Source organism: Carassius gibelio, chromosome A5 (assembly GCF_023724105.1).
Source record: "Carassius gibelio isolate Cgi1373 ecotype wild population from Czech Republic chromosome A5, carGib1.2-hapl.c, whole genome shotgun sequence".
In the NCBI taxonomy this organism is placed as follows: Eukaryota; Metazoa; Chordata; class Actinopteri; order Cypriniformes; family Cyprinidae; genus Carassius; species Carassius gibelio.
Genome location: NC_068375.1, coordinates 26,590,875 through 26,712,770, shown reverse-complemented (window position 1 = coordinate 26,712,770; position 121,896 = coordinate 26,590,875). Strand labels below are relative to the sequence as shown.

The following is a 121,896-nucleotide window of genomic DNA, read 5'->3' as shown; positions in this document are numbered from 1 at the left end:
CACTGTAGAGCAGCACAGCAAAATACAATTCAATAATAATTACAGCAGTGTAAAGCAGAACTTGAGTTATTAAGGTCATAGTATCATCATAATTCAACATTTTAATAAACAGCACAGCAGATTACAAAGGAAAACAGCCTAGCACATCTCAAGTTCACCCGGAGAGTTACTGTAAAGTGGTTTGTTCTTTGGTATTGTTCAGATGCCAGATAAAGCAAAGCACATCAATAATTTACTGTTTGTGAAAGTATGAGTGTGTTTGTGCATAGAATATTGCGTGTGCTTAAACTGCATGGCTCTCATTTAGGGTTATGAAATGCACACTAGGACTAAGTAAACACTATCCATGTATACTTTATCTCTCTCTCTCTCCTGTTGGCTTACCATAACACTTTTCATTGATCGCCCTGTAAATTTATTAGCTATTGTGACAGCTTCCTGTCAGGTTCAGCAGGCGATCAGGGGAAACACACGACTGCTCAGATAAAGGGAGGGCATACAATACCTATTGTGTCCTAATTACGGGTCAAGCTATTGCCCGAATGGATTGTTTTCTCAGGTATGCCTGCACGTTTGTTTCTATGTGTGTGTGTCCATGTTTTCTCAGTGTGGTTATGCATGCACCTTCTCATTCAAACCGAAGAATGAAGCCTGGCGCTAAAAAGGCTTTCAAATTCCAACCGCAAGGTCAGAACAACAAGAAAGCGTGGATGAGAAGAACAAAACAGGCTAGAGGAAATGGATTCGAGCCAAAGGCAAACAAAGAAGCGACAATGGCTTTAAATGAATTACCTTGACCTCTGTGCGGTCAATGGCACTTTGAGTTTAAGTTCAGTGTTATGAGGAAAGTATTTGAAAGGGTGTGCACTGGACTACTGGTTACATGAATGGAAAACTATATTATCTGTCCTGTCAATAATGCCAGACAGCACAGTCACAAGAATATCTTGACATCTATTAAGCTCACGACTAATTTTAAACCCTGGGAATGAGCTTCGAGTAGAGTTTGTATAAGTGATGACAAAATGACTGCCTATCTGAAGCAAGTGTCTCAGTTTATGTTTGGGGGTCATTGTTTGAGCATTATTTTTCATGTATTTTATTTTGTATGTGATATGTGTCAGAGGGTTTGGGGCTTGTTGGTATTTTGAGTTTATGTGTAATGACAGTGTTTAGCTGGATGATTGACAGCCCCGTTTCAAAACAGGCAGCATGTCTTACAGGCATTGAATACACACTGAGACATAAATAGGACTGACTGATTTATTTCCTAACCCTGACCTTAACGGACGGCGAGTGTTAAGGCTCATGTAACCTGTACGTATCATATCAAATATCAGCAACAGCTATTCAGTCCTACTAAAGCAATAATCAATAATGGATCATTCCGGACTGCACTAATATAAGATGACATGAAAAGTTATGTACAGGTAGTGCGTAATACTGCTTAACATACACTACAGGACTTTGCTTATACCTGAAATAGATTTTTAATTACCTTCATCAGGAGTGCTAATGAGCCTTGGGATCTCTAAGGACCACCAAGGAAATTACCACAGGTTCAACAGTAATGGCAAATCGTGCACTTTTGTGTCTCTTGGCAGAAAAAAAGTTTTTTTTTGTTTGTTTTTTTGGCACAAAGTATTTTCTGACATTACATGCACCTTGCATTATAAAGAAGCAAGTTCTAAATAGATCAAATTGGAGATTTTGGCTTGTCCCACCTCAGAAGTCGTGACCCTCTCTTGATTTTCAATTCACTGTAGCACAATTTAGAATTTTGAACAAATCACCAAAATTGAAAATCAATGGAAAATGAATAGAAAACAGCTCATATAGCTGAGGTGCCTTGTCCAACACTGAAAATATAAATAACCATACTTCGAAATTCTATCACATTAGACACTTCCTTCTCTGTTATTTCAGTAATACGAAATATGTTCAGGTTATGAATGTTTTGCAGTGGTTTAAACATAAGTATATTCTGCCATCTACTGTTGCTTAGGGGTATGACAGAATTTAACAGTTAAGTCGTGGCCAAACGTTTTGGCAGTGACATTAATTTAGTGTTTCGCAAAGTTTGCTGCTTCATTATTTATAGATTATTTTTCCACATATTTCTATAATATACTGAAAAACGATGATAAGCATATCATAAGTTTTTATTGGCAAAAATATATATAATGAGTCAATATTTTACAATGAAGACCCTTGTTCTTCGTACCCTCTGCAATTCACTCTGGCATGCTGTATATTACCTGAGTATCTGATTAACTAGATACTCACCTTTTGAGGACAGACCACAGACAGGTTCTCTATGGGACTCAGATCCGGGGAGACACGGACACGGATCCAAAATTCTTTATCACTCTTGCTTTGTGACATGCATCTCCATCATGCTGGATCATTGGAAGAAGTCACTCTTGCGGGATGTTTTGGTATCATTCTTTATTCATGGCAGTGTATTTGGGCAGAATTATAAGAGAGCCCATTCCCCAACTCCACACATGAATGGTCTCAGGATGCTTCTCTGTTGGCACAATACAGGACTCGTGGTAGCTTTCACCTTTTCATCTTCAAACAATAGATTTTCCAGGTGTCCCAAACAGTCGGAGGGGAGCTTCATCAGAGAAAATAACTTTGCACCAGTCTCCTACTGTCCAATCCTTGTACTTCCTGCAGAATTTCAGTCTATCCTTGACGTTTTTCTTGAAGAAGTGGCTTCTTTTCTGCTGTTCTTGACACCACACCATTGTCCAAAAGTCTTCACCTCACAGTGCATGCAGATGCTCTCACATCAACCTGCTGCCATTCCTGAGCAAACTCTGCACTGGTGGTGACACGATTACATAGCTGACTCCTCAGGAGACGTTCCGGGTGCTTGCTGGACACTCTGGGATGGCCTGAAGACTTCGCTGCAGTCAAAGCTCTCTCCTTGAAGTTCTTGATGATCCAGTTAATGTTTCTTTCAGGTGCAAAATTATTTGTAGCAATTTCATTGCATGTGAGCCCATTTTGATGCAAAGTGAAGTTGGCTCCATGTGTTTCTTTGGAGGTAACTATTGCTAGCAAAACACAATGGAATGAAACACTACTTCTCTTCTTTTATACCAATCAGTCTGCTCTTACAATCCATTAGTATGATAGTGATTTTACCTGTTGGTACTCATTCACACCGTCACATGTGCTGCTGATATGACAAGTCAGTTAATGTTAGCTGGTCATTTTGCACCAGTTTCAAAAGTTTTGGCAGTGACACAACACAACAGCTTAAGCTGCAAACTTTGCAAAACAAAATTTATTTCACTCCCCAAACTTTTGGCCATGACAGTATGTAAATGGAAATTATATTGCAGGCAAACCATGAAAATAAAAAGCATTTACATTTATTTAAAAGGTTTTTGTAAAAAAAAAAAAAAAAGTATTAACCAATAAAATATACAAAATAAAATCGTACAGTACAAATAATAAAGACATTTAAATAACCTGTTCATTTGCTACACATTTCCAGTCTCAGTCTGTACACTGGAGAAACTAATTTGAAACATACAGTTTTTCAAGCTTTCAGTTTTAGTCTTGAAGGGGATGTTCTCCCCCTTGTTCCCCTGAGATTCTATTTAGTAACGCACAGCTACTGAGAGAAGAAAGCAGGACGAAAGCTCCCAATTACTTTTTTTAAAACATAAACAAGTAAAAATTACAAAAATATATCTAAAAAAAAAAAATCACAGTAAGGCAGTTTATTTTAACATATGGGAAATGTGCAAGACAATGATAAGTCACAAGTGTAAGGCATCACTAATTGAAAAATGTTAGTAAGAAATGTATACTCAAATTTTTTTACAAATCTGTCCATTGATTCCGTGTCTCATCTCATTCATTCACAAGTGTCTGCTTAATGCAGCAAAGCTCATCCAAGGTCTTGGTAGGTGTTTAAAAGGTCACACTGACTCTGTGGTTGTCTCTAGTGGTTCAGCAGCTTGTCCTGAATTGAAGAAGACAGAAAGAAAATTATTCAAATCTATGTATTTATGTACCGCTATGGAGTAACACTACAAACCGGCTCCAAGATTGCATTCTTGACACCCTTTCACATTTCAAAACGGGTCCTTTGACCTGTAATATTATTAGATTTGGCCATCAATAAATCAGAAATTAACAAGTACAGAAAGAGCTGCAGTAAACCAGCAAATATGAGCACAGAGGAAGCCACTCTGGCTAATCTCATGGTTTTATCTCTCTTTATAGATATTTGAAATATTTAAAATATATATATATATATATATATATAAAAATAAAAAATAATAATAATAAAAAAAAATATATATATATATATATATATATATATATTTTTTTTTTTTTTTTATATATATATATATATATATATATATATATATATATATATATATATATATATATATTTTAAAAGATGTATCTTATTAGCTTTGATTAAAGGGGGGGGTGAAATGCTATTTCATGCATACTGAGTTTTTTACACTGTTAAAGAGTTGGATTCCCATGCTAAACATGGACAAAGTTTCAAAAATTAAGTTGTACGTTTGAAGCGGTTTGTCACAAGTTTCGGAAAGTTTTTTACGAGTATGGCTCTGTGTGACGTTAGATGGAGCGGAATTTCCTTATATGGGTGCTAAGGGCACTTCTGCCGGAAGAGCGTGCGCTCCCGTAGAGCAGAGCACTGAGAGCACAACAGACTTCACTGATCAGAGCAGAGCGGTTGCCAGGGCAACACAACACTGCACAGATTACCAAAAGAGAAACAGCATTAAGGGACCAGTGGATGGAGTTTATTTTTACAGAGCATCAACGGAGTTGTGCAAGTGTTTTTGTTTGTTCCCTGCATTTCGAAGATGCTTGTTTTACAAACAAGGCCCAGTTTGACGATGGATTTGCGTATCGTTTATTTCTTAAGGATGATGCAGTCCCAACGAATAAGGGTCACGATCGTGTGTTGGAACCGCATGCAGTGAGAAAAACTGCTTAAAATATCTCTGCCTCCTTGTTAGTGCGTCCGCCTCCCATGCCAGAGACCCGGGTTCGAGCCCCGCTCGGAGCGAGTCGTTGCTGCTGCTGCTCTCGTTCAGTTTCAGCCTCTGGATCTGATTCTGGATCATAAATATACGCTGAATCTGACTGTTAGCCATGGTTTGTATTGGTTGGTTTTGTCCTCACGGTAATGTCACAGCTTCCAAACGCTCTCAACACAAAAGCCTACTGGCACTTGTGATTCTTTAGCTCCGCCCACACGTCACGCCTCCAGCCGGTTGTGTTTTTCCGGGAAAAATCGGTACAGACTATCTTTCTCTTATGAATATAATAAAACTAAAGACTTTTTGGAGTTATGAAGGATGCAGTACTACTCTATATGTACTCAAGATTAACAGGATATTGAGTGAAAACGAGCATTTCACCCCCCCTTTAAAGCTGCGGTAGGGAACTTGTGACGCTCTAGCGGTTAATAAACAGAACTGCTTGCGTCTTGCGGAAGAACATCGTAGCCGGAGCTACTTCTCTCTGTTTATGTCTATGAAGAATCACAAAGGTACTGGGTTACTCCGCCGCGGTGCCCCCGAAGCAATCTAAAATAGTCCGAATATAAACACTTATTGTAGGTGCACCCTAGTGATTCAGGACAAGCTAAAAACACGGTTTGGAAAATGGATTCATGGTGTACTCGCTTATTATGTTCATTTTTCTACATTTTGAACACAAACAAAGTTACGGACCGCAGCTCTGTTTGGTTGTTTCTTACCGGGAGCGGTCTGTAACTGCAAATGGCAATAGGACCACTGGGAGGAGCCAGAGGAGCTTGATTTTTTCCACAGATTATCTGTCTCATATTCTACTGTCAGGACATAATGACAGGTTTAATAAATATGTAAAAAAAATTTTTTTACAAAAGTTCCCTACAGCATCTTTTTTTTTCTACTTACATAAAATCAAACCAGTTGATTATGTCCAAGAACATACAAGTATTATCAAAAGGCCCCAAGAAGTCTGGACAGACTGTAATTAAATTAAATTTAATTAAATGTTCCCTTCTGGTGAAATGAACTTCCCAACTCAATCCGAGCAGCTGAGTCCTTAGCCATCTTTTCATTTATTATGCAATTGTATATGTATGTGTGTGTGTATGTGTAAAGACCTCTAACTAGCTTGCTCTATTCTTTTTTTTATTTTTTATTATTCGATCTGTTTTCTTTTTATTTATTATATTAGTTAAAATCCCATGCTACGTGTACTGTGTTAACCTAACTGAGACTTGTTATAGCACTTATATATCATTGCTCTTTTTGTTGTTTTTGATTGCTTCCACTGTCTTCATCTGTAAGTCGCTTTTGTATGTAAATGTAAAAGTAAATGTAAATGTAATTACAATAGCATGTTTTTACCTGAAGTGAGCAGTTCTGCTGCTTTCCTGTCCTCTTTGATATACAGAGAGGTCGTTAAAAAAAACAGGCCTCCCAGAATCCCAATTAAGGGGCACAAAAGCATGCTATATTCCAGTCTACGGAAATCCCAGCTGGAAGATCCTGGATCGTACTTGAACAGAGCATCTGAGATCTGAACAAAACACACCACAAGATAACAGTCTTTTGTCTTTTATATTACACGGTGAAAAAAAATTAAATATGCCAAAACCATTGCTGTTTCACAAGGTGCAATTTTGTATCCAGCAGTGTCATGTATTCCAAAGCACTTCTGTATAGTGACAGCATAGCCTTTGACCCCACTACTATTTTATATGAAAGTGCTGTGTATTAAAATATGCTTACCGCACCAATAAGGTATGGACTTCCTGCATCTCCAAGGAGATGACAGACCATAATCTGTAAGGCTTCAGCTGTCGCTCTTCTAGTAGGCACAACAACATACTAAAAAAAGAATAAGATTTAAAAGATGTCATTTATAAACAACATCTTTCGGCAGTTGTAATATAATAATCACACACTTGAAAATTAATAACAATTAATTAAACAGTACACCAGTGTTCTCAACGTTTCTAAAGTTGTATCGAGAAGCGTAAACCTCTCACCAGCAGAATGTCCGCCAGAAGAGCCCAGTTGAGCGACAGCAACGTCTCTCCAATAGCAATGAATGTCTGTATTATGGCACAGAAAAAAAAAAATATTTAGAGACCTGCTGGTCACAGAATTGCATTCTGTTTACGCCAGTAGGGTGCAGTGTTGTTTAAAATTTTCATTGTATGGACAAAAACAGTTGAAACATTCTCGTTTGCCACAGAAGTCAGTCAGTCATACAGGTTTGAATTTTAAATTTCGAGCAAAATATTTCTTTAATAGTAATGCAAATACACAAACTAAGAGCGTGGCTGATCTTTGCTTACGTATGCGGCCGGGATGCTGGTGGCCGCCAGGAAGATGGCTATGAAAAAGCAGGGGGAGGAACTGAGCATGCCGACAGCACATATGATAGGATCTGCGTTGGGCAGTCTGTCTCTCAGCTTCTTTGATATGAAGGTCCCCAGAAACACTCCCACAATCCCCGTCACCACTGTGATTGCTCCAAAGATGTAACTTTCACAAGAGAAAGAAGAAACAGTGTGATGATATTCAATTTCAGGCTCCAATTCTCCGTTTTTTCCTTGCAGAACCTCCCAGACCAGTTTGACTAGTCAAGCTCATACATATACTCTATAAGCAGATCACCTCAGTTTGGTAGAAATCTGGTAGAAATCGCTGAGAAACATAATAAACAGATATTCTGACAGGATTGCAAGAGCAAAAACGGCTGCATCTAACCAAGGATCAAGCTGATATGAACACTATCACTCTGCGGTTGAACCAGACTTTGGCTTATCTCACATTTACTAGTCTACCGTTAACCTCGCTGCTTTCCTCTAAAATCTGTCCAATTATATAAAGTCAAAAGGCAAGAGACTTGCTGTACCTGTCTATAGGGTTACAGGGCTCTTCTTTGCAAGGTGGTCTGAGACCCTGTGTAACCTGTGCACGAGACAGGAAGGTGGGGGTCCAGAAGGCCAGAGCCCCTGTGACGAAAGCCATAGCAGTCACGCCAAGAGAAGACCAGACAAAACTCCGACTGGAAAGGAGGCACAGATCCATAACACAATAAATAGTCATATTTCTACTAATACGTGAGATCCTAAAGAGCAGTCATTCTCTAACTTTTTGATCCAAAGGGACCACTTTGTCCAACACAATATTATCCCCATATTAGATATTTCCTCACTGTTTCAACACTGTTTGTTTTCTATTTTTTTATATTAACAGAAACAGGGAGTATTTATAGCCTATCTTGAATTAATTAAAAATAATTACAATATGTATGTTTTTCAGCTAAAGTAATATTTAAGGGAGAAAAAAGACATCTACATCACTTTTTTGTGTGTTGTTAGCATTTTATTTAGATTATATATATAATATTAAGTCACCCTGTGCCCACAAGTTGACAACAGTCCTAGAGCATAAGAAACTACAATCATGACAAAAGTTATGAGCACATGCCAGATTGAATGATATGTACCGTTAATGTAACTTGAATCTCCACAATGACTTACTTCTTCAGGAGGTACTTGACATCCTCAATATAAGTAGTGCTTTCCATGGCTGCTCCTCCTTTGTTCTCAGAGGCTCCACGAGGAGGTTCAGGAACCAGAAACATCAGTAGCAGCAGACCCAGTCCTCCTAGAGCTGGACTGAACTACATCAGAACTAAACAATCAGCTAACTTTTCTTTTATGAATGCGCAAGGTATTTGTCTCGATTATATTAAATCAATATATGCTTACATTGAAAATCCATTAAAATAATCATTAATGATGTACCGAATCTTGTAAATGACATTTTAATTTTACTTTAGCATCTTCGGCTTTGGTTTAAGTCAGCTTTAAACTTAAAATTGTATTTAATATATTTCATTCTTTGATGTTTGAGATCCAATAATTCCTAGACCCTCTGCTGTGAACCTCTCGTTTAAGAGCAATGTTTTAGTGAGAACGCAGCATATCAAGTGCTTTACCACTGATTCACTTTAAAGTGATTCTTTTTAGCTTGAATGGAGTACAGTTATGCAATAGGAGTCCAAGGAAATCCAATAAGACTAAAATCTAATGCAATACAGAGCCTATTTATAGTGGCTACATTCAAGTCGACTGCTTTATAACGAGATGAACACAATATTAAATCTAACACAGTGAAGCTGTAACAGTACTTTTATATACTTATAAAATATATATTCCCTTACCCTCAGGGCCCAACGCCAGTCCCCTGTTGCATTAGCTATAGTTGCCCCCAGAATATATCCAAGACCACTGAATGAAGATTTAAACACATTTAAAGAGTAAAAAAAAAAAGTCTTGCCAATATATAGAAAATGTGGTATACAATCCCACATAAACAAGAGTTGAGATTGTGATATTATACAACAGTTCAAGAAACAAGAGGCTAATATTTAGTAAGCTACACTGACACAGTCTTGACATTTAATTAGTCTATTTTTGCTACAGCAAAACAAAAATTGTTCCAAACCAACCTACAGAATTATCGTTCGACATCTCAGAGCAACAGTGTTCTGGACAAATCAGTTAAGTAAATGACTCAATGAGGAACTTGTTTCATTCTGAAATGAATCAGAGTTTACGAATAAATGGTTTGAATAAATGAGTCAATGACACACTCATAAAGACATTAAACATAAGCAGAGTCATACAAATAGTGAAAAGTCTATATAAGTCTGTATGTCTTTTGGCAGTAAGGCCTTCACCTTCCAACTGGTATGAAGATGTAGAAGAAGGAGATCATGAGCGTTCTCTTGTTGCCAGTAAACAAGTCACCAATGATAGTAGGTGCTATGGTGGAGTAACTGGCCTCTCCTGTACCGACTAAGGCCCTTGTCAGGACCAGAATCCAGAAGTGCTGTTGTAAGAATAAAGACAAAAAAAACTACATGAAATAACAAAATTAATTTCTGCTCTTAGAATTTCAACACTGTAAAAAAATGAAAAAAGGAAATAAGATATTGATTATAGGTATAGGTACAATATGATATATTTACAGATAAATGTTGGGAGACTTAAAGATTACACTGGAATTCCAAAATTTTCCATAAAGACTTTATACTGTACCGAATTTTTGACAAAAGAGCTCCCTAGTGTTGTGACAATCCACACAACCATCCCAACGATCATGATAACCTTCCTGTTATAGCGATCTCCGAGGTAACCAAAAACTGGTGCCAAGAACATAAAGCTACAGATAAAAACTGTAAATATGTTAATGCATGGTTGATGGCAAAGATACACTACAGTTCAGAGGTTTGGCGCTGTAAGAATTAAAAAAAAATGTTTTTGAAAGACATCTCTTTATGATTATCAAGGTTATCAATAATTTTATAGAAATATTGTTATATTTTAAAATCTTTGAATATGTTTTAACATGTAATTTCTTCCTGTGATAACCAAGCTGAATTTTCAGCAGCCATCTCTCCAGGCTTCAGTTACATGATCCTTCAGAAATCATTTCTATTTGCTGATTTGGTGCTCAAGAAACTTTTTTATTATTATTATCATCATCAAACACTTGTGTTGCTTAATACTTTTCTTGTCGAAAATTACCTTTTTTCCTTTTGATTAATAAAAGTTAAAAGTTATAATATATAATATATAACAAAAGTTATTTTCTGTCACTTATGTGATTAATTTAATGCATCACTGCTGACATTTGTCTACTTATATACTTTTCTACTTATATGTCAACAAATGTTTCTACTTCTATGTCATTAGATTTCACAACAATAGATATAAAACATGATAAAGTGTAACAGTGTCATTTATGGATTATACAAATTCATGTAGCAAACTGTATTATTTTAATGACTATCAGTAAGCAGAAAAGTCAACCAACTTGCAGTTTAGAGTTAAGAGCATGAAACTTTAAATATGAAACTGCAAACCAAATCAGTCTTAGAATAGATGATAAAGCCTTATTGGCTCTTTCAGGTAATGCATGCTACAAGATTGATTGCCTACAAGTTTAAACAGACCCACTTGTGTATGGGCTTGTTACTAAAATGACAGAAAAAGACCTATCAGATAATCTCCAACAAGGAAGTACTCTTTTAAAAACCAGTTCTGCAATATTCTCTTCCCGTTTACTGTATTTTCAGTGTAATGTACTGCAAACTCAAACTGATACCTGTCTGTAGGAGGCCAGATGTGCTGTCAGAGATTCCAAAGTAATTCTGGATGCTAAGCAGCACACCTGGAATAGAACCAGAACAACGTCTGTCACTTTTTATAGTGACTCTCTGTGAACCATCCCACTCGATTTGGCTTTGATGAGAGTGTGCTCACCTGCTATAGTATAACGGTCCATATAGTTGAGGAGATTGATATAGCAGAGCACTGCCACTGTGATGTAGGCGCGTTTCTGAGAGATGGAGTTTGTTCGCATGGAGGGTTCATCACTATCTGGTGGCTCAGAGCTCAAGGAGTCATAGTGTACAGATGAGACTGAGCGGAGGCTTAAGCGGGTTCTTGGTCTGGGTTGGTTGGAGGTCATGATGCCCACTGTCTCTATGAATGCAGAATGACTTTTTTTGTCTCTATAAAAAGAACAATGACTTGTAAGCACTTGAAAGATAGTAAAGTGCCAAAACATTGTGATTTCCAAGCCCTCTTGCACCAACTGTGGCAATAACCTCACAATTGGATTCATGTGATTCCAGGACACTGGAAAAGCACAGGTCTGGAGTGTAGTCACAATCACTGAACACAGCTTGTGACAAATGCTTCATTTGGAGATAAACAATCAGTGGTGTTTTATCAAATAATTTGTTTTGCCGGACTGGGAAAACGTTACTTGTATTTTGTGCAAATGATGTTGAACGTCATTATAGTTGATGTCTAGAAGATTTTTACGCTTACCCAGTGAGACTAAATTACTAGCTTTCTACCATTTTAAGTTCTGTTTAAAGTGATGCCATTTTGATTACTTGCCATTACCAATCTTTGGTTTTACTAGATTTGCGAAAGTAAAACTGTGGTTAGACTTCCTGAATAATTGAGCCAGGAAACCAAACCATTTTTAAAAAAATGATTTAGAGTTATAATGGATACTATAATGGAACAAAAGCTTCTGTCATGATTTGACGTAAAACCAAATACAGAGCGCATTTGACTATAAATATAAATATATATGTCTCTGTGTGTGTGCGTGTATGTGTATATAAGTATAAATATCGCACCATTTTTTTTCTTCTTCTTCGTCTTCCTGCATTGCAGAAGACGAGACCATTTCTTGAGAATTAAAAGTGGACAGGAACTTGTAATCTCAAAATTCGTTGTGAACTTACTAGTTGCACACAGCAACCTATCTTGTTACTCTCTCAACCCACAAGCTAGATGCTATTTTAGAATATTTTAAAACAAAATTATTGTTAATGTTTTATTGTGTTATATTATTATATAATATTAAATAAGAAGGATTGAACAGATTAAGCTTCCTTTTAGTGGTAGTCTGAACAGACGATACCAAATGGGTATCATTAGAAGAGTTCAGGTCCAGACTGATTTCCTCAGCAGACCGCAAGCAATGCCACTGTTGTGCTGATTAACTGCATGACCAGCAGGACAATGCCAAATGATTGTTCAGCTTTGAATATGAAATGCAACTAGTCTTTAATAAATTGCGGTTATGGTATATCTCGGTACTTCAGTTAACATTTTTTGTGCAATCATTCAGATGGAACATTTCATTATAAAATCATTTTACCTTGACAGTTTCAATGATTGAAGCATAAAGGTACTTACGCTTTAGTCGATGTGCCTCAATGCCAAGTGACACTCTAATCCATGTTTTCGGTCTTTTTGAAAGCTTTTTCTTCCTTTCTATTTCTTTTTTGCTGTGTTTGTTGAGATGCCACTTGTAGAAACAGAAAAGCATTCCAGTGTGAAAACAGCACGCTGCAGAGTTACAAGTTACACTCAAGCCCTGCCCCCTTTTCTCTGGTAACACGAAGAAGAAGAAGAGTTCCTCCTTGTGTCGCAATTTAGACCACAAACCAGTAGATTTTGATCTCAATGCTGTCTTCATACTTTCTGTTTCACACCAATCTATTACCCAGGTCAACAAGGTCCAGTACCGCCTCTACCTATACACAGTGTACGCAGTTTGTGTAGGGGTGGCACCCGGGGGGGGGGTGCACCATCCCAGTTACTCAGTAAAAAAAAATTAATAAAAGGGCGCATTTCCCCCGCGCTCGCAAACGCTCACACCTCAGGTTTGCGGGTGAATGCCCTTAACTGATGGATGAACATCTATAGATAGCATATATGCCCATAGGAAAAAAAAAAACTGGCATAAAGTTGGGCTGATGGTGGACGTTCGATATTTGCAAATCTAGGGACCATCTCTAAAGTTACATGCGATGATGGTATACATTTTTCTAACGTCAATAGCATTTAAAGGGTTAGTTCACCCAAAAATTATGTCATTAATATTATAAATGTCATTAATGACTCACGCTCGAGTCGTTCCAAACCAGTAAGACCCCCGTTTATCTTCGGAACACAGTTTAAGATATTTTAGATTTAGTCCGAGAGCTCTCAGTCCCTCCATTGAAGCTGTGTGTATGGTATATTGTCCATGTCCAGAAAGGTAAGAAAAACATCATCAAAATAGTCCATGTGACATCAGAGGGTCAGTTAGAATTTTTTGAAGCATCAAAAATACATTTTGGTCCAAAAATAGCAAAAACTATGACTTTTTTCTGCATTTTCTTCTCTTGCGTGTCTGTTGTAAGACAGTTCAAAATAAAGCCAGTTTGGATCTGAAGCTCTGACTTTCTCTGACTTTTTTTTCATTGAAAGAATGGTCAGTCTGAGCTTTGATTCTGATTGGAAAGGTAAAGCAAAAACTTGAAAGAACCAGAGAGATATAAATTTCTAAATGCAATTTGTTGAAAATTGCCAGAAGTAACTGAGTGATGATTTAATCTGATTCTTTGTGCATAGAAGGTTTCAATGACAAAGAATGATATCATACGATCTGTTCTAGTTCTTATATAATTGTTGAAAGACCTGACAAGACATACTGAACAGAATTTTTGGGTTGGTGAAAAGACTGTAGGCACATGAATTGGCAGTAGCATTTTGGAAAACGTAGAAGCTTATGTTTTGCTTTAAAAGATAAGATTGCTTTGACTTCAATGAAGCAGTTGTTTTTATCTTATGCTGGCCCCACACCATGAGTCTGGCTTAAGCTGTAAAAATACCAGAGACATGTTCTGAGAGGAAAATGTGTAATTCCTATATTTATTGATGTTATTGATGAAATAAAACACTCAGTATTGTTTGCATATGAGATGATAATGTTGTAAACAAGTAACATAAACATGGGTTTCAAAGTAACTTTGAAAAAAGAATGCTAGCATGACCCGAAGTAAAATATCTGGGTCAGATAACCCAAAGTCATGTACAGAATTAAGTGAATGAATAAATGCAAGTTGATGTTAAAGTAATGTCAAGGACTGCAAATAACTGAGAAACCTTTGAGTTGCAAAAATACAGTAAAAAAAAAACAAATATAAAGATGTTTATTTGACAATGCATGTCATTTCTGACAAGTTTTAAACTGGGCTAGCGTAAAATGGTAGTACGATGAAATTATGTAAAAAATTCATGAAAATGCATTGCTACCAGTCTTGAATCTCTCAGAGTTCTCTCTACACTGTAAAAACTAAAGGTGCCTCAGGTATCCTTTTGAGTACTACAGGAACCTTAAAATGTATTTTAGGTGCCTCAAAGCTCTTTTTCTCATAATATGGTTGACATTTTTAACCTATTTTGATGATTAAGATATTATGAATTTGATATTATAGTCTAAGTTAAAGTTTGGTGAAAACTGTCAAAAATAAATAAATAAATAAATAATAAATAATATTTTTAATAATATTTTGCACAATAAGAGAGAGAGAGAGAGAGAGAGAGAGAGACTGCCTGATTGGAGGCAGGGATGGTGCTCTGCTTCTCTTATCGGCCTGTTAAGCAAGAGTAACCAAAACAAAGCAATGACATTAATACAAAAACCACCCGCTGATTTTTCTCTAAATAAAAAGCATTAATGAACAGGCAAACTTTGAGACTAGATAAGAGACCAGGTACAAAACTAGGTAGAACAGAAAATGTTTAAGTTTAAATCCAGTTAAGTTTAAATCTAACACCAAAAGCAAACCTTGAATACGAGCTGTTAAATATTTATGTGTTAAGTATGTGCACACATGAGGATGACTGTATATATTTTGGTGGACAGTTCTGTTCCTGTTTTGTGAAGATTGTGTCACTGATGTTGTTAACATTGAAAAGTTTAGGTTTATGGTTCATGTATGTTTAAATAGCATGTGAACTGTGATGACTGTAAATAGATTTCGAATTCGAATTAGATTTTGGAACTACGTTAAACCTGTTAATAAACTAGACACTGTTCTAGGTTTTTGAGGAAATAATGATTATGATTATTTTTATTTTTAGTTTTAAAGATGGCTCAATATTGGTCTTACTTATTTGTGGTTTATTTATTTTTGGTTAGATCACCATTGTGTTTTTAACACCAAAATGGTATTTAAGGGGGGAGCGAAAGGGTATATTGAATTTTCAATCCCTCTCATTGAAACATTGATCGGAAATGATATTAGCATGCATCACGACTACACCTGACCTCATTTAGTAAAACAGACATGGGGTATTGGGGTCTAAAATGTGGGACTGAAGGAGTGGATGCCGAGTTGCCATTTCCTTTATATTGATATTAATTATATTATTACATTATTTCTTGTTCAAGTAATGGCAATAGTGAAATGTGTAACCTTATGTGCGCTTATGAGATTTTAAAGAATCCAACTTTATGCTGTACTTCTACTCTCTAAGATGACAACTTCATAGTGTGTGTCTGTGTAACGAACCATACTGATAAAATTCTAGCTAGGCCTAGGCGTCCTTGAAGTTCTGGTAAGTTTTCTGCGTATGTGTGTTAGTAACTTAGTATCTGTCTGTACCGGGAGAAGCTCAGACAGTCCATGGACAAACGTTCAACTGCCAATGTCCAGCGTATCAGATATACGTCTTTGGAGAGACGTAGTGTGTCTGACCTCGGATCACTTGTCACCAAAATAGTTGTCAGAAGATATGTTTGAATCGTTTATGTCCATATGTGGTAACTGTCTAAGTTTAGGTTTTGGAACCAATCAGAATTTTGTTGACTTTGACACAATTAGTATCCTCTGTCAGGGTATAATTGTTGTTGATTATGAACTCCATCGAGAGTACTGAAGCCAACTTTTCTTCAAGTAAATTTATTATTGAACACATCTCTGACTCCTGGTCTTCATTCATCATATCTGGTCCCTGGGTTTTAACTGTACATTCCCGTACAATATTGTTTCACAGTAATGCTCTGAACACCAGGACAAAAGTTTTAAAAACAAAACCGACAGAGAATAAACACCATGCAGTGAGGGAATTCTTCTAATGTAACCTAATCTTGCATTGGTTGTTTAACTGAAGTTTATGACCCTTGTATTATACAAAAAACAGTTCATACTCTTGCATAGACAGATGAGTCTATTTTTTTTTCCGTTAGGTTTTGTACTGAATTAAGAAACTTAAGATGTTCTGCTGTCCAGATTATGCATAACTTTGTCTTTCTTGGGAAATAATCTGCCTAACAACTTCTCTAAATAAAAGCCACTGTATATAAATTGTTCCATAAGTAACGCAATACTGGCCTCCTGTTCTCTAAGACTGATATTGACACATGTGTTTGTGCACAGTGACCTGTCACCACATCTTTGTAGTCTGTAGTGGCTAGATAGTTTTTTTCCATTTAATATTCACTTACACTAGTCCATATCACAGTTTGATTAAATTGTACTGAATTGGTTTAGATTTATTCATTCAATATTTGACGAAATCCGTGACATTGCTCGTAACACAGTAAACTTCTGTTGTGTAGCATTTTGAGTGTACAAAAATTAATTAAAGGGTTTATTTAATTTTCATTGGAATGAAATATAGATGAATGTTTTTGCCTGCATCAGAAAAATTTAAATACACAACAAGAATTTATAAAAAAAATGATTTCATAAAATAAAAATGTACAATTAAATTTCATAGGGCCCTATTATTGTATACACCTAAATAAATTATGTTGTTTTTATGAATTCAATTAATTAGAGTTGTTTTAAATTAAACCATTTAAATGGAGTACAGAAAAAATTTAATGAAAAGCATGGACCCCAAGAATGTAATTTTTGTTAAACTAATAGGCCTAAATTGCTGTTATATTATTAAACAATTTTCATGAATTTTTTGTTTGTTTGTTTGTTTGTTTTTGATAAAAAATTTATATAAACATCCAGAAAATATAAAACGGAAAATAAAGTTTTTGGAAAAAATAAAACTTAGACTAATTTGGGCCCTCCACATATAATGCATCTGAAGCTTTAATTTAATACCAAGCAACAGTACATATGATATAGGGCCTATTTTAATATTTATTTATTTTTTAAAGAAGGACCAGGCACACTTCATGATTGGTTGAAATAATCCTTGTTAAAGTGTGTTAAATGTATAATTTACTTCAGTTTAATTTAAATGCATACTTTAAATAAATACAAAATAAATGTACATTTTAAAGTTTAGAATTAGACAGCCTTGCCTAATGTGTAGTGTCCAACCTACTCAAATACTACTATAACCTGTTTAAATGTGAACAAGGGGTCATCACAGAGACAATTTATGAAAGGACTTTGGCCAACATCATTAAAGAAATCCTTTATTTATAACATGTACATTAAAAATCTAAAAGATTGGACATGGCTGTGCAGCAGTGAGCATCACAGCAGTGAAAGGAACCTTAAGGTTGTAAATGTGAGAAATTGTATAGGGCCCCATTCCTGTATTTTGCCTGGGGCCCCCAAATCAATAAAATCCACCCCTGCACTTACTTTACTTATAATAAATGTCGAACCAAGACATCAAACTACATTTATTACTCTTTACTGTCACCTAGTGGATGAGCAACACTACATAAACTCAAAAAAAAAAATCTTCACTGAAACTGAGTAGTAGTAATGTTGCTGAAACTTTTGTCAAATACCTTGTTGGTGACTCAACGACAATGGAGTGCCCAGAATTTCGCAGACAAAGACATTGCTTTTTGTTATAATTAACAAGTATATGTGTTCGAGACGAGCGCGAATCCTCCGCCCATAAAAGTATCCCTGGAGCGCGCTCTCCTCGCGGCCTCACAGAGAGCAGAGCGCATGCGCACACTGGATCAGAATGTTGAGTAAAACGGACTAGCGTTAGAGCAGAGACGGAAAAACGAGCAAGATAATTCAAACATATTTTCTCCCAAGTGAACGAGCTGTCGACCTAGAATATAACTTATAAAAACATGACGGAGCCCCAATCAGCACTGTTACTCAGAAGACAGCTAGCAGGTAATTTTTCAAAGGCTGTTGGCAAAACCAGGCTAACGAACCGGTGAACATTTAGCCTGCCAGTGCAGTCGAGACTGAGGTGTTAGCCGTTAGCCGCTACTTTAGCTGCTAACGAGCGCTGTATTTGCCTTGAAGCATTCGTTAGCAGCTAAACTATCCGGCTAAAGGCTAACTCTTGCTTTCTTTTGTTATTTTTAAATGCTGTTTTGGTTCAACAAATGTTTGAATATGAATCTGAGAGCCGTTAAGATGCAATTAAAAATAACATAACATTTTTTGAGTTTATTCAGTTAGTAGACGTAAATGTATAAATGTCAGGCAGTTTCGTCCGTATCACTCCAGCGGGGCCGTTCGCAGTCGGCTAGCCCGTGTTTTGACATCTGTGTCCGGACGAATGTACACCGGCGCACAAGCAGTCTCATTAACGCAGAGAAACTCTGTCATTGGCTCCGTTTGTGTTCACCATCTTATCGTGATACGTCAAACCAATTTTGTTCTCACAAGCCTCAAATGTGGGATTTCGAAGCCGTACATTGTGTGCCATGGCCCCGCAGCGGGGTGATCAAATCCCTTTGTTTTTTCTAGGCTGGCTAACAGGCTAAGCTAATAAATTGATGGCTGCTGTTTGAACACCAGCACACCGGTACAGCGAGAATAAGAAACCCCCAGTTCAACTACATTGTCGTAATACATGTATATACACGTATGACACCAACCTCTCTCTCTCTCTTTATTTATTGCTAGTATACGAAATATGCTGTTATTAGTTCGTTTCTCATTTTCTTTGTGCAGTACAAACTGAGCAACATGATCCGTGAGTGTCAGCTTTACTCCGCTCAAGCCAGAGGATTTCTTCGCTGGGCCCCTTTTGCGCAGTGCAGCCAGTGAAGTGAATGTGTTGTAAAGGGGTCAAACTAAGCAGATTACGTGAGTTCTTGATTTAAACCAGATGTACATATCAGGCCATGTTTAAAAATGAGTAGGTTTATGACAGCTGTCTGATTGCGTCCATAGACAACTCAAGCAACCCCCACCCCCCCATGACTCATTTTACACACTCATGGAGGCAACTCGCCTGTTTCTTTCCAAGGGTCGGCAGGGTGAGCGGCACCCTGGGCCTGTCATGGCGTCAGGTTCTGAGGTGGCCTTGTGGCTGATTGACTGTTTCAGGGAATCGGCGCTGTTTTGGTTGTCTCCTTTCTGCAGGACCAGCATGGTGAACTCATCGGCCTTGTTCTAAACTCAGTGAACCCTCTGAGGCAACAAAAGCATCACAACATCCATTATGCAGGATTGTAAGGATACGGGCCAGGGAAATGTGGGCACAACTTGTGAGATTTTAACTTAATGTGTTGGAAGTTGAGGCCTGTTCACAACAAGGACCATAACTACCAAGATAACTATATTGGTGTCCACAATAGGGATGCTCATTTCGATTAATTTTCCTGACCGACAACCGCCGCTCGTTAATCGATTATTAACCGTTAACTGATAAGATTATAATATTGAATTGGCATTAAATACAAATAAAATTGACGCGTATCTGTGACCCTTTAAAAAAATAAAAAAAATGTTTTATATATAAAAGGGTTTATTTTAACGTGCAAACAGCAGCAGCATACAGAACCGGTTTCAGTTAAAATGTCCACGCACCTGCAGCATTTCTGACAGTGAGAAAAATAGAATAAAAAATTTACAAATAAAAAACACAATAGGCCTACACTAAATATATTTTTTAAACTTAAATAATTAACAAATTAAGATGACAAAAAGAAAACACTGAATCCGTTTGAATGAAGCTTTCAAAAACCGGGAATTTTTTTTCGTTTAGACTAAGATTTACCGTTAAATAAAAATAGCAGCCCTACCTCAACTCCTTGTCTAATTTTTATTTGAAAAAAGCAACATATCAATGTGATGTGGGGTCAGTCTGTAGCGCAGCCTTTTGACAGTTAGACCCGCGGCAGAAAACACCCTCTCCGATGGGACAGTTGTACCGGGAATACACTGGTAACGTCTCGCTAGTGGCCAGCTTCGGGAAGCGCCTTTCATTTGCTTTCCACCAGTCAAGAGGATTAATATCCAGAGAAGGAGGATCATCTCTCATATAGATGTCAACCTCTGCTTCTGGATAATCAGTGCGTTATCTCCTCAGATCGCCGTGCATCGCATCTTCTCCCTGATAACATGGAGGGCAGTGTTTGTTGCCCTTCATTACTCGAAGCGCGTGGGTGTTTGCTTCGTAAATCGTACTTGTGCTACTGCTGTATTTTAATACAGCGCCGCATACTTTACAGGTAACATTGTCGCCCTTTCTGTTAAAATGATCCCACACAGTGCTTCTTTTCGCTCGCTTCATTTTGCTTCCCTTGCTCGGGTGCCGACGCGCTCCGTGAGTTAATAAATATAAGCTATATAGTAGGCTATTTTATTTTTAAACCATGCAGCAAAAAAAAAAAAAAAAAAAGGACGTTTTAAACCGTTTAACTGATAGTATTAATCGGTCAAAATGTTTACTTTCGGTTAACGGTTAAACGGTCAATATGAGCATCCCTAGTCCACAATAACGTTTTGTATATTACTTGCCGTCTGCTGCTTTACATTCTCAAGTTCTTTAAAGTCGGGTGGATTCTGACTGGTTCTCAATGTTTTTTAGCATTCATCAGCTGGACAAAATGTTCTGGAAGTAATTTTAGTGATATTGTTTCTGTCATTGTAGTTGTGGTTTGGACTTATTCTCATAGAATTGCAATGTTTGTCAATGTTATAGTTATTTTCTTTGGTGTGAGCCGCCCATAAGAGTAACTGTTTGGTGTTTCTATGCAATGAAAACAAGAATCAGTTCTATAACATCAAGATTAGGTTTGTTGTAATTGTGATTTAAATGGAGTCATTTATTCAGAGTCAGACTGCATTGAAAAGTAAGAATACCAGACTGTCTTAGTGATTTAAAAATGACACCTATCTATATGACTGGATTAACCCAACTGTCAGCTTGTTTTTGTCAACAAGGTGGTCCGGTGATTTTATTTTCCTCTCTCTTGTAAGAACACAGAAGTTCAGGCAGAGTGTATTAGTCTAGAGGCACAGGCTGATGTTCTTTGGCTTCAGACTCAGCTGGTTGATCTGATAACAAAAAAGACAAATTGGTCATTTCTTGTCTGAAATGCTGCACAGATGTGAAAACTGTTTTGGTTTTGCAACCATGGTTGTAGGCCATTCTGTCAACAACCATGTGAAACCACAAATGCCCCTTTTGACCTGGCATGCAACATTTGCTTTTCTCTTTGTCATATAAAATGGCTAATCAGTATCTTCATGTCCTATTTTCCTGACAGAACTGAATAAAAATCCTGTGGAAGGTTTCTCAGCCGGTTTGATAGATGATAATGACCTCTACAGATGGGAAGTGCTAATAATTGGTCCTCCTGATACACTCTAGTAAGTCTTTTTGCTGTCTTATTAAATGACATGTCACATAATTACTTGCTTACTTATGTTGTTATGAGCCATCAGTTAAAGAATGTATTAAAGGAGTAGTTCTCTTCCTGAATGTCATCATTTACTCAACCTCCACTAGTTCCAAACCTTTTGGTTTCTTTCTTCTGTTGAACACAAAAGAAGATATTTTGAAAAATGCTAGTATTTCAAAAGGTGAAGGGGAACCACTGACTTCCATAGTAGTCAATGAAATACTATGGAAGTTAATGGTGCCCATCAACTGTTCGTCTACTAACGTTTTTCAAAATAACTTTGGTATTTTTGACAGTATTTTGCCCAATCCATTTTTTTCAATTATATCCTGACAAGTGATCGAGTCCCTGCTGTAGAGAAACACCCCCATAACATGATATTACCATCTCCATGCTTTACCATAGGAATGCTGTTATTTGGATGGCAAGCTGTATTGGATTTCTGCCAGCAGTGTTTCCCACACATAGTTTACTTGGGTGGGTCGCCCAGGTATATTTGGAGAAACATTTTTGCTTTTTTTAATTTTATCCTGCAATTGCTTATGAATTCGAGTTGAATTATGATCAGTGTTGGGCCAATGGGCTTGTTACTCCAAAAATGTAATTTATTACTTGTTACTAGTTACACCTTTTGAAAGTAATATTATTACTTTACTTATTACAATCTTGCAATGGTGGCTTGTGGGTTTTAAGATGGAGGAGGCACACTAATTGAATTGGTCTAGGGGTCGCTGACGATTAATATTATTATTATTATTATTATTGTTATTGGCTTAACCACTTTAAAATGGCTTTTTGGTTGCATTTAGTCAGAAAACAAAGAAAATGACACAGCAAGATAATAACTTCACTTATCTTATCAGCAAACACCCATCCCTTCTTAAAAGTCTTTGTTAAAAGAGCCAACTGCTATAACATTAGCTTGTATTCAGCTTTGGCGCATTCTCCCTTTTATTTTTTATATATATATATATATATATACTGTTTGAATGAAAGCTTGGAAAATCTGTTGCCAATCAAATATTAAGTATTGCTACTCATAAGTACTTTGTACGTTATCAGCACAGTGGGAGATGTTCAAACTAATATCACATAATTTATGTCTCTATGATAATTGGTTGATGTATCAGAAAGGAGGCTAGCCCCTGCAAGGTTTTTCATAAATAACTTTCCCTTCACCTACCACAGATGTTGTAATTGTGTATCTTCCCTATAAAACTCTTCTAAAATGTCACCAACAATATATTTATGCCTCACAATTTGACTAAAATCTACACTGGTTTGCAGTCAGACGTTGTTACAAACACACTGTGGTGATTGTTAGTGACTTAAGTAAAAGTGTTGTCAACATTCATTGTCATGTGTAGTTTGAAGCTAATTGTAACCATAATTTCACTGTTACCCAAATATAATTATATTTAAAGGGGGGGTGAAATGCTCGTTTTCACTCAATATCCTGTTAATCTTGAGTACCTATAGAGTAGTACTGCATCCTTCATAACTCCAAAAAGTCTTTATTTTTATTATATTCATAAGAGAAAGATAGTCTGTACCGATTTTTCCCGGAAAAACACGAGCGCCTAGAGACGTGATGTGTGGGCGGAGCTAAAGAATCACGAGTGCCAGTAGGCTTTTGAGTTGAGAGCATGTGGAAGCTGTGACACAGATCCAGAGGCTGAAATTTAACAACAATCTTTGTTTTTTTTTTTTTTTTTTTTTTTTTAAGCTGTACATGTGGAAAGTGTAGTTTGATGACAACATCGCGTGTTGTTTACTTGATGTGCTTACTCGCCGATAGCTAAGTTAACAACACAGAGATATTTGAAGCAGTTTTACTCACTGCATGCGGTTCCAACACACGATCGTGACCCTTTTTCGTTGGGACTGCATTATCCTTAAGAAATAAACGATGTGCAAATCCAGCGTCAAACTGGGCCTTGTTTGTAAAACAAGCATCTTCGAAATGCAGGGAACAAACAAAAACACTTGCACAACTCCGTTGATGCTCTGTAAAAACAAACTCCATCCACTGGTCCCTTAATGCTGTTTGTCTTTTGGTAATCTGTGCAGGGTTGTCTTGCCCTGGCAACCAAAAACACACTTCTTTTGTGACTTTTCGTGACGCTCTCGCTCTGATCAGTGAATGTCTGTGCTCAGCCTCTCAGTGCTCTGCTATACGGGAGCACGCTCTCTTCCGGCAGAAGTTTGAAGAACTTTGTCCATGTTTAGCATGGGAATCCAACTCTTTAACAGTGTAAAAACTCAGTATGCATGAAATAGCATTTCACCCCCCCTTTAATGATGTATTTTATCAAAAGAAATCCCATAACTTCATAAGATTTTTAATTATAGTAAAGTGATTCATATTGGGATCATGTGAGTGGACAACCATTACACATTACCCAATAAATTGTTTAATATAATTTCCATTGAATTCATAGTGAACTATTGTAGTTTGTGGCTGGGATGCTTCCTCATAAGAACATTCGTCAAATGACATTATTTGACACACATTCGGCAGCTGTGGCCTTATGGTTAGAGACTTGGACTAGTTACCTGAAGGTCGCAGGTTCAAGACTCGGTGCTGGCAGGAGTTGTACTTCTCACTGCTGTGTGTGTGTGCACTCGGATGGGTTAAATGCAGAGCACCAATTCCGAATATGGGTTACTATACTTGGCAAATGTCATGACTTTCACTAATATCAGTAAAATGTGTGTCCCTTTTTTTCACTGAGAGAGACACTATATGACAAAGCAAGGAGAAGGAGAGTTTTGAGAGATGTCCTGAACCAGGGAGGGTCTGTGTTGTACCAAATACCTTCCACTTCTTAATAATAGACTTCACTGTTCTTCTAGGCATTGATAAAGCTTTTTGAATTAAATTAAAGGGGGGGTGAAATGCTATTTCATGCATACTGAGTTTTTTACACTGTTAAAGAGTTGGATTCCCATGCTAAACATGGACAAAGTTTCAAAAATTAAGTTGTACGTTTGAAGGAGTATTTTTGTTCCAAAAAAAACTCTTCCGGTTTGTCACAAGTTTCGGAAAGTTTTTTTCGAGTATGGCTCTGTGTGACGTTAGATGGAGTGGAATTTCCTTATATGGGTCCTAAGTGCGCGCTCTTTTGCCGGAAGAGCGCACGCTCCCGTATAGCAGAGCACTGAGAGGCTGAGCACAGCCTGATCAGAGCGAGAGCGTCGCGAAAAGTCACAAAAGAAGTGTGTTTTTGGTTGCCAGGGCAAGACAACCCTGCACCGATTACCAAAAGAGAAACGCATTAAGGGACCAGTGGATGGAGTTTATTTTTACAGAGCATCAACGGAGTTGTGCAAGTGTTTTTGTTTGTTCCCTGCATTTCGGATTGCACATTGTTTATTTCTTAAGGATAATGCAGTCCCAACGGAAAAGGGTCACGATCGTGTGTTGGAACCACATGCGGTGAGTAAAACTGCTTCAAATATATCTGTGTTGTTAACTTAGCTATCAGCCCGTAAGCACATCAAGTAAACAACATGCGATGTTGTCCTCAAACTGCACTTTCCACATGTACAGCTTAAAAAAAAAAAAAAAAAAAAAAAAAAAAAGACTTCATAAAGTGGAACTTAGTCATTTTCCAAAACCGCTAAGCAAATATATACAGTTTCAGTACATACCACATAGCATACCGCCTTTGCTGATGCTGCTCTTGTTAAATTTCAGCCTCTGGATCTGTGTCACAGCTTCCAGATGCTCTCAACGCAAAAGCTTACTGGCGCTCGTGATTCTTTAGCTCCGCCCACACGTCACGCCTCTAGGCGCTCGTGTTTTTCCGGGAAAAATCGGTACAGACTATCTTTCTCTTATGAATATAATAAAAATAAAGACTTTTTGGAGTTATGAAGGATGCAGTACTACTCTATAGGTACTCAAGATTAACAGGATATTGAGTGAAAACGAGCATTTCACCCCCCCCCCCCTTTAATAATAATAATTGTATCCATCTCCTGACTTGTGCCTGACCACAACTTTATCCCAGACTTCTTTTGACAGCTTTTGCCAATGCCACCCATAGTTGATTGTTTGCTTCAGTTGCACTACCAAAGACTGAAATGGTCTAGGAAAGCTCTTTTCATGCTGAGCTAATCAAAATGACCACAGCTGATCACAGTTGAAAGTCAGATGCCTTTATGTACCAATGAAAAGGAGGGAGTGATCCTTTTTTGCTATATCTTTCTCTTGGATGTTATAAGTTGCACTGAGTAAAAACAGCTTGATAAAACACAAACTGTGTCTGTCTTCATTTCATACTGCAAAGCAAAAAAAAAAAAGGATTATTTTAAAGGGGTGTGATTCTTTTCTATACCAACTGTATATGCAAAACGTTTGAATACACTCTGTATAAAGAATGTACTGCCACAATATTGCTGCTGAATAATACTTTAAGCCTGCTATGTTTTTTCTGTTTATAGTGAGGGTGGTGTCTTTAAAGCCCATCTTACATTTCCCAAAGACTATCCCCTCAGGCCTCCTAAAATGAAGTTCATAACAGAAATATGGCATCCAAATGGTAAGTATTGGCTCATCCCAACATTCAGTTGAAGCTTTTTTTTTTTTTTTTTAAGATTTCCACAGAATTTAAACATCCATGATTCTAAGCTGAGCTCAGTAATGTTTCTGGAATTGATTAATGCAGCTCTCTCGGACTTAAACTAACACCTAGCATTGTGAATTCAGCTTGTGTGTTATTGTTAGCCATTAATAATGGTAATTTAATAATGCTTTCAGACCATATTTATGATTTATGGTGGTCTATTAAATTCAATTAAATAGAAAATGTGGCTTACTGTAAGGGTCTGAGATAACTGACATCAAATCTTATGTCTTCTCTTTGTATTGTTTGCAGTTGACAAGAATGGAGATGTTTGTATTTCGATATTACACGAACCAGGGGAGGATAAATATGGCTATGAGAAACCAGAAGAGCGCTGGCTCCCTATCCACACTGTAGAGACCATCATGATTAGCGTCATCTCTATGCTAGCTGACCCCAATGGAGATTCCCCTGCCAACGTTGATGCAGCAGTAAGTTTGATTCTCACTAGTTGAGCCTACGGAACTTGACAGACTGTAGATGTTTATTAATAAATATTTTAAGATGCATGTACTTTTCGACAGTTATAAATGAGATAAGTTACATTTAATCTAAAAAGATATTTTTTACCTGAATTTATTTTTATCCATTTAATATTTCAGAAAGAGTGGCGGGAAGACAGACATGGTGAATTCAAAAGAAAAGTTGCCCGCTGTGTAAGAAACAGCCAAGAGACGGCCTTCGAGTGATATTCATCTAGCAGCTTGTAGCTTCACTATTTTCAGGGTAAGCAAGTGGACTTTTACCATTTCTCTTTACTACTAAAGTCTTGTGACCATTTTTATTTTCCCCAACTTGACTGATTGACTGACTGACTGTTTGATTGATTGACAACTCACAAGCACAGAACCAGAAAATCCAAAGAACAGTTTTAAAGCTGCCCCTTAGCTGAATGGGGTTTTATCCTTGAGAAAGGCAGCTGTAGTCCACGTTCACACTAGATGTGGGTAGAAGGCTTTTTATTAGCATGGTAATTTACACTTGAATGCTTTTTACCTGTGGTTTTTCATGTAGGTTTTTTTTTTATTTATAAACTTACTAAGGTAAATTATGCATTTAAAATGTATCTCTGTGTGAACACACATTACATAGAGAGTCAGGAAAATATTACCTGCAAGTTATACAGGATTAAAATCACACAATTCCTCTATTGCCTCACCTTCTCATACAGGGCTGATACCCTGCGAATAGAGCTTTTGTCTGTCTGAGTAGAGTTGTGTTTTAGTAATGTTGTGAGCTAACCTGTTAGAGCAGGTTCTTGAGGCTTGTTAAAAATAGAGGTTCAGTACGGGATTTTGTTAGGTAACAGTCTTAGGAAAGCCATAGACCCTATAGAACTCTCAGGGCCTATGAAATGTTTGCACTTTTTACCTCTTATTTACACAGTGGCAGTTTGCTTTGATACGGTTTACATACAGTTTGGGTTTGGTGGGAAACCACCAATGTTTGTTATGCTCACCTAGGCTGCGTTTATTTGATAAAAAATACATAAAATAATTATAATCAGCCATTACTCCAGTCTTCAGTGTCCTGTGATTGTTCAGAGATCATTATATTATGCTGGTAGTAAAAAAAATAAAAAAAAGTTTCTTAAAAAAAACTTTATTATCATGGTTGAAAACATGTTTAACAAAGCATTGTTAAACAGTATTAAAACTGCTTTATTTCGTTGGAAAATGTGATGCACTTTTATTTTGTATTTTTTGTTAAATCGATACTTAATTTAAAAAAATATTTTGAAACCTTATGTTTTAGTGCCACACTTGATCTACATAATGCATGAATAAGAGTATTAATTTTATTTTTTTTAAACTGACATCAAACACAGCTTTTAAAATATTGAATTTGCTGATATATATATATTTTTTTTTTTTTACTTTTTAAACTTTTGAAGGCTTTGCATGTCTAAAGGCCCGTTCACACCAAGCACGATAACTATAAAGATAACAATAAAGATATAGTTCTAAAATCGTTCTCAATATTAAACAGTCAATGAAGGCATAGAGAAACGGTATCGTTGGAATAATTTTCAGAACGATTTTTTTCCAGTTGATGAATGATACAAACATTGCCAACCAATCAGAATCAATCCTGCTGTAATGAGCTCGAGAATTTAAAGCGGCAGACGCATGTGCGCTCAGAATAAACAGACGATATCGTTCACTGGTGTGGACGCTAATATCGTTTTCTTTATAGTTATCGTACTTGGTGTGAACGGGGCTTAAGAGTCTAGTTAGTCTGGCATTTGGTTGATTTATGTTCTGACATTGGTTGAAATATCTCTGATATCTCTGTCTGTGTCTTTCACAGGTCTCCAGTTGAGAAACAACATGGCACTGTTTTCTTGCACTCTACCACCCTATTGCTGGACTGGTTTTCATTGAATGTTGGCAGGAACAGACTGGCATTAATAGGCTGCAATAGAACATAAGGCCATCACAGATGCTGACAGAACACGCCAAGCAAGTGCCAACAAAAAAAAGAAGAAAAAAAACTTAATTACTTTTTTTTTCTTTTTTTTTTTCTTTTCTCAAGTCTATGAACTGATACAACTTTTCAGGAAGAGATTGTAAAGATGTGTACATAGCACAGACATAAAAACCGGATAATATATAATAACTTGTTCCTATCCATCCAGCAAGACTTAGTACCAAATAAAATAGAAGTTCTGTAGTTAGAATGTGAAATCATGTAAAGTTTTTTTTAGAGAACTATAGTTCCTCTCCCGCCCTCCCCCTTCTGCTGCCTCACATCTAGTGTGCATCAGATCTGCTACAGGTGCAAAGTGGCCTCACATACCTGTTGTCAGTTTGAACAAATGTCGTCTTTGGCATTTCTCACTCAAACTATCCAGTTTTAGGTTGGGGAAGGCAGGGGTAAGCTATCATTAGGATCCAAAGCATGCTCATCATGTTGGAAGGTTTTCTTAATTGGGACATTTCAGGTAAAATAGCTGTAAAGCACGGTCATTTTCTTATTAATTAGGGGTCATGATGTTATTTCACTGACTGATTTTTAAATGGGGTGGGTGGGGGGTGCTTTTATTTCAGTTGAAACCATGACTGCTTTCTGAGTGTCAGGTTTTCATCTTTTCTCTTGTTTTGTCCATTTGCGGCGTGGAGACAACAACAAGGAAACCCATCAGATGTGATTTTTCTTTTTTTCTGCATGTTTTAAACTCTCTTTTGTTTTCAAAAGTGCCTCCAAATTAAATTGTTTGGCTTATGTGCCCCGCACCAAACAGGAGCTAAAGGGAGGAGCATGTTTAAGAACTGCTCAACCTCCTCTCAAGCTTGTGTGAATGTGAGGTATTTTTCATAACCCTCTTATACCAGCATTCTGAATTATTTTGGTGTAGCAATAACTCTGCTTTGCCCACATTATATGCGGACATATTAAAATTGGATATTGCTATATGATTTCTAGTAAAGATTTTCACTTGTATCAGAGCAGATTTTTTCCCCCTTTTTTTCGGTTTGACATCTGTTTTGTGTGGTTTCTTTGATAGGTTTCTTACCCATGCTTTAAATGTAGATCTCTTGCAAACAGTTTCTGGGATTTCAGATGAGGTGTGTGTGTGTGTGTGTGTGTGTGTTTAAGGACGATTGAGCAGAGGTGTGTGTGTGTGCGTGCATGCCTGTATCCCATTCTCCTCCAACAATCTTTAATTCTCTGGTTAATTTTATTCTGGCTCTGACAGACTACTACAGTTCTTTTGCCTAATGTACAAAGACAAAATACCGATGTATATTTTTCATGTTATGGAAGTTGTCACCTCTAGTGAATTCTTCTAAAATATAATTTTTTTTCCAATACTTGTTTGCGTGTGCTGTCTGTTCAGTTCAAAGTGTTGCCCAAAACTTGAATGTTTTATGACACTCGTCCATTCAGCAGCATTCCAGCAGAACTACAAATGTGCTTTTTAGTAAAATTATTCTTCAAGACATGGCAATTTAACATTAACATTGGCTGAAAGGTTGTATTGTGTTTTTTTTATTTATTTATTTTTTTTAGAAATGGTTTGATGTAAGCCAAAAGAGGGCATTAATCTAAATGTAGTTCCTATCCATAATTTATCTGACTGGTCAAAATGAAACTTAAATGAGAGCGCATATTAAAGACACCATATACAATTGGTTTACTTGACAAACAGACATTACTTAATCTGTCATTTGTAATGCACTTTATAAACGTAATGTAGCTTTGGCTCGTTGTTTGCTTCGACACAGACACGCGCACGCGCTCCTCCCAAATCAAAACCTTCCTCCCGCGGTCTCTCGCGGTATTAGGCGACCAGCTACGGATCCAACATGGCGGAAGGTATGAGAATGGTTTCTTTCTTATTTTTTTACGCCCTTGCTGTTTAACACATACAGCGGTTGTATCTCTACACTATGTGCTGGCCTATTAATGCATTTAATTGGTATCACCACAGCCAATTGGTAATACAAATCGCGTAAGCCTGAAATGAACCACATTATTGCTTAGATATTTTTCCAGCTAACTGGTTGCAAGTCAGGTGGTGGGCTGGGCGGTGGTAGTGATAATTTGCCGGGTGATTTGATGTCTTACGTAAAGAAATATCCAATAAATGCCTTTTCTAAAATATGTCTTCAGTTGCATTTAGCACAGAACATGGTGTTGTAATTTTGCTTTCAAGTCATTTCTGATCAGAATTTCCCCTTTCATTCTTTTATCCTGATCTTCGTAATCTTTAATGAGAAATTCACCTGCACATGCAAACTGGCTATTAAATATGTAAATGTATTGCACGTGATGTATTTGAGTATATAACATGACATGGATATAACAGTCAAATAAATGTATAGGCTAGTTCTGTCATGTTGTCTATATGGATAATTTGCACACATCTTGCTTGCATACAGAGACATCGCAACTGGCGGTTGCAACCGTTACTTTTATCAGCTCATGTGTGACATCTCACGTCTTTATCTTTCCTCAACATGCTGTTAAATAAAAATGCATTTAAATGACGACATTTTCAAACAGCTTAAAAACGCTTTCACGATTTTTTTTTCCACTTCTTTTTACCAAACGAGGATGCTAATAACAGGCTAGACCAACTGTATTGTGTTAGCAACCAGAGTGACAAGTGTTTGTTGAAGCGATGATACATTTTATAAGGGTGTATCCATTTCTAAATCTAAATTACTAGAACAATTTATTATATGATAATTGCACAATATCCAGAAAGTCGAGAATGATTTATTCTTCGTCTGAATTCATTGTGTAATTCAGTAGGTCTTGTAAATGCTTGTAGGTATTGCAAGCAGCTTATTGCCTCACAAGGTTTCCTGTCATCTGATTGGCTGATGAGCTTTTTAAATACTTTATTGGACCTATTTGGACAGCTCGGAGTTGTTGATTTGCTTAGGACACTGGATTCTTGAATCTAGGCTAAAGGCAAATGGCTCACATATTAAACTGAAAACATGCTAATCCTTCGCTTACACCACACAGTCTTAATGACTAGGTAGACTTTTCTTTTCACAAAAATTACAGCTTCTGTATAGTATATTACTCCCAGGTGCTGCATTCTGTTTTTAGGAACATTCAAAGATTTTCCTAGATGTCAAATGACACATTATTAGGCCAGCTTTCTCAGTACCTGAGCTAATGTGGTGCCATGGCAAAGTGTAGCCTCAGCATTCTGGAGAGACTGAAATAAATTCAAGGAAAGAGGAAGGAAGCGGCCCGTGTTGGAATGTAGGTTAAGCTGTGACATCCCCTAGTTACAGATCCAAGGCCATTCCCACATTGAGGATGGCGAGTGTAAAGTTGTTATTGTGTGTTTTGAGTGGAGTGAGATGGATTCTGATGGTGTATTTGAACTCTGGTGTTTGTTGTTCATGAATTAGACCATGTTGAATCAGCTTTTACTTGTCAGAATGCAGAAAGACAGTTCTGCTCCCATATAATCGGTGGTCCACTTCTCTTCCCCTGAGCGTGGTTAGGAAGTCTGTCTGTGTCAGCAGTTTTCATGTGAAATCTGTGTTTTGTCCCTCTCTCTTTCTTCTTCATGGCATTTCCACTTCCCTTTTCTATTACCAATCACATGTCTTTTCACTTCTTGGTTTATTCATCCATTTTTCCTTATTCTCTCCTTGTACCCCATCTGCTTATTCCTTGTGTTCCACTCCTTCTCATCTCTTCATCGTTTCCAACATGCCCGCAGAGGAGGTGCAGAAATTGCAGAAGCACCTTGCTCTGCTGAGGCAGGAGTATGTGAAGATGCAGCAGAAGCTGGTGGAGACAGAGAGGCGCTGCTCCGTGTTGGCTGCCCAGGCCTCTCTCCCCGGTTCCACCTCCCAGGCCAGTGACTCCTTCATCAGCCGCCTGCTGGCCATCGTGGCTGACCTTTATCAGCAGGAGCTGTACAGGTGAGCACTGGACATGAAGCGACACGTACTGTTAGATGAGGTCATAATAAAGCACAGAGGCAAAACAGAAATATCATATAGATGCACAAGTTAAATGTGTTTTTGTCAATTTCTTTTCCATTTATTTCCACTGCATGTGAAAAAATATATGTTGCGATACTGTAAGCAAGCACTGTAAGCAATATATTGGGATATTTCTTATTTTAGTAATAGTATATATTATAAGGAAAGCTCAGTTGTCATTAAGAATGCACCACCATATGCAAACCTTAGCAATAATTTTTTTTTTTAATTTTTGTGCAGTATGAGTAAAGGGGGATAAATTAATGCGCTTACAGGATCCTTTAGTTAAATGTATAAAATGTATTTTTATTAAAAAGACCACATATATATATAAAATATTATTTTGTCTTTGTTTTTGTGAAATATGACCTAGAAAGTTTTATTCAAATCTTCAGTTTTTATAAGATTCACACAGTTATTGAAATATTTAAGTTTGTCCGTGACTTTGTCTTGATTTGAATATTTGCTACCACTAAGGTAGTAAAGGTTTGGTTTGCAGTTTAATTTTGCTTCTAAGTGCTTTAAAGCTGGCTGAAAAGGGGTTTAATATGTCTCCTTGGTTTGTAAATTTAGGAAACTGTATTACAGTTGTATTTCTTCGTATTGCACCATGTTCTTATGAGGTTACAAAATGATCCATCTGAGATTTGAGCCCAGTCTGTTGTCTCAGATCTGACCTCTGAGACCGTTACATAATACATACTATGATATGGTAGATGATTTCTGCATATTTCACAGGAATGCTGTGTAAAGTCATTATGACAAGATTTTTTTTTTGTTCTCCTAGTGATCTGAAGGTGAAGATTGGAGAGCAGAGGCTCAGTGCTCATAAATTTGTGCTGGCTGCTCGGAGTGAAATCTGGAGCTTGGCCAACCTGTCCTCCACCACAGAACTGGACCTCTCAGGTAACAATGGTTTCTGTGTTTCCTCCAACCTGCACTTGCAATGGAGGATGTCAAGATTTTGTTTGTTTGGCTGGTTTCTTTCCTTATTGTTCTAATGCAGTATGCAACCGCGTCAGATCCCTCAAAACTGAACCTGTTGTTTGATTCTCTCCTGTGCTTCCCCATGTGACTTCCTAGATGCCAAGCCAGAGGTTGCCATGGCAATGCTGCGCTGGGCGTACACGGACGATCTGGAGTTGAGTGGAGACGATGGCTTCCTCATCAACCTGATGAAGCTGGCCAACCGCTTCCAGCTCCATCTTCTGCGAGAAAGGTGGGAATGGTGTCTTTAGAATAACAGATACAATTGACTGGATAGATCTCATTGTGATTCACTAGCTAAAATTTCAACATGTAACTGCTGTTATCAATCACTCAACATTTAAGAGTATCAACTACAGGTATATAGAGCACCCCTCAGCATGGATTGATGTGAAGCACAAAGGCTTTTGGTGATGAATCACCAAATTAATTACACTTGATTAATGAAGCGTTTGCATATGCAACCAGCCATAATTTTTTAGTCACTCTGGTCCATCACTGAGTCATACTCATCAAATTAAATAGAGGTCACCCTGAAAGCTTGTGCTCTTTTTACCTGGCATTAACCTGAAAGAGACTTCTAGATAAACTGGAGAGTTCAGGTGATGCCCCCATCATCAAAGTGCCCATGAATCAAGTACGTAATCCTCTCCCATCAATAGGTTTGCTTTAAGTCACTTTGGATTAAAGCAGTTGCTAAATGGCAGGCAAACAGCCTATATGTTTTGTGCTTTCATGCTTTTATTCTTTGCTACTGGGACTATAGAATAACTTTCTTTGATCAATTTTAGTAACGTTATGCATGTTTTTACAGTCACTTTTGATCAATTTAATGTGCTGTGTAAATATCAATTTCTTTAATGAAATCATACTGATCCCAAACTTTTCAATGTTATATATATATATATATATATATATATAATGTGAAAACCAGAAAATGGAAGGAGGACTTAGTATATTAACCTACTGTATTTTTCGGACTATAAGTCGCACCTGAGTATAAGTTGCATCAGTCCAAAAATACGTCATGATGAGGAAAAAAACATATATAAGTCGCACTGTACTATAAGTCGCATTTATTTAGAAACAAGCACCAAGAGAAACATTACCGTCTACCGCCGCAAGATTACCGTCTACCGACGCGAGAGAGCGCCCTCTCGCGGCGGTAGACGGTAGTGTTTTCTATTGGTTAATTTCTCTCGGTTCATGTCAAATTAATTTTGATAAATAAGTCGGACCTGACTATAAGTCGCAGGACCAGCTAAACTATGAAAAAAGTGCGACTTATAGTCCGGAAAATACGGTATATAAAATGGAATTGTTAGTGTTAAAGAATAAGCAGCATAAATTGTTTTTCAAATGCAGATGTGAGAAAGGAGTGATGTCATCAGTGAACGTGAGGAACTGTATCAGATTCTACCAGACCGCTGAAGAGCTGGACGCCACAACACTGATGAACTATTGTGGAGAAATCATTGCCAGTCACTGGGTGAGTCATCATCCACGTCCTCCACAGACTCATCAGATGTGGAATTCTCTCTATAGATACACATAGCTGTTCATTTCATAATACACTAAAGTACTAGGCATCGTTTTATCAGCATTAATAAAATAAACATTGATTAATAACCTGACAGATTCACTATGGAAAATAGCCTTCCTCCATTTCATTCTTTCCATTCAAAAGTCTTCTTGTTGTCCTTGATGTTTGGAGTCTCCCTTATGACTCCTTGTAAATCCACACAAGGCGTAAAGATTGATTCTGAAGGTTATGTTTATGACCGGGATGATAAATGAAACCTCTCCTCAGAGTGAACACATCGATATGGGTTTAACAGACCTTCATCAAGAACTAGACGTAGAATTTGAACATTTGATTTTGTTCAATTGAAATATTGAATTTGAGATTTGAATAATTAAGTCGTCACCTGCTGTTTTAAAGGAGGAAATCGTTATGCAAGGCATTTCTATTTTATCATTTTTGAGTCTGTATCCATGTAAAATGGAGTTTTCCTGATGAATAAATGCTTAAATGTTTAATATGTACTTCTTTACCCTCTGAAACAGGACGATCTTCGGAAAGAGGACTTCAGTACTATGGATGCTCAGCTGCTCTATAAGATGATCAAATCCAAGACCGAGTACCCCCTTCACAAAGCAATTAAAGTAGAACGAGAAGATGTGGTCTTCCTTTATCTGATAGAGATGGACGCCCAGGTAAAAAGCCAGCACTAAATCAAAGACGTGTTACTGCTATATATACAGTGATTGAAAACCAATCATATCAGGTCATGTTTTTGGTTTGTTTAATGTTTTCATCAGCCTGGATAACAAGTGGTCACCAAACATGATATTTAAATAATTTAGTATAAAATAATTAGAAATATTACTAATTATATTTTGAATTACACGCATAAGACCAACAATGTGTGAAACTATTATGTAAAATGTATCTATTATTTATATTTTTACAACATACTCTGCTGGATTTAGTCACATTTCCTCCACTAATAAATGTATGATTCTCTACTATTAAGCTTGCATGGCAAATTGATTAGGAAAAAGTCTTGCCAGACTTTATTTTAACGTCCAATTCTCACGATTAACTATGACTTTTGCCTCAATAAACCCCTAATTTGCTGCTACTTATTAATAGTTAATAAGATAGTTGTTTAAGTGTTAGTTCACCCAAAAATACAAATCAGGCTGCGTTTTACTCATCCCTGAGGCATCCTAGGTGTGTATGACTTTCTTCTTTCAGACGGATCCATTCGGAGTTATATTAAAAATTGTCTTTGATCTTTCAAGCTCTTTTATTGCAGTCAGAGGGTGTTGCATTGATTCAGTCAAAAAGACGTGAAATAAAAAGTGTCTCACAGGGCTCTGTGGGTGAACAAAGGCCTCCTGTAGGGAATCGATGCAAATATCCACATTCAAAACTTAATAAACACTTGAATCTGTTGTAAATGGTACCAGCTGCAGGGGAATGATGTATGAGGTCAGCTTGGCGCATGCACAGCTCAAAAGTGACGCACGTGTTCCTAAATAAAAGTACAAATCAAGTATTTGAAAAAAAATACTATGTCAGAGGATTTCGATATAAGGCAAGAGGAGACTGGTTTTCCTTTGCTAAAGTAAGGAAATTTTGCTTCCTTTGCTCCTGTTAAACAAACGTTGGTTTTCACAAGACTCACCAGCGCATGTGCAACGCTGACCTCATACGTCATCCGCCTGGAGCTGCTTCTGTGTACAACTGTTGGCGCAAGCAAGATTAAAGTGATTATTACTTTTGAATATGGATATTCTTCTTACAAAAATGCCTGAAGTTGCCTTTGTTCACAACCCGGAGGTATGTAAGACACTTTGTTTTTAATTTTTTATGGAAGGGCACTTTTTATTTTAACTTCTTTTGGATTGAAGGAATGCAACACTCATTAACTGCAATGATATAGCTGGAACGATCAAAAACAATTTGAATATACCTCTGACTGGATTCTTCAGAGTAAGACATATACACCTAGGATGCCTCTGAGGAGAGTAAAACGCAGCCTGATTTTCTTTTTTGGGTGGACTAACCATTCAAGTTTAGGTATGGAGTAGCATTAAGGGATCTAAAATATGGTCATGCAGAATAAGGCATAAATATGTGCTTTGCAAGAATAAAACAGCCAATATGCTAGTAATATGCATGCTAGCTAACAATGATAATTAGTCCTTAAAATAAAGTGTTATCATATTCCTTTTATCTCATTCCCAAGTTACCTGGAAAGCTGAATGAGCTGGATAATAATGGAGACTTGGCGCTGGGTCTGGCTCTGTCCAAAAAGCTGGAGAGCATCGCCACCACACTGGTCAACAACAAAGCAGATGTAGACATGGTGGACCAGAGCGGCTGGAGTCTTCTACACAAGGCCATCCAGAGAGGTGAAGAGTGTTTGTATTTGGCCAGAGGGAAAAACTGAATGTGGCACATTTACCAAGAATTTGAAGTTGACATAAAGCCACCTACAGCTGCAAAAGAATGCTGCTGAAACTTTGAAATCCATCAAGAATCTTTTAAGAATTATTATGTTTCTTTTGTTGGTCTAAGTACTCTCTCTGTCTTGTGGGTTTCTCTCTCCTTGTCTTTTTAGGAGATGAGTTTGCCTCCACTTTTCTGATCCGTCACTCCGCACAGGTGAACGCTGCCACAGTGGGGGCAGTGGAGACGCCTCTGCACCTGGTCTGCTCTTTCAACCCTAAAAAACACAGTGGTGAAGTTATGGCTGGCATGGCCCACATCGCTGAGGCTTTGCTTAAAGCTGGTGCCAACCCAAACATGCAAAACAGCAAAGGACGGTGGGTAACAATTAATCAAGGGCTTCTTCTGCATAATTACTATGTTTATGGCGGTAAAACTTATTCATTGTATTCCATGACTCGGTTATTTTCATAGGACGCCACTACATGAGGCTGTGGTGTCAGGAAATGAGCCGGTCTTTAACCAGCTGCTGCAATGCAAACAGTAAGCTTAAACATGGATCTCATTTTCTAAACGAATGATCTGAAATTATTTTTGTAGTTAATAAAATGGTATACTACTTGTACTGTTTCAGCAGCATGGCTCTACCCCTTGTCCTTTTCTTGTTTCCCTTGTGTAACACTGCAAATCCTCCCCTTCATGCGTAGGTTGGACCTGGAGCTGAAAGACCATGAAGGCAGCACTGCACTGTGGCTGGCTCTGCAGTACATCACTGTGGCCTCTGACCCCTCCGTCAACCCTTTTGACGATGAAGCTCCTGTTGTGAACGGAACCTCATTTGATGAGAACAGTTTCGCAGCACGGCTCATACAGAGAGGGAGCAATCCTGATGCACCAGACGCTAACGGTACCACACGTCCTGCACCCTATAAAAAGTTGATCTGTGTTTTTTTTTTTTTAGTCATTACTACTTTCGTAGCTGTTAATCACAACATCTCTTCCTCAGGTAACTGCCTCATGCAGAGAGCAGCTATCACAGGAAGTGAAGCGGCTGCTATCTTCCTGGCCACACATGGAGCTAAAGTTAATCACACTAACAAATGGGTGAGTCTGTCACATGTTACAGAATAATAGTGTAGTCATCAAAACAATAAAAATATATATATATATTATACATTACTACATTACCTTTCAGAATTTTGAGCTCAGGAAGAATGTATTTTTCTTTTCTTTTTTTAAGAAATTATTTTAATTAAGACATTTTTTTATTTTCAGCAAGGATGCATTAAATTGTTCAAAAAGTGACAGTTAAGACACTCGTAATGTTACAAAAGATTTCAAATTCAAATAAATGCTCTTATTTTGAGCTTCAGATTGTGCAACTGTTTTCAACATTGATAATCACAAGAAATGTTTCTTGAGGCACCATGGATCATGTGACATTGAAGAATGGCGTTATGGCTGAAGTTAGGGAATAAATTACATTTTCTAATAGAAAAGTTATTTTCTATTGTAATAATATTCTGCAATATAACGGTTTTACTGTATTTATGGCAAATAAATGCAGCCATATATATATATATATATATATATATATATATATATATATATATATATATATATATATATATATATATATTATAAAATGATCAAATTTTCTTTTTTAGGGTGAGACCCCCCTCCATACTGCTTGCCGTTGTGGCTTGGCGGGGCTAACAGCAGAGTTGCTCCAGCAGGGGGCGAATCCTAACCTGCAGACTGACAGCCCCCTGCCTGATGGAGTCGAGAAAAGCCAAGGAGTCTCCTTGCAAAGTCCGCTCCACCTGGCAATCATTCACAACCACCCAGATGTGGTGTCTGTCATATTAGAGCAGAAAGGTGAGGGATGTGCGAGGATGTTTGATTTGAGAGCTTATCTATGCAGCCGTACCATCTCTTGTCACTCATAAGTTCATTTTTGCTCCATCTGCCATAGCCAATACACTACATGCCACCAACAATCTGCAGATCATCCCTGACTTCAGTTTGAAAGACTCGATGGATCAGACTGTTCTGGGTCTCGCACTCTGGACTGGTGGGTTCTGTTAAAAAACTCCTCCTGTGGGTTCACTGCTCACGCAGATCATTCAGTTTTTCACGTTACTTTCTTATTTACATCACTAGGTATGCACACTATCGCCGCACAGCTGCTGGGTTCTGGAGCAGCCATTAATGACACCATGTCTGATGGACAGACACTACTGCACATGGCCATAAAGAGACAGGACAGCAAGAGCGCCCTCTTCCTGCTGGAACACCAGGCTGACATCAACGTCAGGTACAACACCTACCAAAACGTTGGTTAGCATACATCCCCCAGACATGTTGAGCTGTGCTGTTAATGTCAGCAATGAGGGTTTGAGTCCTGCTTGCAGTGTGTCTCAATCCTATCCCCCCTCTGTTTCCCAAAAATAGCTATTGCGGAAAAAGTTGACACACATAATAGCTATAAAAGCTAATTTTTTTTAAACAAATCCTCAAACTACAAATCATGCTTTGTTTTAGGACCCAGGAGGGGCAGACGGCTTTACAGTTGGCCATCAGTAACCAGCTTCCTTTAGTAGTGGACGCCATCTGCACAAGAGGCGCAGACATGTCAGTGGTGGATGAGAAGGGTGATCCTCCGCTCTGGCTGGCTCTAGAAAATGGTTTGGAGGACATAGCTTCCACACTGGTGAGAACATTTTTCCATTTCCCGTTTTCTATCGTTTTAACTTCATTTAATATATTGTTGATCTTAAAACATTTATTTTCCATATTTTGGTTAAAAAATAATGCTTGTCTAATACGAGTTGATTTGACTTGATAATTTTTGGCTTAGGTCAGGCACGGGTGTGATGCAACCTGTTGGAGTTCAGGGCCTGGAGGTTGTCATCAAACTCTTCTCCACAGAGCCATCGATGAGAACAACGAGATCACTGCCTGCTTCCTTATACGCAGGTTTGCAAAACCTCTCCTTATTTTATCTTGCTTCTGAGCAGGATTTGCATTGTAAAACATGAGCATGACAGGTCATCAATTTGACATTTTCAATGCAAAACACTAACTGATTGGTGGTACTTCATTAGCTTCATTTCTAGAGCATGCTACAGGATTAAATTTTTGTAGGCCAAAATCCAGAAATAAGTTTGCATTTTAGCACTTCCGTTTCCATCACCCTGAAGTCAATTTTTGACATTTATTTTTGGTGAAATGCTAAAAATAAGTTCTGTGCTCAACACATATTTTCAGGTTTTATTCTACAACATAATACCCCCTTGTAAAGTGTCATAATAAAGGCCAAAAAAGTGGCTAAATGGGACTACATTTATTGCTGATTACCTTTAATATCATCTACTCACTTGTCTGCTTTCACGGCCTCGTTATGTTTATAATTGCAAATTATTCTAACCCAAACTTTCAGGGGGAAGTTGTTTTTAATAAAGACCGAAAGAGTTGACGGATGCTTAATGATTGTTGAAAGTGTGGTTTAGTTATATATCCTAGAGTTAGCGTTTAACTTCATTTAGACTTAAGAATCCATCCAATTTGTTCCTTTGTGAAGTCTCTGAACTTATTTTCTGCAATACTCCAAAAGTCAAAATGAAAATAGTCCTATAACAGGGATAATATCCTATAACTGAATTGTCAATAGTCATGTCTATAATCTGTTTAATTGCATTTTATGCCAGTTAAATTGATCAAATTAATTCCAAATAATCATTTACATATATAAATGAACGTAACTTAATAATAACTGGACAGACATTCCAAAAAGTGACTAAGTAAAAGTTTAATTTCCATGTCACTGATCTCAACATGTGTTTTCAGTGGCTGTGATGTGAACAGCCCGAGGAGGCCTGGTCCTAACGGTGAGGGAGATGAGGAGGCGAGAGACGGACAGAGCCCACTGCATCTGGCTGCGTCCTGGGGTCTGGAGGAGGTGGCGCAGTGCCTTTTGGAGTTCGGAGCCACTGTGAACGCACAGGTTCTTATAGATGCATACATTCACACTCTCTCTCTCTCTTCTCTCTTTTTCTGTAGATGACAAAACGCAATTTAACAGGGGCTTTATGCAGATATGTTCCATGCACACACAGGTTAAAATGCCCTGATAGCTGCAGTATCCATTTCTCTGTATGCAGGATTCAGAGGGTCGTGCTCCCATCCATGTCGCCATCAGCAACCAGCAAAACGTCATCATCCAGCTACTCATCTCCCACCCAGAAATCCGGTTGAATATTCGAGACCGACAAGGCATGACACCATTTGCCTGTGCCATGACCCATAAGAACAATAAGGCTGCTGAAGCCATCCTAAAGAGAGAGCCTGGCGCTGCTGAACAGGTGCATGGGCCATATTATATCCACAGACAAAGATTAAATTACTCCACATTGTTTCTATATATGTGATGTCACAAGCCACTGGATAAACGTTCTCTCTCTTTGTCTAGGTGGACAACAAAGGTCGCAACTTCCTGCATGTTGCCGTGCAGAACTCTGACATAGAGAGTGTGCTCTTTCTCATTAGTGTACAGGCCAACGTGAACTCCAGAGTGCAGGACAGTGCCAAACTTTCCCCTCTACACCTGGCCGTACAGGCGGGATCAGAGATCATTGTCAGAAATCTGGTAAAGCAAAGATAATTCTTTTTTTAGTTTTATTTCCAAGTCAAGAACTGCAACACACATTTATGTTTTCTCTGATGTATGTGTGGATTGCAGCTTTTGGCTGGTGCTAAAGTAAACGAGTTGACCAAGCATCGTCAGACGGCGCTGCATCTCGCTGCACAACAGGATCTTTCCACAATCTGCTCTGTCCTGATCGAGAATGGCGTTGATTTCACTGCAGTAGATGAGAATGGAAACAATGGTAGACTATTGTGCTACACTTGCAGTAAAAGGGCTCAGTAGTCAGTGTAAATCAGTAAAATATTTGCGCAAAATGTACATCTATTATAATATTCCTGTAGGAATAAATTCCATTTCTATAATTTCTTTGTATTTCCTTCTAATAGCACTTCATCTGGCCGTGATGCAGGGGCGTCTGAATAATGTGCGTGCTCTACTCACCGAGTCCAACATAGATGCAGAGGCCTATAATCTCAGGTTTGGCTCTGAATATCATACTCCACAAATGTATAAAAAATGAGCACTATTCATTGACGTTCACTCTAGCTTTAATAGTTTTGCCTTCTTTTCTTCTCTCTAGAGGTCAATCCCCCATGCATGTCCTTGGCCAGTATGGGAAAGAGAACGCAGCAGCCATTTTTGAGCTGTTTTTGGAATGCATGCCTGAGTATCCCCTGGATAAACCCGACAATGAAGGGAACACAGGTCGGTGAAGTACTACCAATTATATGCAATGTGCATTTTTCAATTGATCATTTTCCCTAATAATAGCAATTTTTTTTTTTAATGATAGTTGATGTTTTTCTCCTTGCAGTGCTTCTGTTGGCATACATAAAAGGAAACGCTAACCTGTGTCGTGCCATTGTGAGGGCTGGAGCTCGACTTGGTGTTACTAACAACCAGGGCATCAACATCTTCAACTATCAGGTTGCCACTAAGCAGCTTCTGTTCCGTCTACTAGGTAAGTGATGCAGGTTTAGTGTTTCCGAGACATTTATGATGCTGGTAGTAGTTATATATAACCAGTCTTGTGTATCACGTTTTAAACGGTTCAGATATGCTATCCAAAGAGCCCCCGTGGTGTGATGGTTCAAACTGCTTTGAATGTATGACCAAATTTGGAGTCACCACCAGGAAACATCACTGGTATGTAGGCAATGTTGTTTCAGTCCTTTTACCATTATAAAGACCTTTTGTGATTCACCTTTCATTGTGAATACACCATTCTTTCTCTCCATTGATGAGGTTTACTTTTTGTCATCCTCCCTTGTCCTGTAACCTAATAACTCATTCTTTTGTCTTTTTCTTTCTCTCTTAGCCGCCATTGTGGGCGTCTGCTCTGCCATAAGTGCTCTATAAAGGAGATCCCCATCATCAAATTTGACCTGAACAAACCTGTGCGTGTATGTGATGTCTGCTTTGATGTGTTGACATTGGGTGGTGTGTCCTAACACACTGGAGGAGCATGCAGGACGGGCACCAGTCGAGCGGACTTTGAACCTACGGGCTGGGCCTGGGAGGAAGAAGAAATGGAGGAAGACACGAAGAGAGGAGGAGCCCTTGAACAAAACCATTCCATTCTTCTCAAAGAAAAAATGCAACCATAACAATATGCGTTTGTTCTAGCAGTATGTTTTAGAACCAAACTCTTACGTGTCGAGGATCCAGATTAAAACTTGTGGAATGCAGATCCAAATGAAAATTGTAGTTCTGAAATCAGCTTTTGGCAAGAACCCAAGTGTGATATGAGAAGGGCAACTGTTATTTACTACTGAAAAAGAACCATAGGGGTTTTTGACAGGGCTAAATGTGCTATATGGACACTGTATGATTATTATTAGTTCTTCATTTTTAACAAGTATGACAAGTCTAGTGCATGACTGAACATGCGATAATGCCACCAGTAGGCCTACTCGAATTGACTCTCTCTTTTTACAGATAACTCTAACCCAGTTTGAGGTAGATAAAGCATTTTGTGAACATTTCAAGGAAGTTTGTTTGGTGTGAAATGCTGCTGGATGTGAAGGGATCTCTGAAAGGTAGCCATGTTGAAGTAGTGCGAAGCCTTAATCATACTGTGCAGGGTCTTTCGGTTGTTGTATTGAGGTTTTGAACACGTCTTAACCTCTGTGGAAGGACATTTCTCTTTCTCTGGAGGTCAAATCAAAAGAAAGAGATGGAGAAATATACCTTGCTTGGTTAATGTGGTGTTATTAGTAATATTAGTAAACCTAATCATGTATTATTCTGCATACTCGGTGTACTTTTATTTTAACCGATCTATTAGTTTTGCATTCTACTAAAATCTGAGAAACGCTTCAGATGTGGAAGTGTTCTGATGTGGATTTCAAATCGTTTCCTGTGATTCTATTAAGCTAGACAGGTGCAGAAATACAAGTTCAGAATTCTGATATGCTTACTATGCATATGCATGACATCATTTGTAGCCCATCGTTAGTCATCGTTCCATCATAATCACACTTTATTAATTTCTGATCACCAAAGGATACATTCCAGTTAACATTTGCCCTGCAAGCTAGTGCTGGGGGAGCTGCTTGTTTGATTGTTGTTTTCGAAAGTCTTTTTGGTGGCATAACGCGTCGCATTATGTTGACCTATCATTTTTAAATGCTTTTTCATGTCCATGTTTAACAGGTGCACTTTATCAACGTTTTTTTACACTTCTGGTCATATTTCAAAGGAGATTTGTTTTTGATTTGTTTGTGTGGGGGTGGTGGCCAAGTCCAAGTCCACAGTCTGTTATTCGTATTGTTAAATTGTACAGATAAATGTATGATATTTTTGACCACTACAACTGTTTTGTACTTAATGCAGTTTGTGCTTTTTTTTTTGTCTATGTGGCAAACCTATGATTTGGCCTCTGTTTAATCTTTCTGTAAATTGTATGGTATCTGTATGCTCAGATATTTAGCCTGTCGCCGCCTCTAGTATCCTTTTCAAGAAAGGGAGGACAACTACGCATAAAGGACGATTGAAAAAAATATCTTTAAAATTGTCTTATTTAATTAACAATCTTGATTTTATGGCATAATGTAATATACTTGGGAGTGGCCAGACCAAGGGTAGAAAAGCATTCTGGGTACTCCAACTGGGCTGGGTAAAGCTACATCTCACTCTGAGCCTGGGCTTTTTCTTCAACCCCTCAGTCAGGAAAGCCTCAACATGTGTAGAACTGGCCAATCAGTTTCCCTGCAGCACATGGGCCATGGAGAGGAGATGGAGACCTTAAAGGCACAGTTTACCTTGAAATTAAAAATTTAATTTTCTCACCTGTTCATGACCATTTTTATTTATGGGTAAAATATTGTCAATTTTATGGATTTTTTAATAATAGGACTTAAAAGCATCAAGAAATTAATGAATGAACTGAAGTTCATTACAATTATTACACCATAGTAGAGTCAGTCTTACAAGCATTTTAAGTACTTTAACTCAATTATAAATCAGAAAATAAAATAGATTTTCTCTCAAGTCTGTTTATGAATGCAGAATTATGCAAGAACTAGTTAAAAGCTCAGTATGAAAATGGTCACCGAGCGTCATCTGGTACCCACCCACTGGAGTGTAGTCCCTCTGATGAAATGGCTTCCAGAGAGCCACAATATGCGAGTCAGAGAAATCTGAGACATCACTAGTTAAGACAGCCTCCGTGAAATCACCTGGAACAAACGCCCTTGATGCGTCTTTCCCTGCATAAACGTCACACAGATTTCAAGCAATCTCTATGCACTAGCCTCACTTCAAATATGGCCTGTAAATTACATATTGTACTAACCTGTAAAGAAATTATAACCGCCGTAAGACCCCCTTTGATGTCAAACACCTGTCTTAAGATAGCCAGGTACAATCCTTTACTGTTCTCTCCTCCGTTGTATGAAGAAAGCTCATCTTCGGTCAGCATGCGAACCGGTGTTGTGCCCACTGATATATATATATATATATATATATATATACTATACTGCAGAGTTTTGAACTTGCTCACAACAGACCCGGGACAGAAGACAATGCTGAATAAAGTCATAGTTTTTGCTATTTTGGGACCAACATGTATTTTCGATGCTTCAAAAAATTCTAACTGACCCTCTGATGTCACATGGACTACTTTGATGATGTTTTTCTTACCTTTCTGGACGTGGACAGTATACCGTTCACACAGTTTCAATGGAGGGACTGAGAGCTCTCGGACTAAAATATCCTAAACTCTGTTTCGAAGATAAATGGATTTCTCACAGGTTTGGAATAACACGAGGGTATGTTATTAATGACATAATTTTGATTATTGGGTGAACTAACCCTTTAAGAATTAGCTTTCCAGATGACCTACAAATTGATATCATGACTGTACATCAACTTCAAATACGAACACATATTTATTTATTTATTTCCTGTCCAACATTTTTTTTAAATACATTATGTTACAAAATTTTATAATCTGAAACCATGATCCGCGAGTACTGGAGGTGGACGCTAGGGGGGAGTGTTTACAGCGCAGCGGACGTCACTGAACTTGCACGGAAGGACCAAAGATTTGCTGACAAACATGACGTCAGCTGGGGGAGCAGTCAATGCGGTAGTGACAGCGGAGGAACGCGCTGACTGGAAAAGCACCCAGGACTAATCAACCCTGACATTAAAACTTAGCTTGAAACCTGGGTTGAAGGCAATCGGAAGATAGCCCGAAGCCGCAGAATACCATGGGAAACGCGGAGGGAGGCTGTGGCACTGGGAGCGGCGACGAGGAGGACGTAGAAACGGAGAGTCCCGTGTTCGCTGAGGGCAGCCCGGCCTCTGCGGCCACAGGCAACAGGGCCGCCGCCGCCGCCGCCGGAGGTGGAGGAGCAGAGGCAGGCTCCGGTCCCGGGAGAAACGGAAGAAGCTCGGCGAACCCGCCGGCCCCGAGCTATGGACTCCCCACTCCTGCAGCTCTGCTGGAGCAGGTGAAGTTGCGAGAGGCAGCGGCCCGTATGAGCGACTCATGGGTCGCCATTTCGGAGTCGGTACTGGCGCGCAACGAGAGCGCTCTGGTGCGCTGGCTGGAGGAGCGTCAGAGCCGCGGAGAAGAGTCCGTCACACTGGAGCAGTTCTGTGAGACGCTGGAGAGCAGAGACGCGCCCAGAGATGAGTGCGAGGAGGTGAAAATGTCCCTCAGATAAACAATGACCTACTGTAGGGGTTCACGCCAAGTCACGGCTGGTCACTGAGAGTTTGTAGGTTCAAGACCAAAGAAGGGTGATGATAGATATAGTGCATTTAATCGAAACTCCCGTCACCTACATTATTAATTCGTAAATAAGTGTTATTTAGCTGTGGCAAGCAGCTCAAAGTTGTGGAATTAACCACATAGATTGCTCTCTACTCTGAGTTGTTATATTGTGCAATCACTCACAGATTTGATAAAGGCTGTTATTTGGCTGTCCCCACCTAGTTCACATCCAATCTTGACAGCATTACAGCTCCTCATAGGGCTGTCTTATTAGATCTGCGTTGTCTTCTTGATTGGTAGCTACAGGGTTTGATTATGTAATGCTATATCGTCTGCTGAGTCAGACTCATTTAGTGCAAGTATAGAATAGGTTTTGCTGTGTTGTACTACTTGTCAATAAAAAAGATTATAAGAAATGCTTTAGAAAATAAAATTTGCCAATAAAAAAATCTATCTGTTGACAGATTTCTACAGTTGACATTCTGACTACTGATTACAAATTTGTATATGTAAACTAAATGTTTTTTCTATTTAGTTTACATATCCAAATTGGCAGTAAAGAGTCAGGAACTCGGCTGTAGAAATCTATTTTAAAAGTTAGATTTGTGATTGCCAAATATACAGTATATAAACCATAGAGATTTTTAGTGGGCATCCATAATCACATGACCTGGGTTAATGCCCCTCCCCTTCCCCAACCCTGATTAAATTTAAAGTCTATATCCGGAGCAAATGATACTGGATAAATGTGTTATTCTGGGATTGGCTCATCACACACACCTTCAGAATCTAAATGTATAGTTCAGTCTGTTTAAAGTGTTAATAGTGTGGTGCTTTGATATATATCTTGGTGCTGAATAATTTCTTTATTCATGAACTGTGTTATTTATGTTGAATTTTAGACGTATTCAGAAATGTTTCTGTACTATGGTACATTTTGTTAGAGCTTTCTGGAAATGGCTTGACTGATTTAAACATGAGTCACTTTCATTTGCTTTACAAATGACTCCCATGCTGGCTCGAGTGCATTTATTATGTACAGTAGGTGAAATGAACAACTGATTCGAGAGAGCTAGAGAGACTAGTTATTGTTGTCTTCTGTTTGTCTTCTTCTTTGTGTGATACCTCAACCTAATTTTTTGGTCACAGTATGTACAGACAAAAAAAAAAAAAAAGAAATTTCAAATGATCTCTTCCATTTGTGCTCTTTAGGCCTTTGGTCAGTTTGATGCTGAGGGTGATGGGGTTGTTGATGTGGAGAACATGCTCACGGCACTGAAAAACTCAAATGGAGCCAACCTGCAGGGAGAACTCAGTCATGTGATCAGGCAGCTTCAGGCATGCTCTTTGACACCAGGTGGGGCGGCAGTCGTGAATGAACATGCTTATGTATTTGAATGCAGTGGCGACAGGTGCTCAAATATCCAAAGTTGACCATGCCAGGTGGCTATGCAAATGATTCTCAATGTTTGACTCAGTTGTTGGCCTCTTTTACCCTTCATGCTCATCCAGGATTTGTGGATATCTTCTCCAAGTCCAAGGACCGTCTCAAAGCACATGCCTCCAAAATCTTGAAATTCTTGCACCGGAATCGCATCCCCAGCAGCTCCATCCCATTCCCTGTGCTGGAAGGCTACAACAGCATCTGCACCATGAGGTCTTCTGTAGTGCAGGATTTCCTGGATTACCTGTTACAGAAGGAGAAAGGTAAACGGCAGATGAAGGGTGGAGTGGTAACAACAATTATTGTATAGGGCTGCAGGGACATTTTTTGTAGGCCAACTCAGAAGTGAGCATCACCCTGGTTCCACCCAATAGGGATTGTCATTGACTTTTGGATTATTGCAGAAAATTAGCTCTGTGAGCAACGAAAGTTTAAGATTCCTACATGTTTTGTTCATTAAGATAATCTTCACAAATGAACACAGCTTTCATTATTTTTTAAAGTGACAGTCTTGTCATTTCTTAACGTGATGGTGTCCCATACTCAGAAATTTGTGCTATGCATTTATCCCAGTTAATGTCCTCATTGACCTCTGTTATCCCATCTAGCCACTTATTAGCAACTCAAAATCAGGCATACTGATGTTAATTCGTACAGTAAAACTTGAAAATATATTATGGTTGTGTTAATCACAGACTTTATTTCCAACATTAATCAATATCCCATTCAAAACACTCACTTTCGGACAATAGAACCAATATGTTTTTTGCTAAATATTGGGCCCATATTCCTGCAGCACTCAATTGGAAAGGATAATTAAATAAAAATCAGTTTCCATTTTGTTTCATGCAAGAGGTGCAGTTTACTGTGGATAATATGTGAGACAATGTCCCCCATCTCCTTTGTTCTTCATATTCATATTCTGCTGACTGTCCTCTCAGATCTAGACATCCAGTACAGAGTGGAGCTCAATCATGACCCAGATGTGGATAAAGTTAAGGTGGTCACCCAGTGCTACAGCTTCATCGAGGCTTCATCCAATAGTGCAGATATCAACAAGATGACCAATGGTGAGACCGTGTCTTTCTGGCAGTCGGACGGTAGTGCTCGCTCACACTGGATAAGGCAAGTGGTCCATTTCATTGGTGCATCTACATGGAATTAAATTGTAGTTGATGATGCAACACATTCCATTACCTTCACTAAGTAATTCATTGAATATTACCACTTCCTCTGACCCACCACTTTCACAGGTTAAAACTGAAGCCAGACATAGTTTTGAGACGGCTGGCCATTGCGGTAGCATCTAATGACCACAGCTACATGCCACAGCTGGTGTCTATAGCTGTAGGAAAGAGCCGGCGCTCCCTGCAGGAGATCAGAGATGTGAGGATCCCCAGTAACGTCACGGGTTACGTACCGCTACTGGATAACGCCAACATCAGCCATCCTTGTGAGTACACGCTTGTACAGCAGAATCTTCTGTTTGAAGCTTTAATTTGTACACTACTTTTCAAAAGTTTGGGGATTTTGAAAGAAGCCTTTTATTTTCACCAAGGCGGCATTTATTTGATTAAAAAAACAAACATTAAAATGTTTGTAATGTTGTAAAATATTATGTGATGGGAAAGTTGATTTTCAGCAGCCATCACTCTACAGTCGTGTCACATGCTCCTTCAGAAATCATTCTAATATGCTGATTTGTTGCTCAACAAACATTTATTATTATCAACGTTGAAATGTTGTTCTGCTTAATATTTTTGTGGAAGCTGTATTACATATCTTTCAACATCCTTTATGAAAAGCAGATTAAAAAGAACCACGTTTATTTGAAATAGAAATCTTTTGACACTTTTGATCAATTTAATGCAGGGGTGGGGAACGTTGGTGCATTCTTACTGAATACAAGTATTGACAAAAATTTTACAATTCCCCAAGCCTTTGAACGATAGATGTATGTGCATACTCTGAGTGGTATGTAAAGAGTGACTGTATTTTCTGTTTATTTCTAGTATACTAGTCAGAAAGCTCTTGTAAACTTTGCTTTCGTCTCTCAGACATTCAGATAAACATTAAGCGCTGCCTCAGTGATGGCTGTGACACACGTATTCATGGTCTGAAGACGATGGGCTACCAGATCACCAAGAGTAAAGAGGTTTCGGTATCTGATGCCTCGGCTATATGGTATCTGTCTCTCCTCACATCTCTCGTCACCGCTTCCATGGAAACCAATCCTGTGCTAGCGCAGACCGTCCTACAGAGCACACAGTAAGTCAGGAGAAATCACTAATGCATATTGCTTCTCACAAAAGCATGGTAGTAATAGCACTAAATTTGTTGTTTTATAGTTCATGTGCTGCACACTGATATTGTGATTGTATAGTGTCCTGGATGGTAGCTTTATTTTGATTTCTCTATGGTGCCTAGTGCATTTTGATTTAAAAATCTGATTTGCATTTGTTGAGACATGTACACTGCCATGCAAATGTTTGCCGTCAGTAAGATAGAAAAAATGCTTTTGTTAATCAGTGATGCATTCAATTGATCAAAAGTGACAGTAAATACTTTTATAATGTACCAAAAACTTTCAGCTGATCTAAGGAACCTGAAAAACGTGATCATGGTTTCCACAAAAATAAGCTGTACAAGTGTTTTCAACATATTATAGAATGGTTTCTAAAGGGTCATGTCACGCTAAACACTGAAGTAATGGCTGCTTAAGAAAAAAAAAATATCGAACAGTTTATTTTTATGCTTTTTTTTTTCTAGGAAAGCCTTACAGCACATGCCACCCTTGTCCTTAACAGCATGTTCAATGGAGTTTCCCAAATTCCTCTCTCCAAACATTCTGGAAGAGGTAGATGGCTTTTTACTGCGCATAGCAGGGTAAGAATCAAGCTCTACTAGCACAAGCTCAGTTCAGCATGTATAATTCTGTTATTAATAGGTCAAAACAATTCTGACACTGAGGGCAGAAGTGGCCAACCCCTTATGGTTTTAATATTACAATACATGTCAGCCTGATAATAATGGAAAATTGTTTTCTGTCAGTGAATAATTACAGCTGTTTCATCTGATCGTAATTGGTCACTCTGCTCTTCTCTGCTGAGAAAGCTCATCAGAAGTGCTTTGCTTTTAAACATCCTGTCTCTCTCTAGCTGCTGTGTGTCCCCTGAGGCTGAGCTGACTCTGTTAGCATTTGCTCTGGCTCGAGGCAGCATGGCTAAAGTCCTCATCTCTCTGTCTGGTATCTGTGAGCATCTGGATTCAGAGTACAGAGCTTCCTCACTGCTGGCCTCAATGGCGACGGTCCGGTTAAGACTACTCTACCGTAACGGTAATGCACATTCGATTTTCAGTATTTTTGATGGAATCAACCCCCACATGATGATCCTAATGACTGTTTATGAAAGTGAACTGCAGGAAAAAAATGCACTGTATTAAGATAAGTTTTATTTAATTTTTTTGTACTGACAGAGTGTGTCTGCCTCCCGAAAAATGTTAGGTAGATTATTCCAAAGTTTGGGCGCTAAATGGGAAAAGGATCTGCTGCCCACAGTTGATTTTGATATTCTAGGTATTATCAAATAGCCAGTGTATTGAGAGCGCAGTGGATGTGGAGGACTATAGTGCAGTAAGAGCTCGTTCAAATACTGAGGTGCTTAACCATTCAAGGCTTTATAAGTAATAAGCAAGATATTAAAATCTATACGATGTTTGATAAGGACCCAGTGCTAATATAGTCATACTTCCTGGTTTTAGTAAGAGCTCTAGCTGCTGAGTTTTGGACCATCTAGAGTTTGTTTATTAAGCATGCAGAGTAACCACCCAATAAAGCATTACAATAATCTAGCCTTGAGGTCATGAACGCATTAATTAATGTTTCTGAATTTGACATTGAGAGCATAGGTCATAATTTAGATATATTTTTGAGATTGAAAAATGCAGTTTTACAAATGCTAGAAATGTGGCTTTCTAAGGAAAGATTGCTATCAAATAGCACACCTAGGTTCCTAACTGATGACGAAGAATTGACAGAGTAGCCATCAAGGCTTAGAAAATGTTCTAGGTTTTTACGTGCAGAGTTTTTAGGTCCTATAATTAACACCTCTGTTTTTTCAGAATTTAGCAGTTAGAAATATCTCCTCATACAGGTTTTTATATTGACTATGAATTCCATACATTTTTCTAATTGGTTTGTTTTTCCGGGCCGCAAAGAAATATAGAGCTGGGTGTCATCAGCATAACAGTAAAAGCTAACACTGTGCTTCCTGATGATATCTCTTAAGGGTAACATGTAAAGCTTGAAAAGTAACGCCTCTAGCACTGAGCCTTGAGGCACTCCATACTGATCAATATGATACCTCTTCATTCACTGCAACAAAGTGATGGTGGTACGATTTGAACAATGCTAATGCACTTCCATTAACGCCTGCAAAGTTTTCTAGTCTACTTAAGAGAATGTTGTGGTCAATAGTGTCGAATGCAGCATTAAGATCCAATAGCACTAATAGGGAGATACAGCCATGATCAGATGATAAAAGCAAATAATTTGTAACTCTAAGGAGAGCACTCTCAGTGCTATCAGTGGTCTAAATCCTGACTGAAAATCCTCACAGATACCATTTTTCTCTACGAAGGAATATAATTGTGAGGATACTACCTTTTCTATATCTTGGACAGAAAAGGGAGATTTGAGATCGGTCTGTAATTAACCAGTTTTTTGGGTCCTAGTTGTGTTTTTTTTTTGATGAGAGGCTGTAATAACTGACAGTTTGAAGGTTTTGGGGACATATCCTAATGACAATGGGGAATTAATTATAATCAGAAGAGGATCTATGAATTCCAGAAGCACCTCTTTTAGGAGCTTAGATGGAAAAGGGTCTAACATACATGTTGTTGGTTTAGATGATTTAACAAGTTTATACAATTCTTCCTGTCCTAAAGTAGAGCATGAGTGGCACTGTTTCTCAGGGGGTCTATAGTGCACTGTCTGATGCGATACTGTAGCTGACGGCTGCATGGTTACAGTTTTATCTCTAATATCATCGATCTTGGAAGTAAAGTAGTTCAGAAAGTCATTACTGCCGTGCTGATGGGAAATGTCTCTGTGTGTGTGTGTGTGTGTGTGTGTGTGTGTGTGTGTGTGTAGGTAAACCCATCCAGCTCCATCTGCAGGCATGTGATGTGAAGAGTAAAGAGGAGAAGTCTGGTCCAGAAAACATGCTGACGGAGCCAAATACTGGAGATGGTACGCAAATCATGCATAACATTCCACCCAGTCCTGGTTTTATTTGGAGTAGAGATGGGTACTCCATCTTTATCTTCACAGATAAATCACAGAGGTGCTGGGGTGAATAGGAATGCCTTTTAAAACCGCTTTGTGCTCATGCAAAGTTGGCACTCTCAAAGAGATGCTTCATTTGTACCTGCAGGTTTTCTGACAGAGAATGGAAAGAGGAAAGCCAGTGTGATTCTGTCCACTGAAAACCAGGGCTGCTTCCAGGTCACACAGATCAAGATAAAAGTGAGAGAAGCTTTAGTACACACTTGAGCATTTGTGCTTCATACTAATTAAATATGAAATTAGAGTATGTTCTGTCAATATGGTAGTCAAATAAAAAAATTGATTTGATCTACACATCCTAGTTTTAAAGCACTGCTGTGTTCCTACACTTCAGGTGCGCAAAGGAGCTATTGGTGCTAAATGTGGCTTGATGTTTGCCTACAATGACAGCGAGGCATTTGATGCAGATAAACACTTCAAAAGATTCAAGAAGTACGACAGCTGGGATTACAAAGACTATAAAGAATTTGTCCAAGACAGGTATGTCACATTCTTATTCTGTAACATGATTAGTTGTTGATTTATTTATCTGGATTTAATTGAACATATTGATCACATGAACTTTAAATGGTGCTTGTTTAGGAATGTATGAGAGAGTGCAGGCTGTGTTAGTGTGAAGTATAGCGTGAGAATTCATTCTCTTGCCTTTTGCCTGTGAGAGTGTTTTTTGGTCTTTACACACATACACAAGGCCTAGGTGGCTGTAAACTGTAGTTGACCTCTTATCTGATCTGTTATCTGCCTCTATACCCCACACACGTGTATCACACTCACACACAAACACCCACTCCAGCACAAGGATGCCAGAGACCAGTGAGGATGAGCCCATTGGCTGGTTTGATGTGGAAGAGGACTGGAACGATGTGGACATCAAGCTGCAACAATGCAGAGTGTCAAAAGTATGGTTTCTTTCTTTCTTACTTTCTTTGATAGTTTGCTCTTGACACTGCCACTTTTTTTTTTTTTTATGCAAAAATTTAGGTTATGGTAACACATTGTACAGTAAGCAATGAAATGAAGACTGTTGGCAAGTGATGTAAATGTGCGAATAAACCTAAACGGACAGCAATTAACAGTATGGGGGGGGGGGTAGTAACACTTAATTAACATCCACTCTTTCTGTCTTTCTGTGTGTAGTTTTTGATGGTGAAGTTCCTGTGTGCAAGGCAAGACACAGCAGAGCGGTTGGGGGTTCAGCAGATGAGTTTCAGTGGTTATTTATGTCCAGACTCAGAGCGGATGGAAGATGTGGAGGATCTGAGTGTTCAGACCGAGGGGAGCATTTCAGGCCTGGTTACGGGTCTCACACTCGTGAAGAAAACCCTTTATTTCATCCAGCAGCTCACAAGAGAAATGGTACACCCACAAAATGTCCTCTTTCCGGTGATCAAATATATTTTTAACTAGTGGTGAGCCGTGACCGGCGTTAACGTGAGACTCTTATCGGGCGATATAAAAAATATCACCGTTAATCTATTCTCAAGGTTGGAAGCTGGGTCTATACTACAAGAGCTATGATGACTTTCACCTTGATATTCTGGCGCGGATGTATACCTAGCCGAATCTTTAGGGGGCGAGAACAAGTCTTTAAACCTGTGTGTATGCTTACTGTGAAATTACCACATTAAACGTGACGTGCTAACATGGATGCAGTTGAAGCCGCCGGGTTTGCTTCATGGAATTTTTTTTTATTTTTAAAAGAAGCTTCCCAATGGAAACCTCGACAAGACTCACGCCTGTTTCACACATAATCTGTCTGCAGTGCATATGCAGTCCGTGTGCGTTACATATGTTGTGTAGAAGCAGCACGGACTCATAATCATTGTGCTTTCACACAGGACGCATTTGCAGTCTGCTACTCGGTTTGTAAACGATAACTGCACTGCTGCAGATGCACCGCACCTGGAATGCACTGACGGGCCGCAACCTCGTGAACGCGGGAATCCGTTAACATGGGTGCGTAAAAAAAAAACGCAACGCATACGCACTGCAGACGGATTATGTGTGAAACGGGCGTAAGGTTGTTTGCACCTTGTGCAATGTGGAATTAGTTTACAGCTTTCTCAAGCAGTTTGTGATGCATTTTGGAAACAGGAGATGAGCCCCTGGTCTAATGCACCACCTGTCTTGAGAAACCCGTTCTCAAAGACTTAACGTTACCTTTAGTCATTATTTTATTTGGGTAGCACACATATTCGGAATGCCTTCGGCAGAATTCAAATGAGCCATTTTAATATAGATTAATCTAGATTAATTCCAAAATTACAGTAAGATTCATCTAGATTAAAAAAATGTATCCATGCCCACCACTATTTTTAACACAACTCTGAAATTCATAATGCATTTTTACAATGCATCTCTAAAGAGAGCCTATGTTACAGGATGTGTCTCTGTCCAAGCAGAAGTCTCTGCTGGACTTCAGTGACCTCAGCCTGCAGCTGTTCTGGGACTTCTACCGCAAACTCAGATCTATGTGAGTAAATCTGTAATGTGAATTGATGTTTATATGTGCACGGATTGTAGTTTAAATGGTTTACAAATGGGATGTAATTTTTAATTCTCATACAGTGGGGTTACAAAGAGTATATGTTTTAAAATCTGTTTCAATATTCAGTATCAGTTTCAGTTCCAATATTAATTTTACATTAATGCACTAGTGCAGTACACTAACTACTGCATTAATGATGGCAAAAAGTGTTTAAAAATTATTTTTCTAATGTCTGCATTGTTTGTGTGTATGTGCACATACTCTTTCAGTGAGGGAGAGGAGGCCGTAAAGACAAGAGTTCTCCTGCTTCAGCTGTTCCAGAACTGCTTCTCAATGCTACCCAGCCTGACAGAGTCCCAGTCATCAGACATCACAGCCTCAGCTTCAGCCTCAGCATCAGCCTCAGCATCACCCTCAGCCAGCACAGACGTGGACCCTACAGAAACTGTCGGAGAGCTCTACAGTCACTTGTGTCAAGGTAAGGGTCACATGCTGCTTTGTATGACTGTGCTGAGAATAGGGCTGCAAGATAAATCGCATGCGATATGCAATAATAAAGCCGGTTCTGTAATCAGCAGTAAATCTCCATCATGATCATATTTTTGCATGTTTTGCGCAGCTTGACAGTGAACAATGGCTCTGTGTAGTTAATGCTGTACCATGTCTTAGTGCGCAGGTGATGGAGATTATTGAATATTTTTGATGAAATTTAGATTTTTTCTTTTCAGAACTCATTGAATACAAAGTTATGTTATATATTTATTATATATTTATAAGTATAAATGTTTTGTTACATTATACATTTCTTGTTGTCACGTGATCAATTTAATGTCTTTTCTAAATAAAAAAAATTAAATAAAAACTCCAAACTGAAGAGTAGTGTATTTTCTAGTTTACAGAAAATATCAGTGAAAATTGATGGCTGAAAATGCTAGTTACGTATGTAACTGGTTCTGTAAATTCAGGATGACCGCCAGAGGCGGTGCTAAGCACTAGTGGATAATCGCTGCGCCAGCTAAAACATGATTGTTCAGCTAAGAAAGAAAGTCCCATCTGATGAGAAGCTGCCACGGCTCGCCCTGTAACAGACTCCGAAGAAGAGGACACCATGGCCTGATTGGCCAACGAGGTGCCACTAAAAGCACCCTGTGTTTGGACAGGAATATTTAGTGTAGGGTCTCCCATAGAAATGGAAAAGGAGAGAACATGTACAATAGGCAGTTTGGACACTCGTGAACTAACGCATTCTGTCCCAACGGACTGGAAGCCTCAGTCCTCGCAAAACAACAACGCCAATGTGTAACTTTGAGGCAAAAAGATTGACCTCTGTCCTCCAGAAACGTTTCCAAAGCAGCTGTACCACACCTGGGTGGTACAGGGAAGCCTTCAGGCTTCACCCTCCATTCACCTGGAAACAGTAGATCTCTGGACAGAGCATCCACCACTTGATTGTCAGATCCTGTGAGATAAACTGCCTTTAATGAAGTCAGTCAGCCCTGAGACCATCTGAGGATCTTCTGAGTAAGTTATTAAGACACAAGAGTCCTAGTGCTGCCTTGGTGATCCAAATGAAGACTGTCGACGTGTGGTTGGACCGAACAAGCACATTGTGGCCTGACAGATTTGTTAGGAAGTGTTGTAGTGAGCAGTGTTCCTATAAATGTTATGGTCTGCTCTGAAACCAAGTGACTTTTTGTGTCATTCACAGTGAGGCCCAGCTTCTGTATATGCTCCAGAACAATGTTGGTGTCACGTAGAGCATGCAATCTTTTTGTAGCACAGGGCAGCCAATCGTCTAAATAGGGCAGAATCTTCATGCCCTTGCACCACAGAGGAGACAGGTGCACCCATGCATTTCATAAAAACACAAGGTGCCAGAGATAGCCCAAATGGCAGGACTCTGAACTTATAGACCTGACCCTGAAAACAGAATCTTAGGAACTTCCTGTAGTGGTGAGCAGTGGGAACATGCATGTAATTGTCTCTCAAGTCTAAACTCACAAACCAGTCTCCTTTCATCACAGATCGAAGAACGTCAACTGTGTGCAACAACCTCAGAAAGGAAAGCCACTTTATTAACGCATCGAGGCGTTGCAGATCCAGAATTGGACGAAAACCACCATCCTTTTTTGGAATGAGGAAAATACGTTGAGTAAAAGCCATCCCTCTGGGCCATTCAACTGGTTTCATCTTTAATGACTGTTGAAAGAATTCCTGAAAACTTAGGAAGCCGGTGTCGGAACTGCAAGTTATATCACTTGTTCAGAATGGACAAGGGATCGTATGTCGATTTTTCACAGTAATGTAATTGTGCAGTGAAACGGCCGACTGCCATTTCAGGTAATTTGGACCTGTGGGGTGTGCGCTGACTTAGCCCCTCTTAATGGTGGCGGGGAAAAGGTGGTGTGATTTTATCACTTTGGCCACCCTATGTTGCTGTGGTGTTTGGAGCTGAGGATTGCTGTGGTGATGCAACTGCTGTTCTGAGCTTGACATCCATCCTGTTGTGTGGCCTCTGATAAATTATAAATTTTTTCTAACAGTTCAGAAATGCCGTGCCAAAAAGATGTCCAGGTACAATAAGAAGTTCCCTCTCGTCTTCTCATAATCTTCAGGCAAACTTGACTGAGCAAGTAGAGCTGAAGATCTTTGCCCGAAGCCGACGGGTTCGGTCGGGTTCGGGCTTAATTTCTATCATCTTACGCGGGCTCGGGCCGGGCTCAGGCTTGCGCTCCGGTTTGCGAGGTAAACGAGCGGTCATGTGATGTGTTTCGATTTGCGCGAGAAAGATGCGAAAATGAATGCTGAGCAGGTGTAATGGAGGCTTGACTCTAGTGATTACGTTTTGGTTGCACCAGCAACTAAAGCAAACTCTAAGCGAGGTGTGGAAAAGTTTTGACCATGTCTATAATGAGAATAATGAGTGAATAATGACGCACCATCAGTGAGCGCAGGAACGCGCTGAAGACATCTACAGTGGATTAAATCATTTTCCTCCACAAAAACATGTAGACCTAGCCTAATCTCTGTGAGTAAAGGTTTTTCAAATGATAACTAAATATTCATTGAGTCTTAAATGCATAATGTTGACAGAGTATTTACGCTAATGTTGGCATTATTCTTTTATAAAATAAAGCAAATCCGGCGGAGCCTTTATCTTAATTTCGTTATTGCCAAATACCCATTTTAATTTAAAATGTATCTTAATTTAATTTTTTTTAAATGACTCGTTTTTATTGGTGCGTTGGTCTATTTATAGGTTAAATGAGCCTATGTCTAGAATGCTGAGATGTTACGATGTCACAGAGGACTTATTTTATTTCTTTATTCCAACTTTCAAGTGGTCTAGTCTACGTTAGTTATGAGTAAATTATGTTAAAACATGAATAAATTACTCATTGTTGGCAAAAGGCAAAAGAGTTGTGTGCGTGCGCACATTTGAATAATGTCGGGCTGTAAACGGGTTCGGGCTTTAAAAAAGCTTTCAATCAAAATGTACTTGTCGGGCTCGGGCCGACACCTGTCGTGCTCGGGTCCTGTCGGGCCTAACTTTTAAGGCCCGATTACAGCTCTATGAGCAAGCCATACCTGACATCGTGCTGTTAGAAGGGTCACCAAAAGCGTCCCAAGTTCATTAGTCACATGACCCAGAGTCAACAGTGCAGTCTGTAAGAACTGAGGTACAGAGGGGTCAACATTCGCGGACTCTAATTGTGGTGTTACAGGCAAGCAGCAGCTGGCAAATAGTATTTTAAGCTTGGGTTATGTAGGCTACAGACTCATATGCTTTTATTCAGTAATGTGTCAGTATGACCACATTGCACACTTGGGCAGCGTACATTGCCTCTTAAGTGCTTCATCTGGTGATACCATCAATGCTGCTACTAGCTGTTCAATTTCAGTTGCCCAACCTACCCTAATAGATTCAGCCTCAACCATTGAGGCAAGAGTGCGGGCTGTCTTCAACCTCCTCTTAGACACTAGCTTGAATTGTGCAATGGTGGCATGGTAAATGTACTATCTGCATTTTGCCTGAAGACATTAATCTTAACAGGCTGAACAGATTTAACAAGACCCAAATGAGCCACTGTCATCCGCAGAATTGAAAGAAAGTCATCAGGAGAAGATTGGCCTACACTAGATGAATGTACAGACCCACCACTTGAACCACCACTAGCAGACAGGCTGGAGAGAGCATCCTGTGGGGGACCAGGCTGCATTCCACCAACTCTTCATCAAGGAAATGTGAATTAGATGCAACATGTCCTCGGTAGCACTGTAGGAATGCAAAAAACTGATGATAACATTTTAGGAATTGATGAAATCTTCAGTTAAAACCTAAATATTTATAAAGTAAGAAGAATCACACGTGGATTATCAAAAATGCCTTTGGATAGAACCGTGGGGCATGTGACAGACTGCATGAGTGTAAATAAGTCAAAACTCAATGATAAATAGGTTAGCGAAGAGTTTTACCTAATTGCGGTCAAAGCACAGGGTATTGCTGACATAACAATCAAATATAACAATGTGTACTCATGGTCCAACCCCCTTGTGTATATAAAAGAGATGTTGCAACCCTGTGACTACAGTAGGAATCGGAGATCCTCAAATCAGATTCCACATTCTAGATTGAGGACAAAAGGAGACTGTGCTTTTTAAGTAGTTGCTCCCAAGCTGTGGAATGCTCTTCCTCTGAAACTGAGATCTGTGGACATTTTTAAAAAGCAGCTGAAAACGCACTTCTTTAAACTTGCTTTCGTCTAATCTGTTCTTTTAATTGATATGTCCAAAATTGCTTTTGTCTAATCTGGTCTATTTTTAATATTTTTGTTTACAATTTTGATGTAAAGCACTTTGTGACACTTGCTCTTGAAAGTTGCTATAGAAATAAACATTACTTACTAGTGCTTACCACTGCCTCTTCTGGTCAGGAGGAATGAAACCGAACACTCTGTGACATCTTTAAAACATTCACTTAAAATGTTTAATTAAGGGAATTAAGTGACTAAGTAATTTATAGCCATGTAATTATACTATTGTATTTTGATGGTGGTTGAGAGACTAACCCATAGTTTTGTTCTGTCCAGTGGTGGATGGCCCTAAAGGAGAGACTGCAGTGGAGAAAGCTCTGACAAAAGAAGCTGTAAAAGCCATCCTCAACGGAGCCGCTATTTTCTTCCCTGACAAACAGAGCCGGAGGGACAAACTCTTTTACATGATGGTAAGACTGTGAGGGTCTACTTGCCTTTTCTGAATATTATTATTGAGTTGCTTTTTATGAACTTGTTTTTGTTGCTGCTTTTCTCAGAAAAACATAACTGAGGAAAATCAGCCAGAATCTGTGAAACTGACATTCGAGTCTCTCTGCAGTTACTTCAGGTATCAAACTCCTAAATTTATACTAGTTCTCTTTTCTGTCACTGTCATGTCCTGTAAAACTATACAGCCTACTTTCTGCTCTCACACATAGTCTCTTAATAATCTCTGTTTGCAGTGATCAAGACCCGAAAGGTCTCCTCTTGCTGCCTCCTAAAGGAGCCCCATCTGACTTTGACATGTCACCTGTCCTGACCGTCATGGACACGCTGCTCATTGTGGCCACTAGAGAGGTATGTCTGCCCCGTGCTGGCAGCCGCCGACTTCATCTAGTCACCACTGCACACATATATAAGCTCTTGCAAATAGCTGACACATTCTTTAGATGTTTACATAGTGCATTAACATTTGTTAGCTGAAACATCATATTGTAATGCATTTCACCAATAGTTTCCATCTCTAGCTTTATAAAAAGCACTGTGATGGTGATACATTTAACATTCCCCTCTCCCTTTCTTCAGTGTGAGGTGTTGATGTTGGATTCCAAAGGGGGTTCCATTTGGAGAGTCCTGCTGTCTCTGTTCTGGGCTTTACAGGGCAGCCTGCTGTCCTGGTGCTTCCTGCAGCTCAAAGGAGGAACTTCCACCTCTGCTGATCTGGCTAGGGAAATCCTCATTAAATGTTAGTGTGATTTTTTTTTTTTTTTTTTTTTTTTTTTTGCTTTTATAGTTAGGGGTGCACATTATATAAATATGTTCTGACAGCGCATTTGCGTACCGACATGGTTGACAGCTGTTAATACACAATTAACATTTTAGATCACAAACTGTACTATTTAAGTTTTATTTTCAACCTGAAAGCATAAATCTAGGCTAAGCCATGTTGTTTTCAAAGCACAATGCAAAACTGTGCCTTTAATCCACTGACGCTCTTTAATCAGCAGCAGCGCTAAATCAGGAAGCGCATATACTTACTTGCCGACAACCTGCCAAAATAAAAGCCTGCTGATTTTAAGTTTGAATATGATGATGAAAATGCTTTTATTTATTTATTTTTAGACGCTTTTAAATTGGGGAACTTAAAATTGGGGAATACTGTACATAAAGCGATTCTTCTTAAAGAGGCAAACAAAGAAAGGTACTAAATATTAGCTTTTTATTTTTAAGTTTATGTATTTAATACTAGGACTGCCTTTTATTTTAATAATAATATCACACATGATTATTTAGTTTATTTACTATTATTTTATGTATGAATTATTTACCATTTTTATTGCAAACTATATTATGAACATAACAGTTCAAAAGCTGAATAGAAGAATTAACATTCAGTGCTCAAGTGGCATGTTTGTGTAAAATCTGATGATGAGAATATTTGAAAGTGCGTCATAGATGAGTAAAGTTTACATTTGGATTTCTAGATTTTCAGTGGTCTCTGTCCTTAAGCAGCACAGCTATTTTCAAAAATAATAATGATCAGAAATGTTAAATGAGCACCAAAGCAGCATATTATAACCATTTTGGAAGGATCATGGGACATTGAAAATCACGGCTGAAAATTCTGCTTTGCCATCAGGAGTAAATTACATTAAAAAATATATTAAAATAAATGTATTTTGTAATATTTGACTGTTACTGCCTTTACTGTTTATCAAATAAATGCAGCCTTACCTTAAAAAGAAATTACAAACCCAAACTTTTGAACGGTAGTGATTATTTGCAGTAGTCGGACACAGTGTGAATACATCTATGTTGTTTCTCTTGGAAATTAGATGTGGAACAGTTCCTGTCAGGAACCAGAGACATTCTGAGTCGTCTTATCAAGCGCTTCTCTGGGGCTGACATCATGGAGAAACTCAGTGGATCCATCCTCGCCATGGCAACAAGACAGCTGGTAACAGAACGATTTATCCCACTATATCTTTAATTTAAACTTGGTTTATTATTTGTTCATTTATTCATGCTTCTGTTTGTACAGTATATATATAATGTGGATTGTGTGCTGTTGTAGACAATCTTCCTTCTGGAGCTGTGCGCTCTGGATATTCCTCACTGTGTGCTGCTCAAGAGATTCTACCCCCTGGCAGACCTCCTCAAGAAGCTGTCTGGAGACACAGAGGACATCTTCTCTAAGGTCAGTTCACTCTGTGTCTTAACACATTCAATTTCAAATAAACAAAATTTTGAAAAAATGACTGAAAATTGATGTAAAAGAATATTTCACTTGGGGTTGTTCAATCGTCATTTAAAAAGCAAGATAACCAAGCAATTCAAGTTTATTTGTATAGCGCTTTTTACAATACAAATCGATCAAGGCTGCATCTCATTTCTAGTTTTACTTGATCCTAGGTCTGCGTTCGACACCATAGATCATGACATACTCCTAGATCGATTACAAAACTATACAAGTATTCAAGGGCAGGCTCTAAGATGGTTTAGATCCTACCTGTCCGTTCGCTACCATTTTGTTTACTTAAATGGAGAGTCATCTCATTTATCATCAGTACAATATGGGGTGCCACAAGGATCCGTCCTAGGTCCCCTTCTATTTTCAATATACATGTTGCCCCTTGGTAATATTATTAGAAAATACGGAATTAGCTTCCACTGTTATGCTGATGATGCTCAGCTATATATCTCAACGAGACCAGATGAAACTTCTAAATTATCTAAGCAACTTAAAAATTAACCATGGTGTGAATAATGCATTTATCAGCGTGTGTTTATAGGTTGATATGGAGGGCTGTCAGCAGACTCAGCAGCCTGTTGTATTAAGGACATGGCATATGGAGTCGCCTCATAACTATGAGAACAGCAGACACGAGACCACCGTCTTCGTCTGTCCTGGAGCCTCGTCCTTTGAGGTGGAGTTTGATGAACGTTGTGAAACCGAGAAAAGGTGTGAAGGACTTATGCCACCTTCTGGTGAAAACCGGAATCAAACTCACACTTTACCTGTTACTGATACCATTGTGGCTTGAGTTCAAGTGCACATTATATTTACACTAATTGAGTGTTTTTTGATTTTGTTTTGTAGGTATGACTATCTGGAATTCACTGATGCTAGGGGAGGAAAAGTGCGATATGATATGAAGGTCGGCACAGAGAAATGGCCAAAGGTACAAAAACGGCTTTATTATGTTTATGTAATGAATTAAATAAAAAATAATTTGTTAAAATGAATGCAATTAATTATACCACTTGCTTGAATGTAATTCCATTTTTTATTTACTCTGAGATTTTGAAGAAGAACAAACTGAACAAACAAAGTTTTTAGTCATTAGTCAAAAAAATTATGAATTGTTTTGTTTTCAGAAAGTGACGTTTAAAGCGGGTCCCCAGCTGCAGTTTCTGTTCCACTCAGACAGTAGTAATAATGAATGGGGTTACAAGTTCACCGTGACAGCATATGGCCTGCCAGACATCAGCGTGTCCTGGACCTCAGACCTGCAGCTCCTTGTGTCCAGGCTAATGGGCCGTCTGGCCTCCCGCACCATGGCTTTGAAATCACCTTATGGTGGGATAATTGATTATTTTTGTTTATTTCTCTGTTAAATTATTTTAAAAAGGCTAACTTTATTCCTTGTGTCTAATTAAACAAAAATTATTCCACATAAATGTATGTAAATTGCAGATAGCTGTAAAAGCGTGGAAGCATACTGATTTACGTTTTGTTATGTCTGCCTTCCCCTTGAAGAGATCCGTGGTGTAAAAGAGTTACCTGCAGGCTTGATGAACCATGTCCTGTCCTGTCCTCTATGGAAGCCTATGTTCAGACATGGTTTGAGTGGACTTCCTGGAGAAAAAAAGTTGGACAGCTCTGACACCAACCAGGTGAGAATACTTGGATTATGACTTTATGTGGGTGTTTCAGTCTAAAAAAGGTCTAATCATGTTTGTGCATCTTTTTTGTTCTGCAGGAAGAGCCAGATCCTTTGGGAGATGAATTTGTGAAATTCCTTAAGGACTTTGCTTGCTGGGATACTTTGCAGGATTCTTCTGATGGCAGGACAGAGCTCATGAGGGCCCTTTTTTTGAACTGCAAGAAGCAACCAATCAGGAACGAGATTGCTGCAGGTTCAAAAGTGGACCAGGCTGTGAACGCCACCTGGGCGGCCATGGTGTATCACACACCAGCACTTCACCACAGTCTTAAGAGCTTTGGTAATTAAAGACATTTTGAGAGTATATATATATATATATATATATATATATATATATATATATATATATATATATATATATATATATATATATATATACAGTATTGTTCAAAATAATAGCAGTACAATGTGACTAACCAGAATAATCAAGGTTTTTCGTATATTTTTTTATTGCTACGTGGCAAACAAGTTACCAGTAGGTTCAGTAGATTCTCAGAAAACAAATGAGACCCAGCATTCATGATATGCACGCTCTTAAGGCTGTATATATATATGCTAATAAAAACAGAACTGCAAATAAACTGTATTTGCAGTATTTGGTCAATGCCACAAATTTGATCAATGACTTGAAAACAGAATCTTACATTTCTTGTTGATTTTACTTTATAATGTTTCATAATGTCAAAATTCTAAAACTCTGGGTCACGTTAAACAATCAAAGACTTCCTTGCTGCCGACAGTTTTTGATCTCTTTGTTGTTTGTAGGAACAGGACTATTTGGTGGTCCTACATGTCAGTCCCAGTCCCAGTGTCCTTTTGATCATATTTCATCTCATTTTCCCTCTGCATTAGTTGCTAAAAACGGCCAGAGCAGTCTTAGTGAGGACCTTCTGCAGGTCTACACCCTCGCCGATGGCACCAGAACATGGATGGTTAGTATGGCTTATGATTTTTGGTTTTAAAATAACATTATTGTTATTATTATTATTATATTATTTCTCCCTTTTGATCTGTTTTGGTAGTTGGAAATGAAACAGCGCTACCTTATGGGTAAAATGAATGGAGTAGAGGAAAAAGAAGATGGACCGAATGAGGTCACAGTGGAGTCACTTGGTAAATATTGATGCTATAAATATGCCTTTGATGCTCAGTTTCTTAAACTAATACTGCTGTCTCTTTTTCACTTTTAACAGCTGAAAGTTGCATCAGTAGAAGTTTGTTCCTCTTCCGGTTCAGCCCGAGTGGAGGAACCTTTACACTTCCAGAACAAGAGCCTTCCAGACCAGAAGATGGCGCCTGTGCTGCTCCTCTTCTTCTTCGATCTGTTTCCACCTCAGAGGCAGACTTCCAGGCCAGCCCCTCAGCGCCCTCCATTTCCCAGCCTCCTGAGGGAGCAGAAGCAGCGATGACCCCAGGGGCCAGTCAGCGTGACCAGACATTCGCTGCACCAGTGGATGCTGGACCTTCTAGCAGCATCAGTTCTCAGGGTGCCACTGGCTCCTCAGAAAGTCTTCAGTCCCAAACAGGAGAGCCTCTGTCCCCGTCAGTCTTCCCACGTAAAGCACCTTTCAGTCGGGGACGCCTGAGGCTCCTTTCCTTACGATCTATGGAGGAGCCTCGCATGGCACCACCTGTTAAAGAGCGCTTCCCAATCCTCAAACACATCCTCAGCTTTATGAAAGACATGGTCATTAATGAGAGCAGGTATTTTCACCTCATTATGTAAATGATTCAACAGATTTTGATGCATAAACTAAAAGGGATAGTTCCACATTATGTTGTTCCGGACTTGTATGAATTTTTGTCTTCTGCTGACTTAAGAAAAGATAGTTTGAAGAATGTTGTTAACCAAACCATTGCTGGTCCCCCTTCCATACTTCCATAGTGTTATTCCTCCCTTACTATGGAAGTTTTTATTCATTTTGTTTCATAATGTTTCGTTTCGCTAAAAAAACATATACAAAAAAATATACCTTCAGTATATTTCCAGGTTTATTTGTTTATTTCTGACTTTTCTGTGTGTTCAGTGTTGTTCAAACTCTGGCTCTGAAGAAGGCCCAGGCTCTGAGTGTGTGTGAGGTGCTGGAGCTCGTGCAGCAGTGTTTACTCACCCTGGGGAAACCGCACCTCTTCCAGGCACCCTGCATTTTGTTTCTCCAGGAACTCTTGGCGTGTCAGAAAGATTTCACCAAGTTTGTTACTTAAAAAACCATTGACATTTCTAATGGTACTAATTATCATTATTTTAACTTGATCTGTCTGTCTTTCTCAGTTACTTTTCTCAGTTGATGGGCAGTGGGCAGGAGATGAGGGAGCTGGTCAGGCACTCGTATCATCGGCTTGTTCTAATGCTAGTAGAGGCCCTGCAGGGCTTCAATGCACTGAACGAGAAGTGGGTTTTTAAATATTGAATTAGAATTTTGAAAGCATTGTGTTTTTTGGAAGTAGCTAATAATAAATATGCTACACAAGGATTGCCATTACATTGTTGATGAATCAAGAACACTGCAGTAGTCCTTGGACAACCATTTTTTCTATATGTCTGCTATGTCTTTATGTCCTTAGGGTCCTGCTGCCCGCCCTGTCATGCGTGCAGACATGTCTGCTGCATTTGCTGGATATGAGCTGGGAAGCAGAAGATTTGTCACTGTTTCTGGATATCAAACTGCCTGATCTTCTGCTCACCATGTCCCAAGAAAACATCAGTGTGCATGATATTGCCATCAGGTATGAGACCGGGATCAGAACACATGCTGTACTAGGGATGTAGAGACTTGAGCCTTTATGTGGCCATTCAGCCATAAAAAATATATATATATATATATATATATATATATATATATATATTATATATATATATATCTCAAACCTCTGGTTGAGAAATACTGATTTAGAGTTCACATTATTATTAAAATGGGATGTTCTTTAAAAAAAAGACATATGAAGTGGGCTACTTACTAGTGTGCCTCTTGAGATCAATGGAGTGAGCTTTTGCCCATACAGCTCTTATATATATCGGTTTTATATCGGCTGTCGCCCCGTACTTTCCAAGATATCGGTATCCGCTGTCAAAAAACCCAATGTCGGTCGACCACTAATAACGATTTTTGTAAATAAGGTTGCTATGATGTCTACATTTAGAGACATTTAACAATTCTCAATACCACAGATCCAATTTACAGTTACACACACATTTTCCTACTCAATTGTTGTCGTTCATATATTACATAACCTACGAGGGATTATGTGAATAATCACCAAGCGACGTGTATTTAGGTGCGGACCTTAAGCTAAAAGTTGACTTTCCATGTTTGTGTTCTGTTGCGTCTTTGAGCACGTCCACAGAAAGCCTCCTGAGCAAGTGCAAGTTCTCCTTCGTGCTTTTAAAACATTAATGAATCTAACAAACTTTGATTAAACCAATCACGTCCCATTTTGCAAGTCACGTTACATGATTTTACTGATTTGCATGTGCTTTTATGAAGGAGCAAAAGCACACCAATGTTAATTTTAACTTAGTCTTCATCTCACAATCTAGGCTTCAATGTGTCCTGTGTTTTATTTGGCTTCTAATTTTTCCTTTTCTCCATGTGACATGATGGTGTAGTCAGTGGACGGAGGAGGATGAGATTGTTGACTACGAGAGGAACTGTGAATGGATGGATGAGTGTTTGGATGGCATGTTTGAGAAATGGTTTGACAAGGTCAGCCAGGCCTCAGTGGAGGACAAGAGAAAGGTACAGATATCAAATCAAATAAATGTTTTCCTGTGCAATAAGACCGTAGCTCACAAAAGACTAATTACATTTTTATCACTAATGGAGACAAATTAGAAGAAAGCTGAATGAACACAAAAACTAACCTTTGGGTGGAGGTATAGCATTATTATTTATGCATGTAATGTTTATTGAATGTATTCCTGCAAAGCTTTTAACGTCATGACTCATGACTCAACATTTAATCTCTGCAAACACAAGCAAATGTCAGCACCCATCAAAGCCTAATCATATGACACTCACCTTATTCAAGAAGAACAAATATTTGGATTGAGTTTAGTTTGCTTAGTCTTTTTCAGTTAGTCTAATTTAACTGAACTGTATTTTGCTCTCTGCAAACGCACAGACTAATTTGACATTTAGACAAGTTAAGTTGCAAACTGCCATAAAAATATTATTATTTACAAAGAACCTCATATGAAACTAAACATATTGTGCATTTTTGGGGCTCTTCACTGACGTTTGACCTTTGCAGATGCACATGTTCATTGCACGCTACTGCGACCTGCTGAATGTGGAGATTTCATGTGACGGCTGCGAGCGGATCGCACCATGGCATCGCTACCGGTGCTTGCAGTGCACAGATATGGACCTGTGCAAGACCTGCTTCCTCAGTGAGTCACACCATCACAGTCTGCAGCAATGGCTTACACTGTGATGAAGGAAAACTAAATGTTAATGAAACATTATTTCCATTTATTTATTGCATTCACATTAAGTTAGACACTACACAAATAATTTATTGCAGCAGTATATTTCTCACACACTTGATAAGTTGGAGTGCGGGTATTGAAGAACTCCGTTCTCGTTGTTCAGGTGGTGCTAAACCAGAAGGCCATGAGGATGACCATGAAATGGTAAACATGGAGTATGCGTGTGACCACTGCCAGGGCCTTATCGTGGGCAGCAGGATTAACTGTAATGTTTGTGAGGACTTCGATCTCTGCTTTGGCTGTTATAATGCCAAAAAATACCCAGACAGGTAATAGAATAAATCTTTTTTGCATACCTTTGTTGTTTTAAATATTTATTTAGCATTTTAATGTATTTTTTATTTTTATTTTTTACAATATATTTTTTTTCTTAATTTGGCAGTTTAGTGACAAACATGTTGTTATTAAGATATAAAAAAAATATATATTATTACATTTGTTCATTATTATTATTATTATTATCATTACTGTTTTTCCCTCTTCTCTCTCCAGCCATCTGCCCACCCACCGTATCACAGTGTACCCTATGGTCACCATCCGCATCAGTGACCGTCACAGACTCATTCAGCCTTATATACATAACTACTCTTGGCTTCTTTTTGCCGCACTCGCCCTGTTTACATCTGAGCTGGTCAGCGAGAGAACGCAGGATGGAGAGCCTCTGGATGATGTCACCCTTGGTTATGCCAGGGCTCTGCAGACCCACTGCTCTGACATCATCAATGAGTGTCTGCTGAAGGGACAGACTGGGAAAGGTAATCGATATATCTGAATGTTCATGATCTATTAAGAATGAAGTTGTGTGTGTGTTAATTAGAAATGGAAGTCTTGGTTGACGTGGCTGTATGTGCTGTTGTTTCCTGTAGGTTTGCGAGCCTCTCCCCTGCTGTCCCTGCTTTCTTCAAATGAATCAGCCACAGAGAGTGAACTGGGTCCTGTGACAGCTGGCTCTGTTCAGGACATCAGCAGCACAGACACCTCCTCACTTCCCAGCAGCACTACAGCTATCTGCTCCCCACCGCTACCTAAAGACAAAGTCAGTCACTGCATATACTACATTTCTGAAGCTTTTGGTCTTTTAATTTTTCAAGTCTGTGACAAAAATTGCCAGGATATTGCTAACAACAGTGTGATTGACCTTAAATGCTCAAACATTACTGTTTAACTTTTGTCCTCATAACTGTCTTGTTTTTTTTTCTCTTAACAAGAAACCAGAAAAGCAGGGTCTGGATACAGAAGGAGATGAGAGGAGGAGGAAACTCATCTCTCAGGATACATCAGACTCATCCAGTGCAAGTCAAACACCCTCTGTGTCTAGTGAAGACACTCTGTCACCTGTAGTCAGAGGTGAGCCTTTGCCGGGGTTTGTTGTCTCTGATTCCCCTTTTCCACAAAAGTAGTTTGAGTGCTGGTTCGGAGCCAGAACCAAAACATTGCTGGTATGGCTGCATGATTAATCGCATGCGATTTGTCATGCATGTCTCATCAGTAAAGCTGGTTCTGTGATTAGTAGCAAATTAGTATAATGTCTATGACCTGCTTTCAAATGGAGCAGCATTTACTACACAGAGCCGCAGAACACTTAGACAGTTTTCTAGATTATTACATGCAGAGATTTTAGGTCCTATAGTTAACACCTCTGTTCTTTCAGAATTTAGCAGTAAGAAAGTACTCATCATCTAGGTATTTATATTGGCTATGCATTCCATTAATTTTTCAAATTGGTATGTTTCTCCCGGCCCTGAAGATATATAGAGCTGAGTGTCAACAGCATAACAATGAAAGATAACATTGTGCTTCCTGATGATATCTCCTAAGGGTAATATGTAAAGCATGAAAAGTAACCTCCCTAGTACTGAGCCTTGAGGTACTCCATACTGCACTCCATACTGATCGATATCATACCACTTCATTCTCTGCAACGAATTGATGGCAGTCAGATAAGTACGACTTGAACCATGCTAATGCACTTCCTTTAATGCCAGCAAAGTTTTCTAGTCTGTTCAAGAGAATGTTGTGGTCTATAGTGTCGAATGCAGCACTAATATCCAATAGCACTAATAGAGAGATACAACCATGATCAGATGTAAATCTAAGGAGAGCAGTCTCAGTGCTATCAATGGTCTAAATCCTGACTGGAATTCCTCACAGAAACCATTTTTCTCTAAGAAGGAATATAATTGTATGGATACTACCATATTTTTCGGACTATAAGCCGCACCTAAATATGATTCGCATCAGTCCAAAAATACGTCATGACAAGGGAAAAAACATATATTGTAAATACATGCGACATAAGTCACACTGGACGATAAGTCGTATTTACAACCAAGAACCAAGAGAAAACATTACCTTCTACTGCCGCGAGAGGGCACTCTGTGCTGCTCAGTGTAGGCTACAATAGCACTGAGCAGCATAGAGCACCCTCTCGCAGCTGTAGACAGTAATGTTTTCTCTTGGTTCATTTCTCTTGGTTCATGTCAAATTTATTTTGATAAATAAGTCGCACCTGACTATAAGTCGCAGGACCAGCTAAATTATGAAAAAAAAGTGTGACTTCTAGTCCGGAAAATACGGTACCTTTTCTAGTATCTTGGACAGAAGAGGGAGATTCGAGATCAGTCTGTAATTAACTAGTTCTTTGTGGTCTAGTTGTGGTTTTTTGATGAGAGGCTTGTTAATAACAGCCAGTTTGTAAGTTTTAAGGGACATATCCTAATGACAATAGTGAATTAATTATAGTCAGAAGTGGATCTATGCCTTCTAGAAGCACCTCTTTTAGGATCTTAGATGGTCAAGGGTCTAAAATACATGTTGTTATTTAGATGATTTAACAAATTTATACAATTCTTCCTGTCCTAAAGTAGAGCATGAGTGGCACTGTTTCTCAGGGGGTCTATAGTGCACTGTCTGATGCGATACTGTAGCTGATGGCTGCATGGTTACACTTTTATCTCTAATAGTATCGATCCTGGAAGTAAAGTAGTTCAGAAAGTCATTACTGCCGTGCTGTTGGAAAATGTCAACACCTGTTGATGCTTTATTTTTCATTCATTTAGCCACTGTATTGAATAAATACCTGGGGTTATGTTTGATTTCTTGTAAAAGAGACTAAAAATAATCAGATCTTGCAGTTTTTAATGCTTTTCTGTAGGATAGGGTACTTTCCTGCCAAGCAAATAAGTGTGTAAATAAGTGTGCTTGGCCTTAAAAGCTCAAACATACCATTTATTTTTTTCTCATAATCACTCAATCTTGTGTTTTTAATTCTATTCACCTCTCCAAGAAATATGTATGTATATTTAGACATTTTTTCTCCTAATATCTTTTTTTGTTTTGTTTTAAAGTTTCAGAGTCAAGTGGAGACACTGTCACATCTGCTACCTCAGAGAACATGGACACATATAAAGACCAGGAGGAAAAGACAGCCCGGGGGCCAATACAGGAACATGTGTTTGCTGAATGCTCCAGAGAGAGAATTCTGGGATTGTTGGCAGCCATGTTGCCTGCAACCACACAGGTAACAACAACGATTCCAGTTTAATTTGTCATTGTAGGCTTTGGTTTCAGAAATTACTTGGAAGTTGTTCCTGAAGTGAAGCCATTTCAAATACCTAATTTTTGTCTCACCTTCACATCCAAGAAACACAGAATATGAACATGTACACATTTAATCTTCTATAGGGCAGCTCGCTATCTTTGTCCAGCCTGAGTCCCATCCTGCCACTGCTGTTCAGAGTGGTCATCTCGAACGCCGGCTGTCTGAATGAAACATACCACCTAACACTAGGCCTTCTGGGACAGCTTCTGTTAAGGATCTCTCCTGCAGAGGCTGATGCAGCTGTGGCAGAGGCACTGACAGACAAATTTGAGTTACTTACCCTCGGAGATGGAGCAGCACTTGATGTTCCTGGCTGGAAGACCACTCAGTTGCTCTTCAGTCTGGGAGCAGTGTGTCTTGACAGGTACTTTGATTGAATGTGTTAAATATGGTTAAATATAACGTGTATTAGAGGCCATTTAAATAAGCATTATTGATGTACAAGGTCATGTACACTATCATTCAAAAGTTTGATATACATTCTCTCTCTCTCTAAAAATAAATGAATGCTTTAATTTAACAAGCCTGCATTACATTTTTCAAAAGTGATAATTGTACGATTATTTGTCAAACATTTAGCTGAACTTGACCTTCACAGCTTTAACTTTGTTGGAAGTTTTTGTATTTTTAATGAACACATTTCCAGTTATTGTCACATAACATTGAGCCTGTTGTCCATCGCCTGTGTTTGCATTACAACAGTCGCATCGGTCTGGATTGGGCGTGCTCCGTGGCGGACATCTTGCGAAATCTGAACGTTTCTTCTCAGTGGTGTGCTGTTGTGGCAGCTTTCACTGATCACTGCATCCAGCAGTTTCCACAGCAACTCAAGAGAACCAACCTCTTTACTTTACTGGTGCTCGTGGGATTTCCTGAGGTATGAACCAAGATGTCACATGTGCATGCTACCACACATAATATGGGTCTGTATGAAGTTATGACATGCTGTCTGTATACTCGTTTGAAAATGTAAAAGCCCTTAGGACATGTTGAAAGAGCTGTTTCATGATAAATGTGTCTGTTTATATCAGGTGCTGTGTATGGGGACTCAGGCTGTCTTCATCGACAACGCCAATGAAAAACACAACATGATTCTGCTCAAACACTTCACAGAGAAGAACCGAGCTGCTGTGGTGGACGTCAAGACTCGTAAGAGGAGAACAGGTGAGGGAAGAGCTGTCACACTGCTCACACTCATCTCTCAAATGTTCTCTGCTGTAAAAATAATACTGCTGACAGTTCAGAGCTGCAAAGTCTAAAGTCACAGACTGTCACTGACATTTAAACACACCTTAATTTGCAAAGGGTGTGTCAGCTGTACTTCCTTGTTGGTTCAGGTTTAACAGACTGTTCTTGTATGAAGGTACCTCTTGAGTAAACCTACTGGCTTCTAAAGCATTAATGATAACAGAGCAAATCTTTAATGATCACTATGCTTATTTCTCAGCAGTAAAACAATCATAAGCTAACAAAAAATGATATTGTAAGTATTTGTTGTGATCAAACTGGCTTTTTAAATTTTAGTTCTTTCAGTCAACCATCAAAAATATGTAGGATTGAGGTGTAATGGGTAGCCCTTCGCTACTACCTTCAGAAATTAAACTGATGAAAACATTTCAGTAAATAGGATGATGATATGTTAACATTCAGTTGGGACCTTAAAGCCTCAGCTAATGGCTGCTTAGAGGAAACATAAATAAATAAAGTGCATTAATGCATCTCTACTTTCTAAACATCTACTTTTCCTTTCAGTGAAAGACTACCAGTTAGTCCAGGCACATGAGAGCAACAGCAGGAATGATGCGGAGTCTCATGAGGGACGAGCTGTGTCCTCGACCTCCGCTCACCTGAGCCGCTACCTGAAGAACTTCACCTCCATTGTGAGTCACCTGCTGCAGGTTGAGGTGGAGAGCAGTGCCCAGGATGCTGTGGAGGCCACCTGGGTGCTCTCTCTTGCTCTTAAAGGACTCTTCAACACTCTCAAGGTATTCCCCACACATCCTGGTGTAACAAAACCGTTTTAAGCCACAGAAACAAATACAGTGATCACAAAATTTTAATTTCATTGTTATGTAAGTGTGTGTGTGTGTGTGTGTGTGTGTATATGTATTTATGCATTTTTTTTTTCAAGGCATTGATACTTTTATTCACGAAGGTCGCATTAAATTGATAGCTTTTCTGCTCATTAAATAATCCTGAAAAAAAAATCCATCACGGTTTTCACAAAAATACTTGATAATAAGATGGTTCTTGAGCACCAACATATTAGAATGATTGAGCATCAACCTATTAGAATGATTTATGAAGGATTATTTGACATTCTCGAGTAATTAATAATAATTATTATTATTATGAATGAATGAATACAAACGTATACACATTGTCATGTTTAAGGGATATTTGTGTGTGTACATATGTGACCCTGGACCCCAAAACCTTAAGTCGTTGGGGTATATTTTTAGCAATAGCCAACAAAACATTATCTATTTTTCTTTTATGCCAAAAATCATTAGGATATTAAGTATAGATCATGTTCCCTGAAGGTATTTTGTACAATTCCTACTTTAAATATATCAAAACTTGATTTGTTATTAATAATATGCATTGCTAAGAATTAATTTGGACAAGTTCAATGGCAATATTTTTTTTATTTTCACCCTCAGATCCCAAATTTTCAAATAGTTGTATCTCGGGCCAAATATTAACCATACATCAATTGAAAGCTTATTTATTCAGCTTTCAGATAATACATCTAAATTTCAAAAAATTCTTTTTTTTAAGGTTTTGTGGTCCAGGATCATATATATGCATTTTATTTGTTCTTTACTTCTTTTTGTGGCATGTTTTGATATTTTCTAACGCAATGACATTTTTATGTCTTCAATTATGACATTAGTTTCCAGAATGTTTTAGGTCCATTAAATACTTAACATGAGTCATGAGTGTATTGATTTTTTCTGTAGAAGCATGGGGTGGATCAGGCCCAGGAGGTCATCCATGGCTCTGGGCTGATGCAGCTCCTGGTCCGTAAGTGCAGCAAGGGCACAGGCTTCAGCAAGATGTGGCTTTTGCGAGACCTAGAGATCCTCTCGATCATGCTTTATTCCTCCAAGCGAGAGATCCACTCCATGGCCGAGGATACAGACACAGAGACAGATGGAGAGAAGGAAAGAGAGAAAGAGCATGACTCTGATCACTCCAGCTGCTGTGCTGATGATGCTGATCCAAACAGACCGGATCCACTCGAAGGACTGGATGAAGAGACAAAGATCTGCTTCCAGGTCAGGCTTCAGACACTCATTTTCTGTCAATTGTGGTCCAGTTCCCTGTTCCAGTAGTTTAATGTAGAATGGTCAGATTGATTGAGTGCTGTAATTTCTCCTCACCAGTTAGGAACTGTAGAATGGTCAGATAATTCACACTACTGGAATGTAGGGATGAGTGTGTAGAGGAACAGTTGTTAGAGCTGCGATCTTTGTCTTGCTCTTAGATTACCCATGATGCTCTTAATGCACCACTGCACATCCTGAGAGCTATGTATGAGCTCCAGATGAAGAGGACAGATTCATTCTTCCTTGAGGTGCAGAAGAGGTGGGTTACACTTTGAATTATCTCATTACATATTAAATTACAAGGTTTAGAATGCATTTGAATCAGTGTACATACCCCTTGCAGAATCAGAAAATCTATTTTAAAAATAAAAGAGAAATAATTTTTTTTTTTATTATTATTTGGACTGCATTGAGGAAGCTCATATAAGATTTTTACATATATTCCAAAATTACTGAAATGAGACTGATCCTTTGGTTCATAAAATCATATGTTGCCTAATGCACCTGTTTATTATTTAAAAAAAAAATCTAATTTTATTTAGTAAAGTAATATTATATAATACACAATTAATATTGATTGCTCTGTGATTTATTATTATTGTTCCCCTTTTGTAAATTGCTTTGGATAAGAGCATGTGCTTAATGCATAAATGTTAATTGCAAATTGACATTATTCAGTTTAGTTAAATAATACTTCTAATAATTATCACACATTTAGTATTTTGGGAAAATCTTAAGATAGCAACATTAATTTTAAGTTATCCCTCTTATTGTCTACAGAGTGCTGAAGAGCTTGCATATTCTGTGTAAACTTCTAAGCAGAATTGTAAATTAATCTGGTGTACATCTCAGATAAATGAATTCAGACTTTATCTCATATCATCTTTTTTCTAACACATATCTCAGGTTTGACGGTGACGCTATAAAAACTGATGAGACCATTCGTACACTGGCACAGAAGTGGCAACCATCTAAAAGACCTCATTCTGAGGAAAGGAGCACCAAGGCTGTAGACACTGATATGATCATTGTGCCCTGTGTGGTAAGACTAAGTTTAAGATGAAACCTCTTCCATTTTTTGATCTGAAGTACGTTAATTCATCTGTTTCTTTTTTTTGACCCTCAGTCTAAACCCACCCGGTGTGACCGAGTCACAGAAGAAACCAATGTTGTCACGCAGAAACTCATCACCAACACCGAGAGTGACCTCCAGCTGAGTTATGCCAAACAGCGGCGCACCAAAAGCTCCGCTCTGTTGCATAAAGAGCTGGATGCTCGCAGTAACAAAGCAGTGCGACAGTACCTTTTCAAAGTCAACGAGGCCATTGCGATTCTGTACGCACGTCACGTGTTGGCCACACTGCTGGCCGACTGGCCCTCTGACACTCCCATCAGAGAGGAAGACCTGGAGCTGAGTGGAGCCTCTCACATGGCCTACATACTGGACATGCTCATGCAACTGGAGGAGAGACCACTGTGGGAGAAGGTGAGAAGTGGTAGGAGTGCGTGGATTTGTAATCAGGATCTAAAATGAGCTTTTGCCAAACAGATGAGGAAATTTACAAGTCACAAGTTTTTCATTCTGGCCATGAATCTGTACTTTGCATTTATTTATATATACAATAAATACTGCATTTTTTATGTAATGTATAGTAAATATTTATGAGTATAGAAATAAATCAATAAGCCATTAAATTACATCAAATCAGATTGTTGGTATGCATATAATTCTTCGTCTTGCTGGATCTCAGATCTTGCAGAAGGTTCTGAGGGGCTGCAGCCAGAGCATGCTGGGTAATCTGTCGCTGACAGCATGTCAGTTTATGGAGGAGCCGGGAATGGCCGTGCAGGTCCGAGAATCCAAGCACCCCTACGACAACAACACTAACTTTGAGGTACGAATTCCATTTTCTTTTTCTCCAAATCGCTGGATCACGGTTGTTTCTTTCGTCCACTTGATGTCATATTTTGTGTTGTCTCAGGATAAAGTGCACATCCCTGGAGCGATCTTCCTGTCTGTGAAGTTCGACTCTCGCTGTCACACAGAGGAAGGATGTGATGAGCTCCTTATGGCCAGCAGTAGTGACTTCCTGCAGGACCTGCACACTTTCAGTGGTTCTCACCAGAAATGGACCGACTTTGAGATTCCCGGTGAGATTTTGAGGAAGTGGCACGTCTAAATGTCATTTGTTTATAAATAAATCATAACAGACTTAAGGTTGCTTAGTTTAGACTTATAGAATTTATCTACATTTATCTGAATTGGTCATTTCAATTCTTCACATTTTTAACTAAGTCACATAAAAAGGCAAGAGGCATCTTCAGGTCCTGTTGCCACAGTTGCAGGAAATGAAGAGCAGTTATTAAATCCAGTACTTCCAAAATTAATTAATTGACTTTTTTTTGTATAATTAATATATTGTCTTTAAAATATTGACTATGTTAAAGCTCATTGTTTTCCTACCCATTATTATAAATCTGAAGAGGAACGTTTTCAGGTAGATTCAAATGTTCTTACACACTTTCTTAAACACTTCATCTTTGAAAGCCAGAAATGCATTTTGTAAAACATTTTTTCTTTTCTCTCAAATATTCCACTTCTTTTGTGGCTCTCCCCATTAAGGGTCTGTAGACCCCAGTGTGAAAGCCTCTGGATCTGTTTGTCTGTTGTTGTGACAGATCAGATCTTATTTCATGGCCAGTTTTCTACAGAAATCCAGGTCAATCTAAAGCTTTGCAAATGTTTCTACACATTTGTATATCTGCTCATGTACATAGATTTTCACTTGTGTTTCCAATGATAAATGTATAGAATGTAAGGGTTGTTTTTTCTCTTTCTCCTCTAGGGGACACTCTCTACTACAGGTTTATATCAGATATGAGCAACACCGAATGGGGCTATAAGTTCACTGTGACTGGAGGCCATCGAGGGCGCTTCCAGACTGGTACGCAATCTGTGCTCATTTAATTATTGTCCCTTGATGTCTCTTTTGATGTCTATCACTAATGTCCTCTAGCCACTGTTAGTCTTCAGTCTGTGCTGTCATCATCTTCCTGTCTGGTTACTGTCCTCTAGAATCATGCCCTCTAATGAGCCATGAAACAGAAATGTCCATCTCATTTAGAGCCCATCACAGAGACTCATTCCTACAGTCTTTTAGGGATGTAATATTGGCGTCCCACTACCTGATTTTCAGTGGGAAGCTTCATTTATACAGCTGTTTGGGAATCAGAGGGGGTTGATGTACATGGCTGTGTTTCTCAGCGTGTGGGGGCATTAACAGGCACATAAACTCAACTTCCTGCTGAGCCCTGCGGACCCTCCAATCATATCTTACATATTTGAAATTAAGGCAATCAGTGGAGTGGGGTGGTCTTAGCAGTGACCAGCCACAAAATCATTAATACTGACTGTAAAACCATGATGATTGCATGCCTCAGTATTTGTGTAAATATATATATATAAAAAAGAAAGCACTACATTTAGGCATCTCAACATTATATTGTACTGTATGAAATACTAAAAACTTAAGATTATTAAAATAGTTTTTAGTATTCAAAACTATAAAGTACTAAAATTACTGTAAAACTAAAATAAAATGCATTGCAGTTAAATAGAATTTTGTAATTTTGTGTTTTCATTTAAATTTGTTAAAAAATAAAGTTTTGTCATTTTAATATGTATACAGTTTTAATTACGGTAGGTTTTTGTTATTTCAGTGTTTAATTATATAAATGTTAGTTTCAAGTAATTTAGTTAATGATAATAAAGTGTTAGATGACAGCAACAGTGATCTTAATGTTAACATGCTAAATAAGCATGAAAAATTATACATCGACTGACACTGATAAATTAACAATGAATAACTGTTATGGTTCTGATATATTGTGCATCTCTACTGTAAAGTTTATCCATTACAGAATTCTCATCCATAACCCAGTTGCTGTCATTAGGCCATTCACACACAAGCATTTAATAACCCCAGAAAAGCAATGGAAAAGCAGTACACTGTGGACAGGCCCTTAAACCTGTAAACTTCTGAGCATATGACTGATCATGTCTGTCAGTTCCGGGTCACAAGTAGCTTTGAACTCCTCTCCTGTCTCATCGAAGAATCAATAGACTTGTGCACCTTCTGCTCTGTTTCTGATGTTGTTATTCTGTAATGGAATATCACATGGGTTTCTCAGTCATGGAAGCAGAGTCTCATTTACGGGGTCTGCCAACTCATTTGCATTTTCACAGATGAGGCTCAAGAAGGTAAACGAGAAAGAAAGCAGCCCCACATAGGAATTTATATTCTTCTTGCTTTTATATTCATTTCAGTTTGCAAGTCGGCTAATGAATTCTCTTTCATGTTTTGAACCCAAACAGGTTTTGAGATCCTGAAGCAGATGCTCGCAGATAAGCAGGCTCTATCTCACCTCCCGCTGGCTGACATCTGGGAGTGGCAGGTGGGCGTGGCCTGTCGGCAAACAGGAAGCCAGCGGCTGAAAGCTATTCACCTGCTGCTGCGGCTCTTGCAGTGTCCCTCTCAATGGTGTGTCCCTTCTTACCTTTATGAGCTATTTAAAAGCTTTGACAGGATCTATTACACCGAACAAAAGCTAGTCGGTTCATCCTGCAGTGCTTTAAAGCCGCCCCACTATTCTAAAGAGATGAGGCAGCACCTTCCTTTTAGGGCCTGGTTCTGTCAGCTCAGTTCTACAGTCTGCGGACGGCAGGTGCAACTTGGCCCAGTTTAACAAGCCTCGAGCATGCTTATCTTCCTTCCGCCCTGCAACTTTGTTCTTGTTTCTGAACAGCGTTGGGTTGAAATCCTCGCGAAGCCTGAATCAAGTGGACATGAATATTGTGCATCATCTCACTGGCGGTTTTCCCCTAAACCACTTCTTGAATGGTTTATATTAACTTCTGCTCATTCGTTTGTGTGTTTTGTATTGGTGGGCATTCAGATTTACACACGTTTGCATAACGCATCTGACTATGGCTTTCTGCCTTGATTGTTCCCATGGCAACAAGGTCACATGTCAGGGGGATTTGCATGATTTCCATGGCGTGTGGACACAGTTACATCATCATCTGCAGACAGAGCGTGTCTGGGAGAAATAGAGGCCTGGACCTGTGGTATCAGATGAGCTAGTGAGGTTGAGGAATAAGGCCCGTGCAAATGGCCAGCTAGCTAACTCAAGGGGAGCATTAACCATGCGAATGAAACAAGCATGTAGTTCAAATAAGAGTCAAATAATGATAATTTAGAGTGTAATGACCTCACGGTTTGATTGTTGTGTGTATCAACACAGGGCTTGTGACCTCACACTTCTGCGGCCGCTGTGGCAGCTCTTCACTACTATGGAGAGTGGTTTGATTCAGGACCCCACCAGCATCACGGTCCTCCTTCCTCTCCATCGCGCTCTCACTGAGCTCTTTTTCGTCGCCGAAGCCAAGGCTATGGTGAGTGACCATCGTCTTCCACCTTTCTTAAGCATCTCTTTTAAGAACATTCATCAGCACAACTGTTTTCAACATTGATAATAAGAAGAAATGTTTAATGTGCAGCAGATCAGCACATTAGAATGATTTCTGAAGGATCATGTGACACTGAAGACTGGAGTAATGACTGCTGGAAATTCAGCTTTGCACCACATGACGTTTTAAAATATATTAAAATAGAAGAAAAATCAGCAAAAAAAAAGCATCATGCTTAATCTTTTTTTGATCATTTATTTTAGTATGCGTTAAAGGTTATGCATATGCCTGGGTAACAGATGTGAATTGCTCTGTCCTTCAGACAGTGATGATAAAACACTACCAATCATTTTAGATGCATTTACTTAAGATAAATTGGCAAATATGCCCGCATAAAGTTATTTATCCTGGCACCGGCTCTGTCTCGACGGTAGCATCCTGTGGCAGCCCTGTATTCATAACAGAATAATTTTGTTCTCAGAATCATCCATCAGCATCTCTAAGTGGGAACATTTATATTGAGCCCAGAATTCTGGGAGGCATGCAGCTGACGTACAAAAATTATTTAGTGCTGTCACGTAACTAAGGAAATAGCAATGTGATATTATGTGGGAAAACTGGACTGGAGGGCATTAAGGTTTTTATTGTCTTGTTTGAAGTCAGACTTAATTCAGTCTGAATCAACTCAGGGTCTGTGTGTGCGAGTCCCTGTCAGGGGAACGCCGTTAAAGGGGGGGTGAAATGCTATTTCATGCATACTGAGTTTTTTACACTGTTAAAGAGTTGGATTCCCATGCTAAACATGGACAAAGTTTCAAAAATTAAGTTGTACGTTTGAAGCGGTTTGTCACAAGTTTCAGAAAGTTTTTTTCGAGTATGGCTCTGTGTGACGTTAGATGGAGCGGAATTTCCTTATATGGCTCCTAAGTGCGCGCTCTTGTGCCGGAAGAGCGCATACTCCTGTATAGCAGAGCACTGAGAGGCTGAGCACAGACGATCACTGATCAGAGCGAGAGCGTCGAGAAATGTCACAAAAGAAGAGTGTTTTTGGTTGCCAGGGCAAGACAACCCTGCACAGATTACCAAAGAAAAAACAGCATTAAGGGACCAGTGAATGGAGTTTATTTTTACAGAGCATCAACGGAGTTGTGCAAGTGTTTTTGTTTGTTCCCTGCATTTCGAAGATGCTTGTTTTACAAACAAGGCCCAGTTTGACGCCGGATTTGCACATCGTTTATTTCTTAAGGATAATGCAGTCCCAACGAAAAAGGGTCACGATCGTGTGTTGGAACCGCATGCGATGAGTAAAACTGCTTCAAATATCTCTGTGTTGTTAACTTAGCTAGCGGCGCGTAAGCACATCAAGTAAACAACATGCGATGTTGTCATCAAACTGCACAAGTAAAACTGCTTCAAATATCTCTGTGTTGTTAACTTAGCTAGCGGCGCGTAAGCACATCAAGTAAACAACATGCGATGTTGTCATCAAACTGCACTTTCCACATGTACAGCTTAAAAAAAAAAAAAATGACATAAAGTGGAACTTAGTCATTTTCCAAAACCGCTAAGCAAATATATACAGTTTCAGTTCATACCACATAGAGACGCCTTTGCTGATGCTGCTCTTGTTAAATTTCAGCCTCTGAATCTGATTCTGGATCATAAATATACGCTGAATCTGACTGTTAGCCATGGTTTGTTTTGGTTGGTTTTGTCCTCACGGTAATGTCACAGCTTACAAATGCTCTCAACGCAAAAGCCTACTGGCGCTCGTGTTTCTTTAGCTCCGCCCACATGTCACGCCTCCAGCCGGTCGTGTTTTTCCGGGAAAAATCGGTATAGACTATCTTTCTCTTATGAATATAATAAAACTAAAGACTTTTTGGAGTTATGAAGGATGCAGTACTACTCTATAGGTACTCAAGATTAACAGGATATTGAGTACCAAAAAGGAGCATTTGACCCCCCCCTTTAAAGTAAGTCTTCCACTCATACCCATATGATGTGTATCTTATACCCACCTGCACAGCTGTCTGTTGAGTGTGTAGTTTCTGAACGCCAGAGTTTGTGTGCTTTTATTCTACACTCCCATTCTAAAATAATAGAAGCACCTACCTTTAATCGTACAGGCCTAACATTATTCCTAAGGACCATGTTTACATGCTTTAGCATCCATGTCCATCTGTTTGTAATGCTGGTGCTGTTTACCAATGGAGGATCCTCAGTTTAAACTAAGTTTAACTGGATCCCCTAGATAATCCATATGCATGGGCCTGTCCAGAAATCTAAAACTGTCCAAAATCCATCACTTTATGATTCATGGTGATATGGTGCTCTCAAACAATGTTTGAAAGAACATAGACAGAGTCTTCTATATTAGTCTTTGTTGTCTGTTCTATTCTATTTCTGTGAATGTACAGATTTGCTTTATTTTCCGAACACTTTATAATTGTGTGGTAGAGAATAATCGTCCACTAGGGGGCACTAACACACCTCCTTGAATTCAAAGTAGGCCACAATCTTCTTAAAGCAAATGGTTTAGCAGCACACAGAGTTCAGAGAAACAAACACATAATGCCAACCTGAGGTGTATTTATATAAACCTCTATGCCATGTAAAGCCTCTACTCTGCTATCATGCCTGAGTGAATGGCTCTTTCTTTGAGCCCTTGAATGGGAGGAAAGTTTTATGACAATACTCCTATCCTTGAGCTGTAATCCTTTAACAGGCAAGTTGGACACAAATATGAAGTGGTTTGTGTGTGTGTTTGAATGGGAAATGTTTAAGAGAGCATTAGTCTCAAGGGCTGACGGGCAAATGGATGAAATGAGTGTTTTGTGAGTGTTGAGTGCTTACACCAGTAGATGCTCGAAACCGTTTGGCCTCATTATGAAGAGCCTTATCTCTCCCACAGCCACTGCACTTCTCAGAACTGACCATAAAGATTGCAAACCTCTCAGCAGCCAGATGCTCATGACTGAGCCATTGTTTATTTTCAGTATGGCAACACTAGAAAACGGGATCAGAACACTTAACTAATGGGAGATTAGTTCTGGCTTACATTTGCCAGAGAGTTTCAGCATGTCTTTGCTCAGTCTTTGCACCGTTTGAGTCGGAAATGAGACGGAAAGAAGAAAACAACAGATAAGAAGTTCAGCCTCGTTCTGTCTTCCTCTGCTGTAGTGTAGTACACATTTCTGCGGGACGATAAAAGCCCCTCCTTCACAGAGGAAGTGGTTTCGAATGTGTTCTGACACGACTAAAGCTGCAACCTCTCCACAGTCTACAGACATTTCTGTCAAGAAGCATTTTGAGATGTGTAGATGCAGTTCGTTTTGGTGTAGAAGAGGTGTGTGCTTCGCGGGTCCTCCGTTCATGACTCCTCCCACTAAAGTCATCAAACTGAGCTGTCAGCAAGGAGGTTATTTGACTAGATTAAGGAGATATTGGCATAGTGTTTTGTTTTTAAGTAGGAAAAAACTCTTTTCTTAAACGTGTCACTTTCTCCCATCCATTCTTAATGAATAGAGAAAGCAAGTTGTAGGTTCTGGCAACACAGACACACACATATTGTAAATACACGTTTGTGCATGAAATAACAGTATTATAATACAATTTTGTAAAATATCATTAAAATTTTTATTATATTTAAAATTCAATTCCTGCCTGTGATGGCAAAACTGAATTTCCAGCAATAACTCCAGTCTTCAGTGTCACGTGGTCCTTCAGAAATCATTCTAACATGTTGAATTTGTTGTCAGTGCTGAAAACAGCTGTGCGCCTTAATATTTTTGTGAAAACCATTTCAACCGGTCAAAACATGCAAACAGTAAAATAAAAACCTCAGCGAACAGTGACATCTGTGCACAAACTTCCTTTTAAATGTTTAGCATCCGTTACATCTTTTGTGCTCTACTGGGTCAGTTTCCCATTTGTCATTAGCATTCGCTTTACTAGCCTAGTGTGCCATCTGGAGTTCATGAACCGATTTCAACGGAGTATGGCTAATTCTTGCCAGTCTGTGCATGAAGATGCATTAGCCTTGTCAACCTTGTTGTGTGCGGTTTATACTGTACATATTGTCACTATAGAAGTTTACCTTACTATGAACATTCCCTGATTTTTCAAGGTTTAACACAACACAGTACTTCTTTTTAAACAACGTACTTTTGTATTGTATTATGTACATAACATGTTTATGTGTTATTCCACCATGTTCCCCAGAGATCGTATAACAGCCTCTGCATAACACCGAAATACTTATTTATAGACTCTAGGCTTTGATCAATGTGAAATACCTGGAACAGTGCAAATACTCCTACCTCAGGAAATGAGATCGCAGAGGCAGGGCTGATTTAGACGCTGTCTGGTTTGATTCAGAGTTATGTCATCGACAGCACGGTGCTATTCCAAACTCCAGATTAACAGCCCCTGCTGAGTTACAGGAGTGTGAGCCAGTATACGGTGAATAACTCTGTAGTCTAACTGGCCTTGAATTGAACTGGCCTCTCGTCAAATTGATTTCCTGGCAGGTGCTATAGAATAAATGCCGCTTGTTTTACATATATCGATGAACTTTAAAGGTGCTAAATGTGGTTATTGCATTTAAATATTAAAGCTGTGTTCCGTGTCTTTTCATTTGTCCATCAGGAGCAGGACGTCCTGCAGGAGTATCTTCTTGCTCTCACTACCAATGAACAGCTAGTGGAGCGCACTTCTCAGGTAAGACTGCCACAGTTCCTGTAGTGTTCATAGACATTTTCATTTATTTTAGCAGTTAACAGTCATGAACGTGTCCGAGAAGGTATGCCACGAACACCGCATTTGTAACATTGAAATTAGAGAAGTAAAAGGGTTGTATTATTTAAGGTTTATCTAAATAAACCTTGCAAATAAAAATGGATTATCCATTTAACTTGTTAATTTCATAAAAAAAAAAAAAAAAAATGCATATATCCAGAAAAAAGGACAGTGGACTTTGGAATACAGTGTATATAGTTAGTAAGTGTTGTTGAAGATGACACTTAACTGATGCAGCCATATTTAAATGAGTGCACGTATATAACAGGAACCACACAGGGTTTTCAGTGGTCTTGGTTGGCTGCTTAAAAATAAGATTTTGCAGAGCTTAGTGCATTAACTCGTGCCACAGAGCTGGAAGGACAGGAAACCACAGCACAGTGGAAAGGTGAATGTTTGTCTAGTGTCCCACCATATGCTGCTGAATAATAATGATCCTGTGATGTCTAATAGTGTGTAAAGCTTGTTTTATCAGCAATCCTTGATGACAGACATGCATTGTGCAGTATGAATGCCTGATGCAAAATTAATGAGTGTGTTTTATTATTACTATACAGTAGCAATCCCATTTGTTGTTTGATATTGTTTCTCTTGCAGTAACATTCATCGTAGAACAGATTAATAAATAAAATTTGAGAAAATAGCCTATTTCTCAAAACTTTTTTTTTCTCTCTCGTAAGTTGAGCAAGAGCATTTGACCTTTGTTCACATAGACCGATAAGAGCATTAGTGAAATAAATATTTGCGCTCCTCATCCCGTGACGGCTCTTAACCAAATATTATGCTTAAACAGCTGAACATCAGAAAGGATATTGATAAAAAAAACACCTGTGTCGATTCTCGCACGAGGCTTACCCATCATCCTTATCCAGCAGTACATGTGTGTGTGAGAGTGTGTTTGTGTGTGGGCTGTAGGCAACTCTATTGCATTTAGTCATTAAGCCCATTATGGTGTTTGGTGTGGCGCAGCCTCATCTCCGGCACAGGGGCGGCTGAAGGAACACATTGTGTTGTGTAGGACGGGATTAATGCTCTGTATTTATCTTATCCCAAGCACCGTTTTAGCTCAAATAAAAACAGGCTGGAAATATTCATGAAAGCCTAATGAGTGGTTTGATGTTGTTAACAAAACATGGTTTTTAAGTTTTTAAATGGGCCAAACGGCGACATATTTGAAGTGTGATTGTGTGTGGGTGTTTTTGCTGAGCTCTGAGGGCCACAGGTGTGTGAAACGGCTTGATGAATTACCCACAATGTTTTCCTTAATGGTTTTTCTCTCTCTGACTTTTTCTGCCATTGACCCCCCCCCCCCCCCTCTTTCTCCTCCTGTACTCATTCACTCATTTCTCATTTCTTTGTCATTCTCTCCCCTGTTTTATTGCACAGGCGCTGAAGAACATCGCAGCCATCAGCCTGGCCATTAATTACCCAAATAAATCCACTAAGCTGCTCAACCTGTCCCCCTGAAAGAGGGATGAAAGAGATATCGAGATGAGAGAAGGGAAGCTTGCCAGAGGCCCATGGAAACGGCCTTCTGCGCTCCACGGCTGCGGCAGGAGCGGGCCACATATCGTCTTCCGGAAAAACCCACCTCTTCGTTGTTTACTCAGAAAGTGGGGGTCACCGTGATCTCGCACCTCTTCATTATCACTGTTTCTCATCTCGGATGAAAAAGTTTCCTCTTGAATTTAGGGCGAAGGTGTTTTCTTTTCTTCCTTTCTTTTCACCTCGCCCATTTTACCTCCGCTTTAACAATGAGGGTTTAGTGGGCTGTGCCAAATTTGTTTCTCACCCATAAGCACATGTTTCTTTCTCTGTTCCTTCATTTTCTTTTTTCGGAAAAAACCACCGTGGGCAAGACAATCGATCAAAGTGAAAGCAGGTCACCTTTCCCTGCCTCGCACACTCTCTCTGGACACGTTGCCTAAAAATACAAAGCTGCCGACGCGGTCTCATCCTTCAAAGTGGCCCGAGACGACATAAACAACTCGCACTATATCAATACCTGTCCGAAACCTTGGGGCCTTCTCTCTCTTCACCCTCGGTGAAGCCTGACGAGCTGATGCTTGTTCAATACTAGCAGCTAGCAGTTACACTCGAAAACCACATGCTTCTAGACAAATGTCAGCTGATGTTTGAGTAAATAAAAAGAAAAAACAAGAAACTGAGTTTGACGTGCCATGCGAGTCCAGAAGGCACCGTTTGCCTTAAGAGTGCAGCTCAAAGTGATTGTGGGTCAGTTAACAAAGATATATAACGTGTCCTAGTAAGAGGAATGTCAGCGCTTGTGTCTTACATCGTCATGTCCCAGATTCTAAACTCACTCATAATTCTGCATATCACCAGGAAATGTCGAGCACTATGTACGTCCATGAAATATCACTTTATGTTGCACTGCATGCATCACTGGACTAAACCATATTGTCCATTACTGTTAGCGACGTATCGGTTGGTGTTTCATAGTTTAATTCTGTAATATTACCGAGGTTGGAGACGCTCTGAACTGTTTGATCGGTTTGGTTCGTAGATAATCATAAACTTCATCCATCGGAGTGGTTTCCTTCATATATAACGATTGAGACTTACCGGTATTTTAACTGTGGTGACATGGATACGGTTATGGAAGCTTTGTTGCTTTTAAAAAGTATATATAATATTATTATTATTATTGTCATTACAGGGACATTATTGGATGAATCTTGAGTAAATCATTTAATTGGCAAATAGAGAGATTTGTTGCTGCTTTGCAGGTCAGGTAAAGGCTGTTCTGAGTTCGAACCAATGTTTATCTAAAGAATTGTTTTGTCTTTTTTTTTTTTTTTTGGCCAAATGTTTCTCCCTTTTTTTATTTTATGAAATCTCATAGTAGTCATTAAAGATTTGTTGTGTTCTTGACCGGGGTATTCAGGTCTGTGATGATTTTTATTTCAGTTTGATGTTATTTTAGTCAGAAAGGAATTGAAATAGAGGGTTATTAATGCCAAAGAATTATTATTGTATGAAAAGAGAAGCATCTAACGCAAAGAAATGTATATTTATGGTCCGGATGGAGGGTCTTTTGTTGGAGTGGTTGGTGGTGGTGTTATAATAGAAGTGTTTCTGTTTACATGTGTCCTAGCATGGAGCACTGGCTATGTGTGATGCTGCTGCTCAGCCTCAGTTCAGGTGGGTTTCGAAACGTCTGCCAGGAAATCTTCCTGTCACTATTAAGCCTCAGATATTAACAAACAATGTGCCTATGTTTAAAATGAAGCAATCTTAATTTAATCTTCGTATCATTGTAAAAGTGCTCTCTTTTTAAAGAAAGTGATAGTTTAATTTGGAGCATTTTCTATTTGTTTTTTGTTTTTTATGAATGTCTTTTTTGTCACGGCTTCAATTGCTTTGAATTTGACATGAATGTATGTAGTTGTGAATATGGATAATTGCATAAATAATTGACGTGAAAATGATTTTTCTGTCAAGCCCCCCCCCCCCCCACACACACACACACATTAAAGAAATGTCAGAATAATGTACTAAATTATTGTAGGTTTACACTTGATCCTTTTGAATTGATTTGCTATGTAACACAAAAAAGAAACCACAAAACTGCTTTGGGTTGATTGCTCATTTGTTTTTAATTAAAAAAGCAAGACTTGCAAATTCGTGTGCCTGGAGGTTTCCTTCTCTTTTCTGGAAAGTCATTTAGAAGTCAAAACTTGAACATGTTTCGGTTTATTTTAGATGACAATTCAGTCTTTTGGCAAATGTTTGTGCGCTGTAAAGGTTTCGAGTTTTATTATACACCATGTATCAAAACCTAAAGTGAAAATTCATTAGTATCTATTTTTATTTAGTTATTACTGTTTTATAATAAAAGTTTTTTTTCCAGGTTATGCTAGGTTTTATTTGTTTGTTTATGGTAATAACACTCCATTAAGCAGAAAGAAGAATGTTCTATGTAGAATTAACTGCTGTAAACTGTACTATGTATCCGTTTCGATTAGTTTTTAATTCTAAAAAATAGAAATTCTAAACTCTTTAACCTTGAAACTGAAATCTTCAGATTTGCCATGAATCTTCCATTTATGCTTAATTTTTAAGCCATATTTCTAATTTATACATAACCCTCAAGGTTTTTGTCTCAAAATCTTTTCCATACAAAATTCCACATCATTTCTGCAGCTGGTAAACAAAAGCCGTCACGTTTCATATTTAACTGCATGGGTATTAATTTCTCCCTTCATTTTTCCAGTGCTGAAAGAACCCATTCATCTCCAACTGCCTTCTATTTGGAGCCTGAAGCTTTGAATGTGGTGCACCACTCAAAGTTATACTAAATTACACATAATCCAGCTTTTGTAAAACTTGACTCTAACTTCAAAATAAATGATAAGTCCATTAAAACGTCCAGCCAATAGTTGTTCAACCCTCCATTCCCATTTGAGTATTAAGACCATCCCTAGCGTCCTGATTAAATTATGTACAGACAGCAGAGGTGTCATGTCGTCTAATGTTTGTGCTTTGACTTGGCAAACACATGGACCCTCCCTTTAGTACGACAAATAGTCCCTCCTATGTCAGCATTTTCTTCCCTCCTACAATGTAAACCATCTGCTGTTTTATTATAACCGTTCGCCTAAATATAGTCTGTCGCTTTCAAACAAACACGCAAGCAAGGTCGCCCCGTGACAGAGCCACGCCCTGGCTTTGAGTTAGTTCAACTCATCTTCCTGAACAAACATGGCCCACTTTACCTCACAGTACCACCAGCGTTTCTCTCTGCCTCAGTCTTTCTCTCCATTCACAGAAACACTGAATGACAGACGTGTCATTGATGGAGAAGACCGTGATGATTCAGAGGCGCTGTGAGCTGTAGCATCCCCCTCATTCCCTGTGAGTCAGCTCTCCTCACCCCCCCCACCCACCTTCCCATGAGCTGGAGACCGGCAGTAAGACCCTACAGCAGCGACCGCAGAGGGGGAGATGATGATGATGATGATGATGATGGTGATGAAGTCATCCGGTGGGGACGTGAGGCAGTGGGATTGAAGAAGTATTAATAGCCTGTGACAATGGCATGGTGCGAAACGCGCTCTTCACACCTACACCTCAGATATGGGAAAAGGGTGAAGGAGAAAAGAGAGAGTGAAGGGGGAAAAGGAGGAAAGTGTCAAACGGAGTAACTGATAATTTGCAGATGCGATGGTTTTTCAAGAAGGGGCGGGAGGCTTGGATTCAGGCTCCGCTGAAATCTGAGGTCTTTCACAGCAGATGATTTGTGTTTTGGCTTGGTGTCATGTTATGAAGGAATAAGGGCTTCCACTGCATGAATGCTGTAGTACAGAATGCTTGTTATGGGAAGTGAGCTGTTTGGTTTCGAGCACTAATACTTGAAAGGGAATTAGCATTTTCTAGCCAAGGGTTCCCCCTGGAATTCACTATGAATTTGTAGAATTATAATTTTTGATTTGGGTAAATATGGTTTGTGTTCAACGTCAGTTTTTGAGATTTACGCATTTTGTTTCCATGAAAAACTTTAACATCTATGAAACTGTGGCCATGTAGATCTGTTGTGGCAGAGCATTCGGGGTTGGCTAAAATCAGTTTCCAGGGGTATTAGTTCCCAGTCAGTTGAAATCTCTCCCATAAGGGAGGCCAGGCTTCAATGTATTGTCAATTTGGGGGGAGCAATGAACCAACAGTTGGATATTGTGCTGAGCTTTAGATCACTTCTTGCTACCATAATCATGGATGCCTAAATTTGTCACAGTTAAGAGTGAACTGTTGCGTTGCTTAATTGTATCTCGTGATTGTGTCCTGTCCAATGCCGATGGTTATGAAATGAAATGCTCATGAGTAAGCACTATTGACCATGTGTATTTAGAGTAACATTATATGTTTGACCAAGGAAATGTGGACATTTAGCTATAGATTAGCATGTATTTCCAAAGGTTTACCAATGTACACCGTGACTGTATGTTCAAAATGATCTTTAAACCGCTCATGATCACTTCGAAACGAGTTGTACTGAAATACTCCTCTTGATCATCAACTGACACTATTTTTTTCTTGTTCTTCACATGTTTCAGGCACTATCCTGGGATGTCTTTTTAATGTCCAGTCACGAAATGAAACCGAGGCGAGAAGCTGTGAGAAATGAATCTCATTGCTTTGAGTGTGCTCTAGAGCATGCAATGATCTGCTCTCTGACTTATGTCAAACGCTGCAGGTTCGAGTTCTTTTCATGTGAGAAAGAGGCAGAGAGAAAAGCTTGTTTTGGGTGTGTTTGGGGAGAGAATATTTGCATTTGTTTTCAATCCTCTGATGTCAAGCTCCATTGCTATGCCTATTGGCAGCGCAGGGCTGGGCTGAGATGATCTGAGAGTGAGTTCTGCTTCACTGGAGTCAGCTGCCCTCAGCGGCTCGTCTCCTGAGACACTCGAGAAGAACTAAACACACTCACACACACACACACCCATCGTGGTGAATGGAGAAATCCTTCCGTCAATACAATGTGGCTAACTTCAGTTTTTTCTACTTCTTTTGCCTTAGGCAAAGATAAAAGACGTCATTGTGAATATCTTTCTCTTTTTTTTGTCTGCATTGTTGTAATATGAGAGTTTTAGACACATTTTTCCTGTTTCTCTCTCTCTGTCTAAGGCTTTGTTCAGAATGCAATACTGCACACTACCCAGTATTTACCCCATTTGTATACATTATTGTTCATAATTTTAGGGGATGGTAAGAGTTTGCAATAGTTTAGATAGAAGGTCTCTTATGCTCACCAATGCAAAAATACAGTGACAACAGTAATATTGTGAATATCGTAAAATAGTTTTCTGTTTGAATCCATTTAAAAATGCAATTTATACATGTGATGGCAAAGCTGAATTTCCAGCAGCAATTACATGATCTTTCAGAAATCACTCAGCATTACAAATGTCTTAGTCGCTTCTGAACAATTTAACGCATCCTTGCTAAGTCCTGACATCACTTTTGAAATTCTGAAATAATAAACTTTTGAACAGTAGTGCCCTGGTGACCATTTCAGACTGTTACTAGCTGCAACTTGACCTCACTACATTGCATGTTGAATTCAGCAAATGGCATTCAAATAACATCTCTGGAAAAAAAAAAAAAAAGTGTTTATATTGTTTCTTGTTCATTCAGAAGTACACTGTAATATTTAGCATGATGCTTTGTGGGATAACGTACTCCTTGTGTGTGGTTATATTGTGCACATTTGCATAGGTAATCCAGTAATTCTATGCATCTAGAGCTTTTGCATACTGTGCACAATAGGCATATTGAATAAATAGTACGAGTAGTTTGGCAGCATGTTGTTGTGAACTATTTTTAGTAGTACCTCTGAATATGGAGGACTTCATAGATATTTTCATAAATATTTCCTTTCTTCCGTGGTACTCTTCACAGAGTTTGTCCTTCAACAGTACATTGCAGTGAGGTTACTACAGCTTTTTCATTCAGCAGTCCTGTGTCGTGCAGTCATTTTTTTTTATATACTTTATTTTTATGTAAGGATAGAGTTAACAGCAATATTCTAGGTTAGAGTAATGTCTTCACAAACAGAATGCGATGCATTCAGCCACGTTAACTCAAGCTGTGCTCAGATCCCATCTCTAAACCCAGTTTCACACGCAGCACCCCAGATCTGCTTCTTTTTCAGAGAATCAAACGCAGCGTTCCACCACAGCAGAAACGACATCACATCAGCTGTCACAGACATCTGAGAGCTTCATTAAAGGAATGCCCCATCGCAATACTAATGAGACCTACTTCCTGTTTCCCAAGTGTCACTTCTTCAGAGACCTGCCTGCTAATTGGCTTGGCTCAATAACCCATGAGAGCGAGACCCCACTCAGCCTTTTAACCCTGGATTTAATGACATCACAGAGGGACACGTCTGATTGCTGTGAGAGACACACGAGACTATTTTAGATTTGATTTCTTCTTTAGCATATGTTTGATTCTTAATAAGGGCTTCTGTTTCTAACATGGGGGCCTTGTTGTCATAATCCATTTCGTTCCTCTCCTTTATTATCAAGGAAACAAACCCGTCACAAGCCCTGGCCAATAGCTGAAGGTATTATGACCACAACAAAGGTTTCCATTTAGTCTGTTCAGGGTTCATGCTGTTAATAAAGAAACCAAAAAAACCCAACCACCTCGAACCATCCACACTCACTTTACTGACCATCTGATGTGTATTGCACACCAATTTTTCGGTTCTCCACCTACAAACAAAGTCTTGTTTACAAGACCACAAACTAGGCCAGATAGCAACTCGCTCTCAAAGCAGCCAGTAATAATTCATACAACATGGCGAACTGTATCGTTATGTGCGTCATATGTAAACACACAACAGGTTTTTTCCTATTACAGTCCTTGTCAGGTTTTGATTTGCACGTTTTTGTGAGCCTCAACTCATACAAGTTTAGGATTCTGCCATCTTGTACAAATTATTAAGTCTTCTCGTGAGAGAGGGTTGGGCAATAAACAAATGACATTTAGTAATCTTTCATACGAGATGGCGAAAATGTATCATACCATTACTGGCACAGAAACAGAAAACTTTCATATATTCATGACTGAAACATGTTTTGGTTTGATCCATATGTTTGTGTACGTCTCAACTAATATAGATTATTATGACTTTTAATAAGACAAGGCTGGCCGATAATCAAAAGTCTCACTGAGAGATTGAATCAAGTGAGAGTACACGTGTTATGAATATCTGGTGACACAAACAGACCCCCGTCATTTCCTCTCTCCATCCCTTTTTCCATAAGAATGGAATATAAAGTTTATAAAGTGTAGTTGGAGGGGAAGATTCTCTCAGCAGATGGAGAGAATATGTCGATTAGTGGAGGAGAGAACTGGAATAGAGGTTAATGAAAGAGAAAAGCCCTAAACATTTCTTGACCTTTTCTTCTCATCCACTCACAAATGTCTATCCACTCAGTGGAGACCTTCTCAGAGAGCTCTAGTTCTTCTTTCAGCATTACATGTTCTCTCACTTTTCTCTAGTTTGTGTTGTGTAATGCCACCTACTTCCCTGAACTTAAAACACTTGAGGGCTAAACTGCATGAGCTTGATTCAGAACCGCAAACAAATTCATATAATACAAAAGGAAAAGACATCATTTTTTGAATGCTTCATGGGTTTGTATCTATTATAGTTTAAAGAATCTCCTTGCTTTCAGAAGCGATGAAATCCGTTGTTGCTATTAAGGAGGCTGTGGTGGAGTTCTGCAATTCTTGCTATTATCTCTTCAGTGAGCTGGCCATCTCTGTTGACTTCACCCACTCACTGGTTTACTGTGACACGATTTCAGTAGAAAGTGCAATTTCTCATTTACTTTGCCAAAGTTGGAATTAAAAATGATGTCACTTACTAACCCTTAAGACTTATCTGAACACAAAAGGAGAAGTCTCCAAGAGAATGGAAAATGTCCAAGCTGCTCAGACATTCTGCAAAAAAAAAAAAAAAAAAAAAAAAAAAATATATATATATATATAGATAGATAGATAGATAGATAGATAGATAGATAGATAGATATAGATATATATATATATAGCTATAGATATAGATATAGAGATATATATAAAAGGAAATTTTACTGTAAAGTAAAGATCTTTGTCTGCTCCTCTTACACATTTATGAAATCATTCCTTATGGCATGTTGTCTGTAAAGTATCATTGTGAACAAATGTTATTATGATGCCTCTATTTGATATCTAGATATGAAACTAAGCGCTCTGACAGTGGTACAAGGTGTCATTTAAAAAAAAAAAAGGAAGATTGTTCAGTGATACTAAAATTAGGCTCATGTTAATGCCTGGAGCAGGAGCTTGATGTGTAATTGTGAATGTGATGTTCACATGAGATAGCTTTGCAGCGCTGCGGTCTCTGCTGTGGGGCGGTAACCTCAAAACATCAGGACTACAGAAATGTAGGGCTTCAGGACTGCAGTGATATCACTTCAAACCTAGAACAGACAACATAAAGTGGAGCAATTCACATTGGTGATAATCAGACATTTCCAGTTTCAGAGTCGTAATGCATAGCTCTTTTAGTAATAATGACTATTAGTATAGTAGTTATTTAGAATGTGTCTACTGGTTCCTTATCTGTAAGTAAATAAAATAGCACACACCCACTTGCACAACACATTTTACTTCAAAGAGAAGTTCCCCCAAAAATGTAAATCCAGTCATTATTTACTTATGCTGGTGTTATTCTAATAGACCCAGATGCCATATTGAATTTAACGTGGATGCAAACAAGGCTGTGAGGGACAGTGGCACGCACTTCTGTATAAAGCTCCTAAATCATGTTATTTTCACAACTCAAGATTCTGAATCTGATGAATCTTTCACAATAAGTCCAGGAACGTGCATTTAGAAAGTAGGTTTTGATTTCTTTTTTGTATTAAAGAATCGTCTCCCTTATTAGTCGGGTAATGATATTGATAATACATTTGACTTCTTAATATTAATATATTTGAATACATTTAATCCTCTAATTAGGATGTGGTTCAGTCCTTGTTCCACCACTGAAAACTTCAGCAGTGCAAGGAGGACAAGAAAAGCACGGTAGGAGAAAGACAACTGGAGGGCTCCTGGGAGCAATGAGTCCAAACAAATGACAACAAGACTGTATATCAGGAAGAAAGCAATTTTAGGAGGAGAGGAGAGTGCAAACAAGGGAAGGAGGGGAGGAGGTAATACAGGGAGGCAATGGAAGATTTTCAGGATGAGCTTAATGCATTTCTATTATGGTAACTGGGTTTACATGGTGGCCACTGGCCTTGACCCGCACTGGCTTTTTTTCATTTTTTTCATCTCATTTATGGCAGGGAGTGTATATTCACTTCTTGGCTGTATTGAGACTGAGGTCACCTTCGTAAGTGATGAATTTCTTTGGCAGTAGGCCTCATTTAAAATATAATGCTATTCAGCTAAAATTCTCTGAAACCACTTAACGTCTGTTATTTAAAAAGAATTGTTCACCCAAACGTTATTTACTCATCCTCATGTTTTCATAAACATAATTGCTATTTTTCATTCAATGCAAGTGAACTGTGAATTTGCATTCTATAGAAAAGTGCAGCTTGAACATTCTAATAAATATCTTCATTTGTGTTCCACAGAAGAAGAAAAAAAGTCATGGGTTTGGAATGATGTGAAGATGGGTAAATTATTTATCTGTTTTTATTTTCGAGGTGAAATATTCCTTTTAGTAGTATCTACTCTCGTCAGCTCATTTCAGACGGAATAAAACTTGGATACATTTTTTTGGGTTTCTGATAGAAAGTGGCTTTATTTCACAACAGTGTCCTTTGTGTTCTGCTCCAAAGCACATTCTACTACAACTCTATTGGACTTTTCTCTTAAAACTGACTTCACCTCATGCTTAGAAGAGAGACACAAACTAATTAGCACATGCTTGGCAGTAGTGTTACAGATGAACAGGGGCTTTGAAGCTCTCACGCTGTGTGACTAAAACCTGACACTGCACACTCGAGAGGAGACGGCTAAAAACATGACGCTCTGTCAACTTCAGTCTGTACGTATTATTCTATGGTCTTTGTCTCGCTCATCAAGAAAATTATGAACAAAGCATGACCGTGAAATGCCTTCATAAAAGTTTAACCCCGGCACCCTTGAACGTGCCAAGGAAGCCGATGGTGCTGCTGCTGTTTCGTGGGGAACATAAGAGCAGGTACTCGGTGGGTGCGTCGTGCGTGCATGTGTTTTAGGAGAGAATGAGGACGAATACTATCTGTATGATCTGTCATGGACAGCTGGCCTCAAAGCAGTAAATGATCTGTCAAGAACATCTGCGCGCTCACAAAGAGAGACATGTTTAACGAGTTAATTATGCAGCCTCTGTGTCATGCACTTGACTGTGACATTGTAGAGGGTACAAGGTGCCACTGACTCCTGCTTTTATTGTTTATGAGTCAAGAATTTTTTTTTTTACCTCTACGTATAAACTTTATAACAAGTAACAATACTGATACGTTTGTAAAGCTCAGTTGTTTCTCAAGGCCAGTGAAGCTCATCTAATGCCTATGCCTTGAGAGTGAATTAGCCATTAGCTAGATTTCTCCAGTTCACTGCTTTTCCCTGCGTTACAGTGTTGGTTAAGTACAGCAGCTCCGCTAAGTGCTAATTATGAAATTGGAGCAATTAGCTGCTACATTGACCAGTTTGTTTGAAGTGGTCCACACTCTGCGTGCGCACGTGGGTTGTGTGAGGGCGAAATGGACCTTGCCAAAAAGAGCTGAATCAGGACAATAAGTCATTTTGTAACTTTCACATCTCTTCTTGCTGGAGAGAGTTCATCATAGTTTGATGAGATATAATTATAACGTCTTTTGGAAAATAGCTTCTGAATGTTTGGGTCTTTATGATCCATCAAAAGAAGTGAGGTTATCCTTCATACACCCCTTTTTTTCCCCCCAGACAGTTGGTGCTTGTTCTCATGCCAGGTAGCCATTTTGCCATTATGTGAACTCACAACCCTGGTGTTGCTAGCAGCATACTGTACTAGTTAAGCTATAGGAGCAGATGATTGTTTTAAAACTACATTTCCCATCATGCCTGATACTTGACACATTCAAGCTTGTCCTTAACCATTGATCTGTGTGTGGCCTTCTGCTTTCTCCTACTGCCAAATAAGCCTATTTGCATGTCTGAGATCTTTTGCATTGCAAATCAGCATTATCTCTCCGTCGTCTTCTCAGTTCTGCATGCATCTGTCCATAATTTCAAAGGAAGTGTTCTCTCATTTCTTCTTGGGATGTCCACAAAAACCTGTATTTTGTCTCACACTTGCAACTCAAAGTTAGTAATATCACTGACCCCAATTATGTGCTTTATCTTTGGTCCAGACTGGCAGTGCTTCATTCTCTCCATCATTCCTTTTTTCTTTCTCTCTCCTGCTCTCTCATAATCAGGCCATCATTTTATTTAAAGCCTCCAACTGCCTTTGTGTTCCACAGGGACATTTCAGCACAGCTTATCTGATATAAAGAGAAAGAGCAAACAAAGTCAGTACAGCAGTTTATGCAATGAAGGAAGGAATGTTTAACTAAGAAATAGTATGCATCATATTTTGGCCACCAACATTCTGCTTCTAGAATAAAATGTATATTGTACTTATAATTTAAAGTGACTAGAAAAAGTGGATTTGTTATTTGCATATTTTCCAAGAATTTCTGCATAAATTGTATATAGAATTTGATAGGAGCTACGAGAAATTCACAACAGAAAAACAGTCTACTTGAACAAATAACACAAAAGCAATGAAGCTTTTTCATGTCTTTTATTAAACACACCGCATGAACAGTGCAGGGAGCAAAAAGTATGTGAACTCTAGATTTAATAACTGTCTGACCCTTGTTTGGCAGCAATAACCTCCAGCAAATGGTTCCTGTAATTGCAGCTCAGACCTGCACAATGGTCAGAATGACTTTTTAACCAATGCTCTTAACAAGACTGAGTTCAGCGATATTTTTCGGATGTCTGGTGTGAATCGCTCTCTTAAAGTCATGGGCCACATCAGAAGGTATAATTTATTCTGCTGATGCCATTCTGTTGTTGAGTACTCCTGTGATTTGGGTTGTTTTCCTGTTACATCATCCAACTTATGTTGCGCTTCTATTGGCAAACAGACAGGCTTACATTCCTCTGCAAGGAATCCTTAAAAAAAAGTTGAAATTGAATTGATTCGCCCATAATAGTGAGCTATCCAGGCCCCGAGGCACCAAAGCAGTTCCAAACCATGATGGCTGCTCCACCATAGATTACAGGTGGGATGAGGTTTTGATGTTGTGCTTGCCTCTTTTTCTTCTGTCTGCTTTTGCCAGGCTGAAGAGTATGTTGCCAGTATCAATATGAATCGTGAAAATATATTTGTAGGCATGTATATTTGTAACTATTAGAGCAGGCATGGCCTAATGGTAAGAGAGCTGGACTTTTAACCCAAAGGTTGTGGGTTCGAGTCTCAGGTCTGGCAGGAAGTGTAGGTGGGAGGAGTGCATAGGAGCGCTCTCTTCCACCCTCAATACCATGACTGAGACTGAGACCCTTAAACAAGGCACCGAACCCCAAACTGCTTCCTGGCTACTGCAGCATAAATGGCTGCCCACTGCTCCAGGTGTGTGTGTGTGTGTGTGTTCACTACTGTGTGTGTGCACTTGGATTGGTTAAATGCAGAGAACAAATTTCAAGTATGGGTCACCATACTAGGCCACATGTCACTTCACTTTTATTCATTATTCATTTTAGGTCTTCTGAGATCTCTTTTATAAGTATTTTTTGAATAGTACAGCATAGTTTTGACCAACACCTCCAATCTCTTTTTTGTAAGTGTGTTTACATGCAATTATTTACATGCTCTATTTCGGATTTAAATTGTACCAGTTCAATTTTTACATAGTCTGAATGAGAAACCTAGATGATGCAAATGTAGCTCAGCTTTGTCAACTTTGTCACCTCGTACTAGCTTACTCTCGATTCCTACTAACAACCATTTATGAGAATATTTATTTTCATAGCACACCTTTTAATTAAGCTAAGTTTTAAAAAACTCACTGTACACTACAGTCTCTGAGCTCAGCATGTCTTGGACACTAGCATTTTAATAAGTCAGAAAATATGATTCGCATATCTTTTCCACCTTTCACTGTAAATGTTCACAATGTGTATTTAATAGAGACATGAACATGTATCACTGTTTGTGTGTTGTTCATTTAACCAGTCTATTGTTCGGCTGTTGTTGTGACTAAAGGTTCGCTTAGTTTCTTTGTGGACATCTGATGTTGGATGATGTGTTTGTAACAATCATATGAATGATTAAACACACTAGTGTGTGTGTGTTGTACAGGAGGTGGCTCACTCGCGAGCTGACATTGTGACTACTTGTTATCCCATCAGTAGGTTTGACTAAGTGTTGCGTTTGTGTGAGCTGAAACATTATTACGACTCTAGGCATGCAAGTAGTCAACAGCACTAATTGTTTGGACATATCTGTTGCCCTAATTTATACGTTCGAGGGATCTGAAGGGATTGAAAGGTCAGTGGCTGTGTGTGGGCTTTAATTGCGTTTGCATGTATTTGTGTGTGTGTGGGCATGTGCTTTGCATGTGTCGAGTGAGTTGTTTGTGTATGAGTTGGTTTGTTTGTGTGTGTGAGGTGTAAGATGGAAGAAAGCAGGCTGAGTCACTGGTGCTGCATTGGTAATGGGTTCTGCTTAAGAGAAATAGAGGGAGGGAAGCCCACCCACTGCCTCAGTATCACAAGCAGCAGCGAACATGACGAGAAACCAGCTGGGTTTGCAAGAGAGGAGAGGGTGATGTGATGCTGTGTAGGGTGGGGGTGTTTGGATGGAGTGACCAAATGAGGCATGGAGATGACGCACTGTTTGATGGCTATTTCAGTGAACAACTGTGATGATGAAGACTGATGGCCTCTTATCGCTGAGCTGTGTGTGTGTGTATGTGCTTCTGAACACATCTGATGTGTAAAAGAACCAGAAATCTTGTTTCTCTCTCTTTTTGTCCCCTACTTCCCTTCCTAGTCAGTAGCTCAGCACTTTTTGTGAGAAAAGTTTTACTTCCCCCTCAGTGATGAAGGCCAATCATGAGCTGCGTGAATTTAATCAATGAGAGAAAAAGACAAAAAATAGAATATCACAAAAATATTTTGCAAGTAAAGCAGAGATAAATGGGGATAAAACTAAGGGAAAATAGAAATTGTAGCAACTGTTTCTCTTTTATTAAACATAGTAAATCACTTGCACTTTTAGAGATCACAGACAAAACTCTCTGAGTGACATGACATTCAGCCAAGTATGGTGACCCATACTCAGAATTTGTTCTATGCATTTAACCCATCCGAAGCAGTAAACACACACACACACACACACACACACACACACACACAATTCCTGCCGGCTCAAGACTCGAACTCACAACCCTTCGATTGCGACTCTCTAACCATTAGGCCACGATTTCCCCTTGGATGTTCATCTAAGAATTCATGTCCATTTATGTGCATGTCTTTCTTTATTTGTTTGTCTGTTTGTGTGTGTTTAGGTTTTTACATTTTGTTTCCATCCAGCACTGTTTTGTGATACCCCAAACTTCACAAAAAATATGTGGATGTCCTTTTACATCAATTATGCATTTCCTAACAGCTACAGCTATATCTCTCCATTTACAGCTGAGCCTGTGAAACACATAATTAGGTCTATTTCCCTTGAATACCTCCATGTCATGCCGCACTGAACACCTGCCACTGATGCCAGAAGCTGAACACTGAGAGCAGCACACTGAGAGTACACTATAAAACAGACAGGGAAAAGGACAACAATTACATGATTCATCGCACAGAACGGAGGACATAACTCAGAATCAGAAACACATACTGAAACACCGTGATTAATTGGCATCTCAGGAGAAACTTTATCTTTTAAACCAGCTTATTGAATTCAAAGCTGAAATAAATTGTGTTAACAGTGTTAGCTGTGGGTTTAGTGGCTTGTAAATGCATTGGTTTTCAGTTGATGGCGTAATCCTTTGAGCCTTTTCAGATTATAGTGAATGTGAAGATTCTTCAGCTAAGAGCACTGCAGGATCATGACTGAGAACAAAACCCAACAAGCAACAACACTAGGTTTCCTAACATACCAACGCTCTCTCACGGCCAATTCGTACGTATTTTACTAGGTGGCTTATTCGTACGAATTTGTACGACCTCACTCGTACAATTTTATTCGATTTGTCTAAACCCCAGTGACGGTTAGGTTTAGGGGCGGGGTTAGGTGTAGGTCATTCGTACAAATTCATACGAATTGTGCAACTCGTAAAATACGTACGATTTGGCAACAATCGTATGAGTTTGTACGAGTGTGGTCGTAGGAATATGTACGAATAAGACACCTTGTGAAAAATTTACGAATTGCCGTGAGATCGGATTGAACATACTACAGCTGACTCATATGAACATATTCTCTTTTGCAGTAAACAGTGCAGCTTTAATCATGAATAGAGCTGACTGCTGTCCAAAATTGACAAAAAAACATTATGATGACTGAGCTATTTTATATATACAGTATAGATTTTTATATTTATAGATTTGAAATATACAGTAAACAGGTTGGTGTTATTGCCCTTCTGTGAGTTTTTTTGATGCAGTGTATATTATCACTCATTATTTTATTGACTTTATAAAGTCTGATTAACTTACTTATTTATTAACTTATTTTATGAGACAAGTCTAGTTTGCTTATGCTATCACATCCAATCTTTTATCTCCAATATCTTCCCTTGTCTTCCAGTGTCTAACTTTACACCATACTGTAATTTAACTCAAGTAGTGTGAGAAACCATACTGTAGAGAAACAATGACAATAAGAAATATCAGACAATGATAATGAATATTGCCAGCTGTCATCTCCAGCTTGGCATATACTTTTGCATGCTAAACTTTGTTTGAATTTCCATTTTGAATCCTGTTTGCAGAGGGTCACATCCTCTCTGGGAGGAGCCCTTTGCCTTGTAGCACAAACTAATGTGTGTAGACCTGAAAATCAGCAGTCTGGATCATGCATATTTGACTTTAATTAAATTCAGCTCCACTGTGTTTTGTTGGTCATGTAAATTCCAAAGCCTTCTGAAGGCCTGCATGATATATACAATGTGTTTGTGTGTGTGTGTATAGTTAAATGAAGTTGATTGTGTGCTTAATTTTATCGATGATTTATTTAGTTGGCTCCATTCATTATCATGCAGCTCATAACCACAAAAATAATTAAATAGGCATGTACCCGTTTTTAACTTATTTAAGTTTATCCTTCCCATACAATAAGTCTCTCTTCTTTATCCACAGTTACATCCAATGGGGATCTCTGAGCTTCTGTCTAGTTTCATTACTGAAAGCAAACCAAGCATGTCTGCCCTCTTTCATAACTCTAGTATGAACCTTAGGTGAACTTATTCATAATTTTAATTTTGGCATTGATTGATTGAGCATTCATTAATTAATTAATTCGTTCATTCACCGACTCCTGCACAACCTGCATAAAGATGGCTATGTATGACATATTGTATGACAGTTATAAAGGTTGCATCATCAGTTTGGATAGATCACAGCTCATTTCAGCAGAGCGGAAGAATCACTCATCTGTACTTTCTTCACAGAAAATATAGTTTGTGTATGTGTTTCTCTGAAAGAAGCAATTCAAAGGCATTGTGTGTGACAGAAAAGTTTTCTTTACTTCCTGTTGATAAGGTTGGAGGGCTGTTTATTTGACATATAACTTATGCTGCCTGACTACAGATAAATGAAGAGAGCAGTCTGGGCCCTTTGCCTTCACATTCCTAATTCTGTTTTAATAATGGAAATTAGATGGAGTACAGCTATTACTACCCTGTAAGGCATTTCTTTCCAGTTTGTGAGCTCCATCTTTGGTAAGCCACTAATCTCATCTGATTTTGTTCTCATGGTCATAATGGAAACAACCAAATTAAGACAAAATACTATTAGTGTCAGTTCCAACATTGAGTCATGTCATCCTTCCAGGATCATGTCATTTCATGTGAAATGATGTTTACTATAGTGTTATAATGGAGATGGCCTGCTGTTAGTCATATTTGATGCATTTATATTAAACAGCTTAATATGAAATGCCAGTGAAACTTGGGAGACTACCAGAAAATTGATTTAAGGGATTCAGTTTCTCATTTTATGATAAGAATGTAGCACATCTTAAATTTTGAAACCCCTTTATGTTTCGTTTTACCAATCTGTCATCCCAGTGCAAGCCTGAGTCAGATACCATTTTTCAAAAAGGACAAACGGGCAAGAAAATGACACATCCCAGAGGACCAGATCCGTGGCTAGATGGAGCACACATCCGCCCAAGATCTAACTCTCTAGATCTCTAATTCCAAATCATTCTCTATTCTCTAGACTTTAGGGTCTGAAGATATGTTGTCATTACTCTGCAAACTGGGAAATTTTGACGATCATGAATCTGTGCAACTGTTCAGAATTTTCAGGTCAGTGAGATTTAAAAAAAAAAATGTTTTGGTTACACTTTAGAATACTGTTTCTTACTTACTACATAATAAATAAGGAATTAATGAAGAACTAACAGGTGATTATTCATTAACACTTAACTCGGTTGCACTTTATTTTACAGTACGTGTACTTACATGTACTTATAGTGTACTTACAGTGTATTTATCTAAGAAAGTTCTGGTAATACAAGGTAACTACATGGGGTAAGGTTAGCTTTAGGGGTAGGTTCAGGGCTAGTACCTAGTTATTACATAGTTATTGTAATTACTATAATAAGTACATTGTATGTACATGGGGAACAGGACTGTAAAATAAAGTGCTACCCTTAACTCACTACTGTTAACTACTAAGAAAGATGTGTTAACTAATCAGTATGTAATATAATTTTATGATTATGTTAAGTAACAGTTAGCTAATCAGTAACTTATATATTCTGTGATACTTCCTGAAGAACTACTATTAATTGTCTACTAGTTAGGGTTCAAGAAAAATAACTATGAAGTAACTACTAATGAACAGTTTTACACAATTACATTGAATTGTGACCCTTTCATATAAATGTTATTAGCAATAGCAGTAGTAGTATGAAAATGCAATATTAATAAATGCAATACATTTTAGGTTTTGCCTATGTAGTCAATTTTTTTGTGAGTGTGTTTTGTAAGAAATCAGCTTCCAATAGGAACCCCACCATGACTCCAGTGCCTTGTGATAGCTTACCTTAGTGTTTATATTTTATATACAGTACTGTATGTGTGCCTCCTCAGCATATACCACATTATCATTAGTTAAATTTCTGTATGTAAGGCAAAGCCTGAGGAAAAGTGATAATACAGGTATCCAATTTGTAATTAATAAAGAATTATAAAATAATTATGCAGGACTTATTTTGAACCTGAAACATTAGGCCTATACTAAAGTGAAAATATTGGGAACCCATTAGTAATTAATAAATAATTATTAGATAATTCCTCTAGAATTACTTAGAATCTGAAACAGTATTCTAAAGTGAAAACATAGGAAACCCATAAGAAATTAATAAAGAATTATCAGATAATTTTGCAGGACTTACAGAATTCTAGTGAACCTATTAGTAAATAATAATAAACTACAAAACCTATAAAAATAATCATAAACTTTGTAAAATACTCTCATCTGTTTATTTCAGATGAGAACATTTCTTAATACAGCATATTTTATTCCATTTTAACATGTATACTGCCCACATTTGAACTAATTTAACAAACATTTCATACTCAAAAGTTAAACATTTAGAATCAAACAAAATCCATATTTCATTTCCATTATAGGCTAATAAGTGGGCTGTAACAAAGTTGCTACTGTAGTAGTACTTTGTACTTGTCCTTTTACTCAAGTAATTTTGAAAATGAATAGGCCTACTCATAATTGTACTGGAGTAATATTTTATTTGGGTATCTGTACTTTTACTTAAGTACTTGATTATTATAATTTTTTTTGTGTGTGTGTTTTTTTATTTTTTTTATTTGCATATAACTGTTCAATAGTAGTTATTTCATAGTTATTTTTCCTGAAACCTTAACTAGTAGATTATTAATATTAGTTCTTCAGGAGGTATCACAGAATATATTAGTTACTAATTAGCTAACTGTTACTTAACACAATCATAAAATTATATTACATACTGATTAGTTAACACATCTTTCACACAAGTGTTAATGAATAATCACCTGTTAGTTCTTCAATAATTCCTTATTAGTTATGTAGTAAGTAAGAAACAGTATTCTAAAGTGTGACCAATGTTTTATATATAATTTATTTTAGCATTATTAATTATTATATTAAGATTTTAATTCAATAATATTTCTATTCAACATTTGATTTAAAAAAGTAAAGAATAAGTATGACACAAGTTTCCACAAAAATATTAAGCAGCACATTATATATATTATAATATATAAAGTCAGCACCAAATCAACATATTATTTTGATCAAATAAATGCAGTCTTGGTGAGCATTATGTGAGAAATATAAAATCTCACCACCTCCAAACATGTATAATGGTAGTGTGCATGTGCTATGAAAAAAACATAATTTTTCAAATGCAACGGACTTTATGATCTGTTTTATTCAGTAGAAAGGAAACACTTTTTACTCATGATCCCAATGATTAATCCTGTCACCAAGACAGCCACAAGACAGAGTTTATACCTCTTTAGTCGATAGCTGGATGTTTAGTTTGAACTCCGTTATTTTCAGTGTGGTTTACAAGCAGATTATTACCTTAAACACTGTAAAAGACAAATTAGAGTTCTGTCAGAATGGAGAAAGAGGAGGAATGGAGTGAAAAATATTAAATCGTCCCCTTCAAATTGACACATTGATGCATCTTATTTGCTCCTGCCTTTAGGGACATGCTGTGACTATGTGAATATATATGGTGCACAGTCCATATTTTTGTTTTTAAGAGTTCAGCTTTTCCAAAAGAGCAGCTGAATGATGGAAAACACATTTCCAAAATACTATTTTAAAGCTGTCATAAGGATTTTCCACATAAAGGGAAAAAGTAAAAGAGATTGTAGTTTTTATGGTTTACTTTAAAAAGGAAATACTTTAAGGGGACAAAAGTTTTGTTAGTTTTTATTTTTGAACTATCGCTTTTAAGCTGAAAAAAAAAAGCGATAGTCCCAAAATTTTCTCTGTCAACTTACAGTGAATTAGTGCTGTACACAATGTGCTGCTATCTGGCTGATTTATAAATAGATGAGCTGCATCGTTAAAGGGGTCATATGTTGAACAACTAATATTTCCTTGATCTTGTGAGATAAAAGAGTTGTTTTATTGAAAACATACAGTGCTGTGACTTTGAAAACTCAAACCTTCCTCCACAGTGGAAAAAAAAGATAATTCATTTAATTATAATAATACATGATGTATATCACATTAAGATGTCAGCAATGTCAGTGAAGTGTTCAGAATAGAAGCCTTTCCTTCTGATGGATTAGACTATATTAGAAAAAAATCGACCCTGATCTTCCTTTTGGAGAGGCACATTTCAGCTCTGACTTTTTTGTGAACCTTTTATAATGTTTCACATTTTGTATGTGAAAAATAATTCATCTTGAAGACTCAGCAGCGAGAAATGCCATCAGGAAATCTAAATAATGACAGCAACAAAAAAGGGAAATAGTTACTAACAGTGGACCTCATGGAGAAAAAGTATTAGAAAACATTATAATATTGGTTAAAAGAGGAGAGGGGAAAAAAATAACAAAATTATAGTATCGTGACCTGGATATCGATATAATATTGTACTGTCAGGTCCCTCCCTAGTGGTCACTATGCTGAAAGTAAGGGAGAAAAAAAGCCATTCAATGAAGCAGCTTTCGGTTCCTTACTGTAAGTGATATGACTGAAGAAACACTTGTATTCTACAGTGAAAATGATAGCGAGAGAACATGGAAATGAGAAAGGATAAAGCAAATGAGTGACAAAAGAGTACATCAAATTTAAAACAGAGAATGGTTAGCTGCATTTTAAAATGGAAAAGGAAATGCAGTGGTCCTTGAACCGAACAAGCTGGCAACAAGTTGACAGGTGTGTATACTCCGCTCAAAAGCTAGAGTGTGATCCACTAATCACTTGGACATGATGTCTCCTTTGGGTACTTCATCAAGGGGGAGCTTCAGGATCAGTGGTCCTTGTGAGCGTGCTCTGCTCATAGGGCAGGTAATCAAAGGGAGGTAGAGTGTAATTAGAGAGTCAGATCTGTTTCCTATAAGTCCCAGTCTCTGGAGATTTGACAGACAAGCTGATGACTTCTGCACTGGGTTATAAGGCTCAGCGTTTCCAGCCTCAAGGCCCTTATAATATACACATTCATTTTACTAGGTTTGTTTTTCAAAACACCAGAGCTTTAAAATGAAAATAAATTAACATTTCATGAGCCATGAAAATTATTCAAAAAAGCACATCTCTCTGTTTTCTTTTCTATTTTTTATGACTTATGCACTTTCTTTCTTCTGTAGTTACAAAAGGTGTCCTTGGCTTTATGAACAGTGCAATAGACATGGAAAATATTATAATTATGGCCCCCTTAACCTTTAAATAAAGGTCTTTTGTTCAACATTATAATGCTTGTTTGTTGAACTTTATTTATTTTTTGAGTAATTAGACAAATGATTTTACAGTTTGATTTCTATATGAAATGTGTTAATCTCACTGAACTCCTCAACTATGCAAGCTGACACACATCAAGGTTTCTGGAAGGTGAGTGGAATCTTATATAGAGATATTTATCTATGTAGGCCTACTGCCAGCCATTTTACTAAACAACTGAGACTGATGATGAATTGCATCATTTGCTACATGGACATACAATACTACACAATAATGATCGGGATCCATTCAGTGCTGTATTTGTTTCAGTTGCATTCATTTTAGTTGGTTAGGTAGTGTTCTCTGTTTCCTTGTTTCCTTTTTATCTGCCTCACTGCCTGTTTCTGAAAGGCCCTTTTTTGACTCTCTTCTTCTTCGACAGCGCAGTGTGCCTTTGTTTACGGAAAAAAAAAAAAGAAAAAGAAAAAAAAAAAACCCTGGGCAGTTTAAACAGCTTTGGCTTTGTAAATCAAGACCAGCCTGCTCTCAAAATCGATATTTATCTAAGCCTTGTCTTTACCACTGGGCCGTTCTGTCAGTAGGAGCCAAGCTATCAATGACACCAGCTCCAATTCAATCTCTCTTTCTGCACTTCTCATTCATGATTTTGCCTGGCCTAACTCTTTTATTTTCTCCCAGCCGCCCTTTTCCCAATTCATCTGTGTCTCTTTCAATTTATTTTATTCCTTTTCTCTCCCTCTCTTTTTTCTTTTACAGAGTCTAACTGTCTTCTCTCCCTCTGTCGATTATTTATTTTCCCAATGCACAGCAGCCAAGTGAAACAGCCAAATGCATAAATGTAGCTGCTTCTCGAACATGTAAAAATGTGGAGCAGGACTTGATTTCATCCATCTGGAATTAACGGGAGGGAAGGAATTATTGCCCTAATACTGTTATATAATCGATAAGCATAAGATTATTTCACCCTAAAAGTACAGATGAGAAACGATAAAGATTATCGTGTTCTGGAGTACATTATCACTCACTGAAGGCTGCTCATTGTTTTTCCTCTGAGAGGATAATTACTTTGATTCAGAGTAACACTCAAGGTGCTGCATGCATGCTTCCTCCTGCACCGTGCTATGTACCTCTTGTTGTGAGTAATTATAGCTGATTTAATTTACATCTCTAGATTTGTTTGGTGTTGAGTTTATCATGATGTTTACTGGAGGAGCCTATTGGTGGCTAATGTTTCTCATGTTTCAACGCATTATGAAATAACAACATATTTCAATAATGGTTGCCCACACAATACATCACCCTTCCCTTTGCTCTTGCTGTGTTGCAAATACCTTACATCACTCTGTGGTTTATATTTGCATTGACGAACATTAGTGCATGTGTTAAAGCACTGACAGCCCTTTTTACAATGCTTCATGTCTGACAAACCCCTGTAAGTGATAACTCTGCAACGGCTGTGATATGTTGCAAATGTTGGGAGAAAATCCCAATGCAAAATATATAAACTGTAAGAAATCAGCAGCCTTCTTACATTTGGTAGCTACACATTGAATGTTTTCATTCATTTTGGTAGTATAATTTCCATTATAGGAACCAGTATTAGCAGCTTTTAGGAAAGGATGTCACTTGCAATTGATTGAAATGAATAAGATCATAATGAGATGAGGGCACAAGTTATGTTTAAAGATGTCACTTCAATAGGCCACCTTGCTGACCGGCATTTTAACAGTCACCTACTTTCACTGCATAGTAATTGGTTCATTATAGACCATTTGATTTCATTAAGCACTGAGATGTGACTTTTTTTGTACAAGTATTGTATAGAGCAAAGAAAAAAAGCTGAATAAATGAAGTGCTTGTATTTCAATATTATTAAAATTTTCATATTTGAATATAAACCACACTTAGACATATTTGAAAGTCACGGCAATGTCAAAATATAAGACATATTATTCATTTATTCTCTTTAGTTTCCCCTTTTATTTGAATAAAATTCCCTGTCAAAAAGATTCCTTAATTCTGTTATCCAATTGGCTTAAATAGATATTAGATATGAGTGGACTGCACATAATTGTTACTCTGCAATTCAGACAAACCTCTTTTTCTTCCTCCTCCCCCTTTCCTTCTCTCATCTGTTATTCCCATCAGGCAGACTGGCAGACGGCGCATTGGCATCCCCCGGTAACATCCTGTGAAATGACTACTGCGTCACAGATGTAGTGTGCTAGGAGTCTGTGTGTGTAACAGAAAGAAAGAAAGGAAGATGAAATACATTGTATTTGATTAGGATGGAGTGTAGGGGATGCTAGCACCGGCACAGTCTTTCTCTCTCTCTCTCTTTCTTTGTCAGGTGCAGCTGCTGCAGTCTGGGGATTAGTCTCACTCCAGATCTCCTTGAGTCAAAGTCAATGAAGGTACCACAGTAATGTGCCTGTAGCACAGTGCCTCTCTCCCATCACGACACAGCTGAGAATAAAAATTATGTCAGTTATTACTTGTTTCCTTTATTTTTCCATTATTACATATCTTTAGTACTGATGGCAAATTTGCCATTATGAAAGAGGGAGCAGAATGAGAAAAAAGAGCATCCCTTTTTTTTAAAAAAAGCATATGTCTACAAAGGTGTACAAAAAGAAAAGAAAAAGAAAATTAAACCTATTTAGGAACTGATTTCCATAATGCAAAATGATAGTGAGACCAGTCAGGCTTGAAGGCAAATGCAGCTGGGAGGCTCACAAACCCGAGTGGAAAATTTGGTGTCTGAAACTGTAACTTGCACAGACATCCATTGTATGTCAGTGTGGTAAAAGAGTCAGGGAAAAGGGGGAAGGATTTCCTTTCCATAAGGACTTTGGCATTCAAAAGTCTCCCTTCTTGATCCTTTAGGGAGAAAAAGGTGTCTCTTTAAGGTGACTTGGGTTTGATGTCAAATATTTTATTTTGTGAAATTGTGTGGCAAATAAATCTGCAGGCAATGTCTATGGATGAGACAGGGGTCACAAATGTGTGTGTGTGTATATATAAATGTATATCTATCTATCTATCTATCTATCTATCTATCTATCTATCTATCTATCTATCTATCTATATATATATATATATAAATAATGATGGGAGAGAACTGTTCCATTGCAACTGACTTCTGCAGCTTCATGCTGAGTCACTTTACTCTAGATGGGAAGCCTGAAAAAGATGCATCACACACAATGTTAAACCTGTATGTACTGTATTGGAAATGGGAAGTGGCAAATTATGTGAATGATTTCCTATTAACATTCCTTCCATCAAGGCAATCTGATCCATCAGTTTGCATTAGCGTGCTGCCTTAAGCCACTGGCTTAACCCAAGGAGACCTCTTTCCAACTCTGTGGAGTCAAGAAGGGAGTCGATATCTGGATTGATCAAATGCAGAAAGTGTTCTGAATACTAATCATCAGTGCTGTATGACGATGAAGTAAAGTAGGCTGTTTTCAAGTTCAGTTTATGAAGTGCAACTTCTGAGAACATCATTATTGAGTACATGGTTGATGCCCTTTGCTTCTGAACGTAATAATGAAGGTTATGTTTTTCAGCAGTGAAAGCTGCTCCTAGATCAGCACACAGCTAAACAGAGCTCCCGTACTTGAGTGGAAGCTGATTGTGACCTGGATAGGTGGAAAGAGACCTGGGCCATTTCAGATAAATATAGTCCTCAAAAGCACATTGTGTTCTAGAGGCATTGGGTTTAAAGTAGGTATCCACAGTATTCTCTGAGATGGCATTACTCTGCAGAACCTTAACTTCAGGACAGAGCTTATTTCTTAAATTTCTGTCTGTTGTAACAAACACAAATACATGCTACAAATGAATAACAGACATGCACAGATAATTTACCTTCAAATTTGGTATGTACTTGGTGTTTTGTAGAGCATGCCATTGAGCATATTTTTGCATTTCTATGGCTTTAACCAGCAGATGTCTTCAACGTGTAATGTTTTCGAGCACTCTGAAACAGTGAATGAATTTGCAACACAATTGATTCAAAGTTTCAAAAAACTTTACTTCTCCAATCACTACTATCCTTGAGAATTTGTGGTCAAGAAATCTGTCACAATAAGAAAAAATTAATGGGATAGTTCACCCAAAAATGAAAATTTGATGTTAATCTGCTTACCCACAGACTGTAATTCAATTCATGCATTTAGCAGATGCTTTTATCCAAAGCAACTTACAGTTCAGGCTAACATTTTTTACCTAACATGTGTTCCCTGGGAATTGAACCCACAACCTTTTGCACTGCTAACGCAATGCTCTACCACTGAGCCACAGGAACACTTATTTTTTTAAAGCAAGAAAAAGAAGAAGTTTCCTCACGTGCAGGCTGAAGAGGAAGACACGAACACGCTCAAACCAGTTCAGACATTGCTGCTCAGTTTCTTGCACAGACATTTTTACACATCAATGTAAATTTCTGATCTTATAGTCCACCTGAAATGTTCTAGGCCCTTAAGGTCCTCTACCAGTTTCTTGTTGACCGTCCCATGGGCACATTTGAAGTTTAAAAGAGATTGTTATTTCTCTGTACTTTCTCTGTTATTTCTCCACGACTGTGGAACGTTCTGCCAGTACACATTAGGCTTTCATCCAATGTTAATCTTCGCTGAAAACATATATTTTCTGTCTGGCTTTTGGATCAATGTAATTTTATTGATCAAGGTGTTCTCTTGCTAGTCTATCTGTTTTATTGTATTGTATTTTTAGTGTGTATTTAATCATTTTATGGTTTTAGATTGTACAGCACTTTGGTCAGCAGCTGCTGTTTTAAATGTGCTTTAGAAATAAAATGCCTTGCTTTGTTTGTCTGATTGTGTTAATCTGATCCTCTGTGTTCTGTTCCCTTATTAGGGCCCGAGCACTGCAGTGTGAGGACCCTATTGGAATTGCTCCGTTTATATTGTGCTTATTTTCCCCTCTTGTCTTTGTGGGTCATTTTGCATGCATTTTTTGTGATTGCTCATAGCTAGTATCATTGATCTTGTTAGAGTTTTCCTGCCCTAGTCATATTTTTTATTAAGTCTTTACTTTAGACTTCTGTTATCTCTTGTCTCTCTTGTTGTGTTGTCTTTGTGTGTGTTTGTTGTGTTGGTTCCTGCCCTGTTTCCTGAGTCCTCCCTGGTTGCTGCTTCTTCTGGCCTGACAGACATTTTGGTGCTTCAAGAGTTACTACCCCAGTGCCAAGCCTGTGGTTCCTTGGGTTTCTACCTTGTCTCCTTTGCTACAGAATCTGGATGTTCATTCTGCATCTGGATCCTACCTTGCCAAACCTTGACAGAAATAAACAGCCACTCAAGGAACTAGCAGAATGAGTCTTAAAATGGTCCCATCTGCCACTGCATTGCTTCGTCAGTAGGGGTGGGATTCATGGAGCTTTGCTCAGTTCTTTTGGACCATGGGCCTTGAATATGATGATGCAGTACTGAAGGAGACCTTCAGCCTCATTCTAGATGACCAACTGCCACGATGTGAGATGGAGCTATTGCATTTTTTGAATTTCTGGGACTTCTCCCATTATGTGCATCACCGCAAAGACTGGCCGATCCTCAACCCTCCTGAGGATGTCTGCAGCGACCACCCTGCCCTTCTTCCACTGAGTCAAGCCCATGATCATCTTAGAAAAGAAGGAACAGAAGAAAGAGGTTGGCTCAAGTTGCTGCATCTGCCATTGAGTCCTCAGTGCCAGCTCTAGTCCCTGAGAGTAGTTTGAGTCAGCTGAACCCATCTCAATCACAAAGTCAACAAAGTTCTCTGAAGTGGTCAAGCAGAGAAGTCTCCCAATCAACCTGTTCTTGTGTCCTCTGAAGTGGTCAATCTGAAGTGGTCGAGTAGTGAAGTCTCCCAGTCAACCTCTGTTCCTGTGTCTGTCAAGTCTGTCCCAGTTAAGGTGGAGTCAGTCATGTCCAGTCTTGATAATCCTGTGTTTATGTCAGATCAAGTCACCTAATTAGTGAGAGATCCAACAACATCCTGCCCTGGGAGGCATAGGGATAGTAAGGCCCATGCCAGGAGGGCCAGACCCTTTGTTCAGAGACCCCTCATGCACTTACTCTGGAGGATCTCAAGTTGCCTGCTGCTTTAGTCATGGCCATGGAGGCCAGTTTTGAGTAGCCCCCTCCAGTCAATAAAGGTGCCAGTCCGGTCCACCCTAGTCATTCCAGAATCAGTTGAGTCTGCCCAAATTATCCCAGAGCTAGTAGAGTATTATATATACCAAATGATTTGATGTTTAAAATAAAACAAAAGCCTTAAAATAAGCTAAAACAACAAAAAATTATATTACTTACTTTAATTTGTCCTCAATGTAATTATTTTAATAATAATAAAAATAATATAATTAATTAGTTATTTATGTATGGACAGTCATAATTTCTGGAAATTAAAATAAAAAAGGTTTGAGAAAGTTTGAAAGTCACTGCCCTTGCCCTAACTTTAACCTTAGTATCACATTCTTATAAATAGCATCACTCACGATCCATGATATTTCTGAATAGAACTGGAAGTCTGAACGTTTCTTCATGTGACTGCTGGATTTAATTGACCAATGAAAATTGGCTTTGGGGCGGGGTCATTCATGACACAGATGCAATGTGGTTCCCCTCAAAAGTACAATGTGGAAAGAGAACAGCAAGGACAGGGGGAGGTTGGTGTTACTGAACTTAGGTTCAGAAAAAAACAATCAAAAACCAAGTGTGAAAACAGTCTGAGAGGTGAAAAGCCAAGCCAGATGGGGTTGCCAGTTCAATTTGTGATGCCAGCTTTGACCCTACCATTACCTCATTTTCCAAAAGATCTTCTATCACTTCTGCAGGCAAGGATGATGTAACCTATAAAGTTTCTTGTTTTAACATGAGTTTAGCAGTGTATATTTCCTATATATAGACTTTGCACAGGGACAGATGAGAAAGCATGAGCCAGGAAAGAACTGGAGCACCTTGTTCTAAATCCATCTCCCCCATTGTGCAGTACACTGTTTTCCTTGTGAGGCAGCACTCAGTGCTTTACATTTTTACAATGCTCTACAAATGTTTTTTTTAATGATAATCTTTACATTTGCAATATTAGTAAATGTTATGATTTAGATAAAAAGTAATAAGGTTATACAATCTAGCCTATAACTAAACTAAATCGCTAAAGGGTTTTCCCCCCCTTACAAACTGTAAACACGTTATATTGATCAACGCATTCAGTAAACAAACTCAAAAGTCGTTTGTAAATGCCAAAGGCTTCTCCATTGTGAATAATTGTTTCATTTGTAATGGCCAGTTAATGGTTAATCTTCCAGATATATTAATCAGATTCAGAGGCAATCAACACAAGTTTGAGCTGTGACGGTTTGACAAGCTCACAGATGACGCGCTGAGGGGAACTCGAGGCACCTCGACAGCTTCCTTCATCCGTGACAAACTGCTCACCGTTTTACTCTCCTCCTGACACGGAAATTAGGTTGGCGCAGTTCTCGATTACGGCGGTTTTTCTTTTTCATGCACACACCGACAACGTAAGCAGCCTTTCTCTCAGGTAACGCGAGCCAATAAACGCTCACGGACGGTGGCCAAACACGCGAGCTCACGGAAAAGGAGGCGGGAACCTCGCGCACCTTCAGAGGACGCGGAGCTAGTGCGCGCGCACTCACTCAGCTCGAGCACACACGGAGCAGCAGCTTCACGGGCTCAAACCGGCGGATTGCAGAAGGGGCAGGTGGACGTCTGCGCAGACTACCACCTCCACTTGGCGGTCTAAAAGCACCTCGGTGGAAATTTGGCCACTTAAGCCCTTCCGTGATCTCGGTGTCATTTGTCACAAATACATGCCGTTCAAGTGGTCGTAGTAAACCGTTCCTCGAGATGGAAAACGCCCACACTAAATCTGCACCAGAAGTTTTAGCAAACTTCGGTGTGAATGAAAACACTGGACTCACGTTGGAACAAGTGAAAATTCATTTCGAAAGATATGGACCAAACGGTGAGTAAGCACTCATGTATTTACCTGGCTGTTTCAAAGTGTTTACTCGTGCCGGTGGAGTCGAACATAGACAAGAACACGCGTTTCCTACAGCTGAAGAAAGTTATTCTTTATCATCGTGTGCCTCGTAGGCTTTTATCTCGCTTATATCTAAAAATAGGAGAAGAGCAGCTTCCAGCTTGGTTCGGTCCACAGTGAAGTAAGTTACATTGCTGATGAGATCTCTGAAATGATGGATTCTTATGCTTCAGCCTCTCAGTTGTGGGCTTCTACTGTGAGTAACCTTGACTCATAAGCACATATGATGCTTTGTTAAAAGCTTGTACAATGCAAAAGTCAGACTAAGAGGAAAAATGTCATTTCTTCATGTCATGGATAGTTTGTTAATGTATATTCATATCTGAAGTCATATCTGTTCAGCCTTTCTCTCTTTTATGACATGGGATATTACGACCAATGAACCGGCATTTTCCATTCACCCTCTTTTATGACCCTTAGTTTGAATTCAGGCAAATCCAAAGTGATTTGCGCTGTGTAATGTACCTGGCCGTGAGCCTCAGAGTGGAAAACCTTCTGTTGAGGTGGCTTGCAGGACTGAGATGCAAGTGTCCACGTCCTGCAGGATTTCAGACACTCCTCCTTTTGAGGCACAAACTCACACACTCATTGAGCCGCAGATGTTTTTGGCTCGAAGGCATGTGCAGGGAATAGCCTTCCCTTTGAAAAGGAAATATTGTTTCAAGAGATAAAGGGCTAGATAATGTACCAGTGACCAGCATTATGGAACTTGTGAAACCTGTTTTCTACTTCCTCAGTGGGATTAAATGTTCACGTAGAAACAGTGCGCGTCGGGTTACGTTGCCCTACTACAGTTTGTTTCAGAGGAAACTTAAAAACAGCTTCTTTTTTTTGTTACGTAAGACTGCACTTTACTAAAGTATTCTGTTGTGTTTCTTTAAGTCATGGGAGTTGTTCTGAAGAATAGAGGCACACGCCGTGGATCTAATAAGATAATCTTTACATTTCCATTTTATAATGATGAGGAGAATATATTTGCATTTTCTTTAAACCGTTCTGTTTTTTTTCCTCTGTCATATGATGTGACATTGGAAGCTTTATTCGTTCGCTTCACAGCTGTGCATTGCATGCTTTATTTTGGAGGGTCGAGTAATTGAGAGCATTGTATATAATGACATGAACAAGCATGAAAGTGTGTTTGTCCCATAAGTCACAGTTTTGATACCCAGGTTACCCAGGCACTATCTGTCTGCTGTCTAACCTTATATTTGACAGCAGTGACTCTGAACACTTTTCTGTGCAGATGGAATACATTTTCTTTTATGTTTTTTTAAAGCTGCAGTTTAGCTTTCCGTTGTTGCTTATCATATTAATCTCCATGACAGAATTTGCCCTTTGATGCACTTCTGCAACACTTGTGTTCATACAATAATATTCAAATTAGAACGGTGACACTTCCAAATGAACATACAGAATATATTGTCTATCATTTATTAAAGAATGAGCTAGTGTCAGTGTGTGACAATGCATCAGTGATTAATAAAGGATCCCCATCGCGTCTGATCTCCCTGCAGACTCTGCTGCTGCATAAGCACTATGTCCTGTGACTTTCCACTTGGGTCGGTTAAAGTGACAGACTCACTAACCCATTACATACACACTCAGCATTACTCAACTTTAGCTAGGCTGTCTCTGTTATAGGAATGCTCTCAGTAACCCCACGTTAGATATTTGAAGAAGGCCTTTCTTTAAGATGGACAAAGATTGGGTATATGAATTGATCCAGAGGAAGCCACACAAATCTGCAAGATACAGTAGAGTGGATATTTGCGTGGTAGTTTGTGTCTGGCTTTATATGTTTTCTAACTTGATTTGGTTGAGACATCACAGCAGCCCTATGGCCGATGTTTACTCAATGGAAAATGTAACATCTTGTAGTCTCTCTCGCTTTGAGCTGTCAACTTCCTGTTTGATATGCAGTTGTGCCGCAGGGAATACCCTTCCCTCACTGACCTTATTGCACCCAGTGTTTAACAGTGCTGTGAATAAGACTGTTAGTATTTTTTGTGTGCGTATATTTGGTTTCTAAATGTATTCAGAAATGCATTTATTTAATCAGTTGTGTTATCTTAATTAGACGGTAAGCTTTAAAGTGTTGCTATGAAGAGTGATGCCTAACTTATTTGTCTGTGTTCTCTGTTGCACTTTTTCTTTTCAAATTTAGTGTTCCCATTTGTTTGTGTGCATTCTGTGCATGTAATAGAGTGCTTTTGTCCAAAGCCTGTGTGTTTGTTTTGTGTTGTTGTGTGGGTGGGAAATGCTCCAAACCCTTTTGAGATAATTCTGGCATGTTATTAATGCAGGCGGGCAGGAGGTTTTGTTTACCATTAAGCCATTAATCATTATTGTATATTAGCACCCACATGTTTTTTTCCCCCTCAGAGATAATTCTGACACAGACTGGATGATGTATCCAGCATCAGAATTCATCAAAAATAAACATCCCCGATTCCTCTCTTTCTGTTCTTTAGGAAATTCCTTATAAAGTTAAAGCATGCTTTAAGATATAGCAACATTCCTTGTAATGATATATGACTAGAACTTCCTACAGACTGCAGC

At 38.6% G+C, this 121,896-nt stretch overlaps 5 protein-coding genes across 9 annotated transcripts in view; 4 read left to right on the top strand and 1 right to left on the bottom strand.

Moving 5' to 3' along the window:
* Nucleotides 1-3,270: 3,270 nt before the first annotated feature.
* On the bottom strand, nt 3,271-13,129 carry LOC128007879 (protein spinster homolog 3). 2 transcript variants are annotated; one of them, XM_052592839.1, is made up of 13 exons: nt 12,812-13,129; nt 11,354-11,604; nt 11,196-11,261; nt 10,127-10,263; nt 9,766-9,917; nt 9,247-9,313; nt 8,561-8,703; nt 7,930-8,082; nt 7,367-7,556; nt 7,055-7,120; nt 6,795-6,893; nt 6,411-6,582; nt 3,271-3,985 (listed from the first exon to the last, which is right to left on the bottom strand). In XM_052592839.1, exons 2-13 carry the CDS (start codon nt 11,559-11,561, stop codon nt 3,942-3,944), a joined length of 1,497 nt encoding a protein of 498 aa, XP_052448799.1. In that variant the 5' UTR covers nt 11,562-11,604; nt 12,812-13,129; the 3' UTR covers nt 3,271-3,941. The 2 variants fall into 2 exon arrangements, with proteins under 2 accessions (XP_052448799.1, XP_052448800.1); XM_052592840.1 differs by lacking the exon at nt 12,812-13,129 and having other exon boundaries at nt 10,127-10,250; nt 11,354-11,411.
* A 5,162-nt stretch (nt 13,130-18,291) lies between these two features.
* Nucleotides 18,292-30,420, top strand: LOC128007853 (ubiquitin-conjugating enzyme E2 G1-like). 2 transcript variants are annotated; one of them, XM_052592838.1, is made up of 8 exons: nt 18,293-18,501; nt 19,087-19,204; nt 19,294-19,428; nt 21,840-21,942; nt 26,424-26,521; nt 26,858-27,036; nt 27,208-27,331; nt 28,916-30,420. In XM_052592838.1, the coding sequence occupies exons 3-7, from the start codon at nt 19,395-19,397 to the stop codon at nt 27,292-27,294; spliced, it is 501 nt and encodes a 166-aa protein (XP_052448798.1). In that variant the 5' UTR covers nt 18,293-18,501; nt 19,087-19,204; nt 19,294-19,394; the 3' UTR covers nt 27,295-27,331; nt 28,916-30,420. The 2 variants fall into 2 exon arrangements, with proteins under 2 accessions (XP_052448797.1, XP_052448798.1); XM_052592837.1 differs by lacking the exons at nt 19,087-19,204; nt 19,294-19,428 and having other exon boundaries at nt 18,292-18,501.
* A 143-nt stretch (nt 30,421-30,563) lies between these two features.
* LOC128007837 (rabankyrin-5) lies at nt 30,564-45,669 on the top strand. Its single transcript, XM_052592836.1, has 25 exons — nt 30,564-30,925; nt 32,802-33,006; nt 33,857-33,975; nt 34,153-34,288; nt 35,422-35,545; nt 36,124-36,273; nt 37,815-37,980; nt 38,190-38,394; nt 38,492-38,560; nt 38,725-38,924; nt 39,024-39,121; nt 39,685-39,895; nt 39,993-40,091; nt 40,181-40,334; nt 40,562-40,730; nt 40,878-40,996; nt 41,867-42,023; nt 42,181-42,381; nt 42,489-42,665; nt 42,759-42,906; nt 43,052-43,142; nt 43,246-43,370; nt 43,480-43,626; nt 43,721-43,811; nt 43,984-45,669. The coding sequence occupies exons 1-25, from the start codon at nt 30,916-30,918 to the stop codon at nt 44,114-44,116; spliced, it is 3,504 nt and encodes a 1,167-aa protein (XP_052448796.1). The 5' UTR covers nt 30,564-30,915; the 3' UTR covers nt 44,117-45,669.
* Nucleotides 45,670-47,222: 1,553 nt separating this feature from the next.
* LOC128007810 (zinc finger ZZ-type and EF-hand domain-containing protein 1) lies at nt 47,223-91,707 on the top strand. Of its 2 annotated transcripts, none has more exons than XM_052592835.1 (54): nt 47,223-47,818; nt 49,102-49,246; nt 49,402-49,596; nt 50,275-50,458; nt 50,587-50,786; nt 51,391-51,601; nt 52,103-52,219; nt 52,492-52,670; nt 54,486-54,584; nt 54,769-54,860; nt 55,015-55,160; nt 55,474-55,579; nt 55,818-56,036; nt 57,083-57,153; nt 57,438-57,646; nt 62,259-62,392; nt 62,480-62,550; nt 62,666-62,780; nt 63,009-63,168; nt 64,259-64,380; nt 64,498-64,620; nt 65,216-65,385; nt 65,524-65,605; nt 65,802-66,003; nt 66,184-66,320; nt 66,407-66,650; nt 67,223-67,302; nt 67,393-67,483; nt 67,564-68,074; nt 68,398-68,562; nt 68,643-68,762; nt 68,936-69,097; nt 69,978-70,107; nt 70,622-70,760; nt 70,963-71,128; nt 71,352-71,614; nt 71,726-71,895; nt 72,068-72,206; nt 74,207-74,379; nt 74,544-74,824; nt 75,163-75,337; nt 75,492-75,624; nt 76,213-76,445; nt 77,424-77,741; nt 77,951-78,051; nt 78,699-78,834; nt 78,919-79,278; nt 79,544-79,687; nt 79,775-79,943; nt 80,639-80,737; nt 82,168-82,333; nt 83,097-83,247; nt 87,913-87,984; nt 89,449-91,707. In XM_052592835.1, the coding sequence occupies exons 1-54, from the start codon at nt 47,381-47,383 to the stop codon at nt 89,527-89,529; spliced, it is 9,099 nt and encodes a 3,032-aa protein (XP_052448795.1). In that variant the 5' UTR covers nt 47,223-47,380; the 3' UTR covers nt 89,530-91,707. The 2 variants fall into 2 exon arrangements, with proteins under 2 accessions (XP_052448795.1, XP_052448794.1); XM_052592834.1 differs by having other exon boundaries at nt 57,062-57,153.
* Nucleotides 91,708-118,646: 26,939 nt separating this feature from the next.
* The window catches only part of LOC128007784 (sarcoplasmic/endoplasmic reticulum calcium ATPase 1), a 66,898-nt gene continuing 63,648 nt past the window's right edge, over nt 118,647-121,896 (top strand). Inside the window, exon 1 of one of the 2 annotated variants that reach the window (XM_052592832.1) lies at nt 118,647-119,259. In XM_052592832.1, coding sequence (XP_052448792.1) covers nt 119,142-119,259 — 118 coding nt within the window. In that variant the 5' untranslated portion in view covers nt 118,647-119,141. The remainder of the gene's footprint in view (nt 119,260-121,896) is intronic. The other variant, XM_052592833.1, reaches the window with a different exon arrangement.

What these genes read in the sequence shown, in the direction of transcription:
- LOC128007879 (XM_052592839.1), bottom strand. Translation starts at nt 11,561, where the DNA reads ATGACCTCCAACCAACCCAGACCAAGAACCCGCTTAAGCCTCCGCTCA. An exon ending in CCAGCATCCCGGCCGCATAC is followed by an intron (nt 7,121 to 7,366) that starts GTAAGCAAAGAT and finishes GCCATAATACAG; the next exon opens with ACATTCATTGCTATTGGAGA. An exon ending in AGCAGAACTGCTCACTTCAG is followed by an intron (nt 3,986 to 6,410) that starts GTAAAAACATGC and finishes TCTTCAATTCAG; the next exon opens with GACAAGCTGCTGAACCACTA.
- LOC128007853 (XM_052592837.1), top strand. Translation starts at nt 18,456, where the DNA reads ATGACGGAGCCCCAATCAGCACTGTTACTCAGAAGACAGCTAGCAG. An exon ending in ACTCAGAAGACAGCTAGCAG is followed by an intron (nt 18,502 to 21,839) that starts GTAATTTTTCAA and finishes TTTTCCTGACAG; the next exon opens with AACTGAATAAAAATCCTGTG. An exon ending in CTGCCAACGTTGATGCAGCA is followed by an intron (nt 27,037 to 27,207) that starts GTAAGTTTGATT and finishes TTAATATTTCAG; the next exon opens with AAAGAGTGGCGGGAAGACAG.
- LOC128007837 (XM_052592836.1), top strand. An exon ending in ATGCAAAACAGCAAAGGACG is followed by an intron (nt 38,395 to 38,491) that starts GTGGGTAACAAT and finishes TTATTTTCATAG; the next exon opens with GACGCCACTACATGAGGCTG. An exon ending in CGACAATGAAGGGAACACAG is followed by an intron (nt 43,371 to 43,479) that starts GTCGGTGAAGTA and finishes TTCTCCTTGCAG; the next exon opens with TGCTTCTGTTGGCATACATA.
- LOC128007810 (XM_052592834.1), top strand. Translation starts at nt 47,381, where the DNA reads ATGGGAAACGCGGAGGGAGGCTGTGGCACTGGGAGCGGCGACGAGGAG. An exon ending in GCTCGCTCACACTGGATAAG is followed by an intron (nt 50,459 to 50,586) that starts GCAAGTGGTCCA and finishes CCACTTTCACAG; the next exon opens with GTTAAAACTGAAGCCAGACA. An exon ending in TACCGCAAACTCAGATCTAT is followed by an intron (nt 57,154 to 57,437) that starts GTGAGTAAATCT and finishes ATACTCTTTCAG; the next exon opens with TGAGGGAGAGGAGGCCGTAA.